The sequence below is a fragment of the Ascaphus truei genome, chromosome 20 (assembly GCF_040206685.1).
Source record: "Ascaphus truei isolate aAscTru1 chromosome 20, aAscTru1.hap1, whole genome shotgun sequence".
Lineage (NCBI taxonomy): Eukaryota > Metazoa > Chordata > Amphibia > Anura > Ascaphidae > Ascaphus > Ascaphus truei.
The window spans coordinates 1846270-1990448 of record NC_134502.1 but is presented as its reverse complement, the minus strand read 5'-3'; the positions used below and the strand labels follow the sequence as shown (position 1 = coordinate 1990448).

Here is a 144179-nt window from a genome sequence, read left to right as displayed (position 1 = left end):
TTCAACGTACTATGATATCCATTTTATAACCTCCACCCACCTACCAAGAGGCTTTCTGGGAGAGATACAAAGCAGTGAGTACATAGCAGCTCTGAGAGGAAGACTATATACACGACCACAGTGATTTCTAAACAATTCTGTGGGGTTGAATTATGTTTTGATCAAAATATAAAACCAAGTGACTCCTTTGTCACACAGACTCAGGTTCTCATGTAAACAGTTCACTGGTATATTTTAGCCCAATTGGTAGGAATTTCAGGATCTGTTCTTGGTTTTCCATAAATGTAAAGACAAATGTAAAGACAATCCGTTTACCAGCTGCAGACTTATAAAGGGAGGAGCAGCGTCGGATATATTTATAGTATTTGTTTTCCATAAATGTTAGACAAATTCGTTTCCATGCTGCATTCTCCATACGGGCATTTCATTACAGGGTTACTGGTACATTTCATCATAAGGGGTAGGTTTTTGGCTGACTTGGTTACTGTTTTACTAAACAATTTCTTGAAGGTGTATGGATCCTCCCTACAGGATAGATCTCCAAATCTCCTGCCAATTCTGCAATTGGCTTACATCTATCATACCTCATTGTCAGTCTACACATCACCCTCCACTGAAGAGCAGGTGAGTGTTTATGGCTGATAGAAAGAAGGGAGATGTGTAAGTTTTAATATTTCACACTATGATATTTGTGCACCCACTGCTTACCTTTATGATAATGGAAGTTATGTTCCTGGCTTTGGTCAGCTTTTACCCGTACCAAATCACGAATAAGCATGTGCTTCATATATTTAAATGCTTCAGGGCGTTTTCACATACTACACAAAGTGTAGTCCATAGGACAAAAACACAATATATATATATATATATATATATATATATATATTTTTTTTATTTTTTTTTCAGTGTAGGTACATGCTAAACGGAGTCTACCTTGACACAGTTGGCAGGCTTGAGTCATGTTTTGATCAAAAGACACAACCAAATTATTCTTTCGTTACAAAGGTTACGTTTCGTTACGTTAGGTTTGAAATGTAAAAAAATTCACTAGGACTGTCTGAACCTGTCCCTGATAATGTAAAGTTAGAAGGTCACCCTGTGTTAGGTATACACCAAGGACTATGTGATCCTGTCCCTGATAATCTGCAGCCAAGAGGTCACAATACATTACATATAAACCCAGGTCTGTCTGATCCTGTCCCTTATAATCTGCACTCAGGTCACCTGACATTAGGTATAAACCCAGGACTATCTGATCCTGTCTCATGTAATCTGGATTTGGGAGGTCACACTACATTAAAATGATAAGGGGCTACCTTGTCTTGTGCACAATTTTCTACCTTCAGGTGCCCCTTAGTCCTTAACCTCCTGTTATAATTTGACACCACAAGAAATTTATATTACATTTTTCTGGAGCTTGATAAAGTATGAAATGACTCTCTGTTTCCATTTTAGAGAGTTTTTTTGTTTCTTGAGGTTTTCATTAAATTTGTGTTTTAGCTTCAATTTTATGAGAATCCTTCACTTTGTAGAACTTTTGTATTAAATTACTCTCTTAGCTTCAAATAAAATGGTAAAATAAAATACCCCTCAATTTTATAGACTTTGATATTAATTTTGCATCTTCAGCGCGAGACTTCTGTAACTCACTTACCGAAATTCAGCCGACTTCAGGGTTTTTTGGGTGTGCAATAGCTGTGTTTGCCGAGTCAAGAGGAGAGGTTTGAAAGATAGCCATGGAAGAAGGAGTAGAGTGAGACACAGCTGTGTGTAACTGTGAACACGGTGGCAAGATGCTGTGTTTTATGGAGAGAGGAGCAGACAGAAATTGTTGTACTCTACGTCTTGTTGAGAGAGTGGAGAAGAGCAAGAGATACTGTAGCTGTGAATCTTACACAGAGAGAGAGAAATGAAAGAATAAGAGATAGATTTGCATCTTACAGAGGGAGAGAGAGCAGAGTGAGAGATGGCTGTGCATTTCATACAGAGAGAGGAGCAGAGTGAGAAAGACAATGCATATTATAAAGAGACGATATATTGCTACACCCTCTTACAATGAAGGCGCTAATATTTCTTTTCAGATTAACTAATTACACTTCTTCGTTCTGTATATCAGTCAAAAGTATTAATCCCTCAATCCTGCGTTCTCCCTGCTCATGCGCGCATAACTAATTATTTGCTAACCTGAAGGGAGATGAATCATAGGATAATAAACATCAAATAATTACAGGTACATCAGTAATAACCCATGTTTACTAACTCCATTATGCTAATTCAATGATATCTTATCCATACCACTCCCTCTTTAATGCGCACGCGAGAATATTGTAAGGCTTGACAAATAAGCACTCCCAATATGTCTTCACAACTAGAACAGCATTTGTTGTAAACAGGTTTTCCCAGAGTTGGGGCCGCGAGAGATTTTTATTTATTTTTTGTCGCAAATTCAAGCAACGCAGCGTTGCGTTTTCGATGACTTTCACTTAGCGCGCACACTTGGCGTACGCGGTCTACAAAGCTGAACCCCATTAATTTCTCTCCAAGTTTCAATGTCCCGGTCACATGGGTCAACAGGAAGCCGGGACCGGGGCATTTAAACTGCACAGAGACGCTGGTAGTACCATAGTTTTATAGTTGGCGTGCGCGCCTGTGCGAACGCTCGTGCGTGTGACGCACACTGTTTGTGTGTACGGTTCTTGCTGCTGTGAGCGACAGGCTTGGAAGCTTCACTGTGTGTGTGTCGCTGTCTCTCTGAGCGTGTGTGTCACTTGGAAGGTGTGTGTGTGTCACTTGGAAAGTGTGTGTGTGTGTGTGTGTGTGTGTGTGTGTGTGTGTGTGTGTGTGTTGCTAGTCGGGTATTGAAGGGAAAGGGCATTCCAGAGGTGTGGGGCAGTCAGTGAGAAAGGTTTAAGGCGGGAGAGGGCTTTAGATACAAAGGGGTTATTTTTTCACGGGAAAATATATACATTAAAAGAAATACAATATCCCACTTTCAGAATATTTCAGATCAACACAAATCGGGCATTTTTATTATTTCAAAATCTTTTCCACCAGGGAATACACATCCAACCACATTTGAAGAGATGCGCACGATACAAACACATCGGAAGAGGTTGAATTCAAATATCAACTCTACTCAGAGTTCTCTAGACAAAAAAAGAAGTCCTCTATGACTCAATGGGGGGGAAAAGATATAGGATCAGGGATTTGTAAAGATGATTGGGCAGAGATATGGGAGGCGGCGGCAATCTCATCTGTCTGCACCATAATGAAAGAAAATAGGTACAGGATTAGGATGAGACAGTATTTAATACCAGATAGATTAGCACATATTTACAAAGGAGCTCGGTGATGGAGAAATTGTGGTTGTAGAGGTGCATTATACAGCTCAACCCCCTTATAACGCGGTGCTTGGGGGGATCCAAAGAATCACATCGTGTTATAAGCGGATCGTGTTAAAAAAATAATGTTTCTCGTTGTAACGGATCGCGTTGTAACAGGGTTGAGCTGTACCATATATTCTGGACTTGCTAAAAAGCTGGTCCCTTTTCGAGGAAAATGAAAAGAGAAAGATTACTATGGTGTTTGGTGCAGCTATGCCAATGGACCCCGTAATAATGATTTTTGGGAAACCTGTGCCTAATGTGTCGTATGCAACAAACAAATCATTTGCACATCTGTTAACAGCAGTTAGATGCACAATAGCACTTCTACGGAACTAGATTGGTCATCACTCGAGTCTATGCGCAAAGTTCACCTTTCCTGTCTTGCCTTTAAATTCTTCATGGGCAAGCTACCCGTCTATCTGAACAAGCTCCTCACCCCTACCACATGCAGCACCTATCATCTGAGATCTGACTCCAAAAGACTGTTCATGGTCCCAAGGCTCAACAAAGTATCCGGACGTTCCTCCTTCTCCTTCCGTGCACCCCAAAACTGGAACAACCTACCAGAGACTCTCATATCCACCACCAGTTTAAGTTCCTTCAAATCTAAGGCTGTCTCACATTTTAATCTGGTCTGTAACTGTTTCATACGCCCATAATATATATTATCTCTCACTGTGCACGCAATGTCTTGTATATAATGTATAACCCTGCTCACTTATGTAACTATTTGTAACCATGTATTATTTGTCTTCACTCTGTGCCCAGGACATACGTGAAAACGAGAGGTAACTCTCACTGTATTACTTCCTGGTAAAATATTTTATAAATAAAAAAATAAATAAATAAGATAAATACACCGTCCTATCAGGGCTTTCAGGAAAAGGTGCAACATGTTCTTGAAATGGATAAAACCCGACGGCATTTGTGAGTAACACCACGGAGAGATTTGAAAAGATCTGGAGTCCCTGCTCGAGCGCCTTTCCGGAAGACATGGCATCAGTATGGGAAGATATTCCAAATGTAATATTTAAAAATATGTTTCTCTAGTGGGGAAAAAAAATGTTCTAACGTTATATACCAAACTATATTATAAAACCAAAGAAGCAGGAAAACGACTACGGTTATTACCACTGGTGTCTCTTGCCCCCCTCCCCCCGCACTAAGCCCCTCCCTCCGCACTAAGCCCCTCCCCCCGCACTAAGCCCCTCCCCCCGCACTAACCCCCTCCCCGTCCCCAACTCTTCTTTGCATTGCTCTTTTTTATTTTCTATTAGTATTGTTAAAGATAAAGATATTAGTATTATTTGTTGTGTATTGTTGATTTGATTATTTTGTTGTACCCCTCCTTCCTTTTATTCTGTATCCACCCCCCCCCCCCATCTTATCTGTTATTAAAAAAAAACTGTTTGAAACAAAAAAAACTACATTGGGGTTTCCCCCCCCCCCCCCCTATTATCCTAAAAAATGGAACCTGAATCCGTCAAACTGGATTATATGAATAGGGGGATTAGGAGTATATGAAAAGGGGGATTAGGATTATATGAATAGGGGGATTAGGAGTATATGAATAGGAGGATTAGGAGTATATGAATAGGGGGATTAGGAGTATATGAATAGGGGGATTAGGAGTATATGAATAGGGGGAATAGGAGTGTATGAATAGGGGGATTAGGAGTGTATGAATAGGGGGGTTAGGAGTATATGAATAGGTGGATTAGGATTATATGAATAGGGGATTAGTAGTATATGAATAGGGGGGTTAGGAGTATATGAATAGGGGGATTAGGATTACAGGAATAGGGGGAATAGGATTCTATGAATAGGGGGATTAGGAGTACCTGAATAGGGGGATTAGGAGTACATGAATAGGGGGATTAGGATTACATGATTAGGGGGATTAGGAGTATATGAATAGGGGGATAAGGATTACATGAATAGGGGGAATAGGAGTGTATGAATAGGGGGAATAGGAGTATATGAATAGGGGGAATAGGAGTGTATGAATAGGGGGAATAGGAGTGTATGAATAGGGGGATTAGGATTATATGAATAGGGGGATTCGGATTATATGAAAAGGGGGAATAGGAGTATATGAATAGGGAGATTAGGAGTTTATGAATAGGGGGATTAGGAGTGCATGAATAGGGGGAATAGGAGTGTATGAATAGGGGGAATATGAGTATATGAATAGTGGGATTAGGATTACATGAATAGGGGGATTAGGAGTATATGAATAGGGGGAATAGGAGTGTATGAATAGGGGGAATAGGAGTGTATGAATAGGGGGATTAGGAGTGTATGAATAGGGGGATTAGGATTATATGAATAGGGGGATTAGGATCATATGAATAGGGGGAATAGGAGTATATGAATAGGGGGATTAGGAGTATATGAATAGGGGGATTAGGAGTGTATGAATAAGGGGAATAGGAGTGTATGAATAGGGGGAATAGGAGTGTATGAATAGGGGGAATAGGAGTATATGAATAGTGGGAATAGGAGTATATGAATAGTGGGATTAGGATTACATGAATAGGGGGATTAGGATTACAGGAATAGGGGGAATAGGAGTGTATAAATAGGGGGAATAGGAGTGTATTAATAGGGGGATTAGGAGTGTATAAATAGGGGGAATAGGAGTGTATTAATAGGGGGATTAGGAGTGTATGAATAGGGGGGTTAGGAGTATATGAATAGGGGGATAAGGATTACAGGAATAGGGGGAATAGGATTCTATGAATAGGGGGATTAGGAGTACATGAATAGGGGGATTAGGATTACATGATTAGGGGGATTAGGAGTATATGAATAGGGGGATTAGGATTACATGAATAGGGGGAATAGGAGTGTATGAATAGAGGAAATAGGAGTATATGAATAGTGGGATTAGGATTACATGAATAGGGGGATTAGGATTACAGGAATAGGGGGAATAGGAGTGTATGAATAGGGGGAATAGGATTATATGAATAGGGGATTAGGAGTATATGAATAGGGGGGTTAGGAGTATATGAATAGGGGGATTAGGATTACAGGAATAGGGGGAATAGGATTCTATGAATAGGGGGATTAGGAGTACATGAATAGGGGGATTAGGATTACATGATTAGGGAGATTAGGAGTTTATGAATAGGGGGATTAGGAGTGTATGAATAGGGGGAATAGGAGTGTATGAATAGGGGGAATAGGAGTATATGAATAGTGGGATTAGGATTACATGAATAGGGGGATTAGGATTACAGGAATAGGGGGAATAGGAGTGTATGAATAGGGGGAATAGGAGTGTATGAATAGGGGGATTAGGAGTGTATGAATAGTGGGATTAGGATTACATGAATAGGGGGATTAGGATTACAGGAATAGGGGGAATAGGAGTGTATGAATAGGGGGAATAGGATTATATGAATAGGGGATTAGGAGTATATGAATAGGGGGGTTAGGAGTATATGAATAGGGGGATTAGGATTACAGGAATAGGGGGAATAGGATTCTATGAATAGGGGGATTAGGAGTACATGAATAGGGGGATTAGGATTACATGATTAGGGAGATTAGGAGTTTATGAATAGGGGGATTAGGAGTGTATGAATAGGGGGAATAGGAGTGTATGAATAGGGGGAATAGGAGTATATGAATAGTGGGATAAGGATTACATGAATAGGGGGATTAGGATTACAGGAATAGGGGGAATAGGAGTGTATGAATAGGGGGAATATGAGTGTATGAATAGGGGGATTAGGAGTGTATGAATAGGGGGATTAGGATTATATGAATAGGGGGATTAGGATTATATGAATAGGGGGAATAGGAGTATATGAATAGGGGGATTAGGAGTTTATGAATAGGGGGATTAGGAGTTTATGAATAAGGGGAATAGGAGTGTATGAATAGGGGGAATAGGAGTATATGAATAGGGGGATTAGGAGTATATGAATAGGGGGATTAGGAGTATATGAATAGGGGGATTAGGAGTGTATGATTAGGGGGATTAGGAGTATGTGAATGGGGGATTAGGAGTATATGAATGGGGGATTAGGATTACATGAATAGTGGGATTAGGATTACATGAATAGGGGGATTAGGATTACAGGAATAGGGGGAATAGGAGTATATGAATAGGGGGATTAGGAGTATATGAATAGGGGGATTAGGAGTGTATGAATAGGGGGAATAGGAGTGTATGAAGAGGGGGAATAGGAGTGTATGAATAGGGGGATTAGGATTATATGAATAGGGGGTATAGGAGTATATGAATAGGGGGATTAGGAGTGTATGAATAGGGGGATTAGGAGTGTATGAATAGGGGGAATAGGAGTGTATGAATAGGGGGATTAGGATTATATGAATAGGGGGATTAGGAGTATATGAATAGGGGGATTAGGAGTGTATTAATAGGGGGATTAGGAGTGTATGAATAGGGGGTTAGGAGTATATGAATAGGGGAAATAGGAGTATATGAATAGGGGGATTAGGATTACATGAATAGGGGGTTTAGAATTACATGAATAAAGGGATTAGGAGTAAATGAATAGGGGGATTAGGATTACATGAAAAGGGGGATTAGGATTACATGAATAGGGGGAATAGGAGTGTATGAATAGGGGGAATAGGAGTGTATGAATAGGGGGAATAGGAGTATATGAATAGTTGGATTAGGATTATATGACAAGGGGGATTAGGAGTATATGAATAGTTGGATTAGGATTATATGAATAGGGGGATTAGGATTATATGAATAATGGGATTAGGAGAATATGAATAGGGGAAATAGGAGTATATGAATAGGGGGATTAGGAGTTTATGAATAGGGGATTAGGATTATATGAATAGGGGGATTAGGATTATATGAGTAAGGGGATTAGGAGAATATGAATAGGGGAAATAGGAGTATATGAATAGGGGGAATATGATTACATGAATAGGGAGTTTAGGATTACATGAATAGGGGGATTAGGATTATATGAATAGGGGATTAGGATTATATGAATAGGGGAAATAGGAGTATATATATAAGGGGATTAGGAGAATATGAATAGGGGAAATAGGAGTATATGAATAGGGGGACTATGATTACACGAATAGGGAGTTTAGGATTACATGAATAGGGGGATTAGGATTATATGAATAGGGGATTAGGATTATATGAATAGAGGGATTAGGAGTATATGAATAGGGGGATTAGGAGTATATAAATAGGGGGATTAGGATTCTATGAATAGGGGGATTAGGATTATATGAATAAGGGGATTAGGAGAATATGAATAGGGGAAATAGGAGAATATGAATAGGGGGATTAGGAGTACATGAATAGGGGGATTAGGATTACATGAATAGGGGGAATAGGAGTATATGAATAGGGGGATTAGGAGTGAATGAATAGGGGGATTAGGAGTGAATGAATAGGGGGATTAGGAGTGTATGAATAGGGGGAATAGGATTATATGAATAGGGGGATTAGGGTTATATGAATGGGGGATTAGGATTATATGAATAGGGGGATTAGGATTATATGAATAGGGGGAATAGGATTATATGAATAGGGGGATTAGGGTTATATGAATGGGGGATTAGGATTATATGAATAGGGGGATTAGGATTATATGAATAAAGGGATTAGGAGAATATGAATAGGGGAAATAGGAGTATATATATATAAAGGGATTAGGAGAATATGAATAGGGGAAATATGAGTATATGAATAGGGGGACTATGATTACATGAATAGGGAGTTTAGGATTACATGAATAGGGGGATTAGGATTATATGAATATGGGATTAGGATTATATGAATAGGGGGATTAGGAGTATATGAATAGGGGGATTAGGAGTATATGAATAGGGGGATTAGGATCATATGAATAGGGGAATTAGGAGTATATGAATATGGGGAATATGAGTATATGAATAGGAGTATATGAATATGGGGATTAGGATTATATGAATAGGGGGATTAGGATTATATGAATAGGGGGAATAGGATTATGTGAATAGGGGATTAGGAGTATATGAATAGGGGGATTAGGATTACATGAATAGGGGATTAGGATTATATGAATAGGGGGATTAGGAGTATGTGAATAGGGGGATTAGGATTATATGAATAAAGGGATTAGGAGAATATGAATAGGGGGTTTAGGATTACATGAATAGGGGATTAGGATTATATGAATAGGGGGATTAGGAGTGTATGAATAGGGGGATTAGGAGTATGAATAGTTGGATTAGGATTATATGAATAAGGGGATTAGGGTTATATGAATGGGTGATTAGGATTATATGAATAGGGGGATTAGGATTATATGAATAAAGGGATTAGGAGAATATGAATAGGGGAAATAGGAGTATATTTATATAAAGGGATTAGGAGAATATGAATAGGGGAAATAGGAGTATATGAATAGGGGGACTATGATTACATGAATAGGGAGTTTAGGATTACATGAATAGGGGGATTAGGATTATATGAATAGGGGATTAGGATTATATGAATAGGGGGATTAGGAGTATATGAATAGGGGGATTAGGAGTATATGAATAGGGGGATTAGGATCATATGAATAGGGGAATTAGGAGTATATGAATATGGGGAATATGAGTATATGAATAGGAGTATATGAATATGGGGATTAGGATTATATGAATAGGGGGATTAGGATTATATGAATAGGGGGAATAGGATTATATGAATAGGGGATTAGGAGTATATGAATAGGGGGATTAGGATTACATGAATAGGGGATTAGGATTATATGAATAGGGGAATTAGGAGTATGTGAATAGGGGGATTAGGATTATATGAATAAAGGGATTAGGAGAATATGAATAGGGGGATTAGGAGTATATGAATAGGGGGATTAGGAGTATATGAATAGGGGGATTAGGAGTATATGAATAGGGGGATTAGGATTATATTAATAGGAGGATTAGGAGTATATGAATAGGGGGATTAGGAGTATATGAATAGGGGGATTAGGATTATATTAATAGGAGGATTAGGAGTATATGAATAGGGGGATTAGGAGTATATGAAAAGGGGGAAAAGGAGTGTATGAATAGGGGGATTAGGTGTATATGAATAGGGTGAATAGGAGTGTATGAATAGGGGGATTAGGAGTATATGAATAGGGGGATTAGGAGTATATGAATAGGGGGAATAGGATTATATGAATAGGGGGTTTAGGAGTGTATGAATAAGTTGAATAAGAGTATATGAATAGAGGGAATAGGGTTATATGAATAGGGGATTAGGAGTATTTGAATAGGGGGATTAGGATGATATGAATTGGGGGATAGGATTATATGAATAGGGGGATTAGTAGTACATGAATAGGGGGATTAGGAGTATATGAATAGGGGGAATAGGATTATATGAATAGGGGATTAGGAGTATATGAATAGGAGGAATAGGAGTATATGAATATGGGGATTAGGATTATATGAATAGGGGGTTTAGGAGTGTATGAATAAGGGGAATAAGAGTATATGAATAGGGGGAATAGGGTTATATGAATAGGGGATTAGGAGTATTTGAATAGGGGGATTAGGATGATATGAATTGGGGGATAGGATTATATGAATAGGGGGATTAGTAGTACATGAATAGGGGGATTAGGATTATATGATTTGGGGGATAGGATTACTGTAAATGAATAGGGGGATTAGTAGTACATGAATAGGGGGATTAGGATTATATGACTTGGGGTTCAGCTTCAAGATTAAACCTTTGTGTTGTACGTACTGTAGGGTTTAGCTGTGGGGTGGTTAGGGCTGCTGTACCTGTAGTACTGTAGGGTTTAGCTGTGGGGTGGTTAGGGCTGCTGTACCTGTATTACTGTACTGTAGGGTTTAGCTGTGGGTGGTTAGGGCTGCTGTACCTGTAGTACTGTAGGGTTTAGCTGTGGGGTGGTTAGGGCTGCTGTACCTGTAGTACTGTAGGGTTTAGCTGTGGGGTGGTTAGGGCTGCTGTACCTGTAGTACTGTAGGGTTTAGCTGTGGGGTGGTTAGGGCTGCTGTACCTCTAGTACTGTAGGGTTTAGCTGTGGGGTGGTTAGGGCTGCTGTACCTGTTGTACTGTAGGGTTTCGCTGTGGGGTGGGTAGGGCTGCTGTACCTGTAGTACTGTAGGGTTTCGCTATGGGGTGGTTAGGGCTGCTGTACCTGTAGTACTGTAGGGTTTAGCTGTGGGGTGGTTAGGGCTGCTGTATCTGTGGTACTGTACTGTAGCTCAAACATTTATACATTATTTAGTTAATAGAAACTTGTAGCGGAATCGTTAACGTGTGACTGACTGGGCCGAGTCTTGTCTACGTGAGCCCACTTGTTCACTCCTGGGTCTGCCTGGCCTCAGTGTGGTCTGGGGCCCTGAACTCCTGAACTGTTTCTATTAAATTAAGTATATACAGATGCAGCGGCCGTAATCCCAAATTTTTTTTTTGAGTTCTACCAGAGATCCTCGCTAGATTTGCCGCGACAGACTAATGGCCGATCGGTTTAACACAGCGGGGGTCTCTGCTGTGTTAATCCTACTGGGGTCTACCTGTCTGCAATAGACGCGCAGTAAGAGAGTGGCTGAATCAGTCACTCTACCTGCTCGCCTTTAACAGGAGATCGCGGGGTTTTTATTTAATTTTAATACTACAATATTGTAGTAGGGGGGTCTCTGGAGCTGTACAGCATTGATTTAAGGTCCGGGGACCGCCTACTTCCTGACTTACAGGCCCCGTTATGGGGTGCTGGTATCCCCGCCATGTTAGAAAATCCTTTGGGTCACGTGACTGTGGGATTTTGACATTGCAGGAGATACCGGCACCCCATAACGGGGCCTGTATCTTGGGAAGTAGGGGGTCCCCGAGGCTGAAATCAACTTTGTAAGGCTCAGAATACCCCCGCACTCTAGTATAAAACACACAACCCCCAAAGAAAAAATCATTACCTTAGCAGATAGCTGCTAAGATAATGAAGCTGCTTACATTTTATTTGTATTCATAGTGTGCATATATACTGTGTGTGTGTGTGTGTGTGAGTGTATATATATTTCTGAAACCACTGTATGCCTGTCTGTCTGTCCTCTGTCCCTAGGGGAAATCGCAATGGAGCTTTGGCCCGTCACTCCGCCTCAGGCCAATGAGATGGCTCCCTTGGGCCGCCCGCCCCCGCACACCTCTCATTGGCCTGAGGCGGAGTGACAGGCCAAAGAACACAGACACACACACACACACACACAAACACACACACACACACACACACACACACACACACACACACACACACCCTTCCTCACCCCGAGGCCTGGCCCTCTGGATCCCCCCCCTCATCACCCCCCCCTCACCCGCAACTCACCTCCCCTTGCGGCACCCTTAACGCTGCTTGGCCGCGCGGGTGGGGGGTTTAGCTCCGCCGCCGCTCCCATCACCTCACAACCCTCAGGGGCGACACAGCAGCCCTACTGCCTCCTTCCACCCCCCTCACAGCCTGCAAACCTGCTTGGCCGCGCACTGCGGGACATGCCGGCGGGAGGAGCAGGGCAGTGGCGGCCGCCGCGGGGACACCTCACCACGTGACACCCACCCGCCTCCCCAAAGATTCCACTACGGCCGCCCGCTATCTTCAAGCCGCCGCATGAGGTATGGGGGGGGGGGTTGGAAGGAATGGCGTGCCGCCCGCTATCTTCATGCCCCCAAAGCCGCCGCATGGGGGGGGGGGTGCCGGCCTGAAACTAGCTTCATGCCGCTGCGGGGGTGTAAAATGCAGGGGGGGAAATGCAGGCCTGCCCGCCCGCTATCTTAAGGTATGGGGGGGATAGGGGGAGATGTCACTAAATAACCCATCCAGTCACTAAATAACCCACACACCCACCCACACAGTCACTAAATAACCCACCCAGTCACTAAATAAAGTCACTAAATATCCCATACACAGTCACTAAATAAACACAGTCACTAAATAACCCACACAGTCACTAAATAACCCACACACCCAGTCACTAAATAATCCACCCACCCAGTCACTAAATAAACACAGTCACTAAATAACCCACCCAGTCACTAAATAACCCACCCAGTCACTAAATAACCCACCCAGTCACTAAATAACCCACCCAGTCACTAAATAACCCACCCAGTCACTAAATAACCCACCCAGTCACTAAATAACCCACACACCCACCCACCCACCCACCCAGTCACTAAATTAAGTCACTAAATAAAGTCACTAAATAAAGTGTCACTTAATAAAGTCACTAAATAACCCACCCACCCAGTCACTAAATAACCCACCCAGTCACTAAATAAAAGGTATCTTCAAGCCGCCACGTGAGGTATGGGGGGGGGGGGGTTGGAGAGAATGGCGTGCCGCCCGCTATCTTCATGCCCCCAAAGCCGCCGCATGGGGTGGGGGGGGGGGTGCCGGCCTGAAACTAGCTTCATGCCGCTGCGGGGGGGTAAGATGCAGGGGAGGAAATGCAGGCCTGCCCGCCCGCTATCTTAAGGCCTCCGCCTGAGGTATGGGGGGTAGGGGGAAATGTCACTAAATAACCCACCCAGTCACTAAATAACCCACCCACCCAGTCACTAAATAACCCACACACCCACCCACACAGTCACTAAATAACCCACCCAGTCACTAAATAACCCACACACCCACCCACCCACACAGTCACTAAATAACCCACCCAGTCACTAAATAACCCACACACCCACCCACACAGTCACTAAATAACCCACCCAGTCACTAAATAACCCACCCAGTCACTAAATAATCCACCCACCCAGTCACTAAATAACCCACCCACCCACACAGTCACTAAATAACCCACCCAGTCACTAAATAACCCACCCAGTCACTAAATAACCCACCCATCCAGTCACTAAATAATCCACCAGTCACTAAATAACCCACCCATCCAGTCACTAAATAAAAGTCACTAAATAAAAGTCACTAAATAAAGTCACTAAATAACCCACCCACCCAGTCACTAAATAAAAGTCACTTAATAACCCACCCAGTCACTAAATAACCCACCCACCCAGTCACTAAATAACTCACCCACCCACCCAGTCACTAAATAAAGTCACTAAATAAAGTCACTAAATAACCCACCCACCCAGTCACTAAATAAAGTCACTAAATAAAGTCACTAAATAACCCACCCACCCAGTCACTAAATAACCCACCCACCCAGTCACTAAATAAAAGTCACTAAATAACCCACTCACCCACCCAGTCACTAAATAACCCACCCACCCAGTCACTAAATAACCCAAGTCACTAAATAACCCACCCACCCAGTCACTAAATAACCCACCCAGTCACTAAATAACCCACCGCCCCTGCCTCCCCACCTTGCCCCTGCCTCCCCCCCTTGCCCCTGCCTCACCCCCTTGCCCCTGCCTTCCCCCCCTTGCCCCTGCCTTCCCCCCCTTGCCCCTGCCTTCCCCCCGCCCCTTGCCCCTGCCTTCCCCCCCCTTGCCCCTGCCTTCCTCCCCCCTCCTGACCCTGCCTTTCACCCCCCGCCCCTGCCTTTCACCCCCCCGTTCCCGTCCCACTCCTGCCTTTCACCCACCACCTCACACACCTTCCCACCGTAGTGGGACCGCCACACCGCACTCACCAGCCACACGCCAACTCACAATAACTTATATATATATGTGTGTGTGTGTATATATACTGTGTGTATATGTGTGAAAATATATTCTGTGTGTATATGTGTGTATATATACTGTGTGCATATGTGTGTCTATACACAGTGTGTATGTGTGTATATATACTGTGTGCATGTGTGTATATATAGTGAGTGCATATGTGTGTATATATACAGTGTGCATGTGTGCATATAGACTGTGTGTATGTGTGTACATATACTGTGTGTTTGTGTGTGTATAAATAGTGTGTGTGTGTGTGTGTGTGTGTGTGTGTGTGTGTGTGTGTGTGTGTGTGTGTGTGTGTGTGTGTGTGTGTGTGTGTGTGTATAGTGTGTGTGTGTGTGTGTGTGTGTGTGTGTGTATATATACTGTGTGTGTGTGTGTGTGTGTGTGTGTATATATACTATGTGTGTATATATACTGTGTGTATATATACTGTGTGTGTGTATATATATACTGTGTGTGTATATATAGTGTGTGTGTGTGTGTGTGTGTGTGTGTGTGTGTGTGTGTGTGTGTGTTTGTGTGTGTGTGTGTGTATATACTATGTGTGTATATATACTGTGTGTATATATACTGTGTGTGTATATGTGTGTATATATACTGTGTGTATATATACTGTGTGTATATATACTGTGTGTATATGTGTGTATATATACTGTGTGCATATGTGTGTCTATATACTGTGTGCATATGTGTGTGTATATATACTGTGTGCATATGTGTTTATATATACTGTGTGTATATGTGTGTATATATACTGTGTGTATATGTGTATATATATACTGTGTGTATATGTGTATATATACTGTGTGTATGTGTGTGTATATATACTGTGTGTGTGTGTGTGTGTGTGTGTGTGTATCTATACTATGTGTGTATATATACTGTGTATGTGTGTATATATACTCTGTATGTGTGTATAAATACTGTGTGTATGTGTATTGTGACATAGTCCAAAGATGTTAGGCAGCTTTCTGCCCCATTTTAGGTCAGAAAGTGCAGGAATAGTTAAAAATGATCCGTTCCACAGCTTTCCATTAACTCAGGCAGCTGGATGGAAAATCCAGACCACAGATTACAATGGCTCTAGTTCTCCCTCACCTGCTCTTCTAATCACATGCACAGGTATTTAGAGCAGAGAGGTTTGCATTTCACTCTCTCTCCTTAGAGCCTGGAGGCTGGGGGTATCGCTGCTCCCCTGTTTCCAGTGTCGGGGTTGACGGCCCCTCCACGTATCACAGTACCAGAGGATTTGCCTGGACACCACAAACAGATAAGACAAAACAAATGGTTACTGCTGTTGCTAAAAGACTGTGCTGTATTTTGTGACCCTAAATGAGAGAGCATTGTTTTAAGCTGGGGAACCAGTTTAGTTGGCCAGCAGCTGTTAGAGTGACTGATTCTGATGTGTAGTTAGATCCCTGAAAGGGATAGGATTTTGCTTATATGATTTTGGTTTTATTTCTTGAAATAACAGTGTGGGAAATATTGTAACACTGAAATATGTGAACTGCTGAATGAAAGTATCTGAGTACCTCTAACCTTCACATGTTAAAGCTGCAGTACCTTACTTGGATGAAAATAAAGCAGGCAGAAGCCTGAGTTAAGCAGCATAATACTTTGCATGATCCTGTTTGTTGTATAATTAACCCTAGAAGACTGTGTCGGGAAGAACCCAGACAGACGTCAGCACTACAAAAGAGGGGCGTTTGTCACAGTATATATACTGTGTATGTGTGTATAAATACTGTGTGTATATGTGTATATATACTGTGTGCATGTGTGTATATATACTGTGTGCATATGTGTGTATATATACTGTGTGCATATATACTGTGTGCATGTGTGTATATATACTGTGTGTATATATACTGTGTGTGTGTGTGTGTGTGTGTGTGTGTGTGTGTGTGTGTGTGTGTGTGTGTGTGTGTGTGTGTGTGTGTATATATACTGTGTGCATATGTGTGTGTATATATACTGTGTGCATATGTGTGTATATATACTGTGTGCATATGTGTGTATATATACTGTGTGCATATGTGTGTATATATACTGTGTGCATATGTGTGTATATATACTGTGTGCATATGTGTGTATATATACTGTGTGCATATGTGTGTATATATACTGTGTGCATATGTGTGTATATATACTGTGTGCATATGTGTATATATACTGTGTGCATATATACTGTGTGTATGTGTATATATACTGTGTGTATGTATGTATATATACTGTGTGTATGTGTGTATATATACTGTATGTATATATACTGTGTGTATATGTATGTATATATACTGTGTGCATGTGTGTATATATACTGTGTGCATATATACTGTGTGTATATGTACTGTGTGTATATATATGTATATATACTGTGTGCATGTGTGTATATATACTGTGTGCATATATACTGTGTATATGTACTGTGTGTATATATACTGTGTGTATGTGTGTTTATATACTGTGTGTATGTGTGTATATATACTGTGTGTATGTGTGTATATATACTGTGTGTATATATACTGTGTATATGTGTGTATATATACTGTGTGCATGTGTGTATATACACTGTGTGCATATACTGCTGCGGCAGCTTTTATTCTAACAAATCACCGGTTTTTACCTGGCTTGTTCCTGGAATGCGACGCTGTTCACCCGGAGCATGCCTCGTTCATCTTGCGTTCCCAGCCAGGGGTCATGCCCGGCTGACGCGCGGTTGATGGGTTTATTGATAATGGTTCGTATTTTAATAGGCTGCAATGCTTCGCGTGTCCGCCAGATGGCAGAAATTCATGAATTGTAATGAGCATGCGCTTCAGTAATGTGTCGGCTTGCAGGTGTTTCGTTTAAAAAAGATACTGTACCACAGTGTGCCATTGTAACTTGGCCTTGAGACTGAAGGAAGAAGTTGCAAAAATGTATCAATTCAGGCTTTTCATATTAAAGAAAGACAAAGACCAGTTTCTGTTAGAGTATTCTCCAGAAACCCGCCCGCCATGAGTGTTCAAGTGCAGCCCGCTATCCAAAAACCCGACAGAAGTTACGCGTATTTGATATGGGCCGCGATTAATGCAACAGATGATAAGATGGCAACAGTTGCTCAAATTTATCAGTATTTTATCGAAAACTATGACTTTTACAAATTTTCGCCAACTCCTCATACCTGGAAGCGTGCAGTAAGGAAAAGGTTATGTAGCGATCCCTGTTTTCATCGTATTGAGCCACAATTTGTTGGAGGGTATTGGTGTGTATCACCGGATTTTTCCGGTATCTATGATCGTGAAGGCGGCAAAAGGCGAAGGGTCGTGTTAAAACCAACTAAGAAATGACAGTCGCTGCCAAGCAATGCACCAGCACCAGCTTCCAATAACGATCCCACCGTCAGTGACAACCCTGAGCCTGAGGCTGAGCTGGATTTTGCGTGCAGTTTTGATGAAGCTTGCATGTACCTAAGCGATTTCCAGCCTCACCAGCTGACTACAGGTGGACTAGTCCCGCTGCAAACTATCGACGTGGATGATGAAGAAAGCTGGACTGGCAGTGGACCAGCGCCAGCGCCAGCTGAATGGGAAATTCAATGGTGAGTACTGTATTGTTGCCGTATTATTTTCTGTTTTTTTTATTTTGACAATACTGTATACATATTGGTGCGATTCAAAAGTCAAGCGATGCTCCTGTAAGCAATATCATTGGCTGAGCGGCTTCTACAGTACTGCAGATACTGAACAATTGGTGGAACGCTAGGCGCATGCGCATATGAACAGGAGATAATTATTTGTGGGGCTGGCTGGGTACTTCTTTAGGGGGCTGACCATTACTGTACATTAAAACTTTTCTTTTTGTTTTTCCTCAGAAAAGAAAATGGCTAATGGGGGGATTTCGATGGATAATATTGTACTGTATGCTGATGTTTTCCGGCCGTACAGTATACTGTGTAATAAACCCGAAAAAATAAAACTATGCATTTATTCTACATGTACTGTACAGTATCATTTACATTATGTGTCTTCTACATTATACTGTACAGTGGTATACAGTGCCTAACATCTATGGGCAAAATGAATTTTATTTCTAGGTGCCCTAGAACAGAAGTTCCCACGCCAATTGGCCGTGAACTTGACCGAGGCCCTCCCTAGTTCCCACGCCAATTGCGCAAATATAATTTAAAATAATCTGTTCTGTGGGTCTGAGCGGGTTGTAATTCACCTGGTCCTCATGCGGAAGGACCCTTGCCATAGTGGCAAAATATCAGCCTTCCACGACCCCCGGAACCGGAGATACCAAAATACAGCTTAAAAGCAAATTACCAAAGTGGCTTTTTTTCTGCCATGCAAGTCAATGGCAGAAACCTAAACTTTACCATTACCCTGACTCTGTTCTGTTGCCACGAGAGGGTCGCAATTTGCCATGCAATCCGGCCGCAACTAGGACTACATGGTGACCGAATCTGAGCCCTCTAGGTTGAACAGAACCGGAGTTGTGGGTTCAAGGTTTCTGCTCATTCTGACTTAGCCGGTTCAAAGCTTTCTCCGCCATTACGCTCAATGATAGGACCCTCCTCGCCGGCGTGACCCTTTCTCGTCGCCATTACTGGTCGGACCCTGTTGGGGTCAAGTGAGGGGGTTCCTAACATCTAGGGGCAAAATGAATTTTATTTCTAGGTGCCCTAGAACATAAGTTCCCACGCCAATTGACCTAGTTCCCACGCCAATTGCGTGATCATTGCTCTTTTTTTACAATGTTGCCGATCTTGCGGCTTTGCGGTCAGGCAGTACAAAAACAGTGCAGTAAGCCTCGACATTTGTTACACTGTCAAAGGAGCAAATGGAAACAATGTGAGACAAATCAACATGTTTTTTTATTGGTGGAGTCAGTACAAAAATATTTATTTACAAATACTGTACAATGTTGAAACATTTTAAGTGCACAGCAATTCAAAACATCAACAGGTGTATGGTTTACTGCTACAGTACAGTACATGTGTGAAAACATTTGTCAGTCAGTATGGTTTACAGTAACATGTTTTAAATACAATACAGTACATTCAATATCTTTAAAATATAAATATATAAATATAATTTAAAATAATCACTTCTGTGGGTCCGAGCGGGTTCAGATTGCACCAGTACAGTCCTAGAGGGCAGCAAACAGGGCAGGTTTTCAGGGCAACCTTGAAAACCGTGCCTGTTTGCGGCCCCCAGGGACTGGAGTCATGCATGTCCTATGTAAAAAAACACACAACAATGCTTTGCTCATTTTCTGCAGTTACTGTTGTCATTGTGTTTTTAATCCCTCCCTAGCCAAGCGTCAATCGGCTGAGTCACCCTATCCTACCAACTCCCTCTCTCCACTGGGTCGTTAATCTTCTGCATATTGCCATTGTTAGCGGTAACGCTTTGGAAAATCCCCTCTCGAATTTGAGATGTAAATGTGATGTGCACAGCACTGTGAGAATTGAGAGTAAACTGATATTTCATCAGGGAAAAAAAATTCAAAGATAAAAATAATCATGAATAATACATACTGCAGCCTTTATTAAATTCTTCTGGCAGATTGAAATCGGAGAAACATTTACAAAACATTCTTATTCATTGGTGCACTGTAGGGGTGGTTGTCAATGATTATGATTCGCGGAAAAGTGAATAAATATTTATTTTATTTTATCAGGAACCAAAAAATACAAATATAAAAATAAATCAGGAATAATACATTATGCAGTCTTTTTTAAGTTCTTTTGGCAGCTTGAAATTGGATAACAATTTGGAAAACATTTGTAAAACATGGTGAAACATGAATAATGCACATTTATAAGAATATTATTTAATAATATATACAGTACTGTAATGTACTGTATAATATATATATACTACAGTATACTGTATACTGTATAGTAATATTATTTTTTTCGTCTTTATCTTTTCCTCATTCTGTCTGCAGTACAGTAGTTCATTGAGAGAGGAGAGGTTTTGTGTACATCATTACTGCTGTTTATATACTCTACATTTGACTGTACAAGCAGATTAGACTGGACACAACACCCCCACCTCCCCCTAGGCCACCTTTTTCCCGAAACGACAAGAAAACAAAAAATTAGTGCAGTTACTGTACTGTACTGTATGTGCGTACTGTACTGTATTATGGCATTGTGTGATGTGTAGAACTACTGTAGATGGCTGGTGCTGCTTTCTCTGGAAAGTAAAAAATTGAGCAGTTAGTAGGCAGTTACTGTAGTACTGTCAAACTAGTCTACTGTATACTGGAACTACTGTATACTCTGACTACTGTTAAATTCTATGTACTGTAACCTGATGGCTGGTGCTGCTCTCTCTGTAAAGAAAAAAAACTAACTACTGTATACTCTGACTATCTGGAAAGAAAAAATCTGTGCCATACTTACCTGTATCATACTGTACTTACAATACTACAGCACAGTACTACTTTCCTGATGCTTGCCCATTACGCGCGATGACAATGGGCAACACAGTGGCAATATGGTATATATATTTATTGCAGCGTTCCACAGTGAGTAAATCGTTCCAAAAACTCATTATGCCTTTCAACAACTCGTCCTTTTTGGAGGGTTTCGCCACTTTCTGGATATGGTCCTTCAGCTGATGCCAGACCTTTTCGATCGGATTGAAGTCTGGCGATCTGTCATTGGAAAAAAAGGACAATTGGTTTAAGAGCTAAAAACAGTGGGGAACAAAAATGAGACACGGTCTACTGCACTTACTCCGCTGGCGTCTTCACCCAGTTGATGCCGCGCTCAAGGATATGCGCTGTTGACGCGGTGTGCTTCGGACCGTTGTCCTGGTAGAAGCGGTGACCATTGGGGAACTCGCGTGTGATGTATTGCACTATCTCGGGCACAATGTTGTTTTGGAAGAAAGCTTTATTCATGATTCCTATAGCAAGAAAAGAAAAGTGCTCAAAAAACTTCACAATAGTACAGTACAGTGCATACAGTAAGGCAACACTAGTAAAGTACAGTGCATTAGGCGACATTATATTTGATAAATTTTACCTTCAAAGATGACAATGCAACCCGGTCCACGCCTAGAGATGGCACCCCACACATGCAGCTTCACAGGGTGTTTTGGCCGCGGCTTCAAAGATATGCGGCCTTTTTTGTGGAATGCAAAGCTTGCAAATCTCTCCAGCGACACAGTAGACTCATCAGTGAAGATGCAATCCTGGAAAGTCTCCCCACTATCGATCCATGCCTGGGCCTGGAGCACTCTTTTGATTTTGTTTGCGTCCCGTATCATTGGGTACGCTCTGTAATGACAAGGAATAAAAAAAATTTGCGACACAGTACAGTACAGTTAGCTAAAGAACACTTTTACCTCCTGTACTGTCCAGTACTAACCTCACACGTCCATATTTCCATCCAATGCTGCGTCTCATCATCTTTATGCTGCTCGCGGATACAGTCAGATTGTGCTTTTCCTGCAGAGTGTTTTTAACCCTTAATGCACTCCTCTCATCATTCTCCTCACTTATTTTGTCCACCAGAAGTGTTGTCTCCCTACAATGTAAAGACAATATATTGTTTTATTAATATGCAGCAATATAAAAAGTATATAAATATAATGTTGTAATATACAGTAAATATACATATACAAAAAATGTATACTGCTGTACTGTAAATATAAATAGACAAAATATATATACTGTTGTACTATAAATATAAATAGACAAAATATATATACTGTTGTAGTATAAATATAAATATACATCCTATATATACCGTTGTAAGATAAATAGAAATATACAAAAAATGTATACTGTTGTACTATAAATATAAATAGACAAAATATATATACTGTTGTAATATAAATATAAATATACATCCTATATATACCGTTGTAAGATAAATAGAAATATACAAAAAATGTATACTGCTGTACTGTAAATATAAATAGACAAACTATGTTGTAATATAAATCAACAGAAATAACAACAGTATTACAGTAGATACAGAACTTTACTGTAGATGTACTGTACTGTATGAACAGTACAGTACGTACAGTTTTCTATATTTCTTTTTGTTACTGTAAGTTTTATAAATATACTTACGCGTTAGTTACCCTTGGTGCCCTTTTGCGGTCTCTCTTTTTTCCGTATGCATGATAGCACGCGGTGGTTGCTGGCACAACGAGGTCAGAAGTAGCTAACCAGCGCTGGATAGCAGCAATTCGGTGTCCGCCCGTGTACATGTCCTTAATTCGCATGCTGAGATCCTTTGAAATCTTTTTAACAGGCATTGCTGCGAGTAGAAAGAAATACAAACACAAGAATGTATATTCGATGTTTTGTCGATGTGTATTCTATGTGCAGTCAATACACAAAATGGATGGTGTATTTATACGGTAATGACTCACATTAGAGTACGCCCACTTTCAACACCTGTACCTGGTCGCCATGCATAAAAGGTTACACACTTTGCATAGCCCACCACTCAATGATCTTTATCTGAACTTGCCCTTGTCCAGATACTGCATTGTGCCACCTGCTTCCATGGAGCAACCCCGATTCTATGGACGCAGGAACCCACTCGCCTCTGCCGTGCCTGTCAAGCTGAAAAAGCGAAAGGCGGTTGCCGTTTCCATGTCAAGGGCAAAGCGACAGGCTAAGGCCAATAAAGAAAACCTTCTGCTGACCCCAAAGGTTAAGGGTTTTCTTAGATGTAAGCCTCATTATGTGAAGAAGATATACGGTGATGTACTCTCGACACAAAACGAATGGGAGCCAAACCATCGAATCCGCAGACCACTTCCTCCCATATGCTTCGACGACTCTGCTGTAGCTGTCCCGGAAATCTTCATCCCGTCTTCTCCACCCCCATCTTCTCCGGTTCCATCTGATGACGCTGCCGCCTCTGAAATCCAAGGGTCACTGTCTCCTTTGCTCTTGGACGACTCTGCTTCTCGCCCGTTAATCCAAAGGTCACTTTCTCTATCCCCCTTCGACGACGCTGCCGCTTCTCCTCTACTGGGTATCCACAGGTCACCTCCTCCACTCTCCCTCGATGCCGCTTCTGTCCATGGAACCCCCATCTCATCCTCCGTTGCACCCATCCCCCCAGATGTCCAGACGCCATGCACAAGAAGCAGCTCGTTAGACCGGATGCTGAATGGGATAAACAAGCAAACAAAAGAAAAATTCGTGCGCCTGGTGATCTGTTCCTGAAACCACTCACCGTAAAATGGATTATTAAATAAATCCAAATGTGATTAAAAAAAAAAAAAAAAAAAAGGGGGGGGGGGGAAAAAAAAAAAAATTTTTTAAATAATAAATTGAATGGAAACGAAAATACACCTTGATGATGTGAGTAGTTTAATCCTATGAATACATATACTTTTATACCATTAATAGGTTATGTGACATGAACCATTAGGAGTGAGAGGGGTTAATTGTGGTTATAGCACAAAAAATGGCAGACGGAACCAAAATGATCCAAACACATAAGCAGCTTCCAATGCAAGGTACCCAAACCTTGCTGAATAAGGACAATAAAGAAAACAACCAGGGAAGCGCTATATTAGTTGGGATCAGGCTCAGCAGCCAATTTTATGTATAAACCACATATAAAACAATAGCATAAAATAGCATGAATGAATACACAAAAATATAATATATAAAATGAGTAACATAAGTCTCTGCCAGTTGGAGATTGTCCAGGTGATGTAAGTGCAAGTTAATGCCCCTGTCTGATGTGACAGACTCGGGCAAGAGTGACCTTTGAGAGGTATAAATCCAGAGTGGTAGCTGGGATGGAAAGCGCTACCAACTGTGCAGGTAATGAAGTGTGTAGAAATGGGAAGGTGCCATAGGCATCAAATATGGAAAAAGCTCACCCAGACTTCAAACTCTTTGCGCTGGAGGCTCCTTTTGTTTCCTCCTTCACAGCCTCGCTGCAGAAACTCCACTGCACAGCTCTCCTGGGCTTGCACACCAGGGATGGAACTACTCACAGGGCGCCGGGTTTCCGGGTATGACGTCACGGCCGGACGTGACGCACCAACCCTTCCCGGCTGTGCCTGGAGCTGCCGCAGCACACAGGGGCTGAGAGCCGAATTTCACACACCTCACACAGCTTCAAAGTTCCACAGCCTCCGCAGTACACTCTCCAAGGGACTCCACGTTAGACCACCAGGACTGGGGCAATGAGACAGGGATGCACAAGAGCTGCAACCCCTCTAGACTCCTCCTCCTACGCGTTTCAGCACGTGACGTGCTTTCATCAGGGATACCATGGGGGTGTTTAGAGTGGACTATAAATACCCATCTAGACAGCGGTCATCAATTAGCCTAATTGGCTTCCAATGACAATCTCACACCCTCAGTACAACAGTGCATCTCAGCACAACCCCCATGTAATGGTTCATGTCACAAAAAAACAAGGTGTATAAAGAAAAATTACAATACAACAACATAACATTTGAATGAATTGATACATTATTATTAAACATTACAAAGTCCCACTGTTTATACTACATAACAAATATGCAAACACTAAACAACACATAAAGAGTAAATGTAAATCCTGAATTCATTAACTCAATTTAACATTTCAACATTACATCTTGGGATATTCCTCAAATTTGCCACAAGTATATAAATCAATAAATGGCATATAATAAAAATGTACCAAAAGGGAAGAAAACAGTTGCCCCTAGATGCAAAATATCTGAAAGAGAAGGAGTTGAAAGATCTGAAGGAGAAAGAAAGAGCACTTCAGGAGAAACGGAAGCAGTTACTGATCCAAACCCAGAAAGACCTAAGAAAACTCGAAAGAGAGGTAGCAGAGGGGGAAAGGAAATTCAAAGAAAAAGACAGTGCAAACTAGATAGGTTAAGCAAACAGGGAAGTATTTTCAACCTATCCAAGGTTATTTTAACTTCTGACCAAAGTAAAGTACTTGAGAGGGGTTTGACCTTTGCACCCACCAGTGGACCAGTATTGTTCGATTTGTTCATTGATTTACATAGATTCACAAGAAAACTAACGCTTAAACGCCATTTTCTGAAAAATGGAACAACTCCAGTTCCTATCTATGATAGCATGGCACAAACGAGAGAAGAGGAATACGTAAAATCTATGGTTGCACTATTTGAAGAAAACGAGGGGCCAGAGGAAGCAGCTTCACTTTTTAATTCAATGACTAAACCTTATGAAATTTCTCACACACATTTTAAACTGAAATCTAATTTTTATCCCTCTTATTCAAAAGGACATAATGTAGAAGTTTTTTATGATCTGGTTTTTAAGGATTTAGAGTATTTATGCGAACATCCACCGAAAACAAAGTTTAACTTATCACCAAAAGAATTAAAAGCAGTCGAGGATTTGAAAGGAAATAGTGGAATAGTTATCCGTCAAGCCGACAAAGGGGGTGGAATTGTCATCCAAGACAAAGAAGAGTATGTTGCGGAAGCCCTAAGGATACTAGGAGATAGGGAATCCTATTCACTTCTAGTGGGGGACCCCCTCACTAAATTTCAGATCAACCTTCTAAAACACTTGAAGGAAGGTTTGGCGAATAATGTTCTTAATACAGCAGAATTCAAGTTTTTAAACATCGAGCAACCCAGCACTCCTGTACTATATCATTTGCCGAAAATTCATAAGAGCCTCATCAATCCACCAGGCCGGCCGATTATTTCAGGCATAAACTCGCTAACATCAGCTTTGTCGGAATTTGTGGATTCTTTTCTACAGAAACATGTGAGAGAACTTAAATCCCATACAAGAGATACACAACACATTTTACAACTTTTAAAAAATGTTCTATGGGCTGATGATCTTTTATGGGTTACATGCGATGTCACAGCATTGTATACAAGCATTTTACACGAAAAAGGTCTAGAGGCTGTGGACTATTTTTTAAAACAGGACCCTTTTATGCATGCTGACCAAAGAGCTTTTATCTTAAAAAGTATTGAATTCATTTTAAAGAATAACTATTTTTTATTTGAAGGCAAATTTTATATTCAAAACATTGGAACTGCAATGGGGACAAAATTTGCCCCCAGTTTTGCTAATTTGTTCATGGGGAAATGGGAGGATGACAATATATGGAAAAATAATCCCTTCCATAAAAATATATTTTTTTATAAACGCTTCATAGAGGACCTGTTAATTATTTGGAAGGGCACTGAAGTGGAGCTTTTACAATTTTATAAGTATATTAATGATAACAGTGTCAATCTACAGTTCACCCATGAGCATAACCCTTCCAGAATCAATTTTTTGGATTTAACCTTATTTAATGAAGGGGACAAAATCTTAACAAAAACCTTTTTTAAGACGGTGGACTCCAATAGCTATTTAGATCAAAAAAGTAATCATTCAAAGACCTGGCTAAATAACATCCCCTACGGGCAGCTATTGAGAGTGCGCAGAAATTGTACAAGGAATTCAGATTTTGAAGAACAATCCACTATTCTTGTTAACAAATTTCTAGCGAAAGGTTACCAAAAAGACAAATTAGAAGCACTAGTATCCAAGGTAAAGGAATATAATCAAAATGCATTGATTACAGGAAAATCCAAAAAAAGTGAGGATGTAAATATTGATCCACGTAATGTAGGCAGCTGTTCATTTATTACAAGATTTAATAGGGCATCAAATGAAATAAAAAAGATTTTAACTAAGCATTGGGGGATTTTACAAAATGATCCAATTTTAGGTAAAGTCCTGAAAAACAAACCAGAGATCGTGTTCAGGCGGGCAAGGAACCTGAAAAACGTCCTAGCTCCAACAATTTTAAGGAAATTAGAACCAGACATGAGGGAAACCCCAATACCAAATACAAATATGTGGTTACCAGCACCCCCCCAAGGATGTTACAAATGTGGAAGAAATAACTGCTTGACCTGCAAACACATAACTAATAAAAGTATCGAATTTAAATCAAAGACCACAGGAGAAGTTTTTAAAATTAAGCATTTTATCAACTGCAATACAGATTTTATTATTTACTTGCTTACCTGCCCCTGTGGTCTCCACTATATAGGAAGAACCAAGCGAAGTCTTAAAGAAAGGTTCACTGAACATAGACGAAACATCCTAAAAGGCTTCACAGGTCATGGAGTCTCACGCCATTTTTTAATTAAACACAATATGTGTACAGAAGGTTTAACAGTCACGGGTATAGAACACATTGGAAAAACAAATATGAGAGGGGATAGACTTATAAAATTGAGAAAACAAGAGACGTACTGTATTGGATTTTTAAACTACAGACACTAAGCCCCAAAGGTCTAAATGAGGACTTAGATCTCCTTGCCTTTCAATGAAGGTGTGGGGTTTTTATATATCTTATAATATAGTTTTAAACACAGATTTTTAAAACTATATTTATATTTTTAACATATGTTTTTATTAATCCAATACGTCCCCCTCCATCTAGGTTCTCCAAATGTTATTTTAGTGTAATGTGTGTTTTTTTTTTTTTTTTTTTTCTACCCAGGTGATCCATACTCTTCTTGTATGGGATGCAATTTAATCATGCATTTAAGGCTTGTTAGATCTCTTTTACAAGGCTATTCTGTTGAACATCACAGGACTCACCGATTGGGTATCCAATTAAGTAAGGGAGTTCATCATTTAAGTGTACTCTTGGAGTGTTGTATAGTATTTTTAGCACATTTTTATTATATGCCATTTATTGATTTATATACTTGTGGCAAATTTGAGGAATATCCCAAGATGTAATGTTGAAATGTTAAATTGAGTTAATGAATTCAGGATTTACATTTACTCTTTATGTGTTGTTTAGTGTTTGCATATTTGTTATGTAGTATAAACAGTGGGACTTTGTAATGTTTAATAATAATGTATCAATTCATTCAAATGTTATGTTGTTGTATTGTAATTTTTCTTTATACACCTTGTTTTTTTGTGACATGAACCATTACATGGGGGTTGTGCTGAGATGCACTGTTGTACTGAGGGTGTGAGATTGTCATTGGAAGCCAATTAGGCTAATTGATGACCACTGTCTAGATGGGTATTTATAGTCTACTCTAAACACCCCCATGGTATCCCTGATGAAAGCACGTCACGTGCTGAAACGCGTAGGAGGAGGAGTCTAGAGGGGTTGCAGCTCTTGTGCATCCCTGTCTCATTGCCCCAGTCCTGGTGGTCTAACGTGGAGTCCCTTGGAGAGTGTACTGCGGAGGCTGTGGAACTTTGAAGCTGTGTGAGGTGTGTGAAATTCGGCTCTCAGCCCCTGTGTGCTGCGGCAGCTCCAGGCACAGCCGGGAAGGGTTGGTGCGTCACGTCCGGCCGTGACGTCATACCCGGAAACCCGGCGCCCTGTGAGTAGTTCCATCCCTGGTGTGCAAGCCCAGGAGAGCTGTGCAGCGGAGTTTCTGCAGCGAGGCTGTGAAGGAGGAAACAAAAGGAGCCACCAGCGCAAAGAGTTTGAAGTCTGGGTGAGCTTTTTCCATATTTGATGCCTACGGCACCTTCCCATTTCTACACACTTCATTACCTGCACAGTTGGTAGCGCTTTCCATCCCAGCTACCACTCTGGATTTATACCTCTCAAAGGTCACTCTTGCCCGAGTCTGTCACATCAGACAGGGGCATTAACTTGCACTTACATCACCTGGACAATCTCCAACTGGCAGAGACTTATGTTACTCATTTTATATATTATATTTTTGTGTATTCATTCATACTATTTTATGCTATTGTTTTATATGTGGTTTATACATAAAATTGGCTACTGAGCCTGATCCCAACTAATATAGCGCTTCCCTGGTTGTTTTCTGAATGGGATAAGTGTGGATCTCCCCGGGAATTCTATTGTGCTAGCAAAGATAAATCTGCTTCTGGAGACAATGCTAAATGTGGAGCAACGGATGCTACAAATGGAGCAAAGGATGGATCGACGGATGGAGAAGATAGAGGCTGACATAGCGGGCATACATTATTTGCTCGGTGCTAATGCCCCTGTTTCCTGTAGCCGGAGCAGGGGGGTGACATGGATGTGATGAATGAGACCCTTCCATCACCAAGCACACCCCCTCCACCAGAAGATGTAGTGTACATGTATGCTGTTGAGGAGGACATGACAACCCCGTCAAGACCACGCCAGGAGACAACACGGCGACCACGACCAGAGGAAAGCTTCCTCCCAGACAACCTACCATCGCCCGTCGCCTCAAGCACACCCGCTCCCAAAAGACCTACACCCGCTCGCATCGATACGTGCCCGACATCACCCTGTGCGCTCTGCCACCGGCACTCAGGGAGAAGTATAGGGTGAAGAGTGCTGGTGTACCCCACAAGTATGCCTTGTTACTTTTTAAGCACCATGTTCCCTACGCGTTGTACTGCGAGTGGGCCTTCAAAGTGAACTACGATGGGAATCGTGTAAAAAAGGCGCTTCCTGTCAATTTAAGGAAAAACATTGTGGAAGAAATACGGCGCTTTTATCCAATTACAGATCCAGTAATGAGAGGCGTTCGAGACTGCATTAATGGCGTTTTGTGCCATGGATGGACAATGTGGAGGACATTCAGTGAGACCACACTGTTGTGCTGAACTGTATTGTACTGTACAGGTTTTGCCCTACAGTACCTGCTGTACTAAAAAGGAGATGTTGTTGTGTGTTTTTTTACACAGGACATGCACAACTCCAGTCCCTGGGGGCCGCAAACAGGCACGGTTTTCAAGGTTGCCCTGAAAACCTGCCCTGTTTGCTGCCCTCTAGGACTGAACTGGTGCAGGTCTGACTGACAGTGTTGCGCACCATCCCACTGTACTGTACTATATACAGTACTGTGTTTCTTTAATAAAGGAGATGTTACTTAAAATGCTTCAAAATTGTATTTGTAAATAAATGATTTTTAACTGACTTCACCAATAAAAGAACATGTTAATTTGTCTTACTGTACTGTACATTGTTTCCATTTGCTCCTTTGATAGTACTGTATAACAAAATACAGTGTTTCTAGAATGTCGAGGCTTGCTGAACTGTTTTTTTACTGCCTGACCGCAAAGCCGCAAGATCGGCAACATTGTAAAAAAAAGAGCAATGATCGCGCAATTGGCGTGGGAACTAGGTCAATTGGCGTGGGAACTTATGTTCTAGGGCACCTAGAAATAAAATTCATTTTGCCCCTAGATGTTAGGAACCCCCTCACTTGACCCCAACAGGGTCCGACCAGTAATGGTGGCGAGAAAGGGTCACACCGGCGAGGAGGGTCCTATCATTGAGCGTAATGGCGGAGAAAGCTTTGAATCGGCTATGTCAGAATGAGCAGAAACCTGGAACCCACAACTCCGGTTCTGTTCAACCTAGAGGGCTCAGATTCGGTCACCATGTAGTCCTAGTTGCGGCAGGGTTGCATGGCAAATTGCGACCCTCTCGTGGCAACAGAACGGAGTCAGGGTAATGGTAAATTTAGGTTTCTGCCATTGACTTGCATGGCAGAAAAAAAGCCACTTTGGTAATGTGCTTTTAAACTGTATTTTGGTATCTCCGGTTCCGGGGGTCGTGGATGGCTGATATTTTGCCACTATGGCAAGGGTCCTTCCGCATGAGGACCAGGCGAATTACAACCCGCTCAGACCCACAGAACGGATTATTTTAAATTATATTCGCGCAATTGGCGTGGGAACTAGGGAGGGCTTCGGTCAAGTTAACGACCAATTGGCGTGGGAACTTCTGTTCTAGGGCACCTAGAAATAAAATTCATTTTGCCCCCAGATGTTAGGAACCCTCTCACTTGACCCCAACAGGGTCCGAGCAGTAATGGCGACGAGAAAGGGTCACACCGGCGAGGAGGGTCCTATCATTGAGCGTAATGGCGGAGAAAGCTTTGAATCGGCTATGTCAGAATGAGCAGAAACCTGGAACTCACAACTCCGGTTCTGTTCAACCTAGAGGGCTCAGATTCGGTCACCATGTAGTCCTAGTTGCGGCAGGGTTGCATGGCAAATTGCGACCCTCTCGTGGCAACAGAACGGAGTCAGGGTAATGGTAAATTTAGGTTTCTGCCATTGACTTGCATGGCAGAAAAAAAGCCACTTTGGTAATGTGCTTTTAAACTGTATTTTGGTATCTCCGGTTCCGGGGGTCGTGGATGGCTGATATTTTGCCACTATGGCAAGGGTCCTTCCGCATGAGGACCAGGCGAATTACAACCCGCTCAGACCCACAGAACGGATTATTTTAAATTATATTCGCGCAATTGGCGTGGGAACTAGGGAGGGCTTCGGTCAAGTTAACGACCAATTGGCGTGGGAACTTCTGTTCTAGGGCACCTAGAAATAAAATTCATTTTGCCCCCAGATGTTAGGAACCCTCTCACTTGACCCCAACAGGGTCCGAGCAGTAATGGCGACGAGAAAGGGTCACACCGGCGAGGAAGGTCCTATCATTGACCGTAATGGCGGAGAAAGCCGTTTCAAACCAGCGCAGCTACAGTAAGTCAGAATGAGCAGAAGCCTGGAACCCAAATCCTACTGTATGTTAGCGGCGAATAAAAAATAAGGTGGAGGAAGGTTAGAAGGGTAGACCAAAAGGGAGTATGTATCCCAAATAAATTCTAGGCTACTGTAGCTCTATACCCTCTAACAGGGCAGGTAAGTACAGTATATGGAATGATACAGTGTATGGTTTCCAAATGTTTGATACAGTGTGTAGCACTGACATGTGAAAGGAGATACAATATTGCCAAAAGGGCTACTCAAACAATGTCAGTAGCGAGGGTTCCCTTTACACTGCTACAGTACTGTACACGCCTATGCAGTTCAACAATTTCCAAATGAGACATACAGTACAGTACCGTATAGCAGCACAGCACGCAAATGCATGTACAGTACTTCAAAATAAATTAAATATGCAATTTTACTATTACTGCGCGCGCACGCACAGACTGTGTACTGACGTACAGTAGGTTGAACCGCAAAGGTATTAGACTTCAAAGACAACAGCTCGCAAACGCCCCCATGAGTTTTTACACGGCATTGCAGTATTGCAGACAGCGGGAATAAAATGCTTAAATCACAGCCGCGAAAATAACGCAATTCACCCCGGGCAAAAACGACACAAAACCGCACATAGCCGGGATAATCTGAAATTCGTGGAGCTAGCCGAGTTAGAATAAAGTGTGTCGCCACTGTATACTGTGTGCATATATACTGTGTGTATATATACTGTGTGTATATATACTGTGTGTATATATACTGTGCGTATATATATACTGTGCGTATATATATATATATACTGTGCATATATATATACTGTGCGTCTGTGTGTATATATACTGTGTGTATGTGTGTATATATACTGTGTGTATATATACTGTGTGTATATATACTGTGTGTACAGGTATGTGTGTATATATACTGTGTGCATATATACTGTGTGCATATATACTGTGTGTATATATACTGTGTGTATATATACTGTGTGTATATATATACTGTGTGACTGTGTGTATATATACTGTGTGTATATATACTGTGTGTATATATACTGTGTGTATGTGTGTATATATACTGTGTGTGTATATATACTGTGTGTATGTGTGTATATATACTGTGTGCATATATACTGTGTGCATATATACTGTGTGTATATATACTGTGTGTATATATACTGTGTGACTGTGTGTATATATACTGTGTATATATACTGTGTGTATATATATACGGTGTGTATGTATGTATATATACTGTGTGTATGTGTGTATATATACTGTGTGTATATATACTGTGTGTATTGTGGCAGGACGGCCTCGCGGCGGGGTCAGTAAGACGCTAGACACGATGGGAAACGTTCAACTATAGTGGTTTATTAGCCACAACCAAAATAAAGTACGGGTGCACTGTCCCTTTAAAAACTACTTTCTAGAAATTAAAGTCTAGTCCCGTTAGGGAAACTAACTCACTTCTTGAGCCCTTACTAACAGGACAGCCAGCTAATCTGGTCATGCCCAAAACATATGCTACACAAAGGATAACCAATACGCATAATAATAAAGTCTTATCTGTAATGCAGCTCCAACAGCAAACAGGAACACGGTTCCGGGGAGCAGGCTGTGTCCAGCCTCGCAGCAATTTGTATCTTTATCTTTACCCTGGGTTGGGGTCCCAGCTGGTCCCAGCAGCAAAGCTTCTCGCAGGACTGGGGGACCAGAGCAGCAGCAGCTACGGCTTCCTAGCCGGGAGAAGTCTCTCCACCCTCACGTGGAAAAGCAAGCTCACCTTGTGTGAGCAACTTCCTGCTTTTTAAACCTGCAGTCTCTCAGGCCTCCTGCTTAATTAGGCTGCAGGTGTATGCAGATCTCCAACTGTAGGTTAACTGGTTTAGTGCTGGAAAGTACACACATCCTCCATTCCAGCTTACTGAGTCAGTGACTTTGTCACAGTATATATACTGTGTGTATGTGTGTATATATACTGTGTGCATATATACTGTGAGTATATATACTGTGTGTATATATACTGTGTGTATATATACTGTGTGTATGTATGTATATATACTGTGTGTATATATACTGTGTGTGTATATGTGTGTGTATATATACTGTGTGTATGTGTGAGCTCTGAAGTTGGGGGTGGGAGGAAATCACTAACCAAAGGTGACCCACCGCTTCTAAGCTCTGAAGGGAGGGGGGGGGGTTCCCGACCGCCCACCCCCCCCTCAGTGACACGCCGCCGCCGAGCTATGAAGGCGGGGAGGGGGGGAATTGGAGCTGTGAAAGGGGGGGGGGAAATGGAGCTGTGAAAGGGGGGGGGAAATCGGACATGTGAACGTGGGGGGGGAGAGGAAAGCGAGGGGGAGCGGGAAAATTAAATCCCGGGAATCGCCGGGTATATCAGCTAGTAAAAAATAAAATGTAAGCAGCTTCATTACCTTAGTGGCCAACTGCTAAGGCAATGAAGGGGTTAAGGCAGGCGACCAGGTTTATTGGGGGTAGGGGGGGGCGAGTGAAGGCGGCAATAGCCCCAGGAAGGGTGGTTAGGCCTCTCGGGTGGCCACGTGACCCACAGGATTTTAACATGGCGGGGATACCAGCACCCCATAACTTTTTCTGGCACCCGTGGACTCCCACTTTACAGTGCACCGGCAGCTACAGTATGTATCAACTGCTAACTTATAATTGAGTGCCAGCATCACCCTTTATATCTAATAGCGCTTTTCCCCATTAAAAAATAACATTACAGTGCAATACCTAAATAATAGCCCCCCTCACCCTCACCCCCAACACATACAGTACAGTAAAAGGCAACATTACTATTATCCAGATATGGATAATAGTGCATATGCCCATTACAAATAAAAGACAGCATAAAGGTAATTGAAGTTACACTTAACCCTGCCAGTATGAAGGCCGTCCTCATCTTCCTCCTCATCCTCCATGGGCAGCAACATTACAAAAAAAAAACTAACGGCCACTAACCCCTTAATAACCTTAGCATTTAGTAACCGCTATAATAATTAAGGAGTTAACTCACATCCCCCGCTACCCACCTGGAATGCCTAACCACCCTCCCTGGGACAACTACCCCACCCTCCTCTCACTGATTTGCACTGTGATAAACCATGGTTTACCACTATCGCTATGAATGGGCAATCAACCAATAAAAAAACAAGTACGCAATAAAATAAATTACATTGCAATCCAAATTAAAAAATATACCAATAAAACAATTGATTAGCTACAGATATATTCATACACACTTACAGATGTGTTATTGTAACCAAAAATCATACGTGATCACATGCCAACATTATGAACTATGAATGAAGATTAAGGTAAGTAATGTCTTACAGAGTTAAGACACCAGAAAACATAACATTAAAATGTATGCTGTTATATAGGTACTTACATAAAGTTGTATGTTAATAATATTAGCATGAAATGACTATCTACATGACAAAAATAACCCACATACATCTCATACTGAACAAGAGCTAAGTGAATGTCATCTTCCATTAACATGCCAAGTGTGTAATAATGTGTTAACATTAATCAACTGATGAATAATGATATTCATATGTTATAAAATATGCCTTCACTCATTCAGTCAATGAGCATTTATAAACATTCATGTGTACAAGGACATACTTGAATATTTGCAAACATCTGTAAATGATCATACATACACTATGCACGAAAGTGTCTGCAGTAAACAACACCACTACACAAAATAATTTAGTGAATGTGCTTATTTATTTTTGTTTATCCTTTTGAGAGCGAGTCACAGGCTGGCTTGTTGGCTGTTGTGTTCGCCTTTTCCGTGTGCCAAGTACTCTCGCCTTAACTGTAGCACTTGTACTGGCCTGTGGCAGTTCCGGGACACTGGTTGTGGGCTGTGACACTTCTTCAGGGGCACTGGTTGTTGGCTGTGGCACTTCAGGGGCACTGAGTGTGGGCTGTGGCACTTCAGGGGCACTGAGTGTGGGCTGTGGCACTTCAGTGGCACTGAGTGTGGGCTGTGGCACTTCAGGGGCACTGAGTGTGGGCTGTGGCACTTCAAAGGGCACTGAGTGTGGGCTGTGGTACTTCAGGGGCACTGGGTGTTGGCGTTGGCAGTTGTGAAACACTTGAGAAACATTGCAACATTGGTGGTGGAGCACTTTCTTGTGTTTGTGTTTTTGTCTTCTTCCAAAAGCTGGTGATTAGTAATTGTTGCCCAAACTTTCTTTTGCGTGTCTCATTTGTAGGTGTCGGTTCCATATTTTCAACTGATGATGTAAGCGGTTGGATGTTGACAGGGACCTGCACAGATCTTGCACCTACTGTACCGGTATCATCCAGAAGTGGGGAATGAAGAAGTGATGACTCTGGAGAAAAATTAGCAGCATGTAAAGACCCATACTCAGATGGGGTAAAGTGGAATTGTTGTTCTCTTGCTGTACTCCTAAACTGATTAGCTTGGCTTACATTCAGAACTAGTGCTTGTAATGTCCTGTTTAGATTTTGGATTTCTTTAGGAACTTGGATGATGACATTTTTAATTTGTGACATTTCTGAGATTGACCTTTCATGCATCCTTTCATGCAGTAACATCATCCTTTCATGCATTGACATCATTTCTGAATGGCGATGATTTTCTTCACCCAAGATTCGTTCTTCAGAAGCTGCAATAGCTGAGTAGGTGTCACGAGCAGGAGGACTTGAATGCTGTGTTAATCCAGGAGTGTCAACATTTTCATGGTCACTTGAGTGAATTTGTCCTTGAGCGGCAACATCTGGTTCTACAAATAAATAAAGACATTATGAACTGACATGGAACTTTCACTTTTTTTTTACTATAATGATAGTTGTTCTCATAGTGGAACACATAACATGTTTCCATAATTTATTATTTGTGTCCAATTAAAAGATGATGCTTGAAGCAACAAAGAAGTTTCGACTCAGTGTGAAAGAAGAATTAATTAAAGTTTGTTGTAACATCACAACTCCTAGCTGATACTTGAAAACAGACACAATACATGTTGTCATGAAACACTACATCTCCTGTGTCAATAACTGATCTGAAGTTCATTACATGTGAAAGGCATTTATTTTGCATGGCAAATGAAATGCTTCCAATGTACACATTATATGGGCTGCACCTCATACACTCACCTTCCATTCTTGATGATGGCCTTGATGAGACAGGTGAGGAGACGTGTTCAGTGTCACGTGCCACAGATGACACAGGAGCTGCCGGACCAACTATATAGAAGAATAACATCAGAATTTCATTGTCATGTATACATAATTAACATTAAGTATCTGTAGTGGGAGTACTTATGGCTAAATATCAGCATCCCTTAACGAAATCACTATGCTACGGTTAGGGCAATCTGTATATTATCCATCTTAACATAAATGTACATGTAAAACTAATCGTCACATTTCTTTTAAACACCATACAACATACATACAATGTTCATGCAGGAATGCGTTATAAAATTAACTGGTCGGTTGTACATACACTGCATATGTTGTGTATAAATTTAGCTACAATAATGTACATCACTACCATGAAAGCAAAGTTGACTGTGCTTATAATTCTTCACCTAATTGTGGAAATGTGTCTGAATGTTTTAAGTGATCTGTCAGAACATTTAAGAGAAGCAGGTGTAGCGCGCAAAGTGGCTGACACTCAGCAACACATGCAGTGTGTCGCTCACAGATGGTACTGGTGTGAGAAGGTGGCGTATCTATAACACAAAACGTTACAATAATATATAACTGAAGAATGACTAACGTACGTTTTAATATATCGTGGACTGGTGGTTGAAAGTGGTAAGATAATTACCATTTCTAATGAATGTGATGAACTTCTGTTCACCTTGTCAGCTTCTAACAACTGTAGTCCCTCCCACAACACTTGACACCACCATGACCTCTTAGCTACTTCTACCACCTGTAAGCCCTCCCACAAGACTTGACCCTACCATGACCCTGTGATCTGGCTCTCTGCCCGACACCACCCCCTCTGTTCACCTCTATGCTGTGATTACATATTAATTGCAACTGGTTTCACACACCGGTACATGAGCGAAATACAAATATGAAGTGAGCTACAATTCCTGCTAGTGCAAGAGGTGGTGATAGATTACAAAAATCTAGTATGCGTGAGGCTTACTGGATATATGAGCTTAAAACATTATCACCTCAAGGGTTAAATATAGACTTTGAGCTAGGAGCGTTCTTATAACATCAGGCGTATGTTTTCTTTTATTCCTGCACCCTTTGAATGGGACTTTTTATATATATATATATATATATATATATATATATATATATATATATATATATATTTTTTTTTAATTATTTTTATCTACTCTACTGTTCATTGCCTATGCCATTAACTTATCCATCCACTATCTTATCTGTTTTTATGTCATGTTAAATGTTGTGTCATGCTGTTTTTTTATGTTTGCAAAGCTGAATCAAATGTCAGTGATCTATTAAGCTAATTGGTGTATCCCCTTGACTGCCCTGATTGACAGACCAATCGGAGCCAAGCTAAGGATATATATACCAGGGCTCACTGCCATAACTTTATATCCCCTGAGGAAGTGTGGTTACCCACACGAAACGCGTAGGGCTGTTTTATTCTATTTTGGACACTTTTGCTGAGTACAAGCTGTTATATCGCTGAGCGCTTTTGTTGAGCGAAGTAGGGGCAAGGAGGTGCGGATCACCATTTCCCTGAGGCTTCACTGGATTCACCAGTAGTGACGTCACACCCGGCGACGTCATTTCCGGTTTCTGCGCAGCGGAGACGTCATTTCCGGTCCTCACCAGTAAGGAGTAACAGAGGGAATACACGCCATCCTGAGAACCCTGCGACCCCCCCACACGTGGATTTCGGCTCACATTGACTTATGCGAATCTACATCTGCCGTCCTGTGAGTGTTATTCAGATTTTAACCCACCGGAGCGGCATATCAGCAACCTGTCCTACTTTTTATTTTCAGTTATAATAAATTAACTTTTATCACTAGCTTTGCTTTAATGTTGTCTGTCTAGTTGTGTCTGTCTGTCTTGTCCCCCTGTGTCAGCCAGCTTGCATTTTCATGTCTGTGTAATCTGTTTAGCTGTGTTGCACTAATTTCTCTCTTCTTTTATTTCATGTTCCACATCCCCTGCATGAATTCCTAACGGAGCACTCAAAGATTCAGTGACTGTAGCACATCTTGGAATTGGGATTATTTCTACTGGACTTCCATCCATTGTGGACTGATCAGGCGCCGGTATCTCTCTTTTATTTATGCTGTTCATCTGATTGTACTATCAGTTTCACCAGGCTGCCTATCTACCAATAGGGTTCCCCCTCTTAACAGGGTACATTGTTATTCCCATTAGCGCTTTTTTACATCACCTTTTTTTCTTTTATCTGTATTTTGTACATTTTTGATGTTAGCTGCTTATTTTAATATTATTTAATATCCTACTGTACACTCACAATTTGACGGGCAAAGCCGGGTCTCTTAGTTGGTTTATAATATTATTTAATATCCTACACTCACATTTTGCTCTAAAATGAGCTCTTTATTTTCCTTTAGAGCACGTAGAAGTGCCAATGTGGATCATATTTTTAATGACCCAAACTCTATACATATTACAGAGAATGAAACGGATAATTTCCATCCAATATTAACTCGGTTGGAACATGGTCTCACTGTTGAAAGCAAACAGTGGTGGGAGGTTACCACACTGAGCAAATATTTAGAAAATCATCGCATTCCGAGAGGTTTGAGGGTGTCTAAGTCACCAACTTCTGATAAAGAGAACACTGCTTTCATGAAGGAATGGAATGAGATATTAGACTCATGTTCATTTTCCTTGATGAAATTATTGATTTATTATCGGAAAAAATCTCTAATCATATTAGATCAGCAGATTTCAGATTTGGAGAACCAATTAGAACCCTTCAAAGATAGTAATGAGTTACTCCTATTGGAACCCACCATCAAAAAAAGACTAGACCAAATGGAATTAGAAATAGTCCAAACTAAAAAAAGAAAGTTCTTTAGGGACAAAACAGACTATGACACGGGATGTCAACGTACATGGAATAAGAAATTGAAAGAAAGTTCTAACACCAACAATACAAGAACAAAACAATACTCAAAAAAGTAATGCTACTGTTTTAAAAAAACCTAGCAGTAACATTTTGGTTCCTAGCCAAACAACCCAGGTTTTATTACCTATACACAACAAAAACCTTTACCTTCAACAGAAAAAAGCTAAAGAACGGTACGACCTGTTAACAAAGTCACAACAAGCACCTATTGTTACAAGTAATAAATATACTGTGTTGACCGATATAGAGTCAGGAAGTGAGACAGACAGTGTTTCATACACACTTTTACCCACCCCTGTTAACAAGACTAATTTTTCTTTTTTAGAGTGGAGGAAGGAGAGGGACCACATTTTCCCGGAGGTAGAAATCATCAAACCTCATGTGGACCCTATCCGACCTCTAAACTACAAGAAAAGAAAAACAGGGCCAGAGGAAGAAGAGGAGGTAATTGGTAGAACTAGATTAAACAGACCCAAACAAGAATCCAACATCTTTAACATTAGTCAGCACACCTTGACTAATTTAGAAAGGACTCACCTTTGCTCCAGTTTGTGGTCCCAATAGTTTTAACCTATACATAGACGTCCACAAATTTGCTAGGAAAATGGCCTTAAAAAAGTATTTTATTAGGGATGCCATATCCAGCCAAATTGGTACCAACCAAGAGGCAAAAACAGATATACCATCATCTCATGCTTTTAAAAGGAAATCAACCTTTTATCCCAAATTTGCTCAGGGGCACCTAGTAAGTTCTTTTGTCGATATGGTCACTAAAGATCTGGAAGATTCCAGTCGATCATTTAAAATTAAAAATGAATTGAACTCAAAAGAAAAAGAGGCCTTGCACACTTTGGAGACTAATGAATTGTTAGTTATAAAACCTGCTGACAAGGGGGGAGGTATAGTGGTAATGGATAGATCTTATTATATGGCTGAGTCCAAAAGATTGTTGGTCAACAGAGCCACTTACCTCCCCCTCCTCAATGATCCCCTTGATCAATATCAAAAAGATCTAGAGGCTCTGCTTGACACTGGCTTGAAAAGTAGAGCTATTACTAAAGATGAGGCAGCTTATCTTAGCATACCACATCCACGTACAACTTTATTTTATACCCAAAATACACATACACATCACGTCACCACCGGGTAGACCTATTATTTCTGGTATTTCATCTTTATCTTCCAATTTATCTCAATTTATTGATTGTCATTTGCAGCCTTATGTAATACATAGCAAGTCCTATTTGAGAGATACGACCCACATACTCCAAATCCTAAGGGATTTGGAGTGGCAACCCAATTATATACTGGTAACTGCGGACGTCAAGTCACTGTATACAATTATAGACCATCAGTTGGGCTGCAGGGCAATATCTCAAAAATTGGATTCCACTACCCAACTAACATCTGTTAAAAAAACAATTTTTGATTGACAGCATTTTTTTCATTTTAACCCATAATTATTTTACTTTCAACTCAATTTTTTATAATCAAGTATGTGGAACCGCGATGGGCACCACGTTTGCCCCAAGTTATGCAAACCTTTTTATGGACAGTTGGGAAGAAAGTTCAATTTGGAACAACTGTCCATATGGGGCAGACCTGGTGCTCTGGAAACGTTATATAGATGACGTTATATTCATCTGGTCCGGCGGCGAAGCATTATTACAACACTTTTTTTCTTATTTGAATAATAATGATAAAAATCTTGAGTTCACTTTAAATCACAGTACAGAGCACATTGATTTTTTAGATTTAAATATTTATATCACCAATCACACTCTACACACTAAAACATACTTCAAGCCAGTGCAGGCAAATACCTACCTGAGAGCCGACAGTTCACATGACCCATTTTGGATAAAGAATATACCGAGGGGCCAGTTTCTCCGCTTGAGACGCAATTGTTCCGATATTGGTGACTTTGCGTTATAGGCGGAGGAACTGAAGTGCAAGTTTCTTAGTAGGAACTACCCAGAGCAACCTTTAGATGAGGTTATCAATCATGTTACCAACATGAAAAGAGAGGATCTTCTGGTTTATAAGCAAAAAGATTTGAAAAACAATTTTTTTGAAAAGGTCCCATTTATTACACAATATAATGGCATGGCACCAAAAATCAGAAAAATAATCAACAAACACTGGCCAATCCTACTGAGGGATAGTGTTCTAGCAGGAGTTCTACCTGTGAAACCGCAAATTATATTTACTAGGGCGTCCAATTTAAAATTTAGGGTAGCTCCTAGTTGTCCACTGATTCATTTAAAAGAGAATAGAGCTGTGTTGAATAAAGGTTTATAGCACTCACAAAGAACAGAAAAGAAATTTAAACACAATCGCACTCAACACTTACAAACAGAAAACAAGACAAAGATGTTAACAAAACAACACAGAACAAACCTATCACAATACACAGCAACTCTCTCTGTCAATATGAAATATGCAAATCGCCCAGCTCTATGTGTATCTCTCTCTCTCTCCCAACAACACAATGAATAAAAATACACGCTGCCTTTAAATGGGCCGCTCAATCAAAAACATGCTTGCTTCGGCAGATTCAGCAAGAAGTTTCATTGGCGAGCCTAACACCACCTCGCCATGCACGCCGATACACCTGTGTGTGATCGGCAAATCATCGCCAGAGTGGGAACAAATGTTTTCGGCTTGATTCGGAAGGGATTCAGCACTTATTGCATACGGCGAGGGAAAATCGGCAACATCATGCCGATAAGGAACACTTGGCGAGAGGACTATTTCGGTGCTTACTGCATAGAGCCCTAAGTCCTGAAGCAAAGTGTGAGGTGATTTCTCCAAATAATAAGTCCAGGTAAAGTGTGGAATCCTTAATACATCACCATGTAGAATGAGCCATATCGGTGAATGTGAGGCACAGTCCTTAAGAGGAGAAGAAGGGTTCCCCAGCGAGGCTCCCACTCCGATGTGCGTTTCGACTGCAGTCTTCTTCTGGGAGTGGTAGCAGGACAAGAACAGATAGTCTTTATATTGCCAATTTCGTAGAACAATTCACGCCAAATCAGAGCTTTCTCAGTTGATTAGAACAGCTAATATCATTCCGGAGTGCCTCCTCCAGCTGATTCCAAATCCACACCGGCACGCGTCATCACGTTCTCCAGCGTCATCACATTCTCCAGCGGTATGATGTCAATTTCCATAACAGCCAGACACTTGGGTTAACAGCCAATCGAATAGCTGCTGATCCGCATCTCTTGTAAACAAATAGCAGAGAAGCGTCCTGAGAGTTCCCTGAATATCAAAAGCGCCCTCATCTCTGAACTCTGATTTAGCGGATATTTCAGATAATTTGCGCTGCATCACATCTGATCGGTTTGATGATAATATCCATATCATGGTCAGCCGCAGTATTCCTCAGATCATTTGCAGAGCGTCAATGGTATATCGTTTGAAGTCAGGGACGGTGAGCGGCTTGTCTCAAAGATGTTCTTAGGGGAAAACAGCTGGTGAAAATTATAAAGCCACCGTATATCAATATCGAGGATAACTTGGTCATGCATTTATATGAACTATTAAATAAATAAAGAACAAAGGAGGGGAGGGAGAGAAATGAACATGAGAAAATGTACATGGAACATTAAAGGAACATGGCGAAACCTACATAATCATTGAGACCCTGGTGTACCATAGTCCCCAACTGCACTATCCACCTGCTTTCCCTCCGCAGCAGGACCTTCTCAAGGTCCACACCATGGATACCAAGAGAGACCCTGTCGAACGCAGAGAGGAAAGTGGGTCAGACTCATGATGTTTAAGTAAATGTCTGGCCACTGATGTTATATTTTTTATAAATGAATCCAGGTCACGTTGTGAATTTTTTAATATTGTGACTATGTTCTAACATTCTGAATCTAATCTCCCTTGTTGTCATACCTATGTAGATGAGACCACAAGGGCAGGTAAGGTATCACTCCTTTAGATTGGCAATTCATAAATGACAATATTTTGAAAGTACAGTATGTGTACCTGATGAATTGGAAAAGGATTCTGTTTGTCGCATAAATTTACAGGCCGAACAGTTGCTACATTTAAAAAATCCCATTTAAGCAAAAGTAGAAAGAAAAGTGGTACCGACCTGGGGGGGCAAAGTAACGGTGGACTAATTTGTCGTGTAGGTTTGGTGACCTTTGAGTGGTTAAACTAACCTTTTCACCCAAGGAGTTCTTAAGGTCCTTGTCCATCATCAAGATTTTCCAAGGTCCTTGTCCATCATCAAGATTTTCCAATGTCTTTGTAATATGTCCCACAGGTCGGACACAATATATATATGTCCCACAAGTCCCACTGCTTGTTAAACGTGCTAACAAACCTGATCTTCTGAGGTTCCTTGTATTTTGGTTTAGGCTGTAATAAAGTCTCCCTCTTGCAACTATGTTTGAAGCCCTTTTGGATACTAGTATACTGTACTTCTTCTTAAAAAAAATCTTTGTTCCCCTGCTCTCATTTAGAAAATATCAGAGTATGAAAAATTTCATCTGAGTCTGAGAAACTCGCTCACAGGACCTCTCACTTGATGGTTGAGGTGGAAGCTGGTACCTGTAGCATGAAGTACGGAGTTAGTCACCGTGTCTTTACGGAAAATGTCCTTGGTAAGACACCCAGTAACATCCACACCGATCCTCAAGTCCAAAGGTTCCACACTAGTGGACTGCTGTTGTTGGTGAGTTTGATGTTATATTCTTTGTGGTTGAGGACATCGACGAAACCCGCAATCTCCGAATCAAAGCCTTGCCAGATAATGAGGATATCGTCGATGTACTTCAACAGCAGCAATACAACCTTGTTGGTCTGGTCATGGTTGCCCTCAGAAAAAACACTTCTCTTTCCCAGGAAGATTGGTATAGGAGGGTGCCCAAGTCATGCCCGCTGCTGTGCCTCTTTTCTGAAAAAAATAAAATGTTTTTAAAAACAAAATAATTGTGAGTGAGTATGAACTGCATGAGTTCCATAATAAGATTAACCAAATCAGCTGACATATTTTGCATTGATAAAAAATATTTGGAAGCTTCGAGACCATCGCAATGGTAGATGCTGGTATACAGGGACTCTACATCACAGGTCGCAAGAATAGTATTCTTGTCGATCGTGATGCAGTCCAATCCACTGTGTCTCTCCGGTGTAAAGTTAATGTGTTAACACGCTAGCTTTTGGGTACCAGTCATTTTAGGTGTGCCTGCGGTATTCAGGTGAATATAATATTTGTTTTACATTTTCTGTTGGGCTATATCAAATCCCTAGCGGAATGCTTCCAGTGGGCACCATTATTAGGGTGTTATTAATGTATTTGGACAATCAACCTGTAACTGCTTAATGAGCAATTTGTGGGTGGTTAGTCCCTCCTTTATCAAGGTATATTATCTCCCTGTAAATTCACTTTTCACTTTACTTGCATACATGTTAGCATCTTTACTGCTATATACTGTACCAGTTTTTAACTGCACAAAGTTACATACGTTTATGCTTAGTTTATTAAACCCGTCAGGGTATATTTCACAGAACATGTTGTATGCATTTAGCATAGGGACCTGCTATAGAGACTTGCCTTGATGTTGGTTAGCAGGCTTGTCATTATTTGAACAAAGGATGAAACCAAAAATCTACTCTGTCTTACTGACTTAGGTTTCACTGTGTATATGCATTTCCCCATTTATTGTTAGCTCAACGGGAGAAGCGCAGGGATTCACTTTCTGTTTTTTCACACCTCTCTCTCTCTCTATATATCTCTCTCTCTCTCTCTCTCTCTCTCTATCTCTCTCTCTCTATCTCACCAGCTCTCTCTCTCTCTCTCTCTCTCCTCACAGACGTAGGAAAGTAGGGCTCCATGTGAATCTCAACAAGACCAAAGTGATGTTCATCAAATGTGTCAAGTCTAGAAAGAACAAAATCAATGGAATAGAACTGGACGAAGTCGAAGAATAAACTCAATGGCCCGGAGGCATCGACCTCTGTTAATTGGAGTTTATATCACACCCGGCAAAAAAATAAAATAACGCAATTTTAAGATAGGATATATCAAAATTGCAATGCAGGAATTAATGCAACCATTAATTACTGTGCCGCGAACACAGTGATATTATTTCTATCAAAGGTGTCTGCAATAACTATTATTACAGAATCCTTTGACCGAAATAACATTAAATAATTTGATTCCTATGCTTACCAAGGTATATCACCTATAGGGGGTTAAACATAAAAAAAATAAAACCTTAACCCATTGTTCACATAAGTGGCTAGTAAATTAAACCCATGTAATGCTTCACTGACCGCTAAGGTAACCAATGGGTTAACCCCCTTCCACCTGCTCATTGGGAGTCCTAAGCACCCTCCCCTGGGAAACTACCCTATAACCCAACCAAATATCAGCACACCCCCAACAGACATACACCCCGCCCCCTTAACTAATGGCCTATTGCCATGCTAGACAAATGTGGTTAATAGTGCTTCTAGTCAAAAATGTTTTAACCATGAACCAAATCAATGTTACTATGGCAACTTGGGCCCTCTCAATGGGGGGGCCTAGATAGCCACATTGGCAATCAATAATTAAAAAAAAAGTATTTAATAATATTAAAATACATTACTTACCTCCCTTGACTAACAAACCAATGCTCTAGTAACCACTAAAAGGTAATGAAGAGGCCAACCCTTCCTGCAACCCCCCCCCCCATGCAACTACCCCCCCTACAGTAATGGACAATAACTATATGAGCAAGAAGATTGCAAAACAGGCTTTTTTTCTATTGAAAAGCAGAAAAAAATATATAGCAAATACATTACAAAATATTAACACATTTAAAAAAAATAGCCATTAAATTCCTTGAAGGCCACTGTGGCAACCTAGGCCCCCAGTATGGGCTATGATCACCACATTGGTAATGAATGTAGAACTTTAATACATTTATTTATTACTTACCCTACCCAGGATGATGGCCGTCCTTCTCATCCTCAGTGGCACCCGGAGTTACATCCAATAAGGGGTCGATGTCCAACCAAAAGTCCAAGCGCAATGGCCGAAACAATGAAAAATCCCCAAAAAACATTAAAAAGTTGGTAGTGCTTTGGCCTCCTGGGGGGCGGGAGGGGTGGCAAGAGGGGTTAACCCCTAGATTACATTGGCAAGGCCTTTCTAGTCACTAAGGGAGGTAGGTAGGGCTAACATGTTAATCCCGTGATATATGGCTTTTAATATCAAAAATATAATATTAGGCCTCTTTTTAGTTGGATCTGCTGATTTTTTGGTTGTCCAACATTGATGTATAGTACTGTATTTCACAATTTTATTTTGGGCGACAATACCGCATTTTTAGGTTATTGCAGCTTGATATATCTACTCCTATGTCTATCTTTCCCTGCAAATCACAATGGAGCTGAACATTTTGAATGAAATCTATGGGTGAGAATGATGATAGGATGGAGCATTTGGAAGAAACAAAATAATATTAAAAGGGAACCCTCCAATGAGCCTCAAGACTGAAGTGTTTGAGCGTTGGAGCAACGTGGAGAAGAGATGCTGTAACCGCAGTACCTGGAAGACCATTTGTAGGGGCAGGGGCTTCATCCTCAGTGGATCAAAAAGGAACAAAGATGTTGGTCTCCTACCAGTCGTGGCGCCACCATTGCTGTGAAGTTCATTGATTCACAGCAGCTTTTCCATCTGGCTGCAGCCATTGAGATTCCAGTGTGGTTAATCCATTTGCTACCACGAGAGGACATTGTACCATACACTCCACTGGCTAGTGGGAGTTATATTCTGGTGTATGTGTCATCTCTACATCAAGTGGACTGTTCTCCCTCGTGGATTAACCCCTTCATCGCCTATTGGTCCTGGCACCCTGTCTGCTATATCCATCTGCGCTGACCCACTGCTGTTTACAGATTGTCTCAACTGATTGTGTTTTTACCCACATTGTGAGTATAGGTCCTGGTGACCAGTCTCTATTTCATTAAAGAATCCTCCTATTTTTACAGTATTATGATATGGAGCTGGCACTTCTTTCTTTTTGTTTTTTTTTGTAGATATCTGTGATCTGGCGAGATCATATCAGGAAGCTTTGCCTCCCCATACAGACTGGTTCCTGATCTGGACTTTTCATCTTCACTTCATGTGTTTGGTTCTTATTTAATTATTTTGGTGTTATATTAACTAATTGATTTATTTGATATTGATTATATTTATGCACATATGCTAATTTACACCTTATTCCACTATACACTTTAGCGCTACTCTTTGTTTGTTTTATATATATATATATCATCAACATAGGATTTGGTGGATCTGTGTCTCAGATTTTCGGATAACATTTTCCATCAAGGATCTCTTGCCTAATAACTCATACCTCTATAATTGTCATAACTCTGTGCCGAGGACATACTCTGTGCCGAGGACATACTTGAAAAGAGGTACAGTACAGTAACTCTCAATGTAATACTTCCTGGTAAAACGTTTTATAAGCAAATAAGGATCTGCATCTTAATTTATAGTAAAGGGCATCAATCGTACATCTCCTTTGTACTAGAAAACTTTCATAGGACGCGGTTGTGTCTCAGTTTATAGTTTATAGGACGGAGCCCAAATAGTAAATCACATTAATACTATATACTGTACCTTTTATAAGGTTTGTGCCTTATTTTATAGGACAGAGTCTCCATCATACATCCATTTACAGTATATAATAGGACTATAGGATATATATATATATATACCATGGGCAGCGGCAGTGCCAGCCTCCAGTTCACACATGTTTTTTAATTAATAATTCAAAGAACTCAGGAATATACATTTTGTGTTGCCAATAATTTATAAGAATAAAGTTATGAATAAATTAATAAGTTTCATACAAAGCAAATTATAATGATATACAATTGTACAATACACGGGATGTATACAGTATATAAATATGGTTTGGGGGGTCAAATGCTGCTTTAAAAAATACATTAATATATGTAATATTTATATATTTACATACACATACACAGAGTACAGAGCGAGATATATATATATAAATATATACAATATTATATTTATGCAACAAATGTATATGTATGTATAGAGGCGTCTGTGGCTATAAATATTTATGAATAGAATAGTATATACTGATGCATCCAGACATACTATCTCCGGTGCCTTGGCGGGAAAAGTGAAAGTCAGTGGCGCCGGAGACTGTGTCTGCTGCGGCTACGCTGTGGGGACCCTCCTTCCAATTGTGACCCACAGAGCTTACCATCTAGATAGTTTTAGTTGGAGTAGGATATTAACCAAGTCATCAACAGGACGGTCCTATAAAGGATTTACACTATGTCTATGGGGTTAATTGATGCTTTTGTCCCGATTGGTAAGGTCTTGGGTTCATCTCGTGCTGCTCTCTTGGTGATGATGGCCTCCTGTTAAAGTCTTCTCTTGGCTGTGAACCCCCCTCAGGGTCATGGTGTACGTGGGGTCTTCCAGAGGTGTTCCCGTCCAAGTGATTGAAGTACGAAGGGTAATAGGTTACGGTGTACATTCCAGTTCTCCCACACTTCAGTACCTGCAGAGGAAAGAGCTCAGGGTTACATTAAATTATTGGGTTAGTGGCACGGGAATTGTATTAGGATTAGGATTAGGGTTTATGTATTTGGTCCGTGTATGATGGATAGGATTAGGGGTAATTAGATTAGTGTATTAAGATTGGCAAATAGTTTTTTCTAAGGTTAGGGTTAGTGTTAGGGCTGATATTATATGCTTAGTGGGTTGGGTCAGAGTTAGTGTTAGGATTCATGTTAAGCTAATGTGCAGATATTAGTGTAAAGGGTTTGTTAGGGTTAGGGTTGCTATCTTATGTTTAGGGTTTTGTTTATTAAATGTTAATGTTAGTTTTAAATTTGGTATTTATTGTTTGAGTGTTATACTGTATGTTTGTGTGTTGGGTTAGTGTTAGTGTTATGGTTGATATTATACTTATGTTTAGTGTGTTAGGTTAGTGTTAGTGTTAGGGTTGATATTGTATGATTAGTTTGTTGGGTTAGTGTTAGTGTTAGGGTTGATATTGTATGATTAGTGTGTTGGGTTAGTGTTAGTGTTAGGGTTGACATTCTATGATTAGTGTGTTAGGTTAGTATTAGTGTTGATATTGTATGATTAGTGTGATAGGTTAGTGTTAGTGTTTGGGTTGACATTGTATGTTTAGTGTGCTAGGTTAGTGTTAGTGTTAGGGTTGATATTGTATGATTAGTGTGTTAGGTTAGTGTTAGGGTTGATATTGTATGATTAGTGTGTTAGGTTAGTGTTAGGGTTGATATTCTATGATTATTGTGTTAGGTTAGTGTTAGGGTTGATATTGTATGATTAGTGTGTTAGGTTAGTGTTAGTATTAGTGTTGATATTGTATGATTAGTATGTTAGGTTAGTGTTAGGGTTGATATTGTATGAATAGTGTGTTAGATTAGTGTTAGGGTTGAAATTGTATGTTTAGTGTGTTAGGTTAGTGTTAGTATTAGGGTTGATATTGTATGATTAGTGTGTTAGGTTAGTGTTAGGGTTGATATTGTATGATTAGTGTGTTAGGTTAGTGTTAGGGTTGATATTGTATGTTTAGTGTGCTAGGTTAGTGTTAGGGTTGATATTGTATGCTTGTGTGTTGGGTTAGAGTTAGTGTTAGGGTTGATATTGTATGATTAGTGTGTTAGGTTAGTGTTAGGGTTGATATTGTATGATTAGTGTGTTAGGTTAGTGTTAGGGTTGATATTGTATGATTAGTGTGTTAGGTTAGTGTTAGGGTTGATATTGTATGTTTGTGTGTTGGGTTACAGTTAGTGTTAGGGTTGACATTGTATGATTAGTGTGTTTGGTTAGTATTAGTGTTGATATCGTATGATTAGTGTGTTAGGTTAGTGTTAGTGTTTGGGTTGAAATTGTATGTTTAGAGTGTTAGGTTAGTGTTAGGGTTGATATTGTATGTTTAGTGTGTTGGGTTAGTGTTTGGGTTGACATTGTACGTTTAGTGTGTTAGGCTAATGTTAGTGTTAGGGTTGATATTTTATGATTAGTGTGTTAGGTTAGTGTTAGGGTTGATATTGTATGTTTAGTGTGTTAGGTTAGTGTTAGTATTAGGGTTGATATTGTATGTTTAGTGTGTTGGGTTAGTGTATGGGTTGATATTGTATGATTAGTGTGTAAGGTTAGTGTTAGTGTTAGGGTTGATATTGTATGATTAGTGTGTTAGGTTAATGTTAGTGTTAGGGTTTATATTGTATGATTAGTGTGTTAGGTTAGTGTTAGTGTATGGGTTTATATTGTATGATTAGTGTGTTGGGTTAGTGTTAGTGTTAGGGTTGATATTGTATGATTAGTGTGTTAGGTTAGTGTTAGGGTTGATATTGTATGATTAGTGTGTTAGGTTAATGTTAGTGTTAGGGTTTATATTGTATGATTAGTGTGTTGGGTTAATGTTAGTGTTAGGGTTTATATTGTATGATTAGTGTGTTGGGTTATAGTTAGTGTTAGGGGTTATATTGTATGATTAGTGTGTTGGGTTAGTGTTAGTGTTAGGGTTGATATTGTATGATTAGTGTGTTAGGTTAGTGTTAGGGTTTATATTGTATGATTAGTGTGTTAGGTTAGTGTTAGGTTAGTGTTAGTGTTAGGGTTGATATTGTATGATTAGTGTGTTGGGTTATAGTTAGTGTTAGGGTTTATATTGTATGATTAGTGTGTTGGGTTAATGTTAGTGTTAGGGTTTATATTGTATGATTAGTGTGTTAGGTTAGTGTTGGTATTAGGGTTGATATTGTATGATTAGCATGTTAGGTAAGTGTTAGTGTTAGGGTTGATATTGTATGATTAGTGTGTTAGGTTAGTGTTAGGGTTGATATTGTATGATTAGTGTGTTAGGTTAATGTTAGTGTTAGGGTTGATATTGTATGATTAGTGTGTTAGGTTAATGTTAGTGTTAGGGTTTATATTGTATGATTAGTGTGTTGGGTTAATGTTAGTATTAGGGTTTATATTGTATGATTAGTGTGTTAGGTTAGTGTTAGTGTTAGGGTTGATATTGTATGATTAGTGTGTTGGGTTATAGTTAGTGTTAGGGTTTATATTGTATGATTAGTGTGTTGGGTTAATGTTAGTGTTAGGGTTTATATTGTATGATTAGTGTGTTAGGTTAGTGTTGGTATTAGGGTTGATATTGTATGATTAGCATGTTAGGTAAGTGTTAGTGTTAGGGTTGATATTGTATGATTAGTGTGTTAGGTTAGTGTTAGTGTTAGGGTTGATATTGTATGATTAGTGTGTTGGGTTATAGTTGGGGTTCATGTCAGGCTAATTATATTTATGTTACACTAATAATTTTAGGATTAGTGCCAGAGTTTATGTTACAGCTATGGATAGTACTGGGGTTGGTAATTAATGTTTGGTGTGATGAGTTAGTGTTAAGGATTATGTTAGGCTTATATACAAGGATTAGTGTTAGGGTTTGTGTTAAGGTTTTGTTAGGCTTGGTATTATAGGTGCTGGGAATAGGGTGTTATGTCAGTTTTAAGGGCAAGATCAGGTAATTAGGGTTAATGTGTTATCGTTAGGTTATCTGTGTTGGGATATAACGTGGAAGACGGAACAATTATTTTATGGTGATTAGTAATGTTTATAGGGCAAATACTCACTGCGCAAAGCAAACCCAGGAGTAGGGAAACAGCAAGTGCAGCAACCAGTGCGAGAAGAATAATACCCCAGATTGGTACTGTAAGAAAGCAAGAGAGTATGTACTGCAGTATATAATAATGCTGATTATCACTATATACTGATAATGAACATGTCATTCTGTATAAAGATGCTGAATATCTATACACTGATAATGATCACATCGTTGTGTATAATGATGTAGAGTATCTATACACTGATAATGAACACGCCGTGCTGTATAATGATGATGTGTATCTATACACTGATAATGAACACGCCGCGTTGTATAATGATGCAGAGTATCTATACACTGATAATGAACACGTTGCACTGTATAATGATGATGTGTATCTATACACTGATAATGAACACGCCACGTTGTATAATGATGCAGAGTATCTATACACTGATAATGAACACGCCGCGCTGTATAATGATGATGGGTATCTATACACCTGTAATGAACACGCTGCGCTGTATAATGATGATGGGTATCTATACACTGATAATGAACATGCCGCGCTGTATAATGATGCTGAGTATCTATACACTGATAATGAACATGCCGCGCTGTATAATGATGATGGGTATCCATACACTGATAATGAACACGCCGCGCTGTATAAAGATGGTGGGTATCGCTATAAACTGATAATGAACATGCCGCGCTGTATAAAGATGGTGGGTATCGCTATAAACTGATAATGAACACGCTAAGCTGCATAATGATGCAGAGAATCTATGCATTGCTAATTATCATGCCGCGCTGTATAATGATGCAGAGTATCTATACACTGATAATGAACATGCCGCGCTGTATAATGATGATGGGTATCGCTATAAACTGATAATGAACACGCTGCGCTGTATAAAGATGGTGGGTATCGCTATAAACTGATAATGAACACGCTAAGCTGCATAATGATGCAGAGAATCTATGCATTGCTAATTATCACGACGCGCTGTATAATGATGCCTAGTATCTATATACTGGTAATGAACACGCCGCGCTGTAAATTGATGCCTAGTATCTATATAATGGTAATGAATACGCCGCGCTGTATAATGATGATGAGTATCTATACACTGATAATGAACACGTCGTTATGTATATACTGAAGCGTATTATCTGTACACTTATGAGCATGTTGCACTGTATAATGATGATGAGTATCTCCCATACCTGCAGAATTGGCAGACGATGCTTGAGTTGTGCTTGTGGTACTCTGAATCACTGTGCTGCCGCCTCCTGCCGCAGCTGCAGATAAAACAATTATTTTTCTCTCTATATATATATATATATATGTTTGCTAATAGCCAATATTTATCTTTCTTGTTTCCCTGGAAATATAATCCAAATTGCATGACTTAGGGGACTCTGATTGGGGCTGTATTTGTCCATCAAGTGTTGTCCTTTCACTTACCCATCCCTTTTCTTATCAGAGATCCCTTAAAAATAAGGAGAGGGGGAGTGGGGTGGGAGCTTTGCCTGCGCAAACTCTTGTTGAACTCACAATGACATCAGACAAAAGGGAGCGGTCGGAGGAAATCCATCCCCCCCCCCCCAAACAAAGTCTCAGCTCAAAATGTTTCCAAATTAACTGAACGATTGTTTTAAAAAAAAAGTAATTGTGTCAGATTTTGGTAATTAAGGCATCAATCACATTTATGTGACCCCTTAATCATGCCACTGCCATTTGTACATTTTGCCCCTGGGGCCATTACTACATTTGGGTGATAGGACAGACTGACATTTAAGAAGAATCCCCAGGAGTATACAGTATTTCAACAAAGCTTGTGACTTACTTGTGATTCCTGTATTGGTACTTCCACTAGCAGTGGTCCCTGTATTGGTGCTAACGCTTGTGGTGGTCCCTGTATTGGTACTTCCGCTTGTGGTGGTCCCTGTATTGGTACTTCCGCTTGTGGTGGTCCCTGTATTGGTACTTCCGCTTGTGGTGGTCTCTGTATTGGTACTTCCGCTTGTGGTGGTCCCTGTATTTGTACTTCCGCTTGTGGTGGTCACTGTATTGGTACTTCCGCTTGTGGTGGTCCCTGTATTGGTACTTCCACTTGTGGTGGTCTCTGTATTGGTACTTCCGCTTGTGGTGGTCCCTGTATTGGTACTTCCACTAGCAGTGGTCCCAGTATTGATACTTCCACTTGTGGTGGTCCCTGTATTGGTACTTCCGCTTGTGGTGGTCCCTGTATTGGTACTTCCGCTTGTGGTGGTCTCTGTATTGGTACTTCCGCTTGTGGTGGTCCCTGTATTTGTACTTCCACTTGTGGTGGTCTCTGTATTGGTACTTCCACTTGTGGTGGTCCCTGTATTGGCACTTCCGCTTGTGGTGGTCCCTGTATTGGTACTTCCACTTGTGGTTGTCCCTGTATTGGTACTTCCACTTGTGGTGGTCCCTGTATTGGTACTTCCACTTGTGGTGGTCCCTGTATTAGTACTTCCACTTGTGGTGGTCCCTGTATTGGTACTTCCGCTTGTGGTGGTCCCTGTATTGGTACTTCCACTTGTGGTGGTCCCTGTATTGGTACTTCCGCCTGTAGTGGTCCCTGTATTGGTGCTTCCGCTTGTGGTGGTCCCTGTATTTGTACTTCCACTTGTGGTGGTCCCTGTATTGGTACTTCCGCTTGTGGTGGTCCCTGTATTGGTACTTCCGCTTGTGGTGGTCCCTGTATTGGTACTTCCACTTGTGGTGGTCCCTGTATTGGTACTTCCACTTGTGGTGGTCCCTGTATTGGTACTTCCGCTTGTGGTGGTCCCTGTATTGGTACTTCCACTTGTGGTGGTCCCTGTATTGGTACTTCCACTTGTGGTGGTCCCTGTATTGGTACTTACAATTGTAGTGGTGACTGCATTAGTAGTGGTGGCTGCAGTAGTAGTGGGTGCCACAGTAGTAGTGGGTGCCACAGAAGTAGTGGGTGCCACAATAGTAGTGGGTGCTGCAGTAGTAGTCGGTGCTGCAGTAGTAGTTGGGGCTGCAGTAGTAGTGGGGGCTGGGGTAGTCGTGGGGGCAACAGTAGTAGTGGGGGATGCTGTTGTAGTTGGTGCTGTAGTGGTGTCTGTAGTGGTTGCTACAGTAGTAGTAGGTGCAACAGAAGTAGTGGGGGCTGCTGTAGTTGTGGGTGTTGCAGTAGTAGTGGGAGCTGCAGTAGTAGTGGTTGCTGCAGATGTACTGGGGACTTCAGTTGTAGTGGGGGCTGCTGTAGTAGTGGGGGTTGCTGTAGTAGTTGGGGTTGCTGTAGTAGTGGGGGATGCAGTAGTAGTGGGTGCTGCTGTAGTAGTGGGGCCTGCTGTAGTAGTGAGGGCTGCAGTAGTAATGGGTGCTGCAGTAATAGTGGGTGCTAAAGTAGTAGTGGGTGCTACAGTAGTAGTGGGTGCTACAGTACTAGTGGGGGCTGCAGTTGTTGTGGGGGCTGCAGTTGTTGTGGGGGCTGCAGTAGTAGTGGGGCCTGCTGTAGTAGTGGGGGCTGCAGTAGTAGTGGGGGCTGCAGTAGTAGTGGGTGCTACAGTAGTAGTGGGAGCTACAGTAGTAGTGGGTGCTACAGTAGTAGTGGGGGCTGCAGTTGTTGTGGGGGCTGCAGTTGTTGTGGGGGCTGCTGTAGTAGTGGGGGCTGCAGTAGTAGTGGGTGCTACAGAAGTACTGGGTGCTACAGTAGTAGTGGGGGCAACAGTTGTAGTGGGGGCTGCTGTAGTAGTGGGGGCTGCTGTAGTAGTGGGGCCTGCAGTTGTTGTGGGGGCTGTAGTAGTTGTGGGGGCTGTAGTAGTTGTGGGGGCTGCAGTAGTAGTGGGGGCTGTAGTAGTTGTGGGGGCTGCTGCAGTTGTAGTTGGTACAATAGTTGTAGTTGTATCTGTAGTGGGTGCTACAGTGGTAGTGGATGCTACAGTTGTAGTTGGTGCTGCAGTAGTTGTGGGGGCTACAGTAGTAGTTGGTGCTGCAGTAGTAGTGGGGGCTGCAGTAGTAGTGGGGGCTGCTGTAGTAGTGGGGGCTGCAGTTGTTGTGGGGGCTGCAGTTGTTGTGGGGGCTGCAGTTGTAGTTGGTGCTATAGTTGTAGTTGTATCTGTAGTGGGTGCTACAGTAGTAGTTGGTGCTGCAGTAGTAGTTGGTGCTACAGTAGTCGTGGGGGCTGCAGTAGTTATGGGGGCTGCAGTTGTAGTTGGTGCTACAGTAGTCGTGGGGGCTGCAGTAGTTGTGGGTGCTATAGTTGTAGATGTATCTGTAGTAGGTGCTACAGTAGTAGTGGGTGCTACTGTAGTAGTGGGCGCTACAGTAGTTGTGGGGGCTGTAGTAGTTGTGGGGGCTACAGTAGTAGTGGGGGCTGTAGTAGTTGTGGGGGCTACAGTAGTAGTGGATGCTATAGTAGTAGTGGGGGCTGCAGTAGTTGTGGGGGCTGCAGTAGTTGTGGGTGCTGCAGTTGTAGTTGTATCTGTAGTGGGTGCTACAGTAGTAGTGGGGGCTGCAGTAGTAGTGGTATCTGTAGTGGGGGCTGCAGTAGTTGTGGGGGCTGCAGTAGTTGTGGGGGCTACAGTAGTAGTGGGTGCTACAGTAGTAGTGGGGGCTGCAGTAGTTGTGGGGGCAGCAGTAGTTGTGGGGGCTGCAGTTGTAGTTGTATCTGTAGTGGGTGCTACAGTAGTAGTGGGGGCTGCAGTAGTAGTGGTATCTGTAGTGGGGGCTGCAGTAGTTGTGGGGGCTGCAGTAGTTGTGGGGGCTGCAGTAGTAGTTGGTGCAATAGTTGTTGTATCTGTAGTGGGTGCTGCAGTAGTAGTGGGTGCTGCAGTAATAGTGGTTGCTGCAGTAGTAGTGGGGGCTGCAGTAGTAGTGGGTGCTGCAGTAATAGTGGTTGCTGCAGTAATAGTGGGGGCTGCAGTAGTAGTTGGTGCAACAGTTGTTGTTTCTGTAGGGGATGCAGTGGTAGAAATAGTATTATTTTTTGCTCTCTTCTAGAAAGCAAGACATAATTAATTTAACACCCAGAGTGAACTGGAGAGGGGGGGAAAGTTGGGGAGGGGAAGAGGATGGTGGTGAGAAGGGGGGGAAGGAATGGGAGGGAGGAGGAGGGAGAGAGGGGAGTTGAGGGAGGGTAGTTAGGGGAGGGGACATAGGGTGGAAGAGGGGAGATGGGGGAGGGGGACAAGATGGGAGGGGGCAAGAGGGGAGTTGGGGAGGGAACGGAGGGTGGAAGAGGGGAGTTGGGGGAGGGGACAGAGGGTGGAAGAGGGTAGTTGGGGGAGGGGGCAAGAGGGGAGGGGGCAAGAGGGGAGGGAAGGGGGCAAGAGGGTGGAAGAGGGTAGTTGGGGGAGGGGGCAAGGGGGGAGGGGGCAAGAGGGGAGGGAAGGGGGCAAGAGGGGAGGGAGGGAGTGGGGGCAAGAGGGGAGGGAGGGAGTGGGGGCAAGAGGGGAGGGAGGGAGTGGGGGCAAGAGGGGAGGGAGGGAGGGAGTGGGGGCAAGAGGGGAGGGAGGGAGGGAGTGGGGGCAAGAGGGGAGGGAGTGAGGGAGTGGGGGCAAGAGGGGAGGGAGGGAGGGAGTGGGGGAAAGAGGGGAGGGAGGGAGTGGGGGCAAGAGGGGAGGGAGGGAGTGGGGGCAAGAGGGGAGGGAGGGAGGGAGTGGGGGCAAGAGGGGAGGGAGGGAGGGAGTGGGAGCAAGAGGGGAGGGAGGGAGTGGGGGCAAGAGGGGAGGGAGGGAGTGGGGGCAAGAGGGGAGGGAGGGAGTGGGGGCAAGAGGGGTGGGAGGGAGTGGGGGCAAGAGGGGTGGGAGGGAGTGGGGGCAAGAGGGGTGGGAGGAAGTGGGTGTAATGGGGAGGGAGGGAGTGGAGGCAAGAGGGGAAAGTGGGGGCAAGAGGGGAGGGAGGGGAAGGGAGGGGCAAAAGTGGAGGGAAGGAGAAAATTCTGAGAGGAGAGACTGATAACGACGTGTGAAACACAGGGGGGGATACTGGGGGTAGGTAATATACGACGTACCTGCAGGTGTAGTATCGGCACCTGAAACACACAGACAGATTGTGTAAGTATTTGTGTCTCCTTTGTGTCAGAATACCACATTACATACACAGAGACATTATTACTCCCGCTGGTACATTGCCGTGGGAATTACACAACATGTCAGCAGGAGCCATTTCATAGCATTAACCGCCACGCAGAAAGGAGACACGGCTAACGTGTCATTGTATCTGCCGGCTCCTTATCCAGTTCTGTTCTGCAGTGAAGAGCTCAAACTGCAACAGATATAAACCCAGGACTGTCTGATCCTGTCCCTGATACTCTGCAGTCAGGAGGTCACCCTTGCACAGAGAGGCTGTGTGTGGTTGAGCTCCCACTAGGTGCTCAGCATGGCCTCAGTCCCAGCAGGGTGTGATGGTGCAGGGGCAGAGGAATCAGGGGACCCCAGTGGATGTGGCCTGGATGTGTGTGAAAGTGATGAACTTTTGCCAACGGAAAGGGATTTAATAAGAATTCAGAGAAAAAAGACAAGAGAGAAAGAACATGCTGAGCATGAGGGAATGGAGGAAGAGACACAAGGAACAGGTGAGGTGCTGGTTCTGTCCGGGGAAAGTAACATACAAACCCAGAGCAGTAAATCCCAGCAGCAAAGTAATGTTATAACTGAGAGCAAAAAGAAAAGAGAGGCTGAGCTGGAAAAGAGCAGGCGGGTGGCAAGAGAGAGAAGGTGAGTATCACAGAGCAAGCAGGCGCGCAGAACAGAGAGAGCAGGCGCGCAGCACAGAGACAGAGAGCAGATGCGCAGCACAGAGAGAGCAGACGCGCAGCAAGAGAGAGCAGGCACCAGCAAGAGAGAGCAGGCGCGCAGCACAGAGAGAGCAGGCAGGCAGCACATAGTGCGGGCGCACAGAACAGAGAGAGCAGGCAGACAAACAAGCCTTATATCAAAGTGCCCAAATATAATGCAGAGGCTGAATGTGACAAGAAAAGAGACACTGAGTATCCCCAGCTCATGGAAACTGAAGCTGATAGACTCCTACATGAGGGGATTGCAGCAGGAATCAGTCAGGAGGCAACACAGGTACATTGCAAACTGCAGCAGAACGAGGGAAAGAGACCCTGGGAAACTTCCTTCTCACTCAGAGCCCATTGCTATAAACTCTGAAGAGGCAATGGAGCTAAACTGTGAGCCAGATATGGTTAACTCGTTGAGAGAAACGCAGACCACACAGGTACCTGAAACCAGCACTGCTAACCTGGAACACCTTTCATCCCCTGGGAGACTCACACAGAGGCTGCAGGGGAATCCGATTGCCCCAGGAGCAGATGGAATCACTGCTGAATTTTATAAAGTTTTCAGTGAGGTTTTAGCGGAAGTATTGGCTAAAGTTTATCATTCCTCTCTGGGAGGGATAGGTCTCTCTCACTCTCAGCGGGAATATCTTTAGACCCTATTATTATAAGAAAGGGGATCCGAAAGATTTTAAAAGTTAGCGGCCAATAGCATTAATAAATAATGATTAATAAATCTTGCCGACGGTCCATAGGTGATAGCGAGTTCCCAATCGTGCTATTAAACGAAGGAACATTGCCAATAATTGAATTAACATTAGGGCGGTACTAACAAATCAAAAGATAGTACCAGCACTCTCTGTCTCACAGCTACAGATATAAGCGAATACCAGTGTAGGGAATATGAATAATTTTGAGTCCCAAGCACTTGACAGGACATCAGGAAGAGGGTTTGCTTATACTTGTTCACTGATAGACATCTGATATCTGCATATGTTCTGTGTCTTTTACAATATTCTTGTATCTACATTCATTGTTTGATATTTGATATCTGCTTATGTGATTTGCCCTCTTTAGACTTTAGATTTATATCATTAGTTGAGTGTGGGATTATTTGACAGTGGGGAGGGAAGGCTTAGGAAAGTACCTCTGGGACCCTTTGGGACCAGGGGGAATGGGCCAGATGAAGAGGTCACCCCTCGAAACGTCGCCCCTCTAGTTTGCTTTCCTTTTTCCATTTTTGTTATTTTTTGCTTTTCTTTTGTGTTTTTTTCCCCTTCTCCTTCTTTCCCCTCTACCCCCTTTTATTTTTTGATTTTCTCTATGGTGATATTTATTCTTGCATTGGCGTATTGGCTATTGTTGCTATATTTTCAGTTTATTACTAGTGTCATTAAATTATTCATATTCCCTACACTGGTATTTGCTTATATCTGTAGCTGTGAGACAGAGAGTGCTGGTACTATCTTTTGATTTGTTAGTACTTCTGAAGGGAATTAGGGTCCCTTCCTGTTCCGTGCACCCTGCAACCTTGCTGAGTCAGTGTGTCAGAGTGCTGTCTCTCACCCCCCCATTTGTAACATTAGGGAGGTGTTTGAAACTTGCAGGAATGGAGGTGTATCAGGGTACCTATTAAATCTTGACCAGGCCAAAGCCATGGATAGGTTGGATCATGTTTTCCTTTTTAAAACTCTGAAAAGATATGATTTCCAGATGCTTTTGTTGAGAAAGTGATTTTGTTATACAAAGGAGCCTATGGAAGACCAGTCATTAATGGCTGGGTAAGGGAATCTTTTCCCATCAAATCTGGTGTTAAACAGGGCTTCTCGCTGACCCCCTTATTCTACGTCTTCTCCGTAGACTCATTTTTAAGACACCTGGTATTTAAACCCAGGACTGCCAGAGCCTGTCCCTGATAATCTGCAGTCAAGAGGTCACTCTACATTAGGTAAACACCCAGGACTGTCTGAGACTGTCCCTTATAATATCGATTTGGGAAGTCACTCTTCGATTAAAGAAACAGGATTGTGTGAGTCTGTACTGAATAATTTCTAAGAGATCACTCTTAATTACAAAATCCATATTGGTAAAACATAAATGCATATATAAATATTTTCAAAACTTTTTTACAGAGGGGGGGGGAGAGAGGGAGTCAGGAGAGGGGGAGGGGGGGAGAGACGGGGGGAGAGGGAATCAGGAGAAGGGGGAGAGAGGGAGTCAGGAGAGAGGGGGAAGAGGGAGTCAGGAGAGTGGGGGGGAGAGAGGGAGTCAGGAGAGAGGGGGGGAGATAGGGAGTCAGGAGAGAGGGGGAAGAGAGGGAGTCAGGAGAGGGGGGGAGGGAGTACGGAGAGAGGGGGAGGGAGTCAGGAGAGAGGGGGGGAGTCAGGAGAGAGGGGAGGAGGAGAGAGGGGGGAGGGAGTCAGGAGAGAGGGGGCGGAGTCAGGAGAGATGGGGGGGGGAGTCAGGAGAGAGGGGGGGGGAGGGAGTCAGGAGAGAGGGGGGGGGAGTCATGAGAGAAGGGGGGAAGCCTGAACAGCTGTGAAGAGGGGGGAAGGGAGTTGAGAGGGCGGATGGGGAAGCCAGAACATTACATCACGGGCAACGCCGGGTATATCAGCTAGTACATAAATATTTTCAAAACTTTTTTACTTCTAGAAAAAATCTGAAATTATCTAAATAAATAAATAAATAAAAGCAAAAGGGTGTTCTGGATGGGAGATAGTGGACCACCTTGTCTTGCATGTAAGGTTCTACCATATTCATAATCATCTTAACTCACTGTAACAAATCTAAGGTTAAATTTAATGAATAAATCTAAGGCAGGAGTTTGCAACATGGGGGCAAAAGATTCTCTGCTTGGTGTGTGGGGTTTACAGATGCCCCCACACGCTTTCCGAAGGCATTTAAGTTAATACTGGGGGAGCTGCAAGGCCTCTGTAAACTTCTCCTTACCTTGGTTCAGACAACCTCTGGTGATGCATCAAAGGACTCTGCGGGGTCATGTGACATCATGACCCCAGAACGTCAGAGCCAAGGTAAGGAGTGGGAGCATGAGGGGAGGGGGGCAGACAACAGGGAGGCGCAGCGAAAAAAGATTGCGCTCACCTCATCTTAATTACTCTCTCAGCTTTATTAGAAAAACATAAATTTTTAGAGCCACCTACTATTATTTTGAGTGGTCAAAGTTATTTACTTCTAGTTATACAGTAATTTAATACCACAAGCTACTAGTGTTACATTCCTCCAAAGTTTCAAGTTACTGTTTCCAGAAATATATACCAAAATCACTCTCTTAGTTCCAAATTTATTTAGTAAAACAATTTCTAGACCTTGGTACAATATTTTTGTGTCCAAAGCAATTTATTTTTTACGTCTGTCCTAATAGTATATATAAATATTTTTTTTCCATAAACTTAATTTTGCTATGAAATAATAAAATAGAGATTCAAAATATAGAAGACAAAATAATAATGTTGAGTTCAGGATAGATGATAATGGTCTACCTTGTCTTGTGCACAATTATCTACCTTCAGGTTGCCCTTAGTCCTTAACCTCTTGTTATAATGTAATTTGACACCAGAAGACACATATTACATGCTTCTCTCAGTTTCTGGAGCTTGATATAGTATGAAATTACTCTCTCAGTTTCCATTTTAGAGAATATTTTGTTTCTTTTAGGTTTTCATTCAATTTGTGTTTAAGATTACAATTTCTGAGAATTCTTCACTTTGTAAACCTTTTGTATTAAATTACTCTATTAGCTTCACATAATACTGAAAAAAAACCTCTCAATTTATAGACCTTTATATTAATTTTGTATCTTTGCTTCAAATTAACAAGAAAAGCTATTTTCCAGAACTTTGTATTACTGTACATTACTCTCTTGTAGTCAAATGAATGATAACATTTCAGTTTCTAGACCTTGGTATTAATTTACTAGCTGAGTTTAAAGAACCTAATTTTCTAGAACTCATTTTTAAAACTTCACTACTCTTATTTGTCCAAATTAATTGGAAAACAACTTTTCTAGAACGTGTTACTATATGAAAGTAAATTTTAATGAGCTTTAGAAAAAAAATTCAAAAACGTACCTGAGCTATCAAAGAACAGGGCAGAGAGCAGAAGAACATTGGCCAGGAGAAGCCACATCATGGATCCCATCGTATCTTCTCTTGAGGTCCTTTGATCTTAGTCCTTGTAGTGTCCAAGTCAGTGATCCAGAAGCATACCCAAAGTTGTGATGATGGTAATCTTAATTCAGTTGGGTTTTATACTGTATGGTGGTGTCGTGGGGAAGGGAGAGCCAACCCTGTCATTGCTCAGAGGTGACACCCTACTGTATGACACTCTGAGTATGTGTTTTTTTCTCTGCAAGGAATATTTAGGCAATTAGCTCAAATAGTTTACACATGATTAAGATATTTAATGCCAGAAAAGAATAACCCATAGAAAAAGGTGGAGGATTCAAGTTTTCACATCAACAGAGGTAACCTATGAGTTTTTTGGGTGTGCGATTGCTGTGTTTGCTGAGTCAAGAGGAGAGGTTTCAAAAATAGCCATGGTACAAATGGAAGGAGTAGAGTGAGACACATCTGTGTATAACTGTGAACACGATGGCAAGAAGCTGTGATTTATGGAGAGAGGAGCAGACAGAAATTGTTATACACTATGTCTTGTTGAGAGAGTGGAGGAGAGCAAGAGATACTGTAGCTGTGAATCTTACAGAGAGAGAGGAAATAATAAGGGATAGATTTGCATCTTACAGGGACAGAGAGAGGGGAGAAGAGTGAGAGATGGCTGTGCATTTCACACAGAGAGAGGAGCAGAGCAAGAGATACAATGCATACTGTATTATAAAGGATATAGGACATGATATATTGCTGCACCCTCTAAGAATGATGGCGTTAATATTTTCTTTTCAGATTTTTGTCATTACACTCCTTCGTATATCATTCAAAAGAATTCACCCTTCAATCTGAGTTTTCCCCGCTCATGCGCTCCTACTGCAGCAAATTATGTGTTAACCTGAAGGGAGATGAATCATCGGATTATAAACATCAAATAATTACAGGTACATCCGTATTAACCCATGTTTACTTACCCTCTCTGTGGCAATTCTGTCATTCTTATCTATACAACTCCCTCTTTAATGCACACGGGAGAATATTTTAGGACCTTGCAAATGAATACTCCCTACATTTTTTTTCAGAAATCGAACAATATTTGTTGTAAATGTTTTTTTCCTGGAGATGGGACGTGAAATATTTATTGCCGCATATTCAAGCCCATTAACCCCCTCTCCCACCCTCCAGCCCCCAACAAAACACCCCCCCCCACGAGTAATGGGCAATAGCCTTATTTGGCAAATATGGACAATATTTCCATTAGAAAGGCACTACGAAAACATGGCCTTCCATAATAAAAACAATCCTAGCCTGATGGGACAGATACAGAGAGATTACGGCACACCCCCATTGTATGTCAGGAATTAGGGGATGTTGGGAGGCAACCCCTATGGATGTGTGTATGTCGGGAAGCAGGGGGTTCCTAGAGCTGAAATTAATGGGGTTCAGCTTTCCAAAGGAAAGGGTTCTTTACAGTAAGGGCAGTTAAAATGTGGATTTCATTACCCAGGGAGACTGTGATGGCAGATACAATAGATTTGTAAAAAAAAAAAAAAGCTGGACATCTTTTTTAGAAAGGAAAGGTATACAGGGATATTCCAAATAAGTATACATGGGAAGGATGTTGATCCAGGGATTAATCCAATTATTGGTGTCAGGAAGGAATTTACTTTCCCACTTATGAGATTTCACTGGATAATGTGTCTCTGGGGCTTTCTGATTGCCTTCCTCTGGATCAATAAGGAAGTACAGATATAGGATAAAGTATCAGTCGTCTAAATTTAGCATAGGCTTAACTTGATGGACACATGTCTTGTTCCAACCTCATCTACTATGTAACTATGTAACCGGGCGATCAAGGGTGGATTCAAATCCTCCATCAAGTGTCACCCATCTTTACTTGCCACTTAGATTGTAAGCTCTTTGGGATAGTGACTCCATTCCTAATGTTTCCTTTTACATCTGTAGCGCATATCCCCAATATGTTTCCTATAATTTTTTCATGTGTATCACGGTGAAGTGCTAAGTACATGGCTACGTACAGGCGCATCGGAGGAATATAGAGAGGGGACGGGGGAAGAATGTTGTTTTATACTGTTATAGTTCAATTAATATATGTAGAGAATGGTGAGACACCCTCGCATTTGTTTATCTTGTTGTTGCCTTACACAAGGATTTTATTTTCTTGTAGATGGTTCCCCGCACTCAACAGCACTTCCTGTGCAACAGAGAAGTGGACCAAAAATTGTGCAATATTGTTTAGTTATGCGAGAATAACATAGAAGAGATTCACTCACAAAAGTGATTTTTGTTTAAGGCATATAAATATTTTCAACAAGTCCTTTCCCATGTCACCATTAATCTGCAGCAGAGGACAAGTGCCGCGCTGTCCCCAACGCATTCCAAGACCTCCTGGTGACATCACACTCTGATCTGTATGGCAGCTACGGAAGCTTGACTGGCTCAAAACCCAATGGTGTCTCTTTATTTAATCATTGTGTAAATGTAGATACCATCCCACTCATTTTAAACGAGCCATCATACACAGCCAGGCTATAAGATATCCCGGCATATGATCTGACACTACAGACAGGAACAGACACGTCACAACCCTGATTGAATCCTTCAGACAGAAGAGATACAAGCTAAAATATTACCCAAATGATCACATCTTCACTAAAAAACCACAGGGGAACACCTTCTCCAATACAAAAAGGGGAAAAAAATAAACAATATGTATACAACTGGTGGTCACATACAATGATGCCCTAGGGGGGATATCCCAAAAATATCTGCAACCCATACTGACAGAGGATGACACATTAAAATACAACTTGCCCAAACCTCCCATCCTTGCATTCCGGCAAACGCCAAACCTGAGTAAGAAGTTTTTCAGCAGTAAATGTCATAACAAACTGAGAATGGCACCAACCCCTGTCAGCATCCCACGCTACAAACTTTGTACACATATATGCCAAGATCCTCCAGCCAGTCACAAAGATCGCACACTGAGTTCTAAAGGATCATTCTGCTGCATATCCGGAGATGTGATCGATATTGTTTAATGCAATATATGTGACCAAAAAGGCTACGTCGGTGAAACCAGCCAACTCCAACTCCTCGAAGGAATGTTTAAAAGCATCAAGAACGGAAAACTTCCCAACTCTAAGTGAGAATGCTCTTTGACACAAAAAAGGGGTTTCTTATTTTAGCAAATAAAATTACCACTGGTGAGTATAATACATTCACATGTCTCAGAGAGGTCTGAAACCTTTCCCCATAATCTCTTAGCATACAGTGCTTCCCCTGCAGCCAGGGATTCTGGGTAATGATATGCAAATGAGCACTCACTGTGTTACTTGTTGCTTCTTGTCCATTTTATGCATTATTTACTTACTATAAACTGAACATAAACTTGTAGCGGAATCATTAACTTGTGACTGACTCTTGTCTATTTGAGTCCACTCCTGGGTCTGCCTGGTCTCAGTGTGATCTCTGTTTCTATAAAATTAAGTATATAGCAGTATATGAATATGAATATTTCATAATAGCAATATTCTAAATAACATTACTGTCAATTATTTGCAAGGAGGGTGCAACTTGAACACATTTTGTTTCTCTCATTCTCTCTCTCTGCCTGTGCACAGCCAGCACTGTCTTTCCATTACTAGAAATATCTTCTGTCTCTCAGCTTGTCTGTTTATATTGGTTCCTCTAGCACCTGCTTGGTTCCTGTTTCCCTGCTCCCTGTTGCTGTGCTGTTGTGCTGTGTTGCTGTTGCTTTGTTCCTGATCCCTTGTCCTTGGTCGTTTTATTACTGACCATTGGCAAGCCCAGAATAGCGTCTAACCGGGAATATGATAACTACAGCTCAACCCCATTATAGCGCGATCCGCTATAACACAGATCTACTGTATTTATAACGCGGTTTGAACGTGGACCCGGAATATTTTTTTTTTTGCATGCACCCTGCACCCTGCACCAAGCACACACACTGAACAAGCACACACACCGCACACACTGCACACAGACTGCACACTGCACACACAGCACCAGCACACACAGCACACTGCACACAAACAGCACACACTGCACCAGCACACACTGCACACACCCCTACCTCCCTACCTCTGGTGTCATGGCTGCTGGGGGCATCGTGGGGCTGCTGGGGGGGATTGCTGTTGAGGTGCTGGGGGGATTGGTGTGGAGTTGCTGGGGAGGATCGGTGTGGGGGTGCATTAGGGCTTGGCTGCTGCTGGGGGGGATCGGTGTGGGGTTGCTTCTGGGGGGATTGGTGTGGGGCTGCTGCTGGGGGAGATTGGTGCGGGGCTGCTGCTGGGGGGGATTGGTGTGGGGCTGCTGCTGGGGGAGATCGGTGCGGGGCTGCTGCTGGGGGGGATTGGTGTGGGGCTGCTGCTGGGGGAGATCGGTGCGGGGCTGCTGCTGGGGGGGATCGGTGTGGGGCTGCTGCTGGGGGAGATTGGTGCGGGGCTGCTGCTGGGGGGGATTGGTGTGGGGCTGCTGCTGGGGGAGATTGGTGTTGGGCTGCTGCTGGGGGAGATTGGTGTGGGGCTGCTGCTGGGGAGATTGGTGTTGGGCTGCTGCTGGGGGGGATTGGTGTGGGGCTGCTGCTTAGTGAGATCGGTGCGGGCTGCTGCTGGGGGGGATTGGTGTGGGGCTGCTGCTGGGGGGAGACTGGTGTGGGGCTGCTGCTTGGTGCGATCGGTGTGGGGCTGCTGCTGGGGGGGATTGGTGTGGGGCTGCTGCTGGGGGGAGATTGGTGCGGGGCTGCTGCTGGGGGGGATTGGTTTGGGGCTGCTGCTGGGGGAGATCGGTGCAGTGCTGCTGCTGGGGGGGATTGGTGTGGGCTGCTGCTGGGGGGGATTGGTTTGGGGCTGCTGCTGGGGGAGATTGGTGTGGGGCTGCTGCTGGGGGGGATTGGTGTGGGGCTGCTGCTGGGGGGGATTGGTGCGGGGCTGCTGCAGGGGGAGATCGGTGCGGGCTGCTGCTGGGTGATATTGGTGCGGGGCTGCTGCTGGGGGAGATTGGTGCGGGGCTGCTGCTGGGGGGGATTGGTGCGGGGCTGCTGCTGGGGGAGATTGGTGCGGGGCTGCTGCTGGGGGGGATCGGTGCGGGGCTGCTGCTTGGTGAGATCGGTGTGAGGCTGCTGCTGGGGGGGATCGGTGCGGGGCTGCTGCTTGGTGAGATCGGTGTGGGGCTGCTGCTGGGGGGGATTGGTGCGGGGCTGCTGCTGGGGGAGATTGGTGTGGGGCTGCTGCTGGGGGGGATTGGTGTGGGGCTGCTGCTGGGGGGGATTGGTTTGGGGCTGCTGCTGGGGGAGATTGGTGCTGGGCTGCTGCTGTGTGGGATTGGTGCGGGGCTGCTGCTGGGGGGGTTTGGTGTGGGGCTGCTGCTGGAGGGATTGGTGCGGGGCTGCTGCTGGAGGGATTGGTGCGGGGCTGCTGCTGGGGGAGATTGGTGCAGGGCTGCTGCTGGGGGAGATCGATGTGGGGCTGCTGCTGGGGGGGATCGGTGTGGGGCTGCTGCTGGGGGGGATTGGTGTGGGGCTGCTGCTGGGGGAGATCGGTGCAGGGCTGCTGCTGGGGGGGATCGGTGCAGGGCTGCTGCTTGGGGAGATCGGTGTGGGGCTGCTGCTGGGGGGGATCGGTGTGGGGCTTATGCTAGGGGGGATTTGTGCGGGGCTGATGCTGGGGGGGATTGATGTGGGGCTGCTGCTAGGGGAGATCAATGCAGGGCTGCTGCTGGGGGAGAATGGTGTGGGGCTGCTGCTGGGGGGATCGGTGTGGGGCTGCTGCTGGGGGGATTGGTGTGGGGCTGCTGCTGGGGGGGGGGATTGGTGAGGGGCTGCTGCTGGGGGGGGATTGGTGAGGGGCTGCTGCTGGGGGGGATTGGTGTGGGGCTGCTGCTGGGGGAGATCGGTGCAGTGCTGCTGCTGGGGGAGATCGGTGCAGTGCTGCTGCTGGGGGAGATTGGTGTGGGGCTGCTGCTGGGGGGGATTGGTGTGGGGCTGCTGCTGGGGGGGGATTGGTGAGGGGCTGCTGATGGGGGGGATTGGTGTGGGGCTGCTGCTGGGGGAGATCGGTGCAGTGCTGCTGCTGGGGGAGATCGGTGCAGTGCTGCTGCTGGGGAGATTGGTGTGGGGCTGCTGCTGGGGGGGATCGGTGTGGGGCTGCTGCTGGGGGGGATTGGTGTGGGGCTGCTGCTGGGGGAGATCGGTGCAGGGCTGCTGCTGGGGGGGATTGATGCGGGGCTGCTGCTGGGGGGGATCGGTGTGGGGCTTCTGCTGGGGGATTGGTGTGGGGCTGATGCTAGGGTGGATTGGTGCGGGGCTGATGCTGGGGGGGATTGGTGTGGGGCTGCTGCTGGGGGGGGATTTGTGAGGGGCTGCTGCTGGGGGGGATTGGTGCGGGGCTGCTGCTGGGGGATATTGGTGTGGGGCTGCTGCTGGGGGAGATTGGTGTGGGGCTGCTGCTGGGGGGAGATTGGTGCGGGGCTGCTGCTGGGGGGGATTGGTTTGGGGCTGCTGCTGGGGGAGATCGGTGCAGTGCTGCTGCTGGGGGGGATTGGTGTGGGCTGCTGCTGGGGGGGATTGGTTTGGGGCTGCTGCTGGGGGAGATTGGTGTGGGGCTGCTGCTGGGGGGGATTGGTGTGGGGCTGCTGCTGGGGGGGATTGGTGCGGGGCTGCTGCAGGGGGAGATCGGTGCGGGCTGCTGCTGGGTGATATTGGTGCGGTGCTGCTGCTGGGGGAGATTGGTGCGGGGCTGCTGCTGGGGGGGATTGGTGCGGGGCTGCTGCTGGGGGAGATTGGTGCGGGGCTGCTGCTGGGGGGGATCGGTGCGGGGCTGCTGCTTGGTGAGATCGGTGTGAGGCTGCTGCTGGGGGGGATCGGTGCGGGGCTGCTGCTTGGTGAGATCGGTGTGGGGCTGCTGCTGGGGGGGATTGGTGCGGGGCTGCTGCTGGGGGAGATTGGTGCGGGGCTGCTGCTGGGGGGGATTGGTGTGGGGCTGCTGCTGGGGGGGATTGGTTTGGGGCTGCTGCTGGGGGAGATTGGTGCTGGGCTGTTGCTGTGTGGGATTGGTGCGGGGCTGCTGCTGGGGGGGATTGGTGTGGGGCTGCTGCTGGAGGGATTGGTGCGGGGCTGCTGCTGGAGGGATTGGTGCGGGGCTGCTGCTGGGGGAGATTAGTGCAGGGCTGCTGCTGGGGGAGATCGATGTGGGGCTGCTGCTGGGGGGGATCGGTGTGGGGCTGCTGCTGGGGGGGATTGGTGTGGGGCTGCTGCTGGGGGAGATCGGTGCAGGGCTGCTGCTGGGGGGGATCGGTGCAGGGCTGCTGCTTGGGGAGATCGGTGTAGGGCTGCTGCTGGGGGGGATCGGTGTGGGGCTTATGCTAGGGGGGATTTGTGCGGGGCTGATGCTAGGGGAGATCAATGCAGGGCTGCTGCTGGGGGAGAATGGTGTGGGGCTGCTGCTGGGGGGATCGGTGTGGGGCTGCTGCTGGGGGGGATTGGTGTGGGGCTGCTGCTGGGGGGGATTGGTGAGGGGCTGCTGCTGGGGGGGGATTGGTGAGGGGCTGCTGCTGGGGGGGATTGGTGTGGGGCTGCTGCTGGGGGAGATCGGTGCAGTGCTGCTGCTGGGGGAGATCGGTGCAGTGCTGCTGCTGGGGGAGATTGGTGTGGGGCTGCTGCTGGGGGGGATTGGTGTGGGGCTGCTGCTGGGGGGGGATTGGTGAGGGGCTGCTGATGGGGGGGATTGGTGTGGGGCTGCTGCTGGGGGAGATCGGTGCAGTGCTGCTGCTGGGGGAGATCGGTGCAGTGCTGCTGCTGGGGGAGATTGGTGTGGGGCTGCTGCTGGGGGGGATCGGTGTGGGGCTGCTGCTGGGGGGGATTGGTGTGGGGCTGCTGCTGGGGGAGATCGGTGCAGGGCTGCTGCTGGGGGGGATTGATGCGGGGCTGCTGCTGGGGGGGATCGGTGTGGGGCTTCTGCTGGGGGATTGGTGTGGGGCTGATGCTAGGGTGGATTGGTGCGGGGCTGATGCTGGGGGGGATTGGTGTGGGGCTGCTGCTGGGGGGGGATTTGTGAGGGGCTGCTGCTGGGGGGGATTGGTGCGGGGCTGCTGCTGGGGGATATTGGTGTGGGGCTGCTGCTGGGAGAGATTGGTGTGGGGCTGCTGCTGGGGGAGATTGGTGCGGGGCTGCTGCTGGGGGGGATTGGTGTGGGGCTGCTGCTGGGGGAGATTGGTGTTGGGCTGCTGCTGGGGGAGATTGGTGTGGGGCTGCTGCTGGGGGGAGACTGGTGTGGGGCTGCTGCTTGGTGCGATCGGTGTGGGGCTGCTGCTGGGGGGGATTGGTGTGTGGCTGCTGCTGGGGGGAGATTGGTGCGGGGCTGCTGCTGGGGGGGATTGGTGCGGGCTGCTGCTGGGGGGGATTGGTGTGGGGCTGCTGCTGGGGGGAGACTGGTGTGGGGCTGCTGCTTGGTGCGATCGGTGTGGGGCTGCTGCTGGGGGGGATTGGTGTGTGGCTGCTGCTGGGGGGAGATTGGTGCGGGGCTGCTGCTGGGGGGGATTGGTTTGGGGCTGCTGCTGGGGGATATCGGTGCAGTGCTGCTGCTGGGGGGGATTGGTGTGGGCTGCTGCTGGGGGGGATTGGTTTGGGGCTGCTGCTGGGGGAGATTGGTGTGGGGCTGCTGCTGGGGGGGATTGGTGTGGGGCTGCTGCTGGGGGGGATTGGTGCGGGGCTGCTGCTGGGGGGGATTGGTGCGGGCTGCTGCTGGGTGATATCGGTGTGGGGCTGCTGCTGGGGGAGATTGGTGCGGGGCTGCTGCTGGGGGGGATTGGTGCGGGGCTGCTGCTGGGGGGGATCGGTGTGGGGCTGCTGCTTGGTGAGATCGGTGTGAGGCTGCTGCTGGGGGGGATTGGTGCGGGGCTGCTGCTTGGTGAGATCGGTGTGGGGCTGCTGCTGGGGGGGATTGGTGCGGGGCTGCTGCTGGGGGAGATTGGTGCGGGGCTGCTGCTGGGGGGGATTGGTTTGGGGCTGCTGCTGGGGGAGATTGGTGCTGGGCTGCTGCTGTGTGGGATTGGTGCAGGGCTGCTGCTGGGGGGGATTGGTGTGGGGCTGCTGCTGGAGGGATTGGTGCGGGGCTGCTGCTGGAGGGATTGGTGCGGGGCTGCTGCTGGGGGAGATTGGTGCAGGGCTGCTGCTGGGGGAGATCGATGTGGGGCTGCTGCTGGGGGGGATCGGTGTGGGGCTGCTGCTGGGGGGGATTGGTGTGGGGCTGCTGCTGGGGGAGTTCGGTGCAGGGCTGCTGCTGGGGGGGATCGGTGCAGGGCTGCTGCTTGGGGAGATCGGTGTAGGGCTGCTGCTGGGGGGGATCGGTTTGGGGCTTATGCTAGGGGGGATTTGTGCGGGGCTGATGCTGGGGGGGATTGATGTGGGGCTGCTGCTAGGGGAGATCAATGCAGGGCTGCTGCTGGGGGAGAATGGTGTGGGGCTGCTGCTGGGGGGATCGGTGTGGGGCTGCTGCTGGGGGGGATTGGTGTGGGGCTGCTGCTGGGGGGGGATTGGTGAGGGGCTGCTGCTGGGGGGGGATTGGTGAGGGGCTGCTGCTGGGGGGGATTGGTGTGGGGCTGCTACTGGGGGAGATCGGTGCAGTGCTGCTGCTGGGGGAGATCGGTGCAGTGCTGCTGCTGGGGGAGATTGGTGTGGGGCTGCTGCTGGGGGGGATTGGTGTGGGGCTGCTGCTGGGGGGGGATTGGTGAGGGGCTGCAGATGGGGGGGATTGGTGTGGGGCTGCTGCTGGGGGAGATCGGTGCAGTGCTGCTGCTGGGGGAGATCGGTGCAGTGCTGCTGCTGGGGGAGATTGGTGTGGGGCTGCTCCTGGGGGGGATCGGTGTGGGGCTGCTGCTGGGGGGGATTGGTGTGGGGCTGCTGCTGGGGGAGATCGGTGCAGGGCTGCTGCTGGGGGGGATTGATGCGGGGCTGCTGCTGGGGGGGATCGGTGTGGGGCTTCTGCTGGGGGATTGGTGTGGGGCTGATGCTAGGGTGGATTGGTGCGGGGCTGATGCTGGGGGGGATTGGTGTGGGGCTGCTGCTGGGGGGGGATTTGTGAGGGGCTGCTGCTGGGGGGATTGGTGCGGGGCTGCTGCTGGGGGATATTAGTGTGGGGCTGCTGCTGGGGGAGATTGGTGTGGGGCTGCTGCTGGGGGAGATTTGTGTGGGGCTGCTGCTGGGGGGGATTGGTGTGGGGCTGCTGCTGGGGGAGATCGGTGCAGGGCTGCTGCTGGGGGGGATTGATGCGGGGCTGCTGCTGGGGGGGATCGGTGTGGGGCTTCTGCTGGGGGATTGGTGTGGGGCTGATGCTAGGGTGGATTGGTGCGGGGCTGATGCTGGGGGGGATTGGTGTGGGGCTGCTGCTGGGGGGGGATTTGTGAGGGGCTGCTGCTGGGGGGGATTGGTGCGGGGCTGCTGCTGGGGGATATTAGTGTGGGGCTGCTGCTGGGGGAGATTGGTGTGGGGCTGCTGCTGGGGGAGATTTGTGTGGGGCTGCTGCTGGGGGGGATCGGTGTGGGGCTGCTGCTGGGGGAGATTGGTGTGGGGCTGCTGCTGGGGGAGATTTGTGTGGGGCTGCTGCTGGGGGGGATTGGTGCGGGGCTGCTGCTGGGGGATATTGGTGTGGGGCTGCTGCTGGGGGAGATTTGTGTGGGGCTGCTGCTGGGGGGGATTGGTGCAGGGCTGCTGCTGGGGGAGATTGGTGTGGGGCTGCTGCTGGGGGAGATTGGTGTGGGGCTGCTGCTGGGGGAGATTTGTGTGGGGCTGCTGCTGGGTGGGATTGGTGCGGGGCTGCTGCTGGGGGATATTGGTGTGGGGCTGCTGCTGGGGGGGATCGGTGCGGGGCTGCTGCTGGGGGAGATCAGTGTGGGGCTGCTGCTAGGGGAGATCGGTGTGGGGCTGCTGCTGGGGGGGATCGGTGCGGGGCTGCTGCTGGGGGGGATTGGTGCGGGGCTGCTGCTGGGGGAGATTGGTGTGGGGCTGCTGCTGGGGGAGATTGGTGTGGGGCTGCTGCTGGGGGGGATCGGTGTGGGGCTGCTGCTAGGGGAGATTGGTGTGGGGCTGCTGCTGGGGGGGATTGGTGTTGGGCTGCTGCTGGGGGGGATTGGAGCAGGGCTGCTGCTGGGGGAGATTGGTGTGGGGCTTCTGCTGGGGGGGATTGGTGTGGGGCTGCTGCTGGGGGAGATTGGTGTGGGGCTGCTGCTGGGTGGGATTGGTGTGGGGCTGTTGCTGGGGGAGATCGGTGCAGGGCTGCTGCTGGGGGAGATCGGTGTGGGGCTGCTGCTGGGGGGGATCGGTGTGGGGCTGCTGCTGGGGGAGATCGGTGCAGGGCTGCTGCTGGGGGAGATCGGTGCAGGGCTGCTGCTAGGGGAGATCGGTGTGGGGCTGCTGCTGGGGGGGATCGTGTGGGGCTGCTGCTGGGGGGGTTGGTGTGGGGCTTATGCTAGTGGGGATTGGTGCGGGGATGATGTGGGGGGGGATTGGTGCGGGGCTGCTGCTGGGGGAGATTGGTGTGGGGCTGCTGCTGGGGGAGATTGGTGTGGGGCTGCTGCTGGGGGGGATCGGTGTGGGGCTGCTTCTGGGGGAGATTGGTGTGGGGCTGCTGCTGTTGGGGATTGGTGTTGGGCTGCTGCTGGGGGGGATTGGTGCAGGGCTGCTGCTGGGGGAGATTGGTGTGGGGCTTCTGCTGGGGGGGATTGGTGTGGGGCTGCTGCTGGGTGGGATTGGGATGGGGCTGCTGCTGGGGGGGATCAGTGTGGGGCTGCTGCTGGGGGGGATCGGTGTGGGGCTGCTGCTGGGGGGGATCGGTGCAGGGCTGCTGCTGGGGGAGATCGGTGTGGGGCTGCTGACGGGGGATCGGTGTGGGGCTGCTGCTGGGGGGGTTGGTGTGGGGCTGCTGCTGGGGGGGTTGGTGTGGGGCTTATGCTAGGGGGGATTGGTGCGGGGCTGATGCGGGGGGGATTGGTGTGGGGCTGCTGCTGGGGGGGATTGGTGTTGGGCTGCTGCTGGGGGGGATTGGTGTGGGGCTGCTGCTGGGGGGGATTGGTGTTGGGCTGCTGCTGGGGAGATTGGTGTGGGGCTGCTGCTGGGGGGGATTGGTGTTGGGCTGCTGCTGGGGGGGATTGGTGCAGGGCTGCTGCTGGGGGAGATTGGTGTGGGGCTTCTGCTGGGGGGGATTGGTGTGGGGCTGCTGCTGGGTGGGATTGGGGTGGGGCTGCTGCTGGGGGGGATCGGTGTGGGGCTGCTGCTGGGTGGGATCGGTGTGGGGCTGCTGCTGGGGGGGATTGGTGTGGGGCTGCTGCTGGGGTAGATCGGTGCAGGGCTGCTGCTGGGGGAGATCGGTGTGGGGCTGCTGCTGGGGGGGATCGGTGTGGGGCTGCTGCTGGGGGGGTTGGTGTGGGGCTGCTGCTGGGGGGGATTGGTGCGGGGCTGATGCGGGGGGGATTGGTGTGGGGCTGCTGCTAGGGGAGATCAGTGAAGGGCTGCTACTGGGGGGATTGGTGTGGGGCTGCTGCTGGGGGGGGATTTGTGAGGGGCTGCTGCTGGGGGGGATTGGTGCGGGGCTGATGCGGGGGGGGATTGGTGTGGGGCTGCTGCTAGGGGAGATCAGTGCAGGGCTGCTGCTGGGGGGATTGGTGTGGGGCTGCTGCTGGGGGGGGATTTGTGAGGGGCTGCTGCTGGGGGAGATTGGTGTGGGGCTGCTGCTGGGGGGGATCGGTGCGGGGCTGCTGCTGGGGGAGATCGGTGCGGGGCTGCTGCTGGGGGAGATCAGTGTGGGGCTGCTGCTGGGGGAGATCGGTGTGGGGCTGCTGCTGGGGGGGATCGGTGCGGGGCTGCTGCTGGGGGGGATTGGTGTTGGGCTGCTGCTGGGGGGGATTGGTGCAGGGCTGCAGCTGGGGGAGATTGGTGTGGGGCTTCTGCTGGGGGGGATTGGTGTGGGGCTGCTGCTGGGTGGGATTGGGATTGGGCTGCTGCTGGGGGGGATCAGTGTGGGGCTGCTGCTGGGGGGGATCGGTGTGGGGCTGCTGCTGGGGGGGATCGGTGCAGGGCTGCTGCTGGGGGAGATCGGTGTGGGGCTGCTGACGGGGGATCGGTGTGGGGCTGCTGCTGGGGGGGTTGGTGTGGGGCTGCTGCTGGGGGGGTTGGTGTGGGGCTTATGCTAGGGGGGATTGGTGCGGGGCTGATGCGGGGGGGATTGGTGTGGGGCTGCTGCTGGGGGGGATTGGTGTTGGGCTGCTGCTGGGGGGGATTGGTGTGGGGCTGCTGCTGGGGGGGATTGGTGTTGGGCTGCTGCTGGGGAGATTGGTGTGGGGCTGCTGCTGGGGGGATTTGGTGTTGGGCTGCTGCTGTGGGAGATTGGTGTGGGGCTTCTGCTGGGGGGGATTGGTGTGGGGCTGCTGCTGGGTGGGATTGGGGTGGGGCTGCTGCTGGGGGGGATCGGTGTGGGGCTGCTACTGGGGGGGATCGGTGTGGGGCTGCTGCTGGGGGGGATTGGTGTGGGGCTGCTGCTGGGGGAGATCGGTGCAGGGCTGCTGCTGGGGGAGATCGGTGTGGGGCTGCTGCTGGGGGGGATCGGTGTGGGGCTGCTGCTGGGGGGGTTGGTGTGGGGCTGCTGCTGGGGGGGATTGGTGCGGGGCTGATGCGGGGGGGGATTGGTGTGGGGCTGCTGCTAGGGGAGATCAGTGCAGGGCTGCTGCTGGGGGGATTGGTGTGGGGCTGCTGCTGGGGGGGGATTTGTGAGGGGCTGCTGCTGGGGGAGATTGGTGTGGGGCTGCTGCTGGGGGAGATTGGTGTGGGGCTGCTGCTGGGGGGGATCGGTGCGGGGCTGCTGCTGGGGGAGATCAGTGTGGGGCTGCTGCTGGGGGAGATCGGTGTGGGGCTGCTGCTGGGGGGATCGGTGCGGGGCTGCTGCTGGGGGAGATCAGTGTGGGGCTGCTGCTGGGGGAAATCGGTGTGGGGCTGCTGCTGGGGGGGATCGGTGCGGGGCTGCTGCTGGGGGGGATTGGTGCGGGGCTGCTGCTCGGGGAGATTGGTGTGGGGCTGCTGCTGGGGGAGATTGGTGTGGGGCTGCTGCTGGGGGAGATTGGTGTGGGGCTGATGCGGGGGGGGATTGGTGTGGGGCTGCTGCTAGGGGAGATCAGTGCAGGGCTGCTGCTGGGGGGATTGGTGTGGGGTTGCTGCTGGGGGGGGATTTGTGAGGGGCTGCTGCTGGGGGAGATTGGTGTGGGGCTGCTGCTGGGGGGGATTTGTGCGGGGCTGCTGCTGGGGGAGATCAGTGTGGGGCTGCTGCTGGGGGAGATCGGTGTGGGGCTGCTGCTGGGGGGGATCGGTGCGGGGCTGCTGCTGGGGGGGATTGGTGCGGGGCTGCTGCTGGGGGAGATTGGTGTGGGGCTGCTGCTGGGGGAGATTGGTGTGGGGCTGCTGCTGGGGGGGATTGGTGTGGGGCTGCTGCTGGGGGAGATTGGTGCGGGGCTGCTGCTGGGGGAGATTGGTGTGGGGCTGCTGCTGGGGGGGATCGGTGCGGGGCTGCTGCTGGGGGAGATCAGTGTGGGGCTGCTGCTGGGGGAGATCGGTGTGGGGCTGCTGCTGGGGGGATCGGTGCGGGGCTGCTGCTGGGGGGGATTGGTGCGGGGCTGCTGCTGGGGGAGATTGGTGTGGGGCTGCTGCTGGGGGAGATTGGTGTGGGGCTGCTGCTGGGGGAGATTGGTGTGGGGCTGCTGCTGGGTGAGATTGGTGTGGGGCTGCTGCTGGGGGGGATTGGTGCGGGGCGGCTGCTGGGGGAGATGGGTGTGGGGCTGCTGCTGGGGGAGATCTGTGTGGGGCTGCTGCTGGGGGAGATTGGTGTGGGGCTGCTGCTGGGGGGGATTAGTGTGGGGCTGCTGCTGGGGGAGATTGGTGTTGGCTGCTGCTTGGGGAGATTGGTGTGGGGCTGCTGCTGGGGGAGATCTGTGTGGGGCTGCTGCTGGGGGGGATTGGTGTGGGGCTGCTGCTGGGGGGGATCAGTGTGGGGCTGCTGCTGGGGGGGATTGGTACGGGCTGCTGCTGGGGGAGATTGGTGTGGGGCTGCTGCTGGGGGGGATTGGTGTGGGGCTGCTACTGGGGGAGATTGGTGTGGGGCTGCTGCTGGGGGAGATTGGTGTGGGGCTGCTGCTGGGGGGGATTGGTGCAGGGCTGCTGCTGGGTGAGATCGGTGTAGGGCTGCTGCTGGGGGGGATTGGTGTGGGGCTGAAGCTGGGTAAGATCGGTGCAGGGCTGCTGCTGGGGGAGATTTGTTCGGGGCTGCTGCTGGGGGGCATTGGTGCGGGTCTGCTTCTGGGGGGGATTGGTGCAGGGGGGAAGATCGGCTGCTGGGGGAAGTACGGTGGCTGCTGGCTCATTGTGTAGGGCTGCTGGAGCCTCACTCCACCTCCTCCCTCCTCCTCCCAATCGGGAGCGTGTCGGCTATTTATTTTTCATTATCGCGATCCCGGTTATAGCGCAGTCGGATCGGGTGACCCTCGAGGACCGCGCTATAACGGGGTTGACCTGTATATACAAATATATTCAGGGACATCAAAAGGAGCTTCCAAAATAACAATTCATACCGAGGGCAGTACAAAGGACACAGGGTCATACACCTTAATATTGGAGGGAAGAAGATTTCACCAGCAACAAAGGAAAGGGTTCTTTACATTAAGGGCACTTACTGCACCGACACACTTTATTCGAGCAAATACCCAGTATGTACCTGGCAGATACCTGGAATGCGCCGCTCCTCACCTCTGACAAGCCCCGTTGCATTTGCCTTCCCAGCCTGGGTTCATGCCTGGCTGACGGGCGGCTGATCTGTTAAATGATAATGATTAGGATTTAATAGGCTGCAATGCTTCGCGTGTCTACCAGATGGCATAAATTCATGAATTGTAATGCAGTATATATATATATACTGTGCAGTATTGCAGCCAGCGAGAATAAAATGCTTCAATCCCTGCCTGGAAAATACCTCAATGCACTCGGGCAGAAAACAGTCACAAACCTCAATACACCCGGGTATACCCGAATTCGTGGGACTAGCCGAGCTCGAATAAAGTGTGTCGCCAGTGTACAATGTGGAATTAATTACCCATGGAGGCGGTGATGGCAGATACAATAGATTTGGGAGTAATCTGATTGCCATTATTTGGAGTAAGGAAGGAATTTATTTTTCCACTTGTGAGACAGCATTGGATGATATTTCACTGTGGTTTTTGTTTGCCTTCCTCTGAATCAATATTCTGTAAGAACGGATATAGGATAAAGTATCTCTCGTCTAAATTAAGCATAGGATGAATTGATGGACTTACGGCATACAGTATTTTTTCAAACTCATCTACTATGTAACTATGTAAGAAGCAGCACATCTAACATAACAAGTAAAGTTAACAAATAATAACAACAACGTGTCTAATGGTACCGGTTTATGGGTTGGAATCAAAGCTACGAAAGTAGACGTAGAGTTAGGGCGAGAAGAGGTGGACACAGTTTTGGTCGTGGTGGATGTGTTGGGTGTGGTGATTAGGAATCGAAAAAAGTTAAATGAGTATAAGGTGGTGCGCCTTCTCAAAACAAGTATAAGCGGAAGGACAAAGACTTGGTCACTGAATCCAAACCTCCTCAGCCTCCCCCATCCTCGCCTCTTTATAGTAGACAATGAACCTCCCTCAGTGTTGCAATTTCAAATGGGAAACTGGTAGTTCAGGTCAGCCGTGCTCCAATGCTACTAGTACTGGTGCTGAAACTAGAACTGCTAATGTGGAGAAGCATCGTATTATGGAGAATGTTAATGAAACTGTCCAGTTCTAGGGAGAAGCCAGGTTCACCTCCACCACTGACACCAGCGTCAGCTGCTGCTCTGCCAGTTACTGCTGCCAGCAGTGCCAAGACCAGAGGAACACCATTGGAACGCCATTCTTGCCACATTTAAAAACATGAATTAATGCCAAACAAGCTCTGGCATTAATAGCACAAGACTCTTGCAGTGTGAGGTAAACCAGCTGACATCTAGCAGCGTTCACTGGCTACTAACAGCATGCCTCCCCTCCCAGGGATGTCTATTTTATTGATTATGACCTTGAAAGAATTGCAGGCACAAAGTAATAATTGTACAAGCACTTAATGAGAAGTAGAGCTCAAAACTAAGTATACGGTGACAGTGGTGCTAGCCATTAGCTGGTTTTGCTCACACTGCTAGAGATGCTATCCTGAATACCCGAATTCCCTTCCACATAAGGTGCCTTAGAATCACGTACTGCAGTTTGGTAACTTCTAGCTATTTAAAAATAAAGTATTTCAATTCAGTATGTTGCTGGCACTCTAGTACAATAGATGGCAAATAACTGAGGCCTGGCACCATATTCCATTCCACATAAGGTGCCTTAGAATCTGCTGTTTCGACACTAGGCTACACAATTAAGCAACGACAATCTATATGCCATTGGCACTGATTGAAAGTGCACTCAGGAGTAACCCCTCTGTGTTTATTTATACCCCTGCAGGGCCAGCCCAGTCTAGTCTACAGGGACCTCTACCCAGCTCTGTTCCTCACCCTCTCCCTCCCCCTGTGTGCAGGGGTATGTTATTGAGGGTAAGGGTCAAGCGGGAGAAGTTTTATGAGCATACCATGCTCTAGTCCCATTAGTCATACACTGACATTGTTTGCTGCTTGTTGGTTTAGCTTGGGTTACACTACCCTTAGCCATTTGGGCTAGCGTGACTGCCCTATATATAGGCACACATTGGCAGTGCTTGTTATAGGTATTTAGCATTACAGTGCTTTATCAGTTTAATATATTTTTAGACATTCTCAATATTCTCAGTGTTTGGTCCTCGTCCTTTTAATGTATATCTATTAAATTTGATTTTAATATTATCATATTCAAGCTACTATTTGGACCTCTTTTCATATCACCAATTTTCTCATGTGTGACAGTTACACACAGGGTATTTGTTTTCCCCTACAAGCATTTAGTGCATGCCACAGGGACCTTGTCCGCTCGGAGTGTCTTTGCTCTATCCGGATACTTCTGTTTTGGGGTCTAATTACCTTCCCTAGTGCACTTGTTCAATGACCTCTGGTCATCATAGGTAGAGCAGGTGTCTTCTCTGTGTATTTTAGGGCTACAAATATGCAATGGTGTACGTATATATGTGTTGGAGAACTCACAGACGTAAGAAAGTAGGCCTCCATTTGAATCCCAACAAGACCAAAGTGATGTTCAAGAAATGTGTCAAGTCTACAAATGTCGAAATCGATGGAATAGAACTGGAGGAAGTCGAAGAATAAACTCAATGGCCTGGAGGCATCAAACTTCTTTAAGTGTTAATATCACACCCGGTAAAACAATAAAAATATGCAATTTTAAGATGGGAAATATCAAGATTGCAGTGTTAATATGGTGCGATATATGGGGGGGGAATTTGCAATGCGGGAATTAATGCAATTACAGTGCCGCGATCACATTAATACTATTTCTATCATAGACGTTAGCAATAACTATTATTACAGAATTCTCTGACAGAAATAACATTAACTCGTTTGATTCCTATGGTTACCAATGTATACCACAGCCAAATTAGGGGGTTAAACAAAAAATAAATGAAAAAACACAACCTTAAAACATTGTACACCTCAGTGGCTAGTAAATTAATCTCATGCAATGCTTAACTGACCTCTAAGGTGAACCCCTTGTGTAACCCAATTGGAAATCCTAAGCACCCTCCCCTGGGAAACTACCCCATCATCCAACCCCCTATCAACATACGCCCAACAGACATACCCCCCCCCCCGCCATCGACTAATGGCCAATAGCCCTGTTAGACAAATCAGGTTAATAGTGCGTTTGGCCAAACATGTCTTAACCATAAACATATTAAATGTCACAGTGGCTACTTAGGCTCTCTCAATGGGGGGACTAGATTGCCAATGTGGCTATCAATGGTAAGCATTAATATTATAAAGATACTTTATTTCACCTCTTGACACAAAAAAAACAATGGTCTAGTAACCGCAAAGGTAATGAAGAGGTCAACTCTTCTTTCAAACCAAACCCCCCCACCCCCCGCCCAACATGCAACTATCCCCCCCCCCGCCCCCCAAAGTAATGGGCAATAACTATATTAGCCAGGTGGTGGCAAAATGGCTGTTGTCCATTGAAAAGCAGTAAAAAAAATAACAAATACATGAAATAATATTAACACATTTATAAAATAGCCATTAAATTCACTGATTGCAACTGTGGCTACAATGCCTCCCCCCAATTGGGGCTTTGATAGCCACATTGGCAATTAATGTAGACCTTAAATAAATAAATAAATGTATTACTTACACTAGCTAGGGTGAAGGCCATCCTTCTCATCCTCAGGGGCACCCGGAGATACATCCAATAAAGGGCTGATGACCAACTGAAAAGACAAGTCGATGCCCAATGGCCAATACAATGAAAAATCCCAAAAACCATTCAAAAGTTGCTAGTCGTTAGGCCTCCTGGGAAGGTTGGCGGGAGGGGGTTAACCTCTAGGTTACCTGGGCAATGCTTTACTAGTCGCTAACGCAGGTAGGTCGGGCTGACATGTTAATCCCGTAATGTATGGCCTTTAATAACGTGGCCTCTTTTTAATCGGATCTGATGATTTTTTGGTTGTGCATCATTGATGTACTGTATTGCAGAATTTTGTTTTGGGCGACAACACCGCATTTTTAGGTGATTGCAGCCTGATTTATCCACTCCTATCTTTGCCTGCAAACCACAGTGGATGGGAACATACTGCATTGAATTAAATCAATGGGAGAATGAAGATGGGAATGAGGCATTAGGAAGAAAAAAAATAATATTTCAAGGGTACCCTCCAAGACTGAAGTGTTTGAGCTACGTGGAGAAGAGAGGCTGTAACCACAGTACCTGGGAGATCCTTTGATGGGGAGCAGGGGGGGGGGATGCTTCATCCGACAGTGGATCAAGAAGGGAAGATGGAAGATGTTGATAATATATATGTGTGGGTGTGTTTATACATATATCCCATTTATACAATAGGATTTTGTGGATCTGTGTCTCAGACAACATTTTCCATCGAGGATCTCTTGGCTCATAGCTCATTACTCCATAACTCTCCTAACTCTGTGCCCAGAACATACTTGAAAATGAGAGGTAACTCTCAATGCATTACTTCCTTTTAACCTATTTTATATATAATTAAGATCAACGTCTCAATTTACAGGAAAGGGCATCAGTCGTACATCTCATTTGTACTATAAAACTTGTATAGCATGCGGTTGTGTCTCAGTTTTTTAGGACGGAACCTCCATAGTAAATCACATTAATACTATATACTGTACCTTTTATAAGGTGTGTGTCTCATTTTATCAGGACAGAGTTTACATCATACATCCCATTTATATAATAGAATATAAGATATATATACATATATACTATCGGCAGCGGCAGTGCCAGCCTCCCTTTCACACACGTTTTTTAACGAATAATTCAAACAACTCAGGAATATACATTTTGTGTTGCCAATAATTTATAAGAATAAAGTTATGAATAAATTAATAAGTTTCATACAAAGCAAGTTATAATGATATACAATTGTACAATACATGGGATGTATACAGTATATAAATATGGTTTTTTACATATATATATACACAAACACAAACACACACACACACACACACACACACACACACACACACACACACACACACACACACACACACACACACACACACACACACACACACACACATATACATATACACAGAGAGAGATATATACTGTATATTTAAAAACATACAATATTATATTTATGCAATACATGTATATGTATATATAGATGCGTACAAATATGCGTCTCTAGCTATAAATATTTATGAATATATTAGTATATACTGAGGCAGCCAGACTTTCTGTCTCCGGTGCCGGGGAAGAAAAAGTCAAAATCAGTGGCACCGGAGACTGTTTCTGCCGTGGCTACGCTGTGGGGGTCCGTGCTTCCAATTGTGACCCACAGAGTCTAGTTATTCTCAGTAGGAGTAGGATATTAACTGAATCATCAACAAGACGATCCTATAAAGGATTTACACTATGTCTATGAGGTTGATTGGTGACCTTTTCCCGATAGGTAAGGTCTTGGGCGCATCTCCTGGTGCTCTCTTGTTGATGAAGGTCTCCTGTTAAAGTCATGGTGGTCTCTTGTTGACGAGGGTCTTCTGTTAAAGTTTTCTCTCGGACGTGAACCCCCCTCAGGGTCATGGTGTGCGTGGGGTCTTCCAGAGATGTTCCCGTCCAAATGGGGGGAGTACGTAGGATAATAGGTTACTGAGTACATTCCAGTTCTCCCACACTTCAGTACCTGCAGAGGAAAGAGCTCATATTACATAAAGTTATAGGGTTAGTGGCACGGAAAATGTATTAGGATTAGTATTAGGGTTCATGTATTAGGTTAGTGTATGATGGTTAGGGTTAGTGTTAGGGCTAATATTATATGCTTAGTGGGTTATGTCAGAGTTCATGTTAGGATTCATGTTAAGCTAATGTACAGATATTAGTGTAAAGGGTTTGTTAGGGTCATGGTTGCTATCTTATGTTTAGAGGTTTTTTTATTAAATGTTAATGGTAGTTTTACATTTGTATTTATTGTTTGTGTTTTATACTGTATGTTTAGTGTGTTAGGTTAGTATTAGGGTTTATATTGTAAGTTTAGTGTGTTGGGTTAGTGTTAGTGTTTGGGTTGATATTGTATGATTAGTGTGTTGGGTTAGTGTAAGTGTTAGGGTTGATATTGTATGCTTTGTGTGTTGGGTTAGTGTTAGTGTTAGGGTTGATATTGTATGATTAGTGTGTTGGGTTAGTGTTAGTGTTAGGGTTGATATTGTATGATTAGTGTGTTAGGTTAGTGTTAGGGTTGATACTGTATGATTAGTGTGTTGGGTTAGTGTTAGTGTTAGGGTTGATATTGTATGATTAGTGTGTTGGGTTAGTGTTAGTGTTAGGGTTTATATTGTATGATTAGTGTGTTAGATTAGTGTTAGGGTTGATACTGTACGTTTAGTGTGTTAGGTAAGTGTTAGTGTTAGAGTTCATATTGTATGACTAGTGTGTTAGGTTAGTGTTAGGGTTGATATTGTATGATTAGTGTGTTGGGTTAGTGTTAGTGTTAGGATTGATATTGTATGATTAGTGTGTTGGGTTAGTGTTAGTGTTAGGGTTGATATTGTATGATTAGTGTGTTAGATTAGTGTTAGGGTTGATACTGTATGATTAGTGTGTTGGGTTAGTGTTAGTGTTAGGGTTGATATTGTATGATTAGTGTGTTGGGTTAGTGTTAGGGTTGATATTGTATGATTAGTGTGTTAGATTAGTGTTAGGGTTGATACTGTATGATTAGTGTGTTGGGTTAGTGTTAGGGTTGATATTGTATGATTAGTATGTTGGGTTAGTGTTAGGGTTGATATTGTATGATTAGTGTGTTGGGTTAGTGTTAGGGTTGATACTGTATGATTAGTGTGTTGGGTTAGTGTTAGTGTTAGGGTAGATATTGTATGATTAGTGTGTTGGGTTAGTGTTGGTGTTAGGGTTTATATTGTATGATTAGTGTGTTAGATTAGTGTTAGGGTTGATACTGTACGTTTAGTGTGCTAGGTAAGTGTTATTTTTAGAGTTCATATTGTATGATTATTGTGTTAGGTTAGTGTTAGGGTTGATACAGTATGATTAGTGTGTTGGGTTAGTGTTAGTGTTAGGGTTGATATTGTATGATTAGTGTGTTGGGTTAGTGTTAGTATTAGGGTTCATATTGTATGATTAGTATGTTGGACTAGTGTTAGTGTTAGTGTTGATATTGTATGATTAGTGTGTTGGGTTAGTGTTAGTTTTAGGGTTTATATTGTATGATTAGTGTGTTAGATTAGTGTTAGGGTTAATACTGTATGTTTAGTGTGTTAGGTAAGTGTTAGGGTTTATATTGTATGATTAGTGTGTTAGGTTAGTGTTAGTGTTAGGGTTCATATTGTATGATTAGTGTGTAAGGTTAGTTTTTGGGTTGATATTGTATCATTAGTGTGTTGGGTTATAGTTGGGGTTCATGTCAGGCTAATTATGTTCATGTTACACTAATAATGTTAGGATTAGTGTCAGCGTTTATGTTAAGGTTATGGATAGTACTGGGGTTGGTAATTAATGTTTGGTGTGATGAGTTAGTGTTAGGGATTATGTTAGGCTAATGCAGAAGGATTAGTGTTAGGGTTTGTGTTAAGGTTAGGGTTGTTAGGTTTGGTATTATAGGTGATGGGAATAGGGTGTTATGTCAGTTTTAGGGGCAAGATCAGGTAATTAGGGTTAATGTGTTATATTAGGTTATCTGTGTTGGGATATAACGTGGAAGATTAATCAATCCTGTTTATGTTGATTAGTAATATTTATAGGGCAAATACTCACTGCGCAAAGCACACCCAGGAGTAGGGAAACAGCAAGTGCAGCAACCAGTGCGAGAAGAATAATACCCCAGATTGGCACTGTAAGAGAGCAAGAGAGTATGTACTGCAGTATATAATAATGCTGAGTATCTCTATATACTGATAATGAACACGCTGCGCTGTATAAATATTCTCAATATCTATACAGTACACTGATAGTGAACACGTCGTTATGTATAATGTTGATGAGTTTCTATACACTGATAATGAACATGCTGCGCTGTATAATGATGATGAGTATCTCTCTTACCTGCAGAAATGGCAGACGATGTTTGAGTTGTGCTTGTGGTACTCTGTATCATTGTGCTGCCGCCTCCTGCTACAGCTGCAGATAAAACAGTGATTGAGAGAGTGGCTCAGTGAGTAAAAAACACTGACTGGCACTGAGAGTTTGAAGCAGGGGAGCCTGGGAGAAGGAGCGGCTCAGTGAGTAAAGACACTGACTGGCACTGAGCGTGAAGCAGGGGAACCTGGGAGAAGGAGCGGCTCAGTGAGTAAAGACACTGACTGGCACTGAGTGTGAAGCAGGGGAACCTGGGAGAAGGAGCGGCTCAGTGAGTAGACAAAGAATAGCTAGCGCTAATCTAAAGGAAAACCCGCAGCCTGTGATATAACTCTGACCCCCCGGGTCAGATATAAAACAGGAAGAAAACGTTATATCTATGGCGCTGGGTCACAGGTATAAATGAATTAATAAAAAAGTGTTATACAACCAGTGAAGGGATGTGCTCCGCTGGAACTCTGGGAGAAGGAGTGGCTCAGTGAGTAAAGACACTGACTGGCACTGAGTGTGAAGCAGGGGAACCCGGGAGAAGGAGCGGCTCAGTGAGCAAAGACACTGACTGGCACTGAGTGTGAAGCAGGGGAACCCGGGAGAAGGAGCGGCTCAGTGAGTAAAGACACTGACTGGCACGGAGTGTGAAGCAGGGGAACCTGGGAGAAGGAGCGGCTCAGTGAGTAAAGACACTGACTGGCACTGAGTATGAAGCAGGGGAACCCGGGAGAAGCAGCGGCTCAGTGAGTAAAGACACTGACTGGCACGGAGTGTGAAGCAGGGGAACCTGGGAGAAGCAGCGGCTCAGTGAGTAAAGACACTGACTGGCACTGAGTGTGAAGCAGGGGAACTTGGTTCAATTCCCGGTGTCGGCTCCTTGTGACCTTGGGCAAGTCACTTTATCTCCCTGTGCCTCAGGCACCAAAAAACATAAATTGTAAGCTCCACGGAGCAGGGACTGTGTCTGCAAAATGTCTCTGTAAAGAGCTACGTACAACTAGCAGCGCTATACAAAAACATGCTATTATTATTATTTATATATATATCATTTATACATACAGTTGTGTGAAAATGAAAGTACACCCTCTTTGAATTGTATGGTTTTGCATATCAGGACATAATAACAATCATCTGTTCCTTAGCAGGTCTTAAAATTAGGTATACACAACCTCAGATGAACAACAACACATGACATATTACACTGTGTCATGATTAATTTAACACAAATATACCTTTGAGTTGGCTATGTGGCTGAACCCCCCCTGCTCCAAGTAAGTTCCTTTGAAGCTCAGAGCAGCTCAAAGAAACAGTCCTGACCAGTTCCAAATTCAGCATTTTCATGACATGCTCCGACACAGCAGCCAGAGGCCAGCGGATTACAGCTTTGAGATCAGATTTCATAAACCGTGGATATACCCACAGTATTGTAGAATCCACAAAGCCACAAGAATACCAAGAAGTGATCTCCTTGAATACAGATAGAAAGAGACAAGCGGCAGGGTACCTTCGGTGGTCACATATAACCCACACCTAGAAGCCCTACGCAACATCGCCAGGAAATTACAACCCATTCTCCAGGAAGCACATAAAGCACATAAAGAAAAAATAAATGAATTTAACAGATGGGGTGCAGGCAGAATGACAGGAATAACCAGCAAGTCCAGGAGATATAAGGTGAAATAAGTCTCCAGCACTCTTCAACAAAGTAGCAAAAGAAATAGGTTTGTTCAACATGAGGCAAACCAATACATGCAGAGCAACGTTTCCGACCTCACTCGCTCCTTTCTCAAGCTATTGTATAACTTGGGGGTCTCTCCATGGGACCGTGTGTGTCAGTCAAGTGCTTTCCTTACCCTTACCCAACACTTTTCTAATCGGAGAAAGGGAAGAGGGAGAGCGAGGAGTAATCAGTCACCCTTATGTGACCCCATTAAACATGTCACTGTCAATAGTACACTTTTCTCCTGGGGGGGGGGGGAATGTCCCCTTAAACATGTCACTGTCAATAGCACATTTGGGTGAGAGAACAGACTGACATTTAAGACGGAATATCAATTCAAAGAAATCTCAAGGAATACATTTAAATAAAGCTTGTTACTTACTTGTTGTCCCTGTATTGGTACTTCCGCTTGTGGTGGTCTCTGTATTGATTCTGCCGCTTGTGGTGGTCCCTGTATTGGTACTTCCGCTTGTGGTAGTTCCTGTATTGGTACTGCCACTTGTGGTGGTCCCTGTATTGGTACTGCCACTTGTGGTGGTCCCTGTATTGGTACTGCCACTTGTGGTAGCTCCTGTATTGGTACTTCCACTTGTACTGGTCCCTGTATTGGTGCTTCCACTTGTGGTTGTCCCTGTATTGGTTATTCCGCTTGAGGTGGTCCCTGTATTGGTACTGCCGCTTGTGGTGGTCCCTGTATTGGTACTGCCACTTGTGGTGGTCCCTGTATTGGTACTTCCACTTGTGGTGGTCCCTGTATTGGTATTGCCACTTGTGGTGGTCCCTGTATTGGTGCTTCCGCTTGTGGTGGTCCCTGTATTGGTACTGCCACTTGTGGTGGTCCCTGTATTGGTACTGCCACTTGTGGTAGTTCCTGTATTGGTACTTCCACTTGTACTGGTCCCTGTATTGGTGCTTCCACTTGTGGTTGTCCCTGTATTGGTAATTCCGCTTGAGGTGGTCCCTGTATTGGTGCTGCCACTTGTGGTGGTCCCTGTATTGGTACTGCCACTTGTGGTGGTCCCTGTATTGGTACTTCCGCTTGTGGTGGTCCCTGTATTGGTACTTCCGCTTGTGGTGGTCCCTGTATTGGTACTTCCGCTTGTGGTGGTCTCTGTATTGGTACTTCCACTTGTGGTGGTCCCTGTATTGGTGATTCCACTTGTCGTTGTCCCTGTATTGGTACTTCCACTTGTGGTAGTTCCTGTATTGGTACTTCCACTTGTAGTGGTCCCTGTATTGGTGCTTCCACTTGTGGTAGTTGCTGTATTGGCACTTCCGCTTGTGGTGGTCTCTGTATTGGTACTTCCACTTATGGTTGTCCCTGTATTGGTACTTCCGCTTGTGGTGGTCCCTGTATTGGTACTTCCGCTTGTGGTGGTCCCTGTATTGGTACTTCCACTTGTGGTGGTCCCTGTATTGCTACTGCCACTTGTGGTGGTCCCTGTATTGGTACTGCCACTTGTGGTGGTCCCTGTATTGGTACTACCACTTGTGGTGGTCCCTGTATTTGTACTTCCACTAGCAGTGGTCCCTGTATTGGTACTTCCGCTTGTGGTTGTCTCTGTATTGGTACTTCCACTTGTGGTGGTCCCTGTATTGGTACTTCTGCTTGTGATGGTCCCTGTATTGGTACTTCCGCTTGTGGTGGTCCCTGTATTTGTACTTCCACTAGTGGTTGTCCCTGTATTGGTACTTCCGCTTGTGGTGGTCTCTGTATTGGTACTTCCGCTTGTGGTGATCCCTGTATTGGTACTTCCACTTGTGGTGGTTCCTGTATTGGTACTTCCACTTGTGGTGGTTCCTGTATTTTGACTTCCACTTGTGGTGGTCCCTGTATTGGTACTTCCACTTGTGGTGGTCCCTGTAGTGGTGGCTGTTGTAGTAGTGGGTTCTGTAGTAGTGAGTGGTCTTGTAGTAGTGGCAGATGTATTAGTAGTGGTGGAAGTAATAGTAGTTGGTTCTGTAGTAGTGGTGGGTATTGTAGTAGTGGGGGATGTAGTGGCGGTTGTAGTAGTAGTGGGTTCTGTAGTAGTGGAGGATGTAGTAGTAGTGGTGGATGTAATAGTAGTGGGCCCTGTAGTAGTGGTGGGTGTTGTAGTAGTGGGGGATGTATTGGTGGATGTAATAGTAGTGGGTTCTGTAGTAGTGGTGGGTGTTGTAGTAGTGGGGGATGTTGTAGTAGTGGTGGTTGTAGTAGTAGTGGGGGCTGTAATAGTGGGGGATGTAGTAGTGGGGAATGTAGTAGTTGTGGGGTCTGTAGTAGTAGTGGGTGTTGTAGTAGTGGGGGATGTAGTGGTGGCTGTAGTAGTAGTAGTCGGTTCTGTAGTAGTGGGGGATGTAGTAGTAGTGGTGGATGTAATAGTAGTGGGTTCTGTAGTAGTGGTGGGTGTTGTAGTAGTGGGGGATGTTGTAGTAGTGGTGGTTGTAGTAGTAGTGGGGGCTGTAGTAGTTGGGGATGTAGTAGTGGGGGATGTAGTAGTGGTGGGGTTTGTAGTAGTAGTGGGTGTTGTAGTAGTGGGGGATGTAGTGGTGGCTGTAGTAGTAGTGGGTTCTGTAGTAGTGGTGGGTGTTGTAGTAGTGGGGGATGTTGTAGTGGTGGCTGTAGTAGTAGTGGGGGCTGTAGTAGTGGGGGATGCAGTAGTGGGGGATGTTGTAGTTGTGGGGTTTGTAGTAGTAGTGGGTGTTGTAGTAGTGGGAGATGTAGTGGTGGCTGTAGTAGTGGTGGGTGTTGTAGTAGTGGGGGATGTAGTGGTGGTTGTAGTAGTAGTGGGTTCTGTAGAAGTGGGGGATGTAGTAGTAGTGGTGGATGTAATAGTAGTGGGTTCTGTAGTAGTGGTGGGTGTTGTAGTAGTGGGGGATGTTGTAGTAGTGGTGGTTGTAGAAGTAGTGGGGGCTGTAGTAGTGGGGGATGTAGTAGTGGGGGATGTAGTAGTGGTGGGGTTTGTAGTAGTAGTGGGTGTTGTAGTAGTGGGGGATGTAGTGGTGGCTGTAGTAGTGGTGGGTGTTGTAGTAGTGGGGGATGTAGTGGTGGTTGTAGTAGTAGTGGGTTCTGTAGAAGTGGGGGATGTAGTGGTGGCTGTAGTAGTGGTGGGTGTTGTAGTAGTGGGGGATGTTGTAGTGGTGGCTGTAGTAGTAGTGGGGGCTGTAGTAGTGGGGGATGCAGTAGTGGGGGATGTAGTAGTTGTGGGGTTTGTAGTAGTAGTGGGTGTTGTAGTAGTGGGGGATGTAGTGGTGGCTGTAGTAGTGGTGGGTGTTGTAGTAGTGGGGGATGTAGTGGTGGTTGTAGTAGTAGTGGGTTCTGTAGAAGTGGGGGGTGTAGTAGTAGCAGTGGATGTAATAGTAGTGGGTTCTGTAGTAGTGGTGGGTGTTGTAGTGGTGGGGGATGTTGTAGTAGTGGTGGTTGTAGAAGTAGTGGGGGATGTAGTAGTGGGGGATGTAGTAGTGGTGGGGTTTGTAGTAGTAGTGGGTGTTGTAGTACTGGGGGATGTAGTGGTGGCTGTAGTAGTGGTGGGTGTTGTAGTACTGGGGGATGTAGTGGTGGTTGTAGTAGTAGTGGGTTCTGTAGAAGTGGTGGGTGTTGTAGTAGTGGGGGATGTTGTAGGAGTGGTGGTTGTAGAAGTAGTGGGGGCTGTAGTAGTGGGGGATGTAGTAGTGGTGGGGTTTGTAGTTGTAGTGGGTGTTGTAGTAGTGGGGGATGTAGTGATGGCTGTAGTAGTGGGTTCTGTAGTTGTGGTGGGTGTTGTAGTAGTGGGGGATGTAGTGGTGGCTGTAGTAGTAGTGGGTTCTGTATTAGTGGGGGATGTAGTAGTAGTGGTGGATGTAATAGTAGTGGGTTCTGTAGTAGTGGTGGATGTAGTAGTAGTGGGTGCTGTAGTGGTAGTGGTAGCTGTACTAGAAGTGATTTCGGTAGTAGTAGTTGGTGCTACAGTTGTATCTGTAGTGGGTGCTGCAGTAGTAGCGGGTGCTGTAGCAGTAGTTGTATCTGTAGGAGCGACAGTGGTCGGAATGGTATTAGTTTTTGACCTTGCTTCAAGGAAGCAACACATAATACATTTAGCACCCAGAGTGAAATTTAACTGGAGAGAGGGGGTGGGGAGAGAGGCAGAGGGGGGTTGAGAGACGGGGAGAGAGTGAGGGATAGTAAAAAAGCTGTACAAGGGCAAAGAGAAAATATTGAAAGAGTTAGAAAGAGAGAGAGGAGAAAGGGAGCCAATACTGACAGAAGAGACTGATAATATGTAAAACACAGGGTAGGAAACTGGGGGGTAGGTAATATACGACGTACCTGCTGTTGTACTATCCTGTGCACCTGAAACACACAGACAGATTGTTTAAGTATTAGTGTCTCCTTTGTGTCAGAATACCACATTACATACAGAAGTAACAGACATTATTACTCCCGCTGGTACATTGCAATGGGAATTACACAACGTGCCAGCAGGAGCCATTTAATAGCATTAACCGCCACGCAGAAAGGAGACACGGCTAACGTGTCATTGTATCTGCCGGCTCCTAATCCAGGTCTGTCCCTGATATTCTGCAGTCAGGAGGTCACCCTACAATGAACACACACTCCCTGCATGCTCTAACCCCTAAACATTATATATATTTGTGTCAAAACGAGCGCTAATTGAGCGTGTCTAATTGTAAACAACAAAACACAAAAAATACCCAATGCTACATCCAATGTGACAAAATACATACTTTAGTTAAATATATCAATGTTTGTATTCTCATGAGTAAGGGTCATTTAGTTAAAGCCAAAGCGTTATAAGCCTGCAGCCACTTCACGGCATGACCAGTATATGCAGGTCCTAACACTACCTGTGAAAATTCTCATTTACCTCCCCCTAAAGGTTCCCCTACAATAGATATAAAGCCAGGACTGTCTGATCCTGTCCCTGATACTCTGCAGTCACGAGGGGACACTAGCAGAGAGAGGCTGTGTGTGGTTGAGCTCTCACTGAGGGCTCAGCATGGCCTCAGATCCAGCAGGTGCACAGAACAGAGAGCGCAAGCAGACAAACAAGCCTTATAGCAAAGTGCCCAAAGGCAAAGCAGAGGCTGAATGTGACAAGAAAAGAGACACTGAGTATCCCCAGCTCATGGAAACTGAGGCTAATAGCCTCCTACATGAGGGGATTATAGCAGGAATCAGTCAGGAGGCAACACAGGTACATTGCAAACTGCAGCTGAGGAAGAACCCAAGGAAAGAGACCCTGGGAAACTTGCTTCTCACTCAGAGCCCATTGCTGTAAACTCTGAAGAGGCAATGGAGTTAAACTGAGACAGATAAGGTTAACTCACTGAGAGAAACGCAGACCACCCAGGTACCTGAAACCAGCACTGCTAAACTGGAACACCTTTCATCCCCTGGGAGACTCACACAGAGGCTGCAGGGGAATCAGATTACCCCAGGAGCAGATGGAATCACTGCTGAATTTTATAAAGTTTTCAGTGAGGTTTTAGCAGAAGTTTTGGCTAAAGTTTATCATTCCTCTCTGGGAGGCATAGGTCTCTCTCACTCTCAGCGGGAATATCTTTAGACCCTATTATATAAGAAAGGGGATCCGAAAGATTTTAAAAGTTAGCGGCCAATAGCATTAATAAATACGGATTAATAAATCTTGCCGACGGTCCATAGGTGATAGCGAGTTCCCAATCGTGCTATTAAATGAAGCAACATTGCCAAAAATTGAATTAACATTAGGGAGGTTTTTGAAACTTCAGGAATGGAGGTATATCAGGGTACCTATTAAATCTTGACCAGGCCAAAGCCATGGATAGGTTGGATCATGTTTTCCCTTTTAAAACTCTGAAAAGATATGATTTCCAGATGCTTTTGTTGAGAAAGTGATTTTGTTATACAAGAGGGGAGTGAGGGAGGGAGTGGGGGCAAGAGGGGAGGGAGGGAGTGGGGGCAAGAGGGGAGGGAGGGAGTGGGGACAAGAGGGGAGGGAGGGAGTGGGGGCAAGAGGGGAGGGAGTGGGGGCAAGAGGGGAGGGAGGGAGGGAGTGGGGGCAAGAGGGGAGGTAGTGGGGGAAAGAGGGGAGGGAGGGAGTGGGGGCAAGAGGGGAGGGAGTGGGGGCAAGAGGGGAGGGAGGGAGTGGGGGCAAGAGGGGAGGGAGGGAGTGGGGGCAAGAGGGGAGGGAGGGAGGGAGTGGGGGCAAAAGGGGAGGGAGTGGGGGCAAGAGGGGAGGGAGTGTGGGGCAAGAGGAGAGGGAGGGAGTGAGTGGGGGCAAGAGGGGAGGGAGGGAGTGGGGGCAAGAGGGGAGGGAGGGAGTGGGGACAAGAGGGGAGGGAGGGAGGGAGTGGGGACAAGAGGGGAGGGAGGGAGGGAGTGGGGGCAAGAGGGGAGGGAGTGGGGGCAAGAGGGGAGGGAGGGAGGGAGTGGGGGCAAGAGGGGAGGGAGGGAGTGGGGGCAAGAGGGGAGGGAGGGAGTGGGGACAAGAGGGGAGGGAGGGAGTGGGGGCAAGAGGGGAGGGAGGGAGGGAGTGGGGGCAAGAGGGGAGGGAGTGGGGGCAAGAGGGGAGGGAGGGAGGGAGTGGGGGCAAGAGGGGAGGTAGTGGGGGCAAGAGGGGAGGGAGGGAGTGGGGGCAAGAGGGGAGGGAGGGAGTGGGGCAAGAGGGGAGGGAGGGAGTGGGGGCAAGAGGGGAGGGAGGGAGGGAGTGGGGGCAAAAGGGGAGGGAGTGGGGGCAAGAGGGGAGGGAGTGGGGGCAAGAGGAGAGGGAGGGAGTGAGTGGGGGCAAGAGGGGAGGGAGGGAGTGGGGGCAAGAGGGGAGGGAAGGAGGGAGTGGGGGCAAGACAGGAGGGAGGGAGTGGGGGCAAGAGGGGTGGGAAGGAGTGGGGGCAATAGCGGTGGGAGGGAGTGGGGGCAAGAGGGGTGGGAGGGAGTGGAGGCAAGAGGGGAAAGTGGGTGCAAGAGGGGAAGGAGGTGAAGGGAGGTGCAAAAGTGGAGGGAAGGAGAAAATTCTGAGAGAAGAGACAGATAGCGACGTGTGAAACACAGGGGGGGGGGACTGGGGTGTAGGTAATATACGACGTACCTGCTGTTGTACTATTCTGTGCACCTGAAACACAAAGACCGATTGTTTAAGTATTTGTGCCTCCTTTGTGTCAGAATACCACATTACATACATAAGTAACAGACATTATTACTCCCGCTGCTACATTGAAACGCGCAGGAGCCATTAAATAGCATTAACCGCCACGCAGAAAGGCGACACGGCTAACGTGCCATTGTATCTGCTGGCTCCTAATCCAGGTCTATTCTGCAGTGAAGAGCTCAAACTACAATAGATATAAGCCCAGGACTGTCTGATCCTGTCCCTGATACTCTGCAGTCAGGAGGCACCCTTGCAGAGAGAGGCTGTGTGTGGTTGAGCTTCCACTAGGGGCTCAGCATGGCCTCAGACCCAGGAGGGTGTGGTGGTGCTGGGGCAGAGGAATCAGGGGACCCCAGTGGATGTGGCCTGGATGTGTGTGAAAGTGATGAACTTTTGCCAATGGAAATGGATTTATTAAGAATTCAGAGAAAAAAAACAAAAGAGAAAGAACATGCTGAGCATGAGGGAATGGAGGAAGAGACACAAGGAACAGGTGAGGTGCTGGTTCTGTCCGGGGAAAGTAACATACAAACCCAGAGCAGTAAATCCCAGCAGCAAAGTAATGTTATAACTGAGAGCAAAAAGAAAAGAGAGGCTGAGCTGGAAAAGAAATGGCGCGCAGCACAGAGAGAGCAGGCGCGCAGCACAGAGATAGCAGGCGCGCAGCCAGAGATCAGGCATGCAGCACAGAGAGAGCAGGCACGCAGTACAGAGAGAGCAGGCGCGCAGTACAGAGAGAGCAGGCGCGCAGCACAGAGAGGGCAGGAGCGCAGTACAGAGAGAGCAGGCGCGCAGCACATAGTGCAGGTGCACAGAACATAGAGAGCAAGCAGACAAACAAGCCTTATAGCAAAGTGCCCAAACACAATGCAGAGGCTGAATGTGCCAAGGGAAGAAAGGCTGAGTCCTCAGCACATGGAAACTGAGGCTGATAGCCTCCTACATGCAGCAGGAATCAGTCAGGAGCCAAACACAGGTAAATTGCAAACTGCAAAACCAATATATATATATATCTATATTCACCGCGTTTCTCTGTGTACGGAGCATGCTGCTGGTGAAAAGATTGGCCATATATATGTGAAAAAAACAGAAGGATCCCTGTGCTTCTCCCATTGGGACAGCCATACATGGGGAAATAAATATACATAGGGAAACCTAAGTCTGTAAGACAAAGGAGACTTTTGGTTACATCCCTTGATCAAATAATGACAAGCCCGCTAACCAACGTCAAGGTAAATCTCAGTAGCAGGTCCATATAGATCCTTTATCCTATTGGGGTCTTACCCCTATCCAACATCCCAGATGACAAGGTTTGCAGGCTTGAAAGTGACTCCCTGATCCTGTCCCTTATAATCTGCAGTCAGAAGATCACCCTACATTAGGCATAAACCCAGGACTGTCTGAGCCTGTCCATCATAATCTGGATTTGGGAGGTCACTCTACATTCGATTAAAAAATGGATTTAGTGAGTCTGTACTGAATAATTTATAGGTCCGAAGATCACGCTGAATTACAAAATCCATATTGGTAAATCCCATACATAAATATTTTCAAACATTTTTACTTCTATAAAAGATCTAAAATGACCTAGAACGTTAAAAAAAAAAAAAAAAGCCAAATGTGAGTTCTGTATGGGAGATAAGGGACTACCTTGTCTTGCATGTAAGGCTCTACCATACTCGTAATCTTCTTAACTCCCTATAACAACTCTAATGTTCAATTTAAGAATTACTCTAAGGTTTACTTTTACAGAGAAAAATCTCATGAGCTTGATACTTAATTACTCTCTCAACTTTATTAGAAAAACGTACATTTCTAGAGCAACCTACTGCACTATTTTTCTGAGTGATCAAAATATATTTTTTTGTTTTTAAGTATCATAATATATCAACTAATATTTCTAAACCCTACCTTTGAAAGAATAGAATAGAAAATTATTGAGGAACCAACCAGGAGAGGGGCAGTAGTGGATTTGGTAATTGTAATAGGGGAGTTATCCCTGTTCAGGTAATGTACCTCTAATCCAGCAGTGTGGTGGTTAACTGCTGGTAGTCAATTAACAAACACCACCTGCCTGATTAGATGGCTTAGAAAAGCCTGTCTTTTGAGACAGGAAGTGAGACTCCTTAGCTCACACCTGAGCTGAACTTGGAGAAAAACAGTCTTGAGCCCTGCCAGAAGAAACAGCAGAGCTGCTTTCAAGACACAGGGGAAACTTCTAAACCTGAATACTGACACACCCTGAGATAAAGGGAGCTGAACCAGGGACAGAGAAGATTTTCCCTCCAAACCACAAGGAACAGATAAGACATTAATTTATGAGACTTTCTATATCTGCTTATTTCATGCTATATGTTTGGGGCTGGGAGACATGCTTATCTAAGGGAGTTGTGAACTGCATAGTATTTCACTAGAAATACTCCCAAGTGAATAGAAGCTTTGTTTACCCCTTGTTTGGATGGTTTCCTGATGTTAAGGAAATAGGCGCAATAAAAGGCTTATTTAATTTCACTATAATCAGTCTCCCTTGCATACCTCTGTGAGTGTCCGCCTACAGTAATATTGAACAATGTAGAAGTAATAACAAATATTAAAATCTTGGAACATCATAACATGATCTCATTTGAAATAAATGATAAAAAAACTGATTACTTGGGTTCAACAAAGACCTTAAACTTTAGAAAGGCAGATTTTAATAAACTGAGGTCTAATCTACAACTGGTATGATGTGTTTACAGGGAAAAATGTAGAAGATAAATGGACAGTCTTTAAAACATTGTTAGAAAAGCACACTCATCAGTGTATACCCTTGGGTAATAAGTATAAAAGAAATAAGTCAAAACCAATGTGGCTAAATAAACAGGTAGGGGAGGAAATGGACAAGAAGAGGCAGGCATTTAGATTATTTAAGTCAGAAGGGACGGAGGCATCGTATCAGAATTATAAGGAATGTAACAAAAATTGCAAAAGGGCAATTAAATTAGCAAACATGGATAATGAAAAAAGGATTGCAATAGAAAGTTAGATCAACCCTAAAACGTTCTTTAAGTACCTTAATAACAAGAAAATTAGAAAAGAAAATATAGGACCCTTCCAGTGTGAGATGGGTAGGCAAATTATTGGAGATAAGGAAAAAGCTGAGGTATTATAAAAATTCTTTGCCTCTGTGTTTACCAGGGAAGAATCAATTTCAATAGTTGTGCTGCAGGAGGAAGCAACATATAAATGAAAAATTGGTAAAATGAGGAAGAAGTTCATAAGCGGCTTAGAAAAAATGAAAGTAAATAAGGCACCTGGCCCCAATGGCATACATCCAAGAGTTCTCAAGAAGTTAAGCTCAGTAATAGCCAAACCATTATATTTAATATTCAAGGACTCAATTTCCACAGGCTCAGTACCACAAGATTGGCATAAAGCAGATATGGTGCCTATATTTAAAAAGGGAGCTAGATCACAACCGGGAAATTACAGACCTGTAAGTCTGACTTCAATAGTAGGGAAACTACTTGAAGGTTTAATACGGGATAATATTCAGGAATACCTAAAGGAAAACTAAATTATTAGTAATAGTCAGTATGGATTAATGAAGGATAGATCATGTCAAACTAACTTTATTTGTTTCTTTGAGGAGGTAAGTAGGAATTTAGACCAGGGTAATGCAGTTGATTTGTTCTACTTAGATTTTGCAAAGGCTTTTGATACGGTTTCACACAAGAGGTTGGTGTACAAAATAAAGCAAATTGGACTCAGTACAAATATATGCTCCTGGATTGAAAACTGGTTGAAAAACAGACAACAGAGGGTTGTCATAAATGGAACTTTTTCAGGTTGGGCTAAAGTCGTGAGTGGAGTACCTCAGAGATCGGTACTGGGACCCCTGCTTTTTAACTTGTTTATTAATGACCTTGAGTTTGGCATCGAGAGCAAAGTCTCCATCGTTGCTGATGATACTAAATTGTGTAAGGTAGAATCAGAGCTGGATGTAATTTCTCTTCAGAAGGACTTGGAGAGACTGGAAACATAGGCAGGTAAATGGCAGATGAGGTTTAATACAGATAAATGTAAGGTTATGCATTTGGGATGCAAGAATAAAAAGGCGACTTACAAATTAAATGGGGATACATTGGGGGAATCCTTGATGGAGAAGGATTTAGGAGTGCTTGTAGACAGCAGGCTTAGCAATAGTGCCCAAAGTAATGCAGTAGCTGCAAAGGAAAACAAGATCTTATCTTGCATCAAACGGGCAATGGATGGAAGGGAAGTAAACATAATTATGCCTCTTTACAAAGCATTAATAAGACCACACCTTGAATATTGAGTACAATTTTGGGCACCACTCCTTATAAAATACATTATGGAACTAGAGAGAGTGCAGGGAAGAGCCACCAAATTAATAAAGGGGGTGGACAGTCTAACTTATGAGAAGAGGCTAGCTAAATTAGATTTATTTACATTAGAAAAGAGGCGTCTAAGAGGGGATATGGTAACTATATAGAAATAAATTCAGGGACAATACAAGGAGCTTTCAAAAGAACTATTCCTCCCACGAGCAGTACAAATGACTCTGGGTCATCTCTTAAGGTTGGAGGAAAGGAGATTTCAACCGCAACAAAGGAAAGGGTTCTTTACAGTAAGGGCAGTTAAAATGTGGAATTCATTACCCATGGAGACTGTGATGGCAGATACAATAGATTTGTTTAAAAAAAGGTTGGACATCTTTTTAGAAAGGAAAGGTATACAGGGATATATCAAAAAAGTATACAAGGGAAGGATGTTGATCCAGGGATTAATCCGATTGCCAATTTTTGGAGTAAGGAAGGAATTTATTTTGACCCTTATGAGATATCATTGGATGATATGCCACTTGGGGTTTTTGTTTGCCTTACTCTGGATCAATAAGTAAGTATAGATATAGGATAAAGTATCTGTTGTCTAAATTTAGCATAGGTTGAACTTGATGAACGTATGTCTTTTTTCAACCTCATCTACTATGTAACTATATAGAACAGAAGAGTGTAACTTAAGAAAAGTCACTGAGTTCTAAATGAAGGATAAATATCTACATTGTATGTTGCACAATGATCTATCTATTTTTAGTTCTTCATAACTTCTAATTATAATTTGACACCACAAGCCATCAGTGTTAACTTCCTATCCAAGCTTCAAGTTACTGTTTAAAGAAATATATAATAAATCACTTTCTTGTTCCCACATTAATTTAGAAAAACAATTTCTAGCGCCTGGTATAATTTTGTGAGTGTCTGGAGTTACTATTATTATTATTATTTTTACATCTGTCCTAATATTATTTCTAATATGTTTTTGCAAAGACTATATTTGCTATGAAAGAATAGAATAGAGATGAAAAATATAGTATCGAAAAAAAGTTATGTTGAGTTCAGGATAGATGATAAGGGTCTACCTTGTCTTGTGCACAATTATCTACCTTCAGGTTGCCCTTAGTCTTTTACCTCTTGTTATAATTTTAAACCATGAGACACTTATATTAAATGCTTTTCTCAGTTTCTGGAGCCTGATAAAGTATGAAATCACTCTCTCAGTTTCCATTTTAGAGAATTTTTTGGTTCATTAGGTTGCATTAAAATTCATGTTTTAGCTCCAATTTTATGAGAATCCTTAACTCTGTAGACCTTTGTATTACAATACTCTCTTAGCTTCAAATAATTGTACAAAAAGACCCTTCAGTTTATAGACCTTCATATTAATTTTGTATCTTTGCCTCAAATTAACAAGATAACTTATTTTCCTAAACTTTGTGTTACTGTACATTACTGTCTTGTATTCAAATGAATGAGAACACATCAGATTCTAGACCTTGGTATAAATTTACTACAATAGCTGAGTTTCAAGAATCTAATTTTCGAGAACTCATTATTAAAACTTTGCTACTCTCTTTCCTCCAAATTACTGGGAAAATTATTTTTCTAGAATGTTCACTACTGTATATGAAAGTTAATTTTCATGAGATTTAGAAAAAAACATCCAAAACGTACCTGTGCTATCAAAGTACAGGGCAGAGAGCAGAAGAATGTTGGCCATGAGAAGCCACTTCAAGGATCCCATCGTTTAGCTTCTCTTGAGGTCCTTTGATCTTAGTCCTTGAAGTGTCCAAGTTAGTGATCCAGGAGCATCCGCAACGTTGTAATAATGGGAATATTAATTCAGTGGGGTTTTATATAGTTGTCTCGTGAGCAAAGGAGAGCCTACCCGTGTCATTTCTCAGAAGTGACACCCTGTGACATTCTGCATAAGTATTTTTTTTCACCAAGCATTGAGGCAATTAACTCAAATAGTTTACACCTGATTAAGAGATGTAATGTCTGAAAAGAGTCACCTACAGAAACAGGTGGAGGATTCACGTTTTCACATCGACAGAAGTAACCTATGAGGGTTTTTTTGGTGTACGATAGCTGTGTTTGCTGAGTCATGAGGAGGGTTTTGACAGGTAGCCATGGTAGAAATGGAAGGATTAGTGTGAGACATAGCTGTGCATAGCTGTGCATACCTGTGTATACGGTAGAGGCTGTGTTTTATGGAGAGAGGAGCAGACAGAAATTGTTGTACATCTTCTGTTCAGAAAGTGAAGGAGAGCAATAGGTAGCTGTGTATTAGATATATATATATATATATATATATATATATATATATATGGGGGAGAGGGAGAGGGAGAGGGAGAGGGAGAGGGAGAGGGAGAGAAAGAGAGAGAGAGAGAGAGAGAGAGAGAGAGAGAGAGAGAGAGAGAGAGGTGTATATTATAGAGAGGTGTATATTATAGAGAAGGGGGATAAGAGTTAGAGATGACGGTGAATTTGATACTCAGAGAGGAGCGGCGCGAGATATTAAATGCATATTATACAGAGAGGATATATTACTGGCCCCTTTGACAGTGAAGGGGTTAATATTTATTTTCAGGTTGACTATCTGTAATTACACTCCTTCATATATCATCCACCCCTCCATCTGAGTTTTCCCCACGCATGCGCGCATAACTAATTATTTTTTAACCTGAAGGGAGATGAATCATCAGATTATAAATATGAAATAAATTGCAGGTACATAATTAATAACCTATTTTTACCAACACTTTTTCGCGGTATTGTAATACAATGACATCTTATCCTTACAAGTCCCTCTTTAATGCACACGCGAGAATATTTTAGGAACTTACAAATCAACACTCCCAAAATATTTTTACAAATAGAACCGTTCTTGTTGTAAACAGGTTTTCCCGGAGAAGGAACGCAAATAATTTTTTTTGCCACAAAATTCAAGCAACGTGCTGTTGCATTTTCGATTCACTTTCACTTCGCGCACCCACTTACCGTAATGCTATCCTACTGTCTCTGTGAGTTCTCCCTACTTACTAATAGAACTGGGCGGAACAGCCCAAATTCATTGTCCCCGATAGTTTATGCCAAATCCATCCAAAAACTGGCCATGGATTGTACATAAAAAAATCAGAGTGGATTGTTGATAATACGGACTGACTTCCCTGAGGAAGAGACAGTCTTGCCTTGAAACGCGTAGGGTTACCTTGGAATACTCTTGAGCACACCGTAGCTGGGAACAGCTAAGAGCTGGGAGAAGTGACGTCACTTGGAGAAGCCAGCCGGCGACACAACCGAGGAGGTAGACCTGAGCAGCTGATCCAGTATGTCCCCATGACCACATGAACTGAACAGTTTGTTGTCTCCCGGATGCTCAGGTTTGGCTGTGGATCGGGTAGACAGATTTATTGGAGGGGGGGCTGGGATTGACCCACCGGACTTGGTACATGTTGGCACCAATGACAAAGTTAGAGTCCTAAAAAAATATTTGGGGGATCTAGACCAAAAGCTTAAGGCAAGGACCTCCAAGGTGGTATTTTCTGAAATACTACCAGTGCCATGCGCTACCGCAGGGAGACAGTCAGAGATCAGGGAGGTTAATGCATGGCTAAGAAAGTGGTGCAGGAAGGAGAGGTTTGGGGTTTTTAGAGCACTGGGACTCCTTTTCTGAGAGGTGCCATCTATATTCTAGGGACGGATTGCACCTCAATGAAGAGGGATCTTCTGTGCTAGGGGGGAGAGAATGTTAAAAAGGTCGGAGGAGATTTGAAACAAGGATGGAGGGGGGAGGGGAATGAAACAGATAATGAACTTAATGGAATAGATGAGAAAATAACAAGGGGGTATGTAGGAAATATGGGGGCAAGTGCGAGTTTGACAAGCAGCGGGTCACTCATAGCACATACAGATAACACTAGAACATTTTTAAAGACTAAACCAAATTTGTGTAGAAAGGAAGGAGCAGATAAGATAATAGTACAGGCCGAAAAAGTAACTTAGATGCATGCTTGCTAATGCAAGAAGCCTGACAGATAAAATGAGGGTGCTGCTAGGGTGCAGTACGATATCATAGGCATTACTGAAACATGGTGGGATGAAACTCATGACTGGGCAGTTAATTAAGAGGGTTAATCCCTTTTTCGGAAGGATCTAGCAAATGGGAGGTGGAGTATGTCTATATGTTAAACCGGATCTAAAACCTATTATAAGGGATGATGTCTATGAAGGGAATGATGACAATGTAGAGACCTTGTGGATAGAAATTAACAGTGGAGGTAAAAGTATAAAGAAAATGTACCCTTCCTGGTACTGCCACTGACTATGATATATATATATAATATCAATCATAGTCAGTGGCAGTACCAGGAAGGGGAGATGCTGCAGCTAAGATTGCTGCAGACACTGGAGGAGGGATCGGAGTTGGAGCTGCTCGGAATAATACAGAAGTTTCACTTGAAACTAAAGTGCAGAATTTTCTGCTAAAGAAAGAGTCAGAAAATGTGGAAAAACAGATGAATGAAAACTTTTGACAGGATGAAGCTGAAATGGAGGATACTGAAAGTCCAGCCCAGAACCAGACGGGTAAGAGAATTGCGATTAAAACAAGCTCAAGGTCTAACGAAGCCAGGAGTGAAAGGCAGGCAGAGCATGAGAAAAGGAGACTGGGAGTGACAGAAATTGTTATCCCACAAGTAAGTAAGGGTTACACAATAATGCACAGGCAGCTGCACGCCATGCGCTTGCCCCCCCCCCCTGGATCCTGGGCTGCCAACAGCGGGGGACAGAGGACACTGGCGTGACAGGATTTAGCGCACTCACGATGTGCAAGGAAGTGCGCGCGTATCTTCCCTGCTTCCCCCCCCCCCACCTGGGACCCCCCCTTCCTCCCCCCGAGCCCGCTCACAGCCGCTCGCGGCACTTCCTGTGCCTGCTGCTAGTGATCGCGTGACTGTCCGTGACGCAGAATCTTCCCGCTCCTCTACTGGTGGCTGCGCAGTGTCCCCCCTTCTTCCCCGGGTCTCTGTGGCTGCCCACCCGCCCAGGGTGATAGTAGGTAGGTGCAGGGGTGCGGCCGCCAGGGGGGGGAGGGGTTGCCTCCTGTCCTGGTGCTCCCTCCTGTCCTGGTGCTCCCATCCCCCGTCCCCTTGGTGTGGGAGATGAGCGCGGGGGCGGGTAGTGGTGATGCACTTCTGGCTGGTCGGATCGCCGGCCTTCCCCCCCCCCTCCCGTCCCCAGTCACTTACATCCGGCGTTTCATCTCTTGCTCCACTTTGTGTGTGTGTCTGTCTGAGGCGTGTGTGTGTCTGTCTGAGGCGTGTGTGTGTGTGTGTCTGAGGCTGTGTGTGTGTGTGTGTGTGTGTCTGAGGCTGTGTGTGTGTGTGTGTGTCTGTCTGAGGCGTGTGTGTGTGTGTGTCTGAGGCTGTGTGTGTGTGTGTGTGTGTGTCTGTCTGAGGCGTGTGTGTGTCTGTCTGAGGCGTGTGTGTGTGTGTGTGTCTGAGGCTGTGTGTGTGTGTGTGTCTGAGGCTGTGTGTGTGTGTGTGTGTGTGTGTCTGAGGCGTGTGTGTGTGTGTGTGTCTGTCTGAGGCGTGTGTGTGTGTGTCTGAGGCTGTGTGTGTGTGTGTGTCTGAGGCTGTGTGTGTGTGTGTGTGTCTGTCTCTGTGTGTGTGTCTGAGGCTGTGTGTGTGTGTGTGTGTGTGTGTGTGTGTGTGTGTGTGTGTGTGTGTGTGTGTGTGTGTGTGTGTGTGTGTCTGAGGCTGTGTGTGTGTGTCTGTCTGAGGCGTGTGTGTGTGTGTGTGTGTGTGTCTGTCTGAGGCGTGTGTGTGTGTCTGAGGCTGTGTGTGTGTGTGTGTGTGTGTGTGTGTCTGAGGCTGTGTGTGTGTCTGTCTGAGGCGTGTGTGTGTGTGTGTCTGAGGCTGTGTGTGTGTGTGTGTGTGTGTGTCTGAGGCTGTGTGTGTGTGTCTGAGGCTGTGTGTGTGTGTGTGTGTGTGTGTGTGTGTGTGTGTGTGTGTGTGTGTGTGTGTGTGTGTGTGTGTGTGTGAGGCTGTGTGTGTGTGTCTGTCTGAGGTGTGTGTGTCTGTCTGAGGCGTGTGTGTGTGTGTGTGTGTGTGTATGTGTGTGTGTGTGTGTGTGTGTGTCTGTCTGTCTGTCTGTCTGAGGTGTGTGTGTCTGAGGCTGTGTGTGTGTGTGTGTGTGTGTGTGTCTGAGGCTGTGTGTGTGTGTCTGAGGCTGAGTGTGTGTGTGTGTGTGTGTGTGTGTGTGTGTGTCTGAGGCTGTGTGTGTGTGTGTGTGTGTGTGTGTGTGTGTGTGTGTGTGTGTGTGTGTGTGTGTGTGTGTGTGTGTGTGTGTCTGAGGCTGTGTGTGTCTGAGGCTGTGTGTGTGTGTGTGTGTGTGTGTGTGCGTGTGTCTGAGGCTGTGTGTGTGTGTCTGAGGCTGTGTGTATGTGTGTCTGAGGCTGTGTGTGTGTGTCTGAGGCTGTGTGTGTGTGTGTGTGTGTGTGTGTGTGTGTGTGTGTGTGTGTGTGTGTGTGTGTGTGTGTGTGTGTGTGTGTGTGTGTGTGTGTGTGTGTGTGTGTGTGAGTGTGTGTCTGAGGCTGTGTGTGTGTGTCTGAGGCTGTGTGTGAGTGTGTCTGAGGGTGTGTGTGAGTGTGTGTCTGAGGCTGTGTGTGTGTGTCTGAGGCTGTGTGTGAGTGTGTCTGAGGGTGTGTGTGAGTGTGTGTCTGAGGCTGTGTGTGTGTGTCTGAGGCTGTGTGTGAGTGTGTCTGAGGGTGTGTGTGGGTGTGTCTGAGGCTCTGTGTGTGTGTGTGTGTGTGTCTGAGGCTGTGTGTGGGTGTGGGTGTGTCTGAGGCTGTGTGTGTCTGAGGCTGTGTGTGTGTGTCTGTCTGGTGTGTGTGGCTGTCTGGTGTGTGTGTGTGTGTGTGTGTGTGTGTGTGTGTGTGTGTGTGTGTGTGTGTGTGTGTGTGTGTGTGTGTGTGTGTGTGTGTGTGTGTGTGTGTGTGTGTGTGTGTGTGTGTGTGTGTGTGTGTGTCTGGTGTGTGTGTGGCTGTGTGTGTGTGTGTAGTGTGTGGCTGTGTGTGGCTGTCTGGTGTGTGTGTGTGTGTGGCTGTCTGTGTGTGTGTGTGTGTGTGTGTGTGTGTTTGTGGCTGTCTGGAGTGTGTGTGTGTGTGTGTGTGTGTGGCTGTCTGGTGTGTCGTGTGTGTGTGTGTGTGTGTGTGGCTGTCTGGTGTGAGTGTGTGGCTGTCTGGTGTGTCTGGTGTGTGTATGTGGCTGTCTTGTGTGTGTGTGGCGCTGTGGCGCTGTCTGGCGCTGTCTCCCTCTCCCTCCCTGTCACACACGAGTCAGTCAGTCACCCACCCACCCAAGTGTCAGTCACCCACCCCGTCACCCACTCTCTCTCTCTGTCTAGTTAAAATTATGCCCCCCCCCTGAAAACATTTCTGCGGACGCCATGCTACACCTGAGACAGAGACCCCGCAAACAGCTGTGCCTGAGACAGAGACCCTGCATGCAGCAGCACCTGAGACAGAGACACCGCAAACAGCTGCACCTGAGACAAATACCCTGCATGCAGCAGTACCTGAGACAGAGACCCTGCAAACAGCTGAGTGGAGCAGAAAGGTGCAGGAATTAGCAGCCACACCCAAGGCAGACACACTGCGAACAGCCCAAGCTTAGAGCCTGAATAATGCTGGCAATACACCTGAGACAGAGCAGCAAAGAGCCCAAGCACAGGAAGAAGTGTCTGAGATAGAAATGGCTGAAGCAGTGGAGAACGCTGAACCAGTAGAGGGGGTTGAAGCACAAGAAATGGAGATTCCTAAAATGGGAGAGAAATCCATACAGCCTGAAGCAGCATCAAAGCCCTTAGCAGAAACAGGAGCGGCAAAGGCAAACTCCTTAGGTGAAGCAGGAACAGCAGCAAAACCAACAGAAGCGGCTGAGCCAGCTCCCTACCCCCCTCTGCAACCTGTGCTATAAATGTGGACATTCCTTTAAAGATTGCCCAGAAGCCGAGCACAACCATTATAGGCAGAAGGAAGTGTTTAATGTACAGAATACAGCATCTCATAGTGATAAAGTGAATAAAGCAGAGACATCAGAAAGTCTTCAACTTACACCTGTAGAAGAGGTTTTAAAGTCTCTGGGTCTCCAGCCCAAAGGGGGTCAGATGGAGAACACAGGAGCAATCTGAGTTTTGTACCAAACACAGAAAATTCTACTCAGTGACAATGACATAGGGGCCTATGCTTAAAGCAGTGATAAGTGGTTTTTAGTGCGATAAATGGTTTATAGAGTGGGTAGACCCGTGGGTGTCCAGGGGCCCTCGGGTGGTCCCCATGAGTTTCCAGGGGCCCTTGGGTGGTCCCGGCGGGTCACTAGGAGCCCCTCAGGGGTCCCCGGGTGGAACCCACAGGGCTCTGGGGGGTCCTCGGGTAGTTCCCATGAGTGTTCGTGAGTCCTCGGGTGGTCCCTGCAGGTGTCCGGGGGCCTTCGGGTGGTCCCTGCGGCTCTCCCTGTTGGTCAGCGGTGCCAATCCTGTGCCTCAAAAAGAAATGTCCAATACTTTGGAATAAATACACCCCCCTCGCCCCCCCCCACTTAACACACAGTACATTAATGGGCAAAAATACTCTTATCCAGATATGGATAATGGTGCATTTGCCCATTTAAAATAAAACATTAACCAGCAGGAATAAAGTAAATAAAACTTTCACATACATCTGCCAGCCGTTGCCAGAAACAATGCAATAAAAAATACAATCTAATGGCCCCTAACCCCTAATCACCTTAGTGGTTTGTAACTGCTATAGTAATTAAGGGCATAACCTTTCTCCCCAGGCAACTACCCCCACCCATTCATTGGTACAGTGGGTACTTCATGCTCATATAATATGGGCATGATTTTCCACTATAGCAATAAATGGTGAAGCTAAAAAAAAGGCCCAAAATATACCACATTACATAGAAAAATCAACACATTACTAATGCTAATAAACCAATTGATTGGCACAGTGGGCACATCATGCCCATATAATATGGGCATGATTTCACACTATGGCAGTCAATGGTCCACCTAAAAAATAAACAACCAACAACAATATCCAATGCAATCAAAACACTCACCAAATAAACAACAATACACAAGTAAACACAACAAAATGACCAACAATCAATTAAGCAAATACCAAATAAACAACAGAATTAACAAATAAAACACCAAAAACAAAACCATCAATAAATAAAAGAAAGCTCCAAATAAACACCAGGCAAACATTTAGGTTTCTGTGCTCGAGCTGTAAATAAAATCAATTGAAGTAATCCATTTGCAGCTGCGAGTGAGGAGCCACTCCACAAACACTCCTATAAATGAGAACTCCAAATGGAGCTCCCAAAATGACAAAAAAACAATGCACACAAAGCGCACCACGGATTAGATATAAAATAATTTTAATACAATAAATATCTGGTCAATAGAACACAAAAGACGTCACAGTAAATAATATTCACGATAATAAAATAAAATAAAATGAAAACCCTATAACACTTTACATAAGTATATAAACATATAAACAATCCCACTGTAGGGTAAAAGACCCAGTGTTAGCTTTGTCAGAGCATAGCAGCCAAACACGAACAGCCAAGAAAATCTAAAGATACTGTCACAGTGGAATTACTAAGAAAAACTCGGTTAAAAACCACAATGAGGGGAATGGACACTAACCACAAGCTCCAGCAGGTGACTTGTGCGAACGCGAAAAAGTCCGGACACCGCGAACACACTGCAGATCTCACCTCTGCTGGCGCTTCCTGGTAGTTCCCTTCCAGCCAATGGGTGAATACGCAGAGCAAACTCTCGTGACCTCTACGCGTTTCGCAACCCGTGCTTCGTCAGGAGTAACCAAACTATATTTAAAATACATACTGTAAAAGCAAGCATTTGCCAAGAACAACTTGTCACTGTATGTATTGTATTGTATTGTATTGTATGTCTTTATTTATATAGCGCCATTAGTGTACATAGCGCTTCACAGTAGTAATACATGTGGTAATCAAATAAATAACAGATAATATAAATAACAGATCATGGGAATAAGTGCTTTAGACATAAAAGTAACATTTCGGAAGAGGAGTCCCTGCCCTGAGGAGCTTACATTCTAATTGGTAGGTAGGGAGAACGTACAGAGACAGTAGGAGGGAGTTCTGGTAAGTGCGTCTGCAGGGGGCCAATCTTTATGTATCCTGTGTTCAGAATATCCACAGTGCTATTCATATGCTTCTTTAAGCAAGTGTGTCTTAAGGTGGGTCTTAAAGGTGGATAGAGAGGGTGCTAGTCGGGTACTGAGGGGAAGGGCATTCCAGAGGTGTGGGGCAGTCAGTGAAAAAAGTTTAAGGCGGGAGAGGGCTTTAGATACAAAGGGGGTAGAAAGTAGACATCCTTGAGCAGAACGCAAGAGTCGGGATGGTGCATAGCGAGAAATTAGGGCTGAGATGTAAGGAGGAGCAGAAGAGTGTAAAGCTTTAAAAGTGAGGAGAAGAATGGAGTGTGAGATGCGGGATTTGATCGGAAGCCAGGAGAGGGATTTCATGAGGGGAGATGCTGAGACAGATCTAGGAAAGAGTAGAGTGATTCTGGCAGCAGCATTTAGGATAGATTGTAGGGGAGACAGGTGAGAGGCAGGAAGGCCAGACAGCAGGAGGTTACAGTAATCAAGACGGGAGAGAATGAGGGCCTGAGTCAGAGTTTTAGCAGTCGAACAACAGAGGAAAGGGCGTATCTTAGTTATATTGCGGAGGAAAAAGCGACAAGTTTTAGAAATGTTTTGAATGTGAGGGGCGAATGTGAGAGAGGAGTCGAGTGTGACCCCTAGGCAGCATGCTTGGGCTACTGGGTGAATGATTGTAGTTCCAACAGTAATGTGGAAGGAGGTAGTAGGGCCAGGTTTGGGAGGAAGTATGAGGAGCTCTGTTTTAGCCATGTTGAGTTTAAGGCGTCGGAGGGCCATCCAGGATGATATAGCAGAGAGACATTCAGAAACTTTGGTTTGTACAGCAGGTGTAAGGTCAGGTGTTGAAAAGTATATTTGTGTGTCGTCGGCATAGAGGTGATAATTAAACCCAAAAGATGTTATTAGGTCACCTAGAGAGAGTGTGTACAGAGAAAAGAGAAGAGGTCCCAGGACCCTAAAGGGTCATAAATAAATACATTTGCAATTAAAGGGAAATAAAAAAATGACAATAACAATAAAAATACAATGAAAAAACCTGTAAAATAAAAATAACATATATTCGTTGTTTTTTTCTTACCTTTAGATGTCTTCACCCTCCAATTCCAGGGGTCTCTGCAAGCTCTCGAACAAAATCCACAATCCAAAACAGCAATGGGCCACAGGTAAAGTCCAAAGTACTTTTCTTCTTTCTTTATCTTCATCTGTTAATTGTAATCCATTTGGGGTTCTTCTTTCTTCTTCTGTATCTTCATCCATCTTCATCTGCAACCTTGTTGTAATCCTATTGGGGAGGAGGTCCTCACTCCTCGGCTTCTTGGCATCAAATGAGGCTGCACAGGCTTTTATAGGGCCTGTGACGTCACCTTTTTGTGGCAAATGTATGCCAAAGTGCCTCGCTCCACTGAAAGTGGCAACTATTAATGTAAATAGCATCAATATAAGAAAGACACAGACGGAAGTAGGTGTGTTTTCCAGTCTAGATAGAGTTAATCTCCTCAGAGAAAGATCAGCAGCTGAAATCTGATTAATCAGGGGCTGGGCTCCTCAGTGAAATGAGGAAGTGTTTTAAAAGACTGAAAGCTGCCATGCACGGAGAGAGGCTGTTTTCCCCAGAGAAGGGTGGAGATAGAAGTGCTCCCAAGCTGCGGAAGCTGGTTGAATAGTGCCTACAGAGGAGAGTTTCTCTGGGCTCAGGTGGGGCCGAGTTCCCCTAAGAAGGAAAGGACGCAAGATCGTGCTGAAGCAGGGATATCTTCTTCATAAGGACTAAAATAAACAAAACCCTTACTCTTGTATGAAATGACTGTGTTACATTGTTACATATGCTAGGGCATGTTTTGGCGTGGGAACCAGCTTAGCTGGCCATGCAGTTATTGAGGGCGAAAGCTACGGTGTAGTTAGCTTTCCCTAAAGGGAATAGGAGTTTATTTTATTGTTTGGTTTTCTTAAAGGGACGGTGGGCCTGTTGGTATATGATTTAATCCCTGTAAATAAACCCCTGCTTAGAAAATACAGTGTTTCCGGCCTTACATTGGGATAAAAGAGACTGCAACGTGGTGTGGGCATCAGAATATGGTGGAGTTGAATGTGGGCAGTCCAAAAGGTGCTGCACTCAAGCAGAAAAAACACATTTTTTTCTGAAGAAAGTGAAAGTTGTAGCTGGCAATTGCTGAGCATAAAGTCTGTCCCGTCTGATACGAAGAATTGAGGAAATAGCGCATCCAATAGGTCAAGGTGAAGAATACACCCGAAGGTAGAAAATGGAGGATACAATGTGTTTTATGTGTAATGTGTCTGGCCACACAAAACAATGTCCTTTCAGGAATGACTATCCCGGTGTGGTCCCACAAAAGGAACTGCACCAGAGATGTTTATAGTGTGGAAAGCTGAATCATACCAAAGACTCTCCCTTCAGGCTGGATGATGATGATGACAATGATGATGATGACTCCTGCAATGAGGCCCCGCGAAGAGGACAGTCTCCATTTTCAGCAGGACCTCCAGAAAAATTATACCCTGTGTGTTCAGGAAGGCGCAGGTCAGAAAAGACTAGAGATGAGCTACAGCCCAAAGCATTTGGCGCAATAGTCACGGGAATGACGACCAGCCTAGAGATGACAAAGGCTACCGCTACCGCCATATACAGAGAGCCGAGCGAATCAGAGAAAACAAGTGCTGACTGGAAAACTATACTATGAGATGTCCCAGAAAGATGTGCAAAACGTCATCACAGATTTAGAAGTTTCTCAGCAAGAGGCTCACGCGCTCAAAACAGAGCTGGAACTTTCAAGCCATGAGGTCTACGCTCACAGCACTGAGGTCTGTGAATTGAAGGTTTCTGAGGAAGAGATCCTGATTCGTTTAGAAACAGTAAAAAGAGGCAAATACAAGTCTGGGACAGAAAAATTCAGACCTGACTGACCAGATCAGTGAAGGTGATAAGAAGCTTCACCAATCAAAAAAAGTGAAGAAGCAATTGATCCAGGAGAAGTTAGAGGTGCAGGAAGCACTGCAGAATGCAGAGAGGATGCAACGTGTCTCCCTGGAGCAGCACACACAAGCAGCGCACCTACGGCAGAGCCAGCTGCAAGAGCTACGTGCAAGTCTGCAAGCGGCCAAGGAGAAGCAGCGAGTCCTACAGGAAGCAAGTGACCAGGCAAATAACCAAGTACAAGTGTTACAGGAATGGCTGAGTACCCAGTATGTCCCCACAGAGCAATATGAGGAGCTGAAGGAGGAGCTTAGATGCCAGGTGACTCTGTATGAGAGGGAGCGGGAGAAGGTCCAGAAACTGGAGAAAGAGCTGTAGAAGCAGAGAGGCAGCTCCATCCCCATGAGTCAGTACGCCAAGGAGAAAGAGGCCTGGAAAACAGAAGCAGCGATGATCCTAACGACAAAAACTGCAGAGCTCCAAAAGAGGAAGGAGGCGCTGATGCAAACCCTGAGCAGGCACCGGGAAGAGGGGAATGCCCTGAGAGGGGACTTGCAGGATCAAACTGAAGAACTGCAGATGCAGATTGCTGAGCACAAGATATAGCTCTCCGAGAGGGAGGAGGTGTCCGTCAGTCAGGTGGCTTGCCTGACATTGCGCTATGAACCCGAGATGGCCGATACCCGTGAGCTGCTGGACCACACAGCTGATGAGGGTCTGGCTGCAGCTGGAGCTGGACAAGGTCCGGGAGGAGCACCGGCAGCTGCAGATCAGAAAGAGTGGAAAAGAGACAGATTGAAGCCTTGCTCTGAGTCTGCTAGGAGATGTGAAATTGCGACTCAACACCAAAGAAGCTGAACCTGAGGAAGGACCTGGAGTCTGAGCGTGCTGGCCGCAAGATGGCAGAGAAACAAAAGCGCAAACTTGATTGGTGCGGGGCTGCTGCTGGGGGGGATTGGTGTGGGGCTGCTGCTGGGGGAGATTGGTGTGGGGCTGCTGCTGGGGGAGATTGGTGCGGGGCTGCTTCTGGGGGGGATTGGTGTGGGGCTGCTGCTGGGGGGGATTGGTGTGGGGCTGCTGCTGGGGGGGATTGGTGTGGGGCTGCTGCTGGGGGAGATTGGTGTGGGGCTGCTGCTGGGGGGGATTGGTGTGGGGCTGCTGCTGAGGGAGATTGGTGCAGGGCTGCTGCTGGGGGGGATTGGTGTGGGGCTGCTGCTGGGGGAGATTTGTGCGGGGCTGCTGCTGGGGAGGATTGGTGTGGGGCTGCTGCTGGGATGGATTGGTGTGGGGCTGCTGCTGGGGGGGATTGGTGTGGGGCTGCTGCTGGGGGGGATTGGTGCGGGGCTGCTGCTGGGGGAGATTGGTGCGGGGCTTCTGCTGAGGAGGATTGGTGTGGGGCTGCTGCTGGGATGGATTGGTGTGGGGCTGCTGCTGGGGGGGACTGGTGTGGGGCTGCTGCTGGGGGGGATTGGTGTGGGGCTGCTGTTGGGGGGGATTGGTGTGGGGCTGCTGCTGGTGGGGATTGGTACGGGCTGCTGCTGGGAGGATCGGTGCGGGGCTGCTGCTGGGGGAGATCGGTGCGGGGCTGCTGCTGGGGGAGATTGGTGCGGGGCTGCTGCTGGGGAGGATTGGTGTGGGGCTGCTGCTGGGATGGATTGGTGTGGGGCTGCTGCTGGGGGGGATTGGTGTGGGGCTGCTGCTGGGGGGGATTGGTGCGGGGCTGCTGCTGGGGGAGATTGGTGCGGGGCTGCTGCTGGGGAGGATTGGTGTGGGGCTGCTGCTGGGATGGATTGGTGTGGGGCTGCTGCTGGGGGGGATTGGTGTGGGGCTGCTGCTGGGGGGGATTGGTGTGGGGCTGCTGTTGGGGGGGATTGGTGTGGGGCTGCTGCTGGTGGGGATTGGTACGGGCTGCTGCTGGGAGGATCGGTGCGGGGCTGCTGCTGGGGGATATCGGTGCGGGGCTGCTGCTGGGGGAGATTGGTGTGGGGCTGCTGCTGGGGGAGATTGGTGTGGGGCTGCTGCTGGGGGGGATCGGTGTGGGGCTGCTGCTGGGTGAGATTGGTGCGGGGCTGCTGCTGGGGGGGATTGGTGTGGGGCTTCTGCTGGGGGAGATTGGTGTGGGGCTGCTGCTGGGGGAGATCGGTGTGGGGCTGCTGCTGGGGGGGATTGGTGTGGGGCTGCTGCTGGGGGGGATTGGTGTGGGGCTTCTGCTGGGGGGGGGGGTGTGGGGCTGCTGCTGGGGGGATTGGTGTGGGTTTTCTGCTGGGGGGGAATGGTGTGGGGCTTCTGCTGGGGGGGGGTTGGTGTGGGGCTGCTGCTTGGGGAGATTGGTGCGGGGCTGCTGCTGGGGGGGATTGGTGCGGGGCTGCTGCTGGGGGGGGTTGGTGTGGGGCTGCTGCTGGGGGGGATTGGTGTGGGGCTGCTGCTGGGGGGAAGTGCGGCTGCTGGGGGAATGTTGCGACCCCGGTTATAGCGCAGTCGGATCGGGTGGCCCTCGAGGACCGCGCTATAACGGGGTTGAGCTGTATATACAAATATATTCAGGGACATCAAAAGGAGCTTCCAAAATAACAATTCATACCGAGGGCAGTACAAAGGACACAGGGTCATACACCTTAATATTGGAGGGAAGAAGATTTCACCAGCAACAAAGGAAAGGGTTCTTTACAGTAAGGGCAGTTACAATGTGGAATTAATTACCCATGGAGGCGGTGATGGCAGATACAATAGATTTGTTCAAATAAAGGTTGAACATCTTTTTAGAAAGGAAAGGTATACAGGGATATACCAAAAAAGTAAACATGGGAAGGATATTTATCCAGGGATTAAACCGATTGCCAATTCTTGGAGTCAGGAAGGAATTTATTTTTCCACTTGTGAGACAGCATTGGATGATATTTCACTGTGGTTTTTGTTTGCCTTCCTCTGAATCAATATTCTGTAAGTACGGATATAGGATAAAGTATCTCTCGTCTAAATTAAGCATAGGATGAATTGATGGATTTACGGCATACAGTCTTTTTTCAACCTCATCTACTATGTAACTATGTAAGAAGCAGCACATCTAACATAACAAGTAAAGTTAACAAATAATAACAACAACGTGTCTAATGGTACCGGTTTATGGGTTGGAATCAACGCTACGAAAGTAGACGTAGAGTTAGGGCGAGAAGAGGTGGACACAGTTTTGGTCGTGGTGGATGTGTTGGGTGTGGTGATTAGGAATCGAAAAAAGTTAAATGAGTAAAAGGTGGTGCGCCTTTCGTCTCAAAACAAGTATAAGCGGAAGTACAATGACTTGGTCACTGAATCCAAACCTCCTTGGCCTCCCCCATCCTCGTCTCTTTATAGTAGACAATGAACCTCCCTCAGTGTTGCAATTTTAAATGGGAAACTGGTAGTTCAGGTCAGCCTTACTCCAAGGCTACTAGTACTGGTGCTGAAACTAGAACTGCTAATGTGGAGAAGCATTGTATTATGGAGAATGTTAATGAAACTGTCCAGTTCTAGGGAGAAGCCAGGTTCACCTCCACCACTGACACCAGCGTCAGCTGCTGCTCTGCCAGTTACTGCTGCCAGCAGTGCCAAGACCAGAGGAACACCATTGGAACGCCATTCTTGACACATTTAAAAACATGAATGAATGCCGAACAAGCTCTGGCATTAATAGCACAAGACTCTTGCAGTGTGAGGTAAACCAGCTGACATCTAGCAGCGTTCACTGGCTACTAACAGCATGCCTCCCCTCCCAGGGATGTCTATTTTATTGATTATGACCTTGAAAGAATTGCAGGCACAAAGTAATAATTGTACAAACACTTAATGAGAAGTAGAGCTCAAAACTAAGTATACGGTGACAGTGGTGCTAGCCATTAGCTGGTTTTGCTCACACTGCTAGAGCTGTTATCCTGAATACCCATATTGCCTTCCACATAAGGTGCCTTAGAATCACGTACTGCAGTTTGGTAACTTCTAGCTATTTAAAAATAAAGTATTTCAATTCAGTATGTGGCTGGCACTCTAGTACAATAGATGGCAAATAACTGAGGCCTGGCACCATATTCCATTCCACATAAGGTGCCTTAGAATCTGCTGTTTCGACACTAGGCTACACAATTAAGCAACGACAATCTGTATGCCATTGGCACTGATTGAAAGTGCACTCAGGAGTAACCCCTCTGTGTTTATTTATACCCCCGCAGGGCCAGCCCAGTCTAGTCTACAGGGACCTCTACCCAGCTCTGTTCCTCACCCTCTCCCTCCCCCTGTGTGCAGGGGTATGTTATTGAGGGTAAGGGTCAAGCGGGAGAAGTTTTATGAGCATACCATGCTCTAGTCCCATTAGTCATACACTGACATTGTTTGCTGCTTGTTGGTTTAGCTTGGGTTACACTACCCTTAGCCATTTGGGCTAGCGTGACTGCCCTATATATAGGCACACATTGGCAGTGCTTGTTATAGGTATTTAGCATTACAGTGCTTTATCAGTTTAATATATTTTTAGACATTCTCAATATTCTCAGTGTTTGGTCCTCGTCCTTTTAATGTATATCTATTAAATTTGATTTTAATATTATCATATTCAAGCTACTATTTGGACCTCTTTTCATATCACCAATTTTCTCATGTGTGACAGTTACACACAGGGTATTTGTTTTCCCCTACAAGCATTTAGTGCATGCCACAGGGACCTTGTCCGCTCGGAGTGTCTTTGCTCTATCCGGATACTTCTGTTTTGGGGTCTAATTACCTTCCCTAGTGCACTTGTTCAATGACCTCTGGTCATCATAGGTAGAGCAGGTGTCTTCTCTGTGTATTTTAGGGCTACAAATATGCAATGGTGTACGTATATATGTGTTGGAGAACTCACAGACGTAAGAAAGTAGGCCTCCATTTGAATCCCAACAAGACCAAAGTGATGTTCAAGAAATGTGTCAAGTCTACAAATGTCGAAATCGATGGAATAGAACTGGAGGAAGTCGAAGAATAAACTCAATGGCCTGGAGGCATCAAACTTCTTTAAGTGTTAATATCACACCCGGTAAAACAATAAAAATATGCAATTTTAAGATGGGAAATATCAAGATTGCAGAGTTAATATGGTGCGATATATGGGGGGGGAATTTGCAATGCGGGAATTAATGCAATTACAGTGCCGCGATCACATTAATACTATTTCTATCATAGACGTCAGCAATAACTATTATTACAGAATTCTCTGACAGAAATAACATTAACTCGTTTGATTCCTATGGTTACCAATGTATACCACAGCCAAATTAGGGGGTTAAACAAAAAATAAATGAAAAAACACAACCTTAAAACATTGTACACCTCAGTGGCTAGTAAATTATTCTCATGCAATGCTTAACTGACCTCTAAGGTGACCAAGGGGTGAACCCTTTGTGTAACCAAATTGGAAATCCTAAGCACCCTCCCCTGGGAAACTACCCCATCATCCAACCCCCTACCAACATACGCCCAACAGACATACCCCCCCCCCCCCGCCATCGACTAATGGCCAATAGCCCTGTTAGACAAATCAGGTTAATAGTGCGTTTGGCCAAACATGTCTTAACCATAAACATATTAAATGTCACAGTGGCTACTTAGGCTCTCTCAATGGGGGGACCAGATTGCCAATGTGGCTATCAATGGTAAGCATTAATATTATAAAGATACTTTATTTCACCTCTTGACACAAAAAAAACAATGGTCTAGTAACCGCAAAGGTAATGAAGAGGTCAACTCTTCTTTCAAACCAAACCCCCCCCCCACCCCCCGCCCAACATGCAACTATCCCCCCCCCCCGCCCCCCAAAGTAATGGGCAATAACTAAATTAGCCAGGTGGTGGCAAAATGGCTGTTGTCCATTGAAAAGCAGTAAAAAAGATAACAAATACATGAAATAATATTAACACATTTATAAAATAGCCATTAATTTCACTGATTGCAACTGTGGCTACAATGCCTCCCCCCAATTGGGGCTTTGATAGCCGCATTGGCAATTAATGTAGACCTTAAATAAATAAATAAATGTATTACTTACACTAGCTAGGGTGAAGGCCATCCTTCTCATCCTCAGGGGCACCCGGAGATACATCCAATAAAGGGCTGATGACCAACTGAAAAGACAAGTCGATGCCCAATGGCCAATACAATGAAAAATCCCAAAAACCATTCAAAAGTTGCTAGTCGTTAGGCCTCCTGGGAAGGTTGGCGGGAGGGGGTTAACCTCTAGGTTACCTGGGCAATGCTTTACTAGTCGCTAACGCAGGTAGGTCGGGCTGACATGTTAATCCCGTAATGTATGGCCTTTAATAACGTGGCCTCTTTTTAATCGGATCTGATGATTTTTTGGTTGTGCATCATTGATGTACTGTATTGCAGAATTTTGTTTTGGGCGACAACACCGCATTTTTAGGTGATTGCAGCCTGATTTATCCACTCCTATCTTTGCCTGCAAACCACAGTGGATGGGAACATACTGCATTGAATTAAATCAATGGGAGAATGAAGATGGGAATGAGGCATTAGGAAGAAAAAAAATAATATTTCAAGGGTACCCTCCAAGACTGAAGTGTTTGAGCTACGTGGAGAAGAGAGGCTGTAACCACAGTACCTGGGAGATCCTTTGATGGGGAGCAGGGGGGGGGATGCTTCATCCGACAGTGGATCAAGAAGGGAAGATGGAAGATGTTGATAATATATATGTGTGGGTGTGTTTATACATATATCCCATTTATACAATAGGATTTTGTGGATCTGTGTCTCAGACAACATTTTCCATCGAGGATCTCTTGGCTCATATCTCATTACTTCATAACTCTCGTAACTCTGTGCCCAGAACATACTTGAAAATGAGAGGTAACTCTCAATGCATTACTTCCTTTTAACCTATTTTATATATAATTAAGATCAACGTCTCAATTTACAGGAAAGGGCATCAGTCGTACATCTCATTTGTACTATAAAACTTGTATAGCATGCGGTTGTGTCTCAGTTTTTTAGGACGGAACCTCCATAGTAAATCACATTAATACAATATACTGTACCTTTTATAAGGTGTGTGTCTCATTTTATCAGGACAGAGTTTACATCATACATCCCATTTATATAATAGAATATAAGATATATATACATATATACTATCGGCAGCGGCAGTGCCAGCCTCCCTTTCACACACGTTTTTTTAACGAATAATTCAAACAACTCAGGAATATACATTTTGTGTTGCCAATAATTTATAAGAATAAAGTTATGAATAAATTAATAAGTTTCATACAAAGCAAGTTATAATGATATACAATTGTACAATACATGGGATGTATACAGTATATAAATATGGTTTTTTACATATATATACACACACACACACACACACACACACACACACACACACACACACACACACACACACACACACACACACACACACACACACACACACACACACACACACACACACACACATATACATATACACAGAGAGAGATATATACTGTATATTTAAAAACATACAATATTATATTTATGCAATACATGTATATGTATATATAGATGCGTACAAATATGCGTCTCTAGCTATAAATATTTATGAATATATTAGTATATACTGAGGCAGCCAGACTTTCTGTCTCCGGTGCCGGGGAAGAAAAAGTCAAAATCAGTGGCACCGGAGACTGTTTCTGCCGTGGCTACGCTGTGGGGGTCCGTGCTTCCAATTGTGACCCACAGAGCTTACAGTCTAGCTATTCTCAGTAGGAGTAGGATATTAACCGAGACATCAAAAAGACGATCCAATAAAGGATTTACAGTATGTCTATGAGGTTGATTGGTGACTTTGTCCCGATAGGTAAGGTCTTGGGCGCATCTCATGGTGCTCTCTTGTTGATGAAGGTCTCCTGTTAAAGTCATGGTGGTCTCTTGTTGACGAGGGTCTTCTGTTAAAGTTTTCTCTCGGACGTGAACCCCCCTCAGGGTCATGGTGTGCGTGGGGTCTTCCAGAGATGTTCCCGTCCAAATGGGGGGAGTACGTAGGATAATAGGTTACTGAGTACATTCCAGTTCTCCCACACTTCAGTACCTGCAGAGGAAAGAGCTCATATTACATAAAGTTATAGGGTTAGTGGCACGGAAAATGTATTAGGATTAGTATTAGGGTTCATGTATTAGGTTAGTGTATGATGGTTAGGGTTAGTGTTAGGGCTAATATTATATGCTTAGTGGGTTATGTCAGAGTTCATGTTAGGATTCATGTTAAGCTAATGTACAGATATTAGTGTAAAGGGTTTGTTAGGGTCATGGTTGCTATCTTATGTTTAGAGGTTTTTTTATTAAATGTTAATGGTAGTTTTACATTTGTATTTATTGTTTGTGTTTTATACTGTATGTTTAGTGTGTTAGGTTAGTATTAGGGTTTATATTGTAAGTTTAGTGTGTTGGGTTAGTGTTAGTGTTTGGGTTGATATTGTATGATTAGTGTGTTGGGTTAGTGTAAGTGTTAGGGTTGATATTGTATGCTTTGTGTGTTGGGTTAGTGTTAGTGTTAGGGTTGATATTGTATGATTAGTGTGTTGGGTTAGTGTTAGTGTTAGGGTTGATATTGTATGATTAGTGTGTTAGGTTAGTGTTAGGGTTGATACTGTATGATTAGTGTGTTGGGTTAGTGTTAGTGTTAGGGTTGATATTGTATGATTAGTGTGTTGGGTTAGTGTTAGTGTTAGGGTTTATATTGTATGATTAGTGTGTTAGATTAGTGTTAGGGTTGATACTGTACGTTTAGTGTGTTAGGTAAGTGTTAGTGTTAGAGTTCATATTGTATGATTAGTGTGTTAGGTTAGTGTTAGGGTTGATATTGTATGATTAGTGTGTTGGGTTAGTGTTAGTGTTAGGATTGATATTGTATGATTAGTGTGTTGGGTTAGTGTTAGTGTTAGGGTTGATATTGTATGATTAGTGTGTTAGATTAGTGTTAGGGTTGATACTGTATGATTAGTGTGTTGGGTTAGTGTTAGTGTTAGGGTTGATATTGTATGATTAGTGTGTTGGGTTAGTGTTAGGGTTGATATTGTATGATTAGTGTGTTAGGTTAGTTTTAGGGTTGATACTGTATGATTAGTGTGTTGGGTTAGTGTTAGTGTTAGGGTTGATATTGTATGATTAGTGTGTTAGATTAGTGTTAGGGTTGATACTGTATGATTAGTGTGTTGGGTTAGTGTTAGTGTTAGGGTTGATATTGTATGATTAGTGTGTTGGGTTAGTGTTAGGGTTGATATTGTATGATTAGTGTGTTAGATTAGTGTTAGGGTTGATACTGTATGATTAGTGTGTTGGGTTAGTGTTAGGGTTGATATTGTATGATTAGTATGTTGGGTTAGTGTTAGGGTTGATATTGTATGATTAGTGTGTTGGGTTAGTGTTAGGGTTGATACTGTATGATTAGTGTGTTGGGTTAGTGTTAGTGTTAGGGTTGATATTGTATGATTAGTGTGTTGGGTTAGTGTTGGTGTTAGGGTTTATATTGTATGATTAGTGTGTTAGATTAGTGTTAGGGTTGATACTGTACGTTTAGTGTGCTAGGTAAGTGTTATTTTTAGAGTTCATATTGTATGATTATTGTGTTAGGTTAGTGTTAGGGTTGATACAATATGATTAGTGTGTTGGGTTAGTGTTAGTGTTAGGGTTGATATTGTATGATTAGTGTGTTGGGTTAGTGTTAGTATTAGGGTTCATATTGTATGATTAGTATGTTGGACTAGTGTTAGTGTTAGTGTTGATATTGTATGATTAGTGTGTTGGGTTAGTGTTAGTTTTAGGGTTTATATTGTATGATTAGTGTGTTAGATTAGTGTTAGGGTTGATACTGTACGTTTAGTGTGCTAGGTAAGTGTTATTTTTAGAGTTCATATTGTATGATTATTGTGTTAGGTTAGTGTTAGGGTTGATACAATATGATTAGTGTGTTGGGTTAGTGTTAGTGTTAGGGTTGATATTGTATGATTAGTGTGTTGGGTTAGTGTTAGTATTAGGGTTCATATTGTATGATTAGTATGTTGGACTAGTGTTAGTGTTAGTGTTGATATTGTATGATTAGTGTGTTGGGTTAGTGTTGGTGTTAGGGTTTATATTGTATGATTAGTGTGTTAGATTAGTGTTAGGGTTGATACTGTACGTTTAGTGTGCTAGGTAAGTGTTATTTTTAGAGTTCATATTGTATGATTATTGTGTTAGGTTAGTGTTAGGGTTGATACAATATGATTAGTGTGTTGGGTTAGTGTTAGTGTTAGGGTTTATATTGTATGATTAGTGTGTTGGGTTAGTGTTAGTATTAGGGTTCATATTGTATGATTAGTATGTTGGACTAGTGTTAGTGTTAGTGTTGATATTGTATGATTAGTGTGTTGGGTTAGTGTTAGTTTTAGGGTTTATATTGTATGATTAGTGTGTTAGATTAGTGTTAGGGTTAATACTGTATGTTTAGTGTGTTAGGTAAGTGTTAGGGTTTATATTGTATGATTAGTGTGTTAGGTTAGTGTTAGTGTTAGGGTTCATATTGTATGATTAGTGTGTAAGGTTAGTTTTTGGGTTGATATTGTATCATTAGTGTGTTGGGTTATAGTTGGGGTTCATGTCAGGCTAATTATGTTCATGTTACACTAATAATGTTAGGATTAGTGTCAGCGTTTATGTTAAGGTTATGGATAGTACTGGGGTTGGTAATTAATGTTTGGTGTGATGAGTTAGTGTTAGGGATTATGTTAGGCTAATGCAGAAGGATTAGTGTTAGGGTTTGTGTTAAGGTTAGGGTTGTTAGGTTTGGTATTATAGGTGATGGGAATAGGGTGTTATGTCAGTTTTAGGGGCAAGATCAGGTAATTAGGGTTAATGTGTTATGTTAGGTTATCTGTGTTGGGATATAACGTGGAAGATTAATCAATCCTGCTTATGTTGATTAGTAATATTTATAGGGCAAATACTCACTGCGCAAAGCACACCCAGGAGTAGAGAAACAGCAAGTGCAGCAACCAGTGCGAGAAGAATAATACCCCATATTGGCACTGTAAGAGAGCAAGAGAGTATGTACTGCAGTATATAATAATGCTGAGTATCTCTATATACTGATAATGAACACGCTGCGCTGTATAAATATTCTCAATATCTATACAGTACACTGATAGTGAACACGTCGTTATGTATAATGTTGATGAGTTTCTATACACTGATAATGAACATGCTGCGCTGTATAATGATGATGAGTATCTCTCTTACCTGCAGAAATGGCAGACGATGTTTGAGTTGTGCTTGTGGTACTCTGTATCATTGTGCTGCCGCCTCCTGCTACAGCTGCAGATAAAACAGTGATTGAGAGAGTGGCTCAGTGAGTAAAAAACACTGACTGGCACTGAGAGTTTGAAGCAGGGGAGCCTGGGAGAAGGAGCGGCTCAGTGAGTAAAGACACTGACTGGCACTGAGCGTGAAGAAGGGGAACCTGGGAGAAGGAGCGGCTCAGTGAGTAAAGACACTGACTGGCACTGAGTGTGAAGCAGGGGAACCTGGGAGAAGGAGCGGCTCAGTGAGTAGACAAAGAATAGCTAGCGCTAATCTAAAGGAAGACCCGCAGCCTGTGATATAACTCTGACCCCCCGGGTCAGATATAAAACAGGAAGAAAACGTTATATCTATGGCGCTGGGTCACAGGTATAAATGAATTAATAAAAAAGTGTTATACAACCAGTGAAGGGATGTGCTCCACTGGAACTCTGGGAGAAGGAGTGGCTCAGTGAGTAAAGACACTGACTGGCACTGAGTGTGAAGCAGGGGAACCCGGGAGAAGGAGCGGCTCAGTGAGCAAAGACACTGACTGGCACTGAGTGTGAAGCAGGGGAACCCGGGAGAAGGAGCGGCTCAGTGAGTAAAGACACTGACTGGCACGGAGTGTGAAGCAGGGGAACCTGGGAGAAGGAGCGGCTCAGTGAGTAAAGACACTGACTGGCACTGAGTATGAAGCAGGGGAACCCGGGAGAAGCAGCGGCTCAGTGAGTAAAGACACTGACTGGCACTGAGTGTGAAGCAGGGGAACTTGGTTCAATTCCCGGTGTCGGCTCCTTGTGACCTTGGGCAAGTCACTTTATCTCCCTGTGCCTCAGGCACCAAAAAACAGGGACTGTGTCTGCAAAATGTCTCTGTAAAGAGCTACGTACAACTAGCAGCGCTATACAAAAACATGCTATTATTATTATTTATATATATATCATTTATACATACAGTTGTGTGAAAATGAAAGTACACCCTCTTTGAATTGTATGGTTTTGCATATCAGGACATACTAACAATCATCTGTTCCTTAGCAGGTCTTAAAATTAGGTATACACAACCTCAGATGAACAACAACACATGACATATTACACTGTGTCATGATTAATTTAACACAAATATACCTTTGAGTTGGCTATGTGGCTGAACCCCCCCTGCTCCAAGTAAGTTCCTTTGAAGCTCAGAGCAGCTCAAAGAAACAGTCCTGACCAGTTCCAAATTCAGCATTTTCATGACATGCTCCGACACAGCAGCCAGAGGCCAGCGGATTACAGCTTTGAGATCAGATTTCATAAACCGTGGATATACCCACAGTATTGTAGAATCCACAAAGCCACAAGAATACCAAGAAGTGATCTCCTTGAATACAGATAGAAAGAGACAAGCGGCAGGGTACCTTCGGTGGTCACATATAACCCACACCTAGAAGCCCTACGCAACATCGCCAGGAAATTACAACCCATTCTCCAGGAAGCACATAAAGCACATAAAGAAAAAATAAATGAATTTAACAGATGGGGTGCAGGCAGAATGACAGGAATAACCAGCAAGTCCAGGAGATATAAGGTGAAATAAGTCTCCAGCACTCTTCAACAAAGTAGCAAAAGAAATAGGTTTGTTCAACATGAGGCAAACCAATACATGCAGAGCAACGTTTCCGACCTCACTCGCTCCTTTCTCAAGCTATTGTATAACTTGGGGGTCTCTCCATGGGACCGTGTGTGTCAGTCAAGTGCTTTCCTTACCCTTACCCAACACTTTTCTAATCGGAGAAAGGGAAGAGGGAGAGCGAGGAGTAATCAGTCACCCTTATGTGACCCCATTAAACATGTCACTGTCAATAGTACACTTTTCTCCTGGGGGGGGGAATGTCCCCTTAAACATGTCACTGTCAATAGCACATTTGGGTGAGAGAACAGACTGACATTTAAGACGGAATATCAATTCAAAGAAATCTCAAGGAATACATTTAAATAAAGCTTGTTACTTACTTGTTGTCCCTGTATTGGTACTTCCGCTTGTGGTGGTCTCTGTATTGATTCTGCCGCTTGTGGTGGTCCCTGTATTGGTACTTCCGCTTGTGGTAGTTCCTGTATTGGTACTGCCACTTGTGGTGGTCCCTGTATTGGTACTGCCACTTGTGGTGGTCCCTGTATTGGTACTGCCACTTGTGGTAGCTCCTGTATTGGTACTTCCACTTGTACTGGTCCCTGTATTGGTGCTTCCACTTGTGGTTGTCCCTGTATTGGTTATTCCGCTTGAGGTGGTCCCTGTATTGGTACTGCCGCTTGTGGTGGTCCCTGTATTGGTACTGCCACTTGTGGTGGTCCCTGTATTGGTACTTCCACTTGTGGTGGTCCCTGTATTGGTATTGCCACTTGTGGTGGTCCCTGTACTGGTGCTTCCGCTTGTGGTGGTCCCTGTATTGGTACTGCCACTTGTGGTGGTCCCTGTATTGGTACTGCCACTTGTGGTAGTTCCTGTATTGGTACTTCCACTTGTACTGGTCCCTGTATTGGTGCTTCCACTTGTGGTTGTCCCTGTATTGGTAATTCCGCTTGAGGTGGTCCCTGTATTGGTGCTGCCACTTGTGGTGGTCCCTGTATTGGTACTGCCACTTGTGGTGGTCCCTGTATTGGTACTTCCGCTTGTGGTGGTCCCTGTATTGGTACTTCCGCTTGTGGTGGTCCCTGTATTGGTACTTCCGCTTGTGGTGGTCTCTGTATTGGTACTTCCACTTGTGGTGGTCCCTGTATTGGTGATTCCACTTGTCGTTGTCCCTGTATTGGTACTTCCACTTGTGGTAGTTCCTGTATTGGTACTTCCACTTGTAGTGGTCCCTGTATTGGTGCTTCCACTTGTGGTAGTTGCTGTATTGGCACTTCCGCTTGTGGTGGTCTCTGTATTGGTACTACCACTTATGGTTGTCCCTGTATTGGTACTTCCGCTTGTGGTGGTCCCTGTATTGGTACTTCCGCTTGTGGTGGTCCCTGTATTGGTACTTCCACTTGTGGTGGTCCCTGTATTGCTACTGCCACTTGTGGTGGTCCCTGTATTGGTACTGCCACTTGTGGTGGTCCCTGTATTGGTACTTCCACTTGTGGTGGTCCCTGTATTTGTACTTCCACTAGCAGTGGTCCCTGTATTGGTACTTCCGCTTGTGGTTGTCTCTGTATTGGTACTTCCACTTGTGGTGGTCCCTGTATTGGTACTTCTGCTTGTGATGGTCCCTGTATTGGTACTTCCGCTTGTGGTGGTCCCTGTATTTGTACTTCCACTAGTGGTTGTCCCTGTATTGGTACTTCCGCTTGTGGTGGTCTCTGTATTGGTACTTCCGCTTGTGGTGATCCCTGTATTGGTACTTCCACTTGTGGTGGTTCCTGTATTGGTACTTCCACTTGTGGTGGTTCCTGTATTTTGACTTCCACTTGTGGTGGTCCCTGTATTGGTACTTCCACTTGTGGTGGTCCCTGTAGTGGTGGCTGTTGTAGTAGTGGGTTCTGTAGTAGTGAGGGGTCTTGTAGTAGTGGGAGATGTATTAGTAGTGGTGGAAGTAATAGTAGTTGGTTCTGTAGTAGTGGTGGGTATTGTAGTAGTGGGGGATGTAGTGGCGGTTGTAGTAGTAGTGGGTTCTGTAGTAGTGGAGGATGTAGTAGTAGTGGTGGATGTAATAGTAGTGGGCCCTGTAGTAGTGGTGGGTGTTGTAGTAGTGGGGGATGTATTGGTGGATGTAATAGTAGTGGGTTCTGTAGTAGTGGTGGGTGTTGTAGTAGTGGGGGATGTTGTAGTAGTGGTGGTTGTAGTAGTAGTGGGGGCTGTAATAGTGGGGGATGTAGTAGTGGGGAATGTAGTAGTTGTGGGGTCTGTAGTAGTAGTGGGTGTTGTAGTAGTGGGGGATGTAGTGGTGGCTGTAGTAGTAGTAGTCGGTTCTGTAGTAGTGGGGGATGTAGTAGTAGTGGTGGATGTAATAGTAGTGGGTTCTGTAGTAGTGGTGGGTGTTGTAGTAGTGGGGGATGTTGTAGTAGTGGTGGTTGTAGTAGTAGTGGGGGCTGTAGTAGTTGGGGATGTAGTAGTGGGGGATGTAGTAGTGGTGGGGTTTGTAGTAGTAGTGGGTGTTGTAGTAGTGGGGGATGTAGTGGTGGCTGTAGTAGTAGTGGGTTCTGTAGTAGTGGTGGGTGTTGTAGTAGTGGGGGATGTTGTAGTGGTGGCTGTAGTAGTAGTGGGGGCTGTAGTAGTGGGGGATGCAGTAGTGGGGGATGTTGTAGTTGTGGGGTTTGTAGTAGTAGTGGGTGTTGTAGTAGTGGGGGATGTAGTGGTGGCTGTAGTAGTGGTGGGTGTTGTAGTAGTGGGGGATGTAGTGGTGGTTGTAGTAGTAGTGGGTTCTGTAGAAGTGGGGGATGTAGTAGTAGTGGTGGATGTAATAGTAGTGGGTTCTGTAGTAGTGGTGGGTGTTGTAGTAGTGGGGGATGTTGTAGTAGTGGTGGTTGTAGAAGTAGTGGGGGCTGTAGTAGTGGGGGATGTAGTAGTGGGGGATGTAGTAGTGGTGGGGTTTGTAGTAGTAGTGGGTGTTGTAGTAGTGGGGGATGTAGTGGTGGCTGTAGTAGTGGTGGGTGTTGTAGTAGTGGGGGATGTAGTGGTGGTTGTAGTAGTAGTGGGTTCTGTAGAAGTGGGGGATGTAGTGGTGGCTGTAGTAGTGGTGGGTGTTGTAGTAGTGGGGGATGTTGTAGTGGTGGCTGTAGTAGTAGTGGGGGCTGTAGTAGTGGGGGATGCAGTAGTGGGGGATGTAGTAGTTGTGGGGTTTGTAGTAGTAGTGGGTGTTGTAGTAGTGGGGGATGTAGTGGTGGCTGTAGTAGTGGTGGGTGTTGTAGTAGTGGGGGATGTAGTGGTGGTTGTAGTAGTAGTGGGTTCTGTAGAAGTGGGGGGTGTAGTAGTAGCAGTGGATGTAATAGTAGTGGGTTCTGTAGTAGTGGTGGGTGTTGTAGTGGTGGGGGATGTTGTAGTAGTGGTGGTTGTAGAAGTAGTGGGGGATGTAGTAGTGGGGGATGTAGTAGTGGTGGGGTTTGTAGTAGTAGTGGGTGTTGTAGTACTGGGGGATGTAGTGGTGGCTGTAGTAGTGGTGGGTGTTGTAGTACTGGGGGATGTAGTGGTGGTTGTAGTAGTAGTGGGTTCTGTAGAAGTGGTGGGTGTTGTAGTAGTGGGGGATGTTGTAGGAGTGGTGGTTGTAGAAGTAGTGGGGGCTGTAGTAGTGGGGGATGTAGTAGTGGTGGGGTTTGTAGTAGTAGTGGGTGTTGTAGTAGTGGGGGATGTAGTGATGGCTGTAGTAGTGGGTTCTGTAGTTGTGGTGGGTGTTGTAGTAGTGGGGGATGTAGTGGTGGCTGTAGTAGTAGTGGGTTCTGTATTAGTGGGGGATGTAGTAGTAGTGGTGGATGTAATAGTAGTGGGTTCTGTAGTAGTGGTGGATGTAGTAGTAGTGGGTGCTGTAGTGGTAGTGGTAGCTGTACTAGAAGTGATTTCTGTAGTAGTAGTTGGTACTACAGTTGTATCTGTAGTGGGTGCTGCAGTAGTAGCGGGTGCTGTAGCAGTAGTTGTATCTGTAGGAGCGACAGTGGTCGGAATGGTATTAGTTTTTGACCTTGCTTCAAGGAAGCAACACATAATACATTTAGCACCCAGAGTGAAATTTAACTGGAGAGAGGGGGTGGGGAGAGAGACAGAGGGGGGTTGAGAGACGGGGAGAGAGTGAGGGATAGTAAAAAAGCTGTACAAGGGCAAAGAGAAAATATTGAAAGAGTTAGAAAGAGAGAGAGGAGAAAGGGAGCCAATACTGACAGAAGAGACTGATAATATGTAAAACACAGGGTAGGAAACTGGGGGGTAGGTAATATACGACGTACCTGCTGTTGTACTATCCTGTGCACCTGAAACACACAGACAGATTGTTTAAGTATTAGTGTCTCCTTTGTGTCAGAATACCACATTACATACAGAAGTAACAGACATTATTACTCCCGCTGGTACATTGCAATGGGAATTACACAACGTGCCAGCAGGAGCCATTTAATAGCATTAACCGCCACGCAGAAAGGAGACACGGCTAACATGTCATTGTATCTGCCGGCTCCTAATCCAGGTCTGTCCCTGATATTCTGCAGTCAGGAGGTCACCCTACAATGAACACACACTCCCTGCATGCTCTAACCCCTAAACATTATATATATTTGTGTCAAAACGAGCGCTAATTGAGCGTGTCTAATTGTAAACAACAAAACACAAAAAATACCCAATGCTACATCCAATGTGACAAAATACATACTTTAGTTAAATATATCAATGTTTGTATTCTCATGAGTAAGGGTCATTTAGTTAAAGCCAAAGCGTTATAAGTCTGCAGCCACTTCACGGCATGACCAGTATATGCAGGTCCTAACACTACCTGTGAAAATTCTCATTTACCTCCCCCTAAAGGTTCCCCTACAATAGATATAAAGCCAGGACTGTCTGATCCTGTCCCTGATACTCTGCAGTCACGAGGGGACACTTGCAGAGAGAGGCTGTGTGTGGTTGAGCTCTCACTGAGGGCTCAGCATGGCCTCAGATCCAGCAGGTGCACAGAACAGAGAGAGCAGGCAGACAAACAAGCCTTATAGCAAAGTGCCCAAAGGCAAAGCAGAGGCTGAATGTGACAAGAAAAGAGACACTGAGTATCCCCAGCTCATGGAAACTGAGGCTAATAGCCTCCTACATGAGGGGATTATAGCAGGAATCAGTCAGGAGGCAACACAGGTACATTGCAAACTGCAGCTGAGGAAGAACCCAAGGAAAGAGACCCTGGGAAACTTGCTTCTCACTCAGAGCCCATTGCTGTAAACTCTGAAGAGGCAATGGAGTTAAACTGTGAGCCAGATAAGGTTAACTCACTGAGAGAAACGCAGACCACCCAGGTACCTGAAACCAGCACTGCTAAACTGGAACACCTTTCATCCCCTGGGAGACTCACACAGAGGCTGCAGGGGAATCAGATTACCCCAGGAGCAGATGGAATCACTGCTGAATTTTATAAAGTTTTCAGTGAGGTTTTAGCAGAAGTTTTGGCTAAAGTTTATCATTCCTCTCTGGGAGGGATAGGTCTCTCTCACTCTCAGCGGGAATATCTTTAGACCCTATTATATAAGAAAGGGGATCCGAAAGATTTTAAAAGTTAGCGGCCAATAGCATTAATAAATATGGATTAATAAATCTTGCCGACGGTCCATAGGTGATAGCGAGTTCCCAATCGTGCTATTAAATGAAGCAACATTGCCAAAAATTGAATTAACATTAGGGAGGTTTTTGAAACTTCAGGAATGGAGGTATATCAGGGTACCTATTAAATCTTGACCAGGCCAAAGCCATGGATAGGTTGGATCATGTTTTCCCTTTTAAAACTCTGAAAAGATATGATTTCCAGATGCTTTTGTTGAGAAAGTGATTTTGTTATACAAGAGGGGAGTGAGGGAGGGAGTGGGGGCAAGAGGGGAGGGAGGGAGTGGGGGCAAGAGGGGAGGGAGGGAGTGGGGACAAGAGGGGAGGGAGGGAGTGGGGGCAAGAGGGGAGGGAGGGAGGGAGTGGGGGCAAGAGGGGAGGGAGTGGGGGCAAGAGGGGAGGGAGGGAGGGAGTGGGGGCAAGAGGGGAGGTAGTGGGGGCAAGAGGGGAGGGAGGTAGTGGGGGCAAGAGGGGAGGGAGTGGGGGCAAGAGGGGAGGGAGTGGGGGCAAGAGGGGAGGGAGGGAGTGGGGGCAAGAGGGGAGGGAGGGAGTGGGGGCAAGAGGGGAGGGAGGGAGGGAGTGGGGGCAAAAGGGGAGGGAGTGGGGGCAAGAGGGGAGGGAGTGGGGGCAAGAGGAGAGGGAGGGAGTGAGTGGGGGCAAGAGGGGAGGGAGGGAGTGGGGGCAAGAGGGGAGGGAAGGAGGGAGTGGGGGCAAGACAGGAGGGAGGGAGTGGGGGCAAGAGGGGTGGGAAGGAGTGGGGGCAATAGCGGTGGGAGGGAGTGGGGGCAAGAGGGGTGGGAGGGAGTGGAGGCAAGAGGGGAAAGTGGGTGCAAGAGGGGAAGGAGGTGAAGGGAGGTGCAAAAGTGGAGGGAAGGAGAAAATTCTGAGAGAAGAGACAGATAGCGACGTGTGAAACACAGGGGGGGGGACTGGGGTGTAGGTAATATACGACGTACCTGCTGTTGTACTATTCTGTGCACCTGAAACACAAAGACAGATTGTTTAAGTATTTGTGCCTCCTTTGTGTCAGAATACCACATTACATACATAAGTAACAGACATTATTACTCCCGCTGGTACATTGAAACGCGCAGGAGCCATTAAATAGCATTAACCGCCACGCAGAAAGGCGACACGGCTAACGTGCCATTGTATCTGCTGGCTCCTAATCCAGGTCTATTCTGCAGTGAAGAGCTCAAACTACAATAGATATAAGCCCAGGACTGTCTGATCCTGTCCCTGATACTCTGCAGTCAGGAGGCACCCTTGCAGAGAGAGGCTGTGTGTGGTTGAGCTTCCACTAGGGGCTCAGCATGGCTTCAGACCCAGGAGGGGGTGGTGGTGCTGGGGCAGAGGAATCTGGGAACCCCAGTGGCTGTGGCCTGGATGTGTGTGAAAGTGATGAACTTTTGCCAACGGAAAGGGATTTAATAAGAATTCAGAGAAAAAAAACAAAAGAGAAAGAACATGCTGAGCATGAGGGAATGGAGGAAGAGACACAAGGAACAGGTGAGGTGCTGGTTCTGTCCGGGGAAAGTAACATACAAACCCAGAGCGGTAAATCCCAGCAGCAAAGTAATGTTATAACTGAGAGCAAAAAGAAAAGAGAGGCTGAGCTGGAAAAGAAATGGCGCGCAGCACAGAGAGAGCAGGCGCGCAGCACAGAGATAGCAGGCGCGCAGCCAGAGATCAGGCATGCAGCACAGAGAGAGCAGGCACGCAGTACAGAGAGAGCAGGCGCGCAGTACAGAGAGAGCAGGCGCGCAGCACAGAGAGGGCAGGAGCGCAGTACAGAGAGAGCAGGCGCGCAGCACATAGTGCAGGTGCACAGAACATAGAGAGCAAGCAGACAAACAAGCCTTATAGCAAAGTGCCCAAACACAATGCAGAGGCTGAATGTGCCAAGGGAAGAAAGGCTGAGTCCTCAGCACATGGAAACTGAGGCTGATAGCCTCCTACATGCAGCAGGAATCAGTCAGGAGCCAAACACAGGTAAATTGCAAACTGCAAAACCAATATATATATATATCTATATTCACCGCGTTTCTCTGTGTACGGAGCATGCTGCTGGTGAAAAGATTGGCCATATATATGTGAAAAAAACAGAAGGATCCCTGTGCTTCTCCCATTGGGACAGCCATACATGGGGAAATAAATATACATAGGGAAACCTAAGTCTGTAAGACAAAGGAGACTTTTGGTTACATCCCTTGATCAAATAATGACAAGCCCGCTAACCAACGTCAAGGTAAATCTCAGTAGCAGGTCCATATAGATCCTTTATCCTATTGGGGTCTTACCCCTATCCAACATCCCAGATGACAAGGTTTGCAGGCTTGAAAGTGACTCCCTGATCCTGTCCCTTATAATCTACAGTCAGAAGATCACCCTACATTAGGCATAAACCCAGGACTGTCTGAGCCTGTCCATCATAATCTGGATTTGGGAGGTCACTCTACATTCGATTAAAAAATGGATTTAGTGAGTCTGTACTGAATAATTTATAGGTCCGAAGATCACACTGAATTACAAAATCCATATTGGTAAATCCCATACATAAATATTTTCAAACATTTTTACTTCTAGAAAAGATCTAAAATGACCTAGAACGTTAAAAAAAAAAAAAAAGCCAAATGTGAGTTCTGTATGGGAGATAAGGGACTACCTTGTCTTGCATGTAAGGCTCTACCATACTCGTAATCTTCTTAACTCCCTATAACAACTCTAATGTTCAATTTAAGAATTACTCTAAGGTTTACTTTTACAGAGAAAAATCTCATGAGCTTGATACTTAATTACTCTCTCAACTTTATTAGAAAAACGTACATTTCTAGAGCAACCTACTGCACTATTTTTCTGAGTGATCAAAATATATTTTTTTGTTTTTAAGTATCATAATATATCAACTAATATTTCTAAACCCTACCTTTGAAAGAATAGAATAGAAAATTATTGAGGAACCAACCAGGAGAGGGGCAGTAGTGGATTTGGTAATTGTAATAGGGGAGTTATCCCTGTTCAGGTAATGTACCTCTAATCCAGCAGTGTGGTGGTTAACTGCTGGTAGTCAATTAACAAACACCACCTGCCTGATTAGATGGCTTAGAAAAGCCTGTCTTTTGAGACAGGAAGTGAGACTCCTTAGCTCACACCTGAGCTGAACTTGGAGAAAAACAGTCTTGAGCCCTGCCAGAAGAAACAGCAGAGCTGCTTTCAAGACACAGGGGAAACTTCTAAACCTGAATACTGACACACCCTGAGATAAAGGGAGCTGAACCAGGGACAGAGAAGATTTTCCCTCCAAACCACAAGGAACAGATAAGACATTAATTTATGAGACTTTCTATATCTGCTTATTTCATGCTATATGTTTGGGGCTGGGAGACATGCTTATCTAAGGGAGTTGTGAACTGCATAGTATTTCACTAGAAATACTCCCAAGTGAATAGAAGCTTTGTTTACCCCTTGTTTGGATGGTTTCCTGATGTTAAGGAAATAGGCGCAATAAAAGGCTTATTTAATTTCACTATAATCAGTCTCCCTTGCATACCTCTGTGAGTGTCCGCCTACAGTAATATTGAACAATGTAGAAGTAATAACAAATATTAAAATCTTGGAACATCATAACATGATCTCATTTGAAATAAATGATAAAAAAACTGATTACTTGGGTTCAACAAAGACCTTAAACTTTAGAAAGGCAGATTTTAATAAACTGAGGTCTAATCTACAACTGGTATGATGTGTTTACAGGGAAAAATGTAGAAGATAAATGGACAGTCTTTAAAACATTGTTAGAAAAGCACACTCATCAGTGTATACTCTTGGGTAATAAGTATAAAAGAAATAAGTCAAAACCAATGTGGCTAAATAAACAGGTAGGGGAGGAAATGGACAAGAAGAGGCAGGCATTTAGATTATTTAAGTCAGAAGGGACGGAGGCATCGTATCAGAATTATAAGGAATGTAACAAAAATTGCAAAAGGGCAATTAAATTAGCAAACATGGATAATGAAAAAAGGATTGCAATAGAAAGTTAGATCAACCCTAAAACGTTCTTTAAGTACCTTAATAACAAGAAAATTAGAAAAGAAAATATAGGACCCTTCCAGTGTGAGATGGGTAGGCAAATTATTGGAGATAAGGAAAAAGCTGAGGTATTATAAAAATTCTTTGCCTCTGTGTTTACCAGGGAAGAATCAATTTCAATAGTTGTGCTGCAGGAGGAAGCAACATATAAATGAAAAATTGGTAAAATGAGGAAGAAGTTCATAAGCGGCTTAGAAAAAATGAAAGTAAATAAGGCACCTGGCCCCAATGGCATACATCCAAGAGTTCTCAAGAAGTTAAGCTCAGTAATAGCCAAACCATTATATTTAATATTCAAGGACTCAATTTCCACAGGCTCAGTACCACAAGATTGGCATAAAGCAGATATGGTGCCTATATTTAAAAAGGGAGCTAGATCACAACCGGGAAATTACAGACCTGTAAGTCTGACTTCAATAGTAGGGAAACTACTTGAAGGTTTAATACGGGATAATATTCAGGAATACCTAAAGGAAAACTAAATTATTAGTAATAGTCAGTATGGATTAATGAAGGATAGATCATGTCAAACTAACTTTATTTGTTTCTTTGAGGAGGTAAGTAGGAATTTAGACCAGGGTAATGCAGTTGATTTGTTCTACTTAGATTTTGCAAAGGCTTTTGATACGGTTTCACACAAGAGGTTGGTGTACAAAATAAAGCAAATTGGACTCAGTACAAATATATGCTCCTGGATTGAAAACTGGTTGAAAAACAGACAACAGAGGGTTGTCATAAATGGAACTTTTTCAGGTTGGGCTAAAGTCGTGAGTGGAGTACCTCAGAGATCGGTACTGGGACCCCTGCTTTTTAACTTGTTTATTAATGACCTTGAGTTTGGCATCGAGAGCAAAGTCTCCATCGTTGCTGATGATACTAAATTGTGTAAGGTAGAATCAGAGCTGGATGTAATTTCTCTTCAGAAGGACTTGGAGAGACTGGAAACATAGGCAGGTAAATGGCAGATGAGGTTTAATACAGATAAATGTAAGGTTATGCATTTGGGATGCAAGAATAAAAAGGCGACTTACAAATTAAATGGGGATACATTGGGGGAATCCTTGATGGAGAAGGATTTAGGAGTGCTTGTAGACAGCAGGCTTAGCAATAGTGCCCAAAGTAATGCAGTAGCTGCAAAGGAAAACAAGATCTTATCTTGCATCAAACGGGCAATGGATGGAAGGGAAGTAAACATAATTATGCCTCTTTACAAAGCATTAATAAGACCACACCTTGAATATTGAGTACAATTTTGGGCACCACTCCTTATAAAATACATTATGGAACTAGAGAGAGTGCAGGGAAGAGCCACCAAATTAATAAAGGGGGTGGACAGTCTAACTTATGAGAAGAGGCTAGCTAAATTAGATTTATTTACATTAGAAAAGAGGCGTCTAAGAGGGGATATGGTAACTATATAGAAATAAATTCAGGGACAATACAAGGAGCTTTCAAAAGAACTATTCCTCCCACGAGCAGTACAAATGACTCTGGGTCATCTCTTAAGGTTGGAGGAAAGGAGATTTCAACCGCAACAAAGGAAAGGGTTCTTTACAGTAAGGGCAGTTAAAATGTGGAATTCATTACCCATGGAGACTGTGATGCCAGATACAATAGATTTGTTTAAAAAAAGGTTGGACATCTTTTTAGAAAGGAAAGGTATACAGGGATATATCAAAAAAGTATACAAGGGAAGGATGTTGATCCAGGGATTAATCCGATTGCCAATTTTTGGAGTAAGGAAGGAATTTATTTTGACCCTTATGAGATATCATTGGATGATATGCCACTTGGGGTTTTTGTTTGCCTTACTCTGGATCAATAAGTAAGTATAGATATAGGATAAAGTATCTGTTGTCTAAATTTAGCATAGGTTGAACTTGATGAACGTATGTCTTTTTTCAACCTCATCTACTATGTAACTATATAGAACAGAAGAGTGTAACTTAAGAAAAGTCACTGAGTTCTAAATGAAGGATAAATATCTACATTGTATGTTGCACAATGATCTATCTATTTTTAGTTCTTCATAACTTCTAATTATAATTTGACACCACAAGCCATCAGTGTTAACTTCCTATCCAAGCTTCAAGTTACTGTTTAAAGAAATATATAATAAATCACTTTCTTGTTCCCACATTAATTTAGAAAACAATTTCTAGCGCCTGGTATAATTTTGTGAGTGTCTGGAGTTACTATTATTATTATTATTTTTACATCTGTCCTAATATTATTTCTAATATGTTTTTGCAAAGACTATATTTGCTATGAAAGAATAGAATAGAGATGAAAAATATAGTATCGAAAAAAAGTTATGTTGAGTTCAGGATAGATGATAAGGGTCTACCTTGTCTTGTGCACAATTATCTACCTTCAGGTTGCCCTTAGTCTTTTACCTCTTGTTATAATTTTAAACCATGAGACACTTATATTAAATGCTTTTCTCAGTTTCTGGAGCCTGATAAAGTATGAAATCACTCTCTCAGTTTCCATTTTAGAGAATTTTTTGGTTCATTAGGTTGCATTAAAATTCATGTTTTAGCTCCAATTTTATGAGAATCCTTAACTCTGTAGACCTTTGTATTACAATACTCTCTTAGCTTCAAATAATTGTACAAAAAGACCCTTCAGTTTATAGACCTTCATATTAATTTTGTATCTTTGCCTCAAATTAACGAGAAAACGTATTTTCCTAAACTTTGTGTTACTGTACATTACTGTCTTGTATTCAAATGAATGAGAACACGTCAGATTCTAGACCTTGGTATAAATTTACTACCATAGCCGAGTTTCGAGAATCTAATTTTCGAGAACTCATTATTACAACTATGCTACTCTCTTTCCACCAAATTACTGAGAAAATGATTTTTCTAGAATGTTCACTACTGTATATGAAAGTTAATTTTGATGAGATTTAGAAAAAAACATCCAAAACGTACCTGTGCTATCAAAGTACAGGGCAGAGAGCAGAAGAATGTTGGCCATGAGAAGCCACTTCAAGGATCCCATCGTTTAGCTTCTCTTGAGGTCCTTTGATCTTAGTCCTTGAAGTGTCCAAGTTAGTGATCCAGGAGCATCCACAACGTTGTAATAATGGGAATATTAATTCAGTGGGGTTTTATATAGTTGTCTCGTGAGCAAAGGAGAGCCTACCCGTGTCATTTCTCAGAAGTGACACCCTGTGACATTCTGCATAAGTATTTTTTTTCACCAAGCATTGAGGCAATTAACTCAAATAGTTTACACCTGATTAAGAGATGTAATGTCTGAAAAGAGTCACCTACAGAAACAGGTGGAGGATTCACGTTTTCACATCGACAGAAGTAACCTATGAGGGTTTTTTTGGTGTACGATAGCTGTGTTTGCTGAGTCATGAGGAGGGTTTTGACAGGTAGCCATGGTAGAAATGGAAGGATTAGTGTGAGACATAGCTGTGCATAGCTGTGCATACCTGTGTATACGGTAGAGGCTGTGTTTTATGGAGAGAGGAGCAGACAGAAATTGTTGTACATCTTCTGTTCAGAAAGTGAAGGAGAGCAATAGGTAGCTGTGTATTAGATATATATATATATATATATATATATATATATATATATATATATATATATATATGGGGGAGAGGGAGAGGGAGAGGGAGAGGAAGAGGGAGAGAAAGAGAGAGAGAGAGAGAGAGAGAGAGAGAGAGAGAGAGAGAGGTGTATATTATAGAGAGGTGTATATTATAGAGAAGGGGGATAAGAGTTAGAGATGACGGTGAATTTGATACTCAGAGAGGAGCGGCGCGAGATATTAAATGCATATTATACAGAGAGGATATATTACTGGCCCCTTTGACAGTGAAGGGGTTAATATTTATTTTCAGGTTGACTATCTGTAATTACACTCCTTCATATATCATCCACCCCTCCATCTGAGTTTTCCCCACGCATGCGCGCATAACTAATTATTTTTTAACCTGAAGGGAGATGAATCATCAGATTATAAATATGAAATAAATTGCAGGTACATAATTAATAACCTATTTTTACCAACACTTTTTCGCGGTATTGTAATACAATGACATCTTATCCTTACAAGTCCCTCTTTAATGCACACGCGAGAATATTTTAGGAACTTACAAATCAACACTCCCAAAATATTTTTACAAATAGAACCGTTCTTGTTGTAAACAGGTTTTCCCGGAGAAGGAACGCAAATAATTTTTTTTGCCACAAAATTCAAGCAACGTGCTGTTGCATTTTCGATTCACTTTCACTTCGCGCACCCACTTACCGTAATGCTATCCTACTGTCTCTGTGAGTTCTCCCTACTTACTAATAGAACTGGGCGGAACAGCCCAAATTCATTGTCCCCGATAGTTTATGCCAAATCCATCCAAAAACTGGCCATGGATTGTACATAAAAAAATCAGAGTGGATTGTTGATAATACGGACTGACTTCCCTGAGGAAGAGACAGTCTTGCCTTGAAACGCGTAGGGTTACCTTGGAATACTCTTGAGCACACCGTAGCTGGGAACAGCTAAGAGCTGGGAGAAGTGACGTCACTTGGAGAAGCCAGCCGGCGACACAACCGAGGAGGTAGACCTGAGCAGCTGATCCAGTATGTCCCCATGACCACATGAACTGAACAGTTTGTTGTCTCCCGGATGCTCAGGTTTGGCTGTGGATCGGGTAGACAGATTTATTGGAGGGGGGGCTGGGATTGACCCACCGGACTTGGTACATGTTGGCACCAATGACAAAGTTAGAGTCCTAAAAAAATATTTGGGGGATCTAGACCAAAAGCTTAAGGCAAGGACCTCCAAGGTGGTATTTTCTGAAATACTACCAGTGCCATGCGCTACCGCAGGGAGACAGTCAGAGATCAGGGAGGTTAATGCATGGCTAAGAAAGTGGTGCAGGAAGGAGAGGTTTGGGGTTTTTAGAGCACTGGGACTCCTTTTCTGAGAGGTGCCATCTATATTCTAGGGACGGATTGCACCTCAATGAAGAGGGATCTTCTGTGCTAGGGGGGAGAGAATGTTAAAAAGGTCGGAGGAGATTTGAAACAAGGATGGAGGGGGGAGGGGAATGAAACAGATAATGAACTTAATGGAATAGATGAGAAAATAACAAGGGGGTATGTAGGAAATATGGGGGCAAGTGCGAGTTTGACAAGCAGCGGGTCACTCATAGCACATACAGATAACACTAGAACATTTTTAAAGACTAAACCAAATTTGTGTAGAAAGGAAGGAGCAGATAAGATAATAGTACAGGCCGAAAAAGTAACTTAGATGCATGCTTGCTAATGCAAGAAGCCTGACAGATAAAATGAGGGTGCTGCTAGGGTGCAGTACGATATCATAGGCATTACTGAAACATGGTGGGATGAAACTCATGACTGGGCAGTTAATTAAGAGGGTTAATCCCTTTTTCGGAAGGATCTAGCAAATGGGAGGTGGAGTATGTCTATATGTTAAACCGGATCTAAAACCTATTATAAGGGATGATGTCTATGAAGGGAATGATGACAATGTAGAGACCTTGTGGATAGAAATTAACAGTGGAGGTAAAAGTATAAAGAAAATGTACCCTTCCTGGTACTGCCACTGACTATGATATATATATATAATATCAATCATAGTCAGTGGCAGTACCAGGAAGGGGAGATGCTGCAGCTAAGATTGCTGCAGACACTGGAGGAGGGATCGGAGTTGGAGCTGCTCGGAATAATACAGAAGTTTCACTTGAAACTAAAGTGCAGAATTTTCTGCTAAAGAAAGAGTCAGAAAATGTGGAAAAACAGATGAATGAAAACTTTTGACAGGATGAAGCTGAAATGGAGAATACTGAAAGTCCAGCCCAGAACCAGACGGGTAAGAGAATTGCGATTAAAACAAGCTCAAGGTCTAACGAAGCCAGGAGTGAAAGGCAGGCAGAGCATGAGAAAAGGAGACTGGGAGTGACAGAAATTGTTATCCCACAAGTAAGTAAGGGTTACACAATAATGCACAGGCAGCTGCACGCCATGCGCTTGCCCCCCCCCCCCCTGGATCCTGGGCTGCCAACAGCGGGGGACAGAGGACACTGGCGTGACAGGATTTAGCGCACTCACGATGTGCAAGGAAGTGCGCGCGTATCTTCCCTGCTTCCCCCCCCCCCCACCTGGGACCCCCCCTTCCTCCCCCCGAGCCCGCTCACAGCCGCTCGCGGCACTTCCTGTGCCTGCTGCTAGTGATCGCGTGACTGTCCGTGACGCAGAATCTTCCCGCTCCTCTACTGGTGGCTGCGCAGTGTCCCCCCTTCTTCCCCGGGTCTCTGTGGCTGCCCACCCGCCCAGGGTGATAGTAGGTAGGTGCAGGGGTGCGGCCGCCAGGGGGGGGAGGGGTTGCCTCCTGTCCTGGTGCTCCCTCCTGTCCTGGTGCTCCCATCCCCCGTCCCCTTGGTGTGGAAGATGAGCGCGGGGGCGGGTAGTGGTGATGCACTTCTGGCTGGTCGGATCGCCGGCCTTCCCCCCCCCCCCCTCCCGTCCCCAGTCACTTACATCCGGCGTTTCATCTCTTGCTCCACTTTGTGTGTGTGTGTGTGTCTGTCTGAGGCGTGTGTGTGTCTGTCTGAGGCGTGTGTGTGTGTGTGTGTGTCTGAGGCTGTGTGTGTGTGTGTGTGTGTCTGAGGCTGTGTGTGTGTGTGTGTGTCTGTCTGAGGCGTGTGTGTGTGTGTGTCTGAGGCTGTGTGTGTGTGTGTGTGTGTGTGTGTCTGTCTGAGGCGTGTGTGTGTCTGTCTGAGGCGTGTGTGTGTGTGTGTGTGTCTGAGGCTGTGTGTGTGTGTGTGTCTGAGGCTGTGTGTGTGTGTGTGTGTGTCTGTCTGAGGCGTGTGTGTGTGTGTGTCTGTCTGAGGCGTGTGTGTGTGTGTCTGAGGCTGTGTGTGTGTGTGTGTCTGAGGCTGTGTGTGTGTGTGTGTGTGTCTGAGGCTGTGTGTGTGTCTGAGGCTGTGTGTGTGTCTGAGGCTGTGTGTGTGTGTGTGTGTGTGTGTGTGTGTGTGTGTGTGTGTGTGTGTGTGTGTGTGTGTGTGTCTGAGGCTGTGTGTGTGTGTCTGTCTGAGGCGTGTGTGTGTGTGTGTGTGTGTGTGTGTGTCTGTCTGAGGCGTGTGTGTGTGTCTGAGGCTGTGTGTGTGTGTGTGTGTGTGTGTGTGTGTCTGAGGCTGTGTGTGTGTCTGTCTGAGGCGTGTGTGTGTGTGTGTCTG

At 45.0% G+C, this 144179-nt stretch overlaps 1 protein-coding gene across 1 annotated transcript; it reads right to left on the bottom strand.

Moving 5' to 3' along the window:
• Positions 1 to 49511: 49511 nt before the first annotated feature.
• On the bottom strand, positions 49512 to 131278 carry LOC142471443 (uncharacterized). Its single transcript, XM_075578246.1, has 11 exons — positions 128866 to 131278; positions 125579 to 125653; positions 113774 to 113827; positions 91542 to 93680; positions 87955 to 88029; positions 64117 to 64121; positions 59255 to 59275; positions 55091 to 56918; positions 54468 to 54542; positions 53266 to 53342; positions 49512 to 50153 (listed from the first exon to the last, which is right to left on the bottom strand). The coding sequence occupies exons 1-11, from the start codon at positions 131276 to 131278 to the stop codon at positions 49929 to 49931; spliced, it is 6987 nt and encodes a 2328-aa protein (XP_075434361.1). The 3' UTR covers positions 49512 to 49928.
• Between the last annotated feature and the right edge of the window lie 12901 nt (positions 131279 to 144179).

What these genes read in the sequence shown, in the direction of transcription:
- LOC142471443 (XM_075578246.1), bottom strand. Translation starts at nt 131,278, where the DNA reads ATGTGTTGCTTCCTTGAAGCAAGGTCAAAAACTAATACCATTCCGACC. An exon ending in TGCCGATACTACACCTGCAG is followed by an intron (nt 56,919 to 59,254) that starts GTACGTCGTATA and finishes GCACCCACTACT; the next exon opens with ACTGCAGCCCCCACTACTAC. An exon ending in ATCGTCTGCCAATTCTGCAG is followed by an intron (nt 53,343 to 54,467) that starts GTATGGGAGATA and finishes GCTTTCTTACAG; the next exon opens with TACCAATCTGGGGTATTATT.